The 144,179-nt window shown below is 37.8% G+C and overlaps 4 protein-coding genes across 5 annotated transcripts in view; 3 read left to right on the top strand and 1 right to left on the bottom strand.

The window, feature by feature from the left end:
• LOC139724640 (breast carcinoma-amplified sequence 4-like) overlaps positions 1-16,891 on the bottom strand; it is a gene marked incomplete at its 3' end in the record, with an annotated part of 20,961 nt that extends 4,070 nt beyond the window's left edge. Inside the window, exons 1-2 of the mRNA XM_071635773.1 lie at positions 16,763-16,891; positions 15,337-15,408 (exon numbers count right to left, since the gene is read on the bottom strand). Of these exons, the coding sequence (XP_071491874.1) occupies positions 15,337-15,408; positions 16,763-16,870 (180 nt within the window). The remainder of the gene's footprint in view (positions 1-15,336; positions 15,409-16,762) is intronic.
• A 10,901-nt stretch (positions 16,892-27,792) lies between these two features.
• Positions 27,793-31,152, top strand: LOC139724639 (uncharacterized). The gene is made up of 3 exons (XM_071635772.1): positions 27,793-28,054; positions 29,314-29,480; positions 30,221-31,152. Exons 1-3 carry the CDS (start codon positions 27,793-27,795, stop codon positions 30,335-30,337), a joined length of 546 nt encoding a protein of 181 aa, XP_071491873.1. The 3' UTR covers positions 30,338-31,152.
• An 8,636-nt stretch (positions 31,153-39,788) lies between these two features.
• Positions 39,789-91,017, top strand: LOC139724647 (sodium/potassium-transporting ATPase subunit beta-1-interacting protein 3-like). Of its 2 annotated transcripts, XM_071635776.1 has the most exons (7): positions 39,789-39,914; positions 51,757-51,894; positions 53,640-53,723; positions 75,736-75,933; positions 77,906-77,966; positions 84,453-84,546; positions 90,659-91,017. In XM_071635776.1, the coding sequence occupies exons 1-7, from the start codon at positions 39,861-39,863 to the stop codon at positions 90,675-90,677; spliced, it is 648 nt and encodes a 215-aa protein (XP_071491877.1). In that variant the 5' UTR covers positions 39,789-39,860; the 3' UTR covers positions 90,678-91,017. The 2 variants fall into 2 exon arrangements, with proteins under 2 accessions (XP_071491877.1, XP_071491878.1); XM_071635777.1 differs by lacking the exon at positions 84,453-84,546.
• Positions 91,018-108,750: 17,733 nt separating this feature from the next.
• On the top strand, positions 108,751-116,184 carry LOC139724632 (uncharacterized). Its single transcript, XM_071635765.1, has 7 exons — positions 108,751-108,971; positions 110,546-110,713; positions 111,302-111,590; positions 112,279-112,362; positions 112,905-113,012; positions 113,875-114,104; positions 115,353-116,184. The coding sequence occupies exons 1-7, from the start codon at positions 108,879-108,881 to the stop codon at positions 115,431-115,433; spliced, it is 1,053 nt and encodes a 350-aa protein (XP_071491866.1). The 5' UTR covers positions 108,751-108,878; the 3' UTR covers positions 115,434-116,184.
• The last annotated feature ends 27,995 nt before the right edge of the window (positions 116,185-144,179 follow it).

Raw genomic sequence — 144,179 nt, 5'->3', positions numbered from 1 at the left:
ATTATCAAAATGAAAATAAGATAGGGTGGAAAAGGACTAAGTAAGATACTACATTGTATATTGATATATTGTATTAAAGAGACAAATGGCTACATGCAGATAATTTTTTCCCTTTTGTACATTTTGCTGCTATAAGAGACTAATTACAGATGAAGTAATGAATTAGACTTGAAATAGTTCTGGATAAATGTCAATGAACATAGGGATTCAATGAATATAAGGATAAGCTATTTAAGAGTTACAAAACAGAGCAAAAACTTGTGAAGTACATGATTTAACCCGTTGAAGACACGTCCGAGTATAATCGGGCAGGTGTCTATGGGAAATGCGTGTTGTAGCAAAATCAGTCCGTCCTAAAAGAGTTAACAAATGACTGAACAGGCAGGATAATCTACTAGACTGAAATCAAAGAGCCGCAATCCAAATTGTGTTTTGAACTAATCTTGGGTTTTTTTCTAGGCCACATATATATTTTACATGTTAATAGACAGTTGATGGCATAAGTATGAAGTGTGTGTTTGGTGGCAGTGAGTAAGGCGCACCTGGTAAACTAGGGACGGCGAGCGACGCGGTGCGACGCTTCTGTAAATTTCTTTCAATTTCCGACGTCAAAGGACACCCAGCGACGGTTAGCGACGGCGTACAATCACTAGTTTAGACTGCGTGTCGGCGGGCGCCGCCGAGCGTCGCAAAGCGTCGGCTAACTCCCAAGTATACTTGTGAAAGACGAGCCCTCACAAATGGACCGTTGCATGTACGAAAAGGAGCTTACCTGGTGGCCGTCTCGCTGCGTCCGCGAAATAAGCTCCTTCCCTCTACCCTCCCGATGCGTCCCGATGCGTCTCGAGGCGTCCCTCGTTGAATGGCGACTATTGTTTCGTAATGAATAGAAAACTAAAGTGCTACTACTAGTGCTAAGCGGAGAAGCCATCGGCAATCCAGGATTTGGGGCCAAGCACTGTTTTGACATGAAAATTACACTTACTGATACATGTGCAAAATAATTAATGTATTTTAGGTTACAGAAATGAATTGTGACATGATTCAACTCCTCAGCAATGCAATTGCGAACCAAATTCGGCAATTAGTATTAAGGAGGAAATGCCATAAATATACTATTGCTTGATGCTTAAAAAATCGCGAGTTTACCGTTTAATTCGCGCTACTCGCTCGCTAATCATACGAATCCCCGATACGCGTGCGTGTACGTAGTCCAGCGTCCGAGTATACTTGGGCACACAATCTGCGCCCTGGGCTTGAGATGAAATTTTATGAAGCACAGCTGTGACTTGTTTTGAAAGCTAAAACATCAAATGCAAGTCCCCGCACCGTACGTAAATTTTCATTTAAACGCAAGGAAGTTCATTGCTAAAAGGAAGCGTGATTCCGTAGGCAAATATCGAACGCAACCTTCACTAATCAAATGGAATAGAAAGTGCTACATATTACTAGCAGATGAAGCGGAGAAGCCAGTGTTTGGGGCTACGCACTGTTTTGACCTGAAAATTACACTTACTGATTTTCTAGGTTACAGAAATGAATTCTAACATGATTCAGCTCCTCAGCAGTGCAGTTTCGAACCAAATTCGGCATTAAGTATGAAGGTAGAATTGCTGCCCGATGCTTACAAAAATCGCGAATTTACCGTTTCGCGCTACTCGTTCGCTACAACTCCCGATATCGTTCCGAAAATCCCCGATACGCATAAAGTATTACTGTATGTGTTACTAAGTATACTTATAGCGTGTGGTATAGTGCACATAATCTAAGCACTGAAGCTTGGGAAATTTCAGTAGTTGTGAGAGGTAAAGGCAAAGCATCAACACATGCAAGTTCCCGCCCAAGCAAGTTCATTGCTAAGCGGACGCTCGATTTCGTAGGGAAAATATCGAACGCAACCTTGACTAATCCAATGCCAATTCGCGTTTGTTTCTAATTCAACGCAAAGTTTCAGGCAAAACTGTATTACTTATTTGCAGTTGCAAGTCAAATCTCTCACAGGGCCAGCGAGCCCTGGTCCCAACAACTTTTGTTACTGTCATTTTAAGGCACGACGGACATCCACTCGTTGGTATTCCAGAATGCGTTCGGAATACACCTTGTACCTTTTATCTCAGTGGCATGCACTCGAGAATGCGCGCATTCTATACTCAGTACCCATTCCGGCCGTCGCCTGGGAATGCTCAGCTTACAACAGGGCCTAGAAATAAGCCGTGCATTCCGGAATGAAACTGAGAATGCATCAACAATGAGGGTGACTTTGTCTAATCTCTCTATTGTCTGATAAAACCTAACGGTAACACTACCAACAGGATTAATTTGCCAGGGTTCACAGCCTTTGTCTTCTAGAACGCATTCGATCAGCCCCACGCTTTCACCAATGAGGTGCATTAAGTATACGTACAGCCGCTAAGTACTAGCTCACCGTTTTGCTTCCTTCGCTAGCTCTCAACGATCGAACATGTGGCTGGATCTCTAGCTGGCCTGGTATCGCGAAGGTACCAAGGTAGTCTTTATACAGGCATGCTAGATTTCGAATTTTCTATCAAAGGACATTTAATTCAGTTTTCGCCTAGAAGGAATAAATCAATCCTTTTGCATGGCTACGTGAACATTTATGATACCAGGGAGGTGAGGTCTGTTCGCTATATGCTTTTTTTTAGGCGAAAAGAAAGACAAAACAGTATCATATGACGTTTACAGGAACTCAAAAGGGGCTTTTACTCAAGACTAGTGCTAGAGACATGTCCCTGGCTCACTCCCACTCCCAGGCCAGACTGTCTAATTGATATCTACACGTGGTTTACAACAAGGGTGGGGTGTGAAGGAATGCATACGCGCATTCCTTTGCTGGCAGGCAACACTAACTTATTGATTGATCCACTCTGCTTTCATGGAAATTTCCACAAGCTTGGCCTGGCTGGGGCATAGGTATCATTCCCATTTATTCTGCCAGCACATGTTCCTTTGTTTGTTTGTTTTAGTTTTAGTTTTGTTTTGTTTTTGTTTTTGTATTGTACCGAACTTCTTCTTTGTCGGGTGGGCTGGGGAGAGGAAAGATCAAAGTGAGCTGAGAGGGAATGAGACAGGGAGAGGGGAATCAAAAGGAGGAATCGTCTGCTGAGCATGTTGTCTCCTATACTTTTTTACAGTTCCATTATTATTGTCATCAAATGCCGATCATGTGAAATTAACCGGATTTGGATCAAACAGAATTGAACTGATATGAATAATAATATGAAAATCAGTGCTGTTGCTACAATACAAACGCATTCTACGTCACTACGAATGATTACAAGTTACTTATCTTATACTGCAGGACCTATAATGCATTACAAAGCGTTTTTAAAGTGACAGGGCTGTTATGAAATTACAGACCAGCGTGGCTAACGAGCTACCCTCACAACCATGAAGCAAACGGGCAAATTACAGATAGGAAAATTATTCGACATGTATTCTAGCATGTTCCGGAGCTGCATGTTATTGCTATTTACTTTCGAACGTAAAAGCAAACATGTGACATTTATTTTATCATCGTACGGAGTTGAATATTTTAATTTCCGAAAGTTAAAGGAAATATTCCACATTTATTTTAGCATCTTCCGGGGCCGAATGTTATTGCTATTTACTTTCGAACATAAAAGCAAACATCCGGCATTTATTTTACCATCGTCCGGAGTGGAATATCATTATTATTCATTTCCCAACGTCAAAGCAAACGTGCGATATTTATTTCAGCATCTTCCACAGCCGAATGATATCCTTATTCATTTCCCAACGCAAAATCAAATACTCGACATTAATTTTAGCACCGTACGGAGCTGAATCTTACCGTTATTCATTTCCAAAAGTATAAGAAAACATCCGACATTCATTTTAGTATCATACAAAGTCAAATATTACCGTTATTCATATCCCAAAATTAAAAACAAATATCCGACATCTATTTTAGCATCTTTCGGCGGTAAATGTTATTGCTACAGATTCGAACATAAAAGCAAACATCAGACATTTATTTCATCGTCGTACGGAGTTGAATTTTATTGTTATTCATTTCCGAACGTCAAAGGGATCATTCGACATTTATTTTAGCATCTTCCGGAGCTGACTGTTATTGCTATTTACTTTCGAACGTAAAAGCAAACATGCGACATTTATTTCAGCATCTACCAGAGCCGAATGTTATCTTTATTAATTTCCGAACGCAAAATCAGATATCTGACATAAATTTTAGCACCTTAGGAAGCTAAATCTTACTGTAGTCATTTCCAAAAGTATAAGCAAACACCCGATATTAATTTTAGTATCATAAAGTCGAATATTACCGTTATTCATTTCTCGAAAATAAAAACAAATATCCGACATTTATTTTAGCATCTTATGGAGTCGATTGTTAGCGCTGTTCATTTCCAAAAGTACACTGCAAAAAGTCCGGTGTTAAATAGTGAACACCGAGCTGGTGTTAAATTTTCGGTGCTCATTTATGGTGTTAAATTAACACCGGGTGTCATTTCCAAATTTTAAACTGTTTTTTGAAGAGTTTCTTAGTAACTGCACTTCTTGTTGATTTTTAATTAAAACAAGACGATCAAGAATTTTACATTAAAATACTAGATTTTTGAAAAAATGTGAAAATAAATTTACACCAAAGTAACACCAGCTGGTGTGGTCTCTTATTGAAGCTGGACGGGTGTTAAACCATTGATATTAACACCAACAAATATCAAATCAACACCATGTGGTGTCATTTTTGAATTAACACCAGTACAGTGTCAAAATAACATCAGGTACAGTGTCAAATTAACACCACGAAGTGTCAGGTGAATACTTTTCAACACCATCACAGTGCATTTTCAACACCTGTGGGTGTGGTCCTTTATTGAAGTTTGATCGGTGTTAGATTTAACACCCGTGGTGTTAAATCTAACACCGATGTTTTTACAGTGTATAAAGGCAAACATCCGACTTTTCTTGTTGGCCCGATCGGTCCACCAAAATCTTCATATATGAAATTTTGGTGCCCGACGTGCGTTTTTTGATGGCCCCGGGCCACCGCTAGTTTCGAGACCTGACGGTATACCTGGTAGGTACCTCCTAGCAACAGGGTTGGCGTCTCAATCTGGCAAGAAAAAATACGAATGTATATCGAACTGCGGTACGAAACGCAACTTTAGGCGACGAGTATTATATCGTAAAAAAAAACAAACTAACCAACATACCAGTACAGAAAATCGAACAAAAACAAAATCTCTGTGTTAGAAATCAGTTTCCAGACACACTTTTACTCATTTTTTTTTTTTTTCACACTGAAACACAACGTGTATAATATGGCGCGACTTTTCTTTCTCACAACGCAACAGGGCGGCGTGTGATGTTCTTTTGAAGGTCAAAGACAATATTATTATAGAGGTGCACGAGGCCGCTATCATTCTTCGTGAATGAATGGTTTCAGTAACGCGTCTGCATTCTCGGACGCATTCCGGACGCCTTGAATAGAGGATTTTATAATCCCCATTCTTAGTCCATGGGCCAGGCCAGATATTGGTACCATCTGAGGTGGCAAAACCTTTTTGGTGTCATTTTGTTTGTCGGGCATAGATATGCTTATCAAGCTATGATAGCATTTCCAAATGAGTAGCTTAGTCATAGTAAATGAATTTTTAACCAATTTGGTCTCGTATTTATATCCCTTTACTTCTGAATCGAAACTAACCGCCATACAAAGAAGAGCACTGTCTTCTGTATGTTCCATAGAGCTGTAAAATGCAGCTCTATGGTATGTTCACAGGTGTTCTGTTGTAAACGCGGTGCGCTTAGTCTTTATTCAAGGCAGCGAAGGGAATATCCAAAGGTTATGATGTCCACAGCGCTTAGTCTTTATTCTAGACGGTGAAGGGAATATCCAAAGCGTATGATACAGTGTATATCCTTTTATCTAAAAACAACAACAACAACAACAAAAGCAATTCCTAGTGAATTTTACCGTATTTTTCAATCATTTATCATTTTCCGGTGAAAACGCTACGGTGAAAACGCTGATACCACGCCAATGTCGCTTTATTTCCCTCCAACAATATAAGATAATGCAAAAACAATGTAACGGTACACTACGATACATTATAATGAATGATATTGTAAATGAACAGAGTGATTTTTGTTTAAAACTGATGTATTTGTTGATAGGATAGTATAAAAACAGTATGGATAATCCCTTTTATGAGGAACTTTAGATATGATAACGGTACATTGGTCTAGATAAAGAACTAAGCGCACCGCGTGACAGCTGTGGACATCATAACCCTCTGGATATTCCCTTCGCTGCCTTGAATAAAGACTAAGCGCACCGCGTTTACAACAGAACACCTGTGGACATACAGTAGCCAGTGCTCTTCTTTGTATAGCGGTTTAGTTTCGATTCAGAAGTGTAGGGATATAAATACGAGACCAAATTGGTTAAAAATTCATTTATTATGACTAAGCTACTCATTTGGAAATGCTATCATAGCTTGATAAGCATATCTATGCCCGACAAACAAACTGACACCAAAAAGGTTGTGCCACCTCAGATGGTACCAACAACCCATTTTTCGGGTCTTGGCCCATGGACTATCTCGGAATACGACGGAATGCCTCTATTCACAAGGCTGAGGGAAGTAACAATAGGGCATTCTCAGTGCAGGCAGAATGCGTGGACCGGGAATAAAGTAGAGAATGCCTGCATGCCGGACGCATTCTGGATGTCCGTCGCCACAGCATACAATTCATCACATTTTATTTTGCTTTCTGCTTGAATGTGCGTCATCATGCGTCCCGAGGAGTCCCTCTCTCAATGGCGACTGCTGTTTTTTAATGAATAGAAAGCGCTACACTGTACTGGCAAACAAAGAAGAGAAGATTAATCATTATCTTACAATGTCTTAATGAAGCGTAAAGTTACTCTAAACACTACGGATTTGGAAGTAAAACGTGATTCGTTTTCTTCTCTTAAAATGCGTTCTTTGAGACCTTCAGCAAATTGTGATAGTCCCTTACGTGCTACTAAGTAGGTTATAGCTCGTTATTCCGAAGGTTCGTTATTCCCGAATTTCATTTTCGGATTAACGAATCTCCGGAATAACGCCACGTTCGGATTAACGAACCTCTAGATATAGGGAATTTGCGTATTTCGGATCAACGAACCTTCGGAATAACGAACCTTCAGAATAGCGAACCTTCTGAATTTTGAATTGATTTGATTTGATTTATTTCATTCTCATTTTCATTTTTTTCTTTCATTCCACAAAACATAACACAAAGTAAATCTCAAATTCAATCATAAGCATAGTATACATTACAAAGTATAACAATCAATGGTAATCAACAAACTTGCAAAGATATGCACACATACTGGAATTACAAAGTTATGTTTGAAGGATTTAAAAAAAAATGAGAACTGAGGGGTCCACTAAAAAGCATTGCTTGTAGATTGTGGACCACTCTAAAATATCTTCAAAAATACTTATTATAATTACAAGTACATGTACATAATACAGAAAATAAGACAAAATGAAACAAAGAACAGAGGCACAACAACATGACATGACTAAACTGAGGGGGATACGATTGAAAGGAATACCCTTAGCAAAAAACACATTTAAGGGAAGAAGGGAAAGAAAGAGATAAAGAGAGTGCCTACACGCTGGACAGAGAAACGGAAAAGGGGATTGTGGAAGTATTTCGGACAGCTGGTGACTGCACGCAGCTGTGGAAAAGTTAAGGATATAAGGGGGGGGGGGGTCGACCGCATACAATCCGTTCGTGTTTTTCCCCTTATTTTTTTCGTTTGCTGGTAATGAACATTTAGTTTTAACTTAACGAAGGTGAGGTGTATGTATTTTTCCCATCATTCATGGGAAGAGAAGAAGAGTGAAAGAGGGAGAAATGAAATCAGACGGAGGACAAGTAGCTCAACAAGCTGTCTTTTACACCAGCATCAGTAATATCATTACCATCACTCAGATCATTTGGCCCTTTTCGTATCAAAATTAAGGAACACGACCACCATCATCACTCGAGATAACACCTAAGCAAACTAATCACAAAGTACCAACAACCTCTCAGACAACAACACAAACACTACAAAATATCACGCAGCACACCGAAGAGGCTGGGATCGAAGTTCCTTCGAAATATGCAGTACTACAGCAAATTGGAGAAATCGCCGTTACGAAAATGCATGTGCAGTAACCGAGGCGGGTGCTGTTCGTTATTCCGAAGGTTCGCTATTCCGAAGGTTCGTTATTCCGAAGGGTCGTTAATCAGACGCAAACACGCAAATTCCCTATACCTAGAGGTTCGTTAATCCGAAAATGAAAAAGGTTCGTTAATCCGAAAGTTTGTGGCGTTATTCCGAAGGTTCGTTACTCCGAAGATTGGTTAATCCGAATCTGAATTTCGGAACAATGAACCTTCGGAATAACGAATCTTAGGAATAAAGAGCCTTCGGAATAACGAACCTTCGGAATAACGAGCTGTAACCAGAGAGACACCTGAAAGAATTTTTACATACCGGTACTTCGAAACAAAGGGAACGAATAAAGTGACATTAAACGAAAGAAATCGTACCAAACGAGGTATGAGAGACAGCGGAAATAAAACAATAAGTAAAGGCCCTCGCCGAAGTTTGCAGCACCGAACACCACGCGAAAATTATACAAAGTCAACACGTGGCAACTCGCTATGACGAGATCTTGAGACAGACATATTTTGTTCTTTGTAATCTTTATCAGTACACAATAAACAATACAAAACAGAAAATGAATTCGTTGGACAGGAGAAATTAGTTTGTTATATCGGGTATTATTTTGTTACATCAGGATCTCCTATGCCTAATCGAGTTTCCACGTTACACTGGAAACAAAGTTCGAACGCTTTTTCACATGCACAAAATACATGCAAGAACAATTATCGCAGGAGCAAATGTGTCATCATCCAGTTCATTCCCAAAAATGATTTTTTTTTTTTCAGTCACAAAATTGTCCCGAAACGGGAGAGTGCCACAGAACTTCTTATAGAGTTCTGTGGAGAGTGCCCGTCACCTTCTTCTGAGGGAATTGCTAGTAAGCCTGACCAGACGCAGTGCAATTCTATGCAGCGACAAGGGCTGGGTAGTTAGTGAATGAGTTGCCTCCTAATCCGTCTTTTGTTCGCACGAGGCGTGGCGTGGACATTCTGTTTTGAAATCGGCAAGCCGTAATTGTCTCTGATCAAAGTTACTCTGTACAATGTACTTGAAAGTCTGTGGTGTAGGCGGTCACTGAGACACCTTCCTTGCAAGACACAGTACGATGCGTGAAAAAAAAAGACAGATTAGTGCTTGTTCATTAATTTTCTACGCCACCACGCCAATGTGCTGAATACGCATTGTATCACGTTATGTGCACCATCTTGTTGATGAACCCTATGAATTTGTTTATCAAATCGTTGCTGACCGTAAAAGAGAGGTGGAAATTATAAGTCACGAACTGCCAGCCGCATGACAGAAATGTACCAAGCAAGCAAACAAGCAAGCACCAGTGAATGCCGTTTACAAACGCAAAAACTTGAACTGTTAATAGCAAAATCGACTGAAATCGTGTTTAGACTAAGTAAGAAGCTATCGGGCCTACTCGTACATTAATATTGCAGAGATCAGTTACATGATTTCTAACAGAAAGAAAACTCGCCTTTTAAAATGCAAGGTAAAACTCGCTCCACATCACAATAGGGCAACGAGTAAGTTCAGATTGTCTTTATTCACTTACTGTTGTCATATCACTACCCTGATTCAATTTTGGCTAGTCCGCAAAAAATTGACTAAGCAAACATTACGACATACAATGTATTAGTATGCCTTAGTAATAGTATCGTCCAGCTTGTGTACCAGCAGCACGATTATAAAGATTCTCGAGTACTACGTATAAGGGCTTTTTACACTTGTGTTTCTTAACCCCGGACTTTCTCTGACCCAGGACTATCGTTAGTCCCGTACCAATTTTTTCAGCTTTTTACACTGGCCAATTAGTCCCGTACTATCTCTTGTCCGGGGCTAAGGAGAAAACTGACCTTTTTACACTCGTATTTCTTAGCCCCGGACTTTCCAAACCACATGAATATTCATTATTACGCTGTGTACTGTACACGTACACGCACGCACCGGCAGCACTTGATTGCCTCGTTTCTGATTGGTCAGTGAGGGTCGGACTTCGTCTCCGTCGCTTAGCCCAGGATTATTTTTTCGTTCTGTTTACACTCACTTGCTTGGCACCGCAATTGCGGTGCTAACCCCTGCTATTTTGCAGGGCCAGATAGTACCGTACTATCGGTGGGGCTAGCCCACTTTGGCAAAAACGAGTGTAAACAGAAAGTGGGCTAAGGATAGTCCCGTACCAACGGTGGGGCTAAGGCCCCCCCTTAGCCCCACCGATAGTCCGGGGCTAAGCAAAAATTTACAAGTGTAAAAAGCCCTATAATATACTGAGCTACTGTACGCGATGTACACTGTACGTGTTTGTTGATTTACAGATCAGCAGTTGCGATCTTAACAAATTTAATTTGTAGAGGGAGACAAAGTGAAGAAACTCGCATCTGAACCTTCACCCCTCTGAATAATATCTTTCTTTCAATGCAAAATGTTTTGGGTATATTCAGTTATTGTTTACTATAAAACATAGTCATGTGTTATTTACAGGCTTTTTCATGTTATTTATTGGATTCTATACATCTTAACTATTCCAGTTTCTTTCCCCCTGACTGATATCACAAAGTCTGCCATAACGATGTTCGCTAAACAGTTTACGTTCCATACGAAGAAATCATGTCTTTTAAACGAGGAAAAAACAAAAACAAAAACAAAACAAAAAACAAAAACGAACGAATGTTGATAGCCAAATAACTTCACAGTTCGTAGGTGAAGTTCCTTCAAAGTTTCCAAAGTAATACGTACTTTTGAGCGTGAAATTGTCAGGATTTTGCTGTCTAACCGGGTAGTGGCTGCATCACATACTCGTAGTGAATTTGTGTGGGCATACGAGGCCTTTCGTATGTGTGAGTAACCAATCCCTTCCTGTACAATTTGTAGTTCAGTAAAAATTTAGAATACTCAATTAAGTACACAATAATAAACTGTTCGATATTTCTACTAACGGTCAAAAGAAAGACTAATTAGAATCATGATCTTTGCGATGACAACTCATGAGCTAGTTCTTCGATCGATATTTCCAGGCTATTGACACGCGGTTTATTCCAGTGCGCGCATTCTTTCGTCTGGCACCTTGGGTCTGGCACCTGGTTTTGTGGAAATTTTCCACAAGGAGGGGAGAAGGGTGGGGTGTCAAGTTTCTCGTAAATGCCAGAGAGTGCCTACACAATCTCTTTGCTTCAGTTACTGTTGTGTTTTTCCCCTTTGCTGGTAATGAACTTCTAGATTTAACTTTACGAAGGTTGCGAGCACGTGGTTCTTTTTGTTGTGAGGTGTATGTATTTTTTTTTTTTTGCATCATTCATGGGCCGGAAGGGAAAGAAGTACTCTAGTATGTTCTGCAAGCTGTCTTTTACACTCGCATTAGTATAACTTATCATCACCATCACTCAGATCACTCACCCTTTTTCTATAAACATTCAGAAACATGACCCACATCATCATCAAAGATTATTCCTCCCGTCTATATTTCTTTTCTGAATTATCCCCCACTACTCGCTTTAATGATTAACAAAAATCGTAACTGTTCGTTACTTTGAAAGTTTGCAATTTCCGAAGTCTCGTTATTCGAAAAAAAAAATAAAAGCAACAACAAAACTGTGTTGCTGATTTGAAGATTCGTCAATTCAAAAACGAAGGAAGGTTTGGTTTTCTAAATGCTGTTAATCCGAAAACAAAACAAATTTTTGACCACATTATTCGTTTTCAGATTAACGAACCGTATTTCCCATTTTCAGATTAACGAACCTTCGGAATGTCACAAAATGTTCGGATTAACAAACCCTAGTACACTTTCAGATTACTATAGTAACAAACATTGAATTTGCGATTTTCGGATACGGAAGAACGAACCATCGGAATATAAGTACACCTAGTATCATCTCATATACCTGACTCTTTTCGGAATAATAACCACCACGCAAAGAAATTAACAATGTCAAACTGAGAAACTGATTTCTTGCCTCAAAATTTTCCCTGATGCCGTCTATATATTTCTTTTCTGAATTACCCTTCCCCCACCACTGCTCGACTGAAAAACAAACAACAAAACAAAACATAAAGTTACAGTTCGTTACTTAAAGTTCGTTATTCCGAAGGCTAAGATTCGGAGGAACGAACCAACGGAATAAGTACGTGACTCTTTCCAGAATACAAACATCACGCAAAAAAAAAATTAACGATATCAAACTGAGAATTTCACTTACTTGTATTCCTTGCCTCAAGATTTTCACTCCCTTCTATATTTATTTTCTGAATTACCCCCCCCCCCATCCCCTAATCGACTGAAAAAAAATAAAAAAATAAACGTAGTTACAGTCATTCCGAAGGCTCGTAAATTCCAAATTGACGAACAAGGGGGAAAAAAAGTTTCGTTCTTTGAAGAATCGTCGACTCGAAAACAAAACGGGGGTCGATATTAAATCGTTGTTAAACTCAAAAGATAAATGAGTAAATAAACAAATAGATAGATACATTTGTAGATAGATACATACATACATATATAATAAATAAATAAATAAATTTTCGTGCCGGATTAAGAGTGTTCAGACTAAGGCGCCTTCGGAATAATCCCACACACTAGTTACTTAAAAGTTGATGCCTATTTAGGTGGTCAAAACTTACGTTTGAAATGAGAAAGTGGGAGCATTTGCAGACATTTAAAACATCCGACATAACGTTTTAGCACAATAAAGAGCCGAAAGTTACCGTTATTCATTTCCGATTATAAGAGCAATCATGCAACATTTACTAGTATTTTAGCACCTTACGGAGCCGAATGTTACCGTTAATCATTTTCAAATGTAAAAGCAAACTACCGACATTCATTTTAGCATCTTAGGGAACTGAATGTTATCCTTATTCATTTCCGAACGTGAAAGCAAACATCCGCTATCTATTTTAGCATCTAACTGAGCCGATTGATACAGTTAATCATTTCCAAATGTAAAAGCAACAATCTCTTATTATTTTAGCATCGTACGGAGCAGAATATTACTGATATTCATTTCAAAATTTAAAAGCAAACATCCGACATTTATTTCATTATCATACGGAGCCGAATGTTATATGCTGCTGTCCACTTCCGAAAGTGAAATGAATCATCTGACAATATTATTTTAGCATCGTACGGAGCCGAAAAGTAGGGCCTACTGTTGTTCATTTTTAACGTCAAGGCAGATATCAGACATTTACTTTCCCATCAAACGCAGCTGAATGTTACTGTTATTCATTTCGAGATGTAAAAGCAAATATCCAACATTTATTTTAGCATCGTATGGAGCAGAATGTTACTTCTATTCACTTCCGAACGTAAAAGCAATTATCTGACATTTATTTCAGCATCTTCCGGAGCCGAATGTCATTGCTATTTACTTTCGAAAGTATAAGCAAACATCCGACATACATTTGATCATAGTACGGAATTGAATATTATTGTTATTCATTTCCGAACGTCAAAGGGATCATTCGACATTTATTTTAGCATCTTCCGGAGCTGAATGTTATTGATATTTGTTTTCGAACATTAAAGCAAACATCCGGCATTTATTTCACCATCACACGGCGTTGAATATTATTGGTATTCATTTCCAAACGTCAAAGGGATCACTCAACATTTACTTTAGCATCTTCCAGAGCTGAATGTTATCGCTAATTTACTTTCGAACGTTAAATTAAACATCCAGCATTTATAGCATCTTCCGGAGCTGAATGTTATTGCTATTTACTTTCAAACATAAAAGCAAACATCAGACAGTTATTTCATCATCGTATACGGAGTTGAATATAATTGTTGTTCATTTCCGAACGTCAAAGCAAACATCAAACATCAATTTTAATGAATCAATGTTACTGTTATTCATTTCGAAATTTAAAAAGCAGACATCCGACAATTATTTTAGCATCGTATGGAGCAGAATATTACTGCTATTCGCTTCCGAACGTACAAGCAATCATGTGATAGTTATTTTAGCATCTTCTGGAGCCAAATGTTGCTATTTACTTTCGAAAGTAAAAGCAAACATGCGGCGCTTATTTATTATCATCGTACGGAGTTGAATATTATTGTTAATCATTCCCGAAAGTCAAAGCAAACATTCGACATTTATTTCAGCATCTTCCGGAGCCAAATTTTATCCTTATGCATTTCCGATCGCAAAATCAAATATCTGACATCAATTTTAGCACCGTATGGAGCTGAATCTTACCGTTATTCATTTCCTAAAGTATAAACAAACATCCGACATTTATTTTAGTATCATACGAAATTACCATTATTCATTTCCAAAATTAAAATGAAACACCTGACATTAATTTCAGCATCTTGCGGAGCCGATTGTTGCCGCTGTTCATTTCCAAAAGTAAAGGCAAACATTCTGACTTTTTCCTACGGGAGAAATAGGACGACTTCGTAATACACTGTATTTAGTTCTTGAGTCACTTGACAGATAAAAAAAGATCTCACCTCATGCATGCAAAATTTTACATGTATGGAGCTGCCTAATTAAGGCATACATTCGCGTATGAGTGTAGACCTACATGTGTTTTCATAAACCCTCTTCGATCGCTACTTTCAAAGTGTTCCCCGTTCAGTGAGATCACACCCCATAATTACGTTTTCTTTTCAACATCTTATAGCCAAACGAAACGCAAATCAACTCATAACCAATGTTGAGACAAAGGAAAGCGTCGGAACACGTCGCTCATCGTCAGGCTATCACGAGCATCATTTGTAATCTGGAGAGGTGCGTCTGGACACGTCGCTCGCTATTCAATTTGAGCACTGGCTGTGACCATTCAGAAATCTCGCTACATCTCAAGCGCCATGTCCCGAAACGTCGGCACTATTAAAACGAACACTTGCGTGAGCGGAGGTCACGCAACATAGAAATAATCAACAGCTTTTTCCGAGGGTGTCGGCAAGTGTCAGCAAGCGTCGGCAAGCGTCGCGGTATCATCAAAATGATGGCGCGTACTGCTTTGACCGACGCTTAGCGACGGAGTAAAAACATACTGCGACGCACTTCATTGTTCTCGCAATATGTCCCCGTCGCTCAGTGTCGCTCTCCGTCGCTCGCAGTCCCTACTTTACCAGGTGCGCCTAAGCTTGCTATACTCACCATATCTACAACTGCCCGGAACTCCTCAAGTTTCGTCAGCATTTCCTCAATATCTTCTTCCAGACGTTTACTCTGTCCATCCACAAATGAGATACAGACAAATAAATTAGACAACTTTTCAACTTTTCTTATAGATTCAGCCATGTGGACAAAGAGAAGGATTAGAGAGATTTAAGATGATGAAATGCACAAAATCTAGACCAACAAAATCTACTTTCAACAAATGCTCAGACATTTGCATAAAGGCCTAATGGTAATGATCTTTGGAAAGGCACCTTTTGTCTTGCAGTCCCTGGTATTTTGGAGGGGACTTGTTCCTTAAACTACTGCTGTTGGTCCTGTCTGTACTGGTAACTTGTGGTGGTAGCTTGCTCATAAAACATTAAAATGTGGCCACATAAAATTCAGAGACTCCAACTCTCCCATTTTTGACGGTAGATCTCCCGCCGAAAGCCCATTTTTGCACAATCTCCCGTTCTCCCGTTTGAGATTTGATTTCTCCCGCCCTGGCTCTGTGTCTCCCGGTGGAAAGGATTTCTTACTCATTTCTATCGTATGTTGAAAAAATAAGCCTAAGATAGCACCAGAGAACATATAGAATCCTAGGAACTTCGCGCTTCGCACACATCAACTTGGAGTCTCCCGTTTGCTAGGGGTTTCGGGCGGGAGAATCTCCAGATCAGAAGGTGCTTGGGGTTGGAGTCTCTGAAAATTGTTCCAACCAAAGAATATCAGACTTCCGAGAAGGCAACTAACAGGGCAGAGCATTCAAACAAATGACTGAAATTAGAAGATTCAATCAGCCTATGTATCACATGAAGTTTGAAGGCGACCAGCTACCAGCGGGCAACTAATAATGGTGAAAGGGATTAATATCCCTACCTACACTCACAGTACACTTTGTTATGTGTACAACAGAGCATAAATACTGTCACTGTCTCACAATAGAATCACATGATCACGAGTCTCAATTTCTTTTTTTTTTTTTAATCATCATTCTCACACTCGTTGACTTTGTGGTATATTAGTTTCTACAGTACCGGGTAGGCTACTTCATAAAGAAATTTCTTGAAGAAGAATCCATTTCATGCAAGACAAAGCCTAAGGAAGCAATTTATGTTTGACTAAAAATCTAAAATCACCCGCAAAGAGAAGTTCGCACCCCATCCCCCCCCCCCCCACACACACACACACACACACACAGGACCCAGACAGGGTAGAGCTGGCCTGTCGCTGTACACAAGTGTCGCGACCATGCTGGCGCACGGGGACGCTACGGCGTCTGGTCGAGCTCGCAACGTAACGCAACGCCGCATCGCATTCGTCAGAACCACGCAGTCAGTCATCATAAAATGCAGTATATGGGACTGCATCAATATAGAGACGACCGTTGCAGCTTGACCTGGTTATATTCACTTATAATTACCTCTTTCTCTGGTTCAACTCGAAGATATGCTGCAAACGAAGATGCAGCTCGATCAACACATTCATCTGCAGACAACTGGTTGTCTGAAACTGTTGGATTTTCCGCCATTTCGACTGTAGTGTTTAATTGTGAATACGTGTAATAGTCTTCCCACCTCCCTATTTGTGCTTAGTTCTGTGTCTATCTAGTGCTACGTCAATGGTCAAGTGTTATACGTACGTGCGTTAACCAGCCTACGCACTTTGACCCCGCCCACCCTTGTTTCTCGCGTACAAAACACAAAAGTTGAGCGCAAAAGATCAGTTAGAAAGTAGGCCACATTTCTAGAGACGGTGAAGGGCTAGTGCCAATTTGAAGAATACACGTCATGCATAATATATATATGGGCAGAGCCTTGCTCGTGCAAGGGTAGAGTTTTCAGAGTTTCAAGTTTATTCATCTTTCTTCCGGCTGTGCAACATAGGTGTTACAAAATAATGTCCCACTTTTGATCCTAAATAATTCAAAACTATACATCAGAAAACACTGACATTGATATGAGCAATAGCTGAATAGTGTATACAATTTTGTTGGAGGAAATTTTAAAATGACAGCATAATTCAGTTTCATAAAATTAAACATTAATTTTTCAGTTAGATTTCAGATTTTGCTCTATTTTCAACCCTCTGTACAAAACTTTAACTTTGCACAAAAGGCAATTGGTGTATGGGAGTGTGTAGTTGACACCCAGACAATGGACCTGAATGCTCCATATTTTATTCATGAGCAATTCCACTATCACAGCTAGTCTTTAATCATTCTGAAATGTGGTGTATGCAAGCACATGGAAACATGTGCTTACTTTTTTAATGTGCTTGCATTTCACCCTTTGCTAGGAATTCAGACTATACAGTGCCCAGGGCAATCCATTATGAATAATCAATAAGCATTAATGTGCCTTGGAGCAGAGCTCTGAACAGGTGGTGTCCTGGTCCATTGTTCAGGGTCATTGTAAGTACACACTCACATACACATCATAAGTTCCTGTGTAAAGTTCAGGTTTTGTATACAGAGGGTTCAAATTTGACCAAACTCTGGAACCTGAATTTGAAATTGTTCATGGATTTCATGAAACCATGGTATAATGGTCACCTCCAACTAAATTGTTCACTAATTCAGCTATTACTCATTATATCGATGACAGTTTTATCTGATAGTTTTTGAGCTATAATAAAGGGACCGTATAACAGTACTGGTTGAGGTAGTGATTTATGTTTTTAACAGTCCTTGAAGTGAGATAATGAGAAACCTCTCATGAAATATGAAAGAGCATGTAATTCTAAGAAGGACTCAACGTTTACTTTATGAAAATTGGTTTTCAAATGGCTGAAATATCAAAAAAACTGATAATAATAAAACGGCAACAGGCCACGCCTTTTATCAGGATCGCTTTGTTTCACCTTGTTTTTGGATATCCGTCAGCCATTTCCAAACTGATTTTCATCAAATAAGCTTTTGATACCCCTTAGAATTGCATGCTCTTTGACATCTCATAGAGCGGTTTCTGAATAAAACGTCACCTCGACCAGAACTGTACACACCCTTTAAGCATCAAAAGTGGGAAATGTGTTTTTTTTTTTTTGTAACACCTATTTGCAGTTGATATGAGAAGAACAACAAGCATATAAACTTAACCCGTTCCATTCTGAAATCCCCATAGATTTGATACACAGGCCTATACAGTTCCCGTATAGGGAATGGGTTGAGCCAAATGCGCTGGTTAAGCAAGAAAACAAAAACAAGAAGAAGAAAAAGAGGAGGAGGAGGAAAGAAGAGGACAAGGAGACCCTAACTAGAAGAATCAAAGTTTGTATACACATAGAAGGGTCCTCATAATCACTACAAATAGTATTCAACTTCTGATTGAATTCCAAAACAAACTATAATTAGTATATTTATTAACTATAACAAGAGAGGGGGCATGGGTAGAAAAGAAAACAAAAACAATCACAAACATAACAAATATAAAAGAAAAGGAACAAAGCAATGCAATTCACAAATCAATAATGAGTGAAACAAATATGATAAGGCCTAAGTTAGCTTTGCGTGGAGACAAAGAAATATACAGTTCTTTTTGCAGAGATTATGCATTAATAAACACTAAACAATACCATTAGTGTGGCAACTAAAATTTAGACCGTATTATGTTTATGAGACGTCGGTTCACGCTCAAAGATGACAGAAATTAGCTAGAATTCCATAAACTGGGTTCAGTACAAACTTAAGCTTTGGAAGTTGACCTTGCATGAGATCCCGAAGTGGTATGAAATAGCTCGTGGCATGATTATGAATTCTGATTTTTTTTTTTTTTAAATACTGTAATTTGGCCAAAGCCATAGCCAGAATATTAATGAACAACTTGCATGCAGGAAATAGACATCTTCTAGTTCAACTAGATTTGCTATCTTTCTTAAGAAATAAAAAGGAGTGGGATGAGCACGAAAATTACACTTTTACCCATAAAGTAATGTAAACATATTATTCTTATAGCTCTTTTTTTGAACCACAATCAACTTGCCTACTTGCCTAATTGAGTTCACAGATTTGCCCCATGCGATGGAGACGTTGCAATAAGCATTGTGTATGTGTGTGTGTGTGTGTGTGTGTGTGCTTGTGTGTGTGTGATTCAAACCTACACGATGTCATGGTAAATGTATCGTGTCTTTGTTCCATTTTACATAATGCTGCATAGACAGATGTGTGTGTGTGTGTGTGTGTGTGTGTGTGTGTGTGTGTGTGTGTCGGATTCGGAGGTGTGAATTCCACAAAACTTTACTTTTCTAGCATAATGAACGAACACTTGATTAACCGCTTTCAGAAAACTGGGGGGGGGGGGGGGGGGGGGGACTATAGAAAAGCATTCTGAGAGCCCAGACCTTCGCCAAGCAGTTTACTTTCCACCGATGATCTTGCTCTTCCCAAAGAGATTTTTCTCCTCTCCACCACTGGGTATGGGGAAAAGTTCTTTGGGCTCTTCCATAGAGATCAGTGATTTCCCCACATGCTGTGATACTCTGTTGTAACGTGATACAATGTATATAGCGCCATGAGTATCTTTTTAGGTAGAATGAGCGCTTTATAAGGGTCTCTCTATTATTATTATTATTTATTATGCTGAAAAATCGCCCGATTTCCCAATATAGAAGCCTCTGTTACGTAAACCTTCAGCTGCGCGGCGTGCGCCTCGCCCTATATATAGCAGAAACTATAGTGCACGCACTAAACATTGTATTTAGACAGTAACTTCACAAAAAGGCCAAATACTTTCAAAATGGAAAAATTATTCAACACAACCAACTTCGGCACACTTTTAAATCTGGCTAAATATTGCAATATCATTATGTTTCGCTTTTAATCTTCTTTACTCATGTGATCAATCAAAATAGCTTGACTAATCATCAAGCAATTGTTGTTTTTTGTAGGCCTACTACTTTGTCGTGTATAATAAAATGTACAAAATTTACAATTATTGTTAATTTTCGTTTTCTGTTACTGCTGGTGCCTTGTAATACGCGTCACTGTTTTACTGTTAAAGTTCTCCTTCAGATGTACTATGCCAAATAATTTCACATTATTTCTTATCTAAGGCTATAAAAATTGATCTTTAATATACATTTTCTTTTTTTTTTTGCTGTGTAAATATGTGTTTTCATTTGTAATGATGTTTTATACTAAATATATTTCATCATACAGTGTAAATAAGTTTCATACTGGATTAAGTGTAGGCCTAAATATGTGTAAAAGTGTAAAAAAAAGTGTTGAAAAAATCTGCATCAAATTTGTGAATATGTTTCATGTTAATATGCTGAAATTGAGTTCTCCAATTAATGGGGTGACATGAGAGTAAATTACTGTCATTTCTGCACTTTAGTGCGCAAAAATGCGCAGCTGGAACTCCCAAGTCCATTGACCCTATATAACTGTCAAAATATCAAAAATTCTTCATAAATTCCCCCCAAAAAATTATCGGATCACTACCAAAATTTAATATTTGTTACTTGTGTCATTATTTCCAGTAATTCGTTTTCATCCAAATCCGTTAACTACTTTTTGAGTTGTTTTGCACACGGACAAACAAACAAACAAACAGACCAACAGTAACGAAAACATAACCTCCTCCCTTGATTGGCGGAGGTACATGTATTGCTACCCTTAGCATAGTTTATGGTTGGATTGTGATGCATTTTTGTGGTTCAATTCCCTTTATATTTCTTGTTGTCCATACATGACATCATAACGCCTATTAAAAGTCTCCTCATCCAGCGGTTCCAGCACCAAAGCTTTAAAAATACATTACTTTTGCATCGATTGTCTGATTTTCCTCAAACTTTCACTGAATTGTGTTACTAATGTTGCTGTTTTCACTCAATCCACATTTCTCTTTGGGTTTTGGATTTTTCAGGTCCTTTCAAATTGGCAACACTCCGCATTGAGAATTGATTGTACGTTACTAGTTTCACATTGATTTGAGCTAGACGCCCATCCCCTACCACCGTACAAAATACATCAGCACATCAGGGAAGTATATTTTTCGAGCACCGTTTCAAATGATCTGTGAATGGCAGGAGAGAGAGTGTGGACATTGATGCTGTTGGTAAGCTACTTCTACACAGTCATTACAACTAAATGCTGGTGGTCTTCTGAAAAAAAAAATGGGTAGGGAGTATGTTGCAACGCAACGTAAATTACACGTTACGTAGCGAAGCAGATTACTGTAGTCCCATAGGTATACCTTTGTGTTACAATTAACATATTTGTATAACAAGCAAAAAGTGAGTGTCGCGACAGAGCTGTGTACGTAGTCTTGTCAATAGCCATCTCTGTAAACTGAGATAACAAGTAAAGCCAGAAGTCATGACAGCATATGGATATGTAGTTATAGCTGGGAGGGTGGGAAATTTCCCTGCCCTGCCCTGGTTACTTTACTTTTTTTTTTATGGAAGTGTATACAACCACACGCGTGTGGACGTGTGTGTACATGTTGCACACACGGGGGGGCTTTATTGCGTAGCGGGGAACACAAAGGTTGTGTGGCCACACACAGCGTGTTCCCCGCCACGCAATGGAGCTTCTCCGTGTGTGTGGCATGTACACACGCGTCCACGAGTGTGGCTGTATCCCAGCGACTCTAGCCATGGCTACAGCCACACTCGTGTGGCTGGATGGTAAAGACACACGCGTGTGGTTGTATACACTGCCTTACTTTATAGTGAAGCCAAAGAATGATGGAATGAAGGAATGATCACCAAGGTGCTGCACGTCCTGTTCTGTGTTCACCATGATCACCATTCACTAACAAGAGTAGAATATCCCGTTTGCGGCAGTTTAAGCATTGTTAAGAGTTTTTCCAACTTGTAAACAAATCAGGCAAATTATTTTCAACCATTTCATATATCATAGACAAGATTATTCATTAACGCAATTGTTTTCATGAAAGAAATTTAAAGTTTACCATTGACCAACGCAGTTTTCATGATTTACCAGGGCAAAACCCGGCACAATTTTCGCCGATAAGGGCGATATGCGACGTAGTATTTCTGCTTGCGGCACGATGTACAATCCCTATGCAATACGCGCGTGCTCCGCGATCTTTAGCTGAACGCCTTCACATGTCTCGCGAACATTGCGTAAGCGCCAATTCCCATTGCGAAAGCACGTGAAAATAGCGTGCGCACATGCATTGGCCGCAAACAAGATCGCAATTCTGGCGGTGTTGTTGATGTCTTTCTCGTGTTTTTGTCATTTTTTTTCGATGGTAACAGCCACTTTCCGAAAAAAATGGCGGCCCACATCGGATCGCGAAAATTCTATTTTACGTGAGGATATGTTTTCAAAATCCATGAACATCGAGAAAACGACAAAAAATCCAGTTTCTTGGACCATTGTTTCTTAACTGTTATGTTAAGAAGTACCGAAAATTTCATTTTGGATGCGATATGTTGTCATTTAGGTGAGAAAATTTCACTTTCGTCAGAGATCGTGCCCATTTTATCGGTTGGTTTTCGTTGATTGCTAGTGTGTTAGTATATGTGTAGTGTCCATGTAACAGTGCAATGCTGTGTTTAGCTGTATATTACCGTGTATGTTGTACCTGCCGCGAACGGCTGCACGGCCGCTTACTGACGCAGTTACTCTACACGCAATTCGCGACAGCGGCTGCACGTCTACCCTCTTCATAGACGTTGTCATTTTCAGCGGTGGGTGTACGTTTCCTTCATGAATATCTTTCTTAATTGTAGAAAACTAAAATATAAGGAATCCCCATAGTCTATGATTATCATATGATATTCATTCAATAATTGGTATGCGATTTTTTTTTAAAATAAATTACATAAAAATCCCACCGAAATCCGTGATTAAAATCAGGTCTGTAAGCATCCGTATCGCTTCACTCCTTATCTTTTGCGTGTTATTTGAATGGCAATCACTCTCGTATACTACAACGTAGCGAGTCGGAAAAATTCATGACCTTGTCGGAGCGGAAGTGACCCATGCAAAGGTCAAATCATGAGAGCAGCATGTGCGAAATACATGTACATGTACGTAGCAGACGACAAGCTTTACGTAACACACAAAATGCTGGGGCGTACGTAAAATGCTACCACGGTACTTCCGGTTGAGCGTTCGTGGTGGTTCGTTGATTTTGTGAATCATCGCACAATCTACTCTGAAAAATTTGTAGGTATTATTGTGCGGGCCTATAATGTAATACCTAACAACTCACCGAATGGCGAACGGGACAACAGGGCTGAAGGCATCACCAGCAGGAATGGTAGACGACCGCATGACGGTAGTGTAGAAAGCACCAGGGCACCAGTAGAGGTGAACAGTGTCCTTGTAATGGGTATTGCACTTCCCGAACTAAAATGAAATAATATGGACTAACTCCAAATGCACTTAGGGTGTCCGAAGACGACAGTGTCCCATAGAAATATGTACAAAAGATCCAGCGACAGCGTGGAGTAGCCTCCGGGTGCCGCGGCTAGCACAAGCGAGGGTAGAGTCCACCGCTGGAGCCCTGGATAGAAGAACTGCGAGGTCCCTGATAGAGTCTGCACACCACCGGCAGCACGCTAGCAGGACCGATGCAGCGATGTAACGCGACGCGAATCGCGTTGAATGCAGCGATGTAGAAAATCCCCAGGTTGGAGTGTAGAGCCTGAAGAAAGGGCGCGTCGCGATACGAAAGGGAGGAAATATCGCGAGGTATTAAATCCGAGGAAGTGTAATATTCCGTATTGAGTATATAAATCCGTAAGAAGTGACAGTCCACGGCGCGAGGTATCGTCCGCGTGAAGAGACGTGGAAAGGAATGTAATGTACGGACGTGATATGCGGACGTGACTCCAACGATTAGAACGTGCTCTCAGGATGAAAGCTAATCGTGAAGTGAGGAAGCGTGAAAAATGAAACAGCGTGGTCGACGAAAGCTAATCGTGAAGTGAGGAAGCGTGAAAAATGAAACGGCGTGGTCAGAGAAAAGATGTCACGGACAGGAGCTTTGAGAGTGGTAATTGGCTGGTGAGACTGCACAGCTCGCCACTAATTGGTAGTTTGTTTCCCTGACAGCAAAACAAGAGGTGTGTTTATGGAAATCCGACTACTGTTGGAATGTGAAATACGCGTACCTCGGCACGATGACAAAGGCGAAGAATGTAGTGCGCACCTGTCGTGTGCCGGCGCACAAAGAAAGTTCGCGTGGATGTTGACTGAATGCTGGGTTGTCAGACAACATAATTGACAGCAGCCAGACAGTAAAAATACAGAGATATTGGAAACCGCTACAAATTCAACAATAAGGTCTGGATACCAACAAAACACCAAATTCAACTCAACCATCAGCAAAATACGATGTAGTTGAGGGGTAAAAATCATCTTATTGGTGAAATCAAACAAAATAAAATACATTTTTATGTGATTTTGCCGTCAAAAGCGATGGTCGTATACAACGTAAAACACTAATAGATGTCAGACTGCTGTGCTTCGCACAGCGGTCTGGTCAGGCTACATGATCAAATGACGTAAAGATGTATCACTCAATTCACTCCTGCTACCGTGCCAGCCCTTCCCTTCTGGCATTTCTACTGAATTATGTGTAGAATTTAGAGAAATCTAGTCTCAAAGATATCCTTCCTTTTGATTTTATAATTCAAATTAATCTTAAAATTTATGTTTTTGGAATAGTTTACCAAGAAACAATAGATGCTCCCAGTGTCTTCAGTTTTGAAGTTTGTTTGGATAAATTCTAGGACAATGAACCCATAAAATTCAAGTTTGACACCACTCCACCTGGTTATGACCCAGCTCATCTCAAGGACCAAACCTGGATCTGTGTATAGAGGCTCAGCCTGCATTCAGAATCTTCCATATAGGTATCCATAGGTGTATAGGTAGGAGAGAGTTCCACATCATGTATGTATCCCGATCCCGATCCCCCCCCCCCCCCCCCCCCCTCCACTTCCTGGGACTTCACGCTCTTGGCAGGGTCTGGTCCTAGCGAGGGTCCCGGGTTACCCTCTTCTCTAGCTAGGACACCGAGATCAATGTTACCTAAACCCTAACCTCATAGCCACCTAAATTTAGTTATATTACTAATACATTTATATCACTCTTTCTTCTTCTTTTTTTGCCTCAAGTTTAGTGGGGGTATATGAAATTTCTGTTTTTATCAAGAATGTGCCATGATATAACAGTGAGACATATTTTGTAGTTCCTTATTGAACTGGCCGGAAATTATGAGGCATCAAAGGAAACAAAACAGAAAATGGAAATTCCTATGTAAAACTTTGTAACACTAACAGAAATGTCAGAGAAAGTCAGTAGTGATGAAGAAAATAATTGGGAAATGGTAATGAGAAACAACAAGCAAAACTATGACAAAAAAAAATAGTACTTGAGGGGGATCACCAGAAGAACAGATTAGTTTCACAATTGACAGATGAATTAATCCATGAAATAATGGAGGAAAAACTTTGGAGAAGGAAGGAAAGCAGAAGATGGAGCTACAATGTAAATGTATGGAGATTACAAATGGGGGAATGGAAAATGAGAAAGGCAAAAGTTCTAGGATGATGAAATAATGATGGAGAGATAGAAAAATGAGATTATTATGATTTGTTTTGATATGTTTGTCTGGGGTTAGATTTGAACTTTATCTCTTTTTTTTGGGGGGGGGGGGAGCTGTGTACAAAAAAAAAGAAAAAAAGTGGTGCTGGACTTTGTAATTTAGATTGTGGAGATTTTCTTTTCATTCATTTCAGTCACTTCTCCCCCTGACAACTGTGTTAACGGAGCAATAATCTGTCTTGTTTTTCAATGTGCTAGAATCGGATCACTAGACGTGGGTGTGGAATCCACAGTCTATGCCCAAATGACTGCATGTAGTCAGTGCAACCTCTTGCAACTCCTATGGACCAAAGATGGATGTACCTTGCTTGCCAATGCGATCCAGTCGTCTTCTTCTACACTTTAATGCTTCATCTCTGCTGTGGAGGATGATGGGCCAACTTTACTTCGGTGAGATTTGCTCATTGGCATTCCGTAGGAACTCTGGTGTTCAGGAAATCAATGAAATAGAAGAACTTCTTTTTTTTTAGAGTGAATAAAGAAAAAGAGATCAACTACCCCATAGTTTGGGATTCATGCGATGGGAATTTTAAGGTATTTAAGCTATTATATTATAAAATACCAGTGACAAATTGTGTGCAGCTGTGTCACTGATCTTTATGTGAGTACACATAATTAGTGTGAAGAATCTCAACAGGAATGGATCATTACTATTGAGCGTATGCTTTGGTGCACATACATTAGCTGATGGGCAATTCTGCTCTATAGTAGGCCTGCACTACTTGTGGTTTTCAAATGTAAACCCCGTGAACAGCAAATGAAGATATCAATTCAATCAGGGTTCTTCTCTCAGGAGACCACACTATTCAGTCTTCAAGAAGAGTGGACAGACCTGATGAACAAAGTAACATCTTCAATATTGGAAGAGCAAATTTCTATGAATTGTCAGTCTGTAACCTCAGCTGTCACTGGCAATTCTCTTGTACTGCATTCTGATTGGTCTGCTGGGAACAGTAGTTCATTGCTCTAATATCAGGTAATAACCAGGTTTTATATTGATTATGTGAAATGATCACAGGATACAGTGCACTCCCATTGTAACGAACACGGAACGTAGATCAAGTTGTTGGTACAGCAAAATAAAAATTTTTGGCCACAACATCATCTGCTCAATGTGAATATATGTTCCGTTATAGCCAAATTTTGATATACAGTAACAAAAGAAAACCCATGGTCCCAAGTACTTTGTTTTAAGGGGAATTCAATGTATTGTGAGCCTTCATTTCAGAATTATAATAATACCTATACATGTATAAAGGACTTTAATCATAATTATTTCCAAATTCATAAAATTATGGCACAGAAGAAACATACTTTTCTGCCAAATCGCACTGTTTTTTGTGTTTTTGCTTCTTGCAGCTGTTGCCTTCATCATTCTCAGCAACTTTGCTTTCACTTACGCCGCCAATGAGACCTCTTGGATGATTTCAACAATGTTTGTTACCACAGAGAGCCCTTTTGCAGTCGTTTCAACTCCTGTTACTCTCTCAGCGTCACTGCCATTGTCATCATCACTGGCATCACAGTCATACATCGTGGCCTCTCCAACAGCTTCTACTGAAATGTCTTCTTTCCCTCTGAACAATTCCAGTCAACTCTTTCCGACAATGATGATGTCATCCACGCCTTCCATTCCACCAACACCCATTCCATCATCTTCATCTCCAGTTTCTATTAGGGCATCCTCAAACTTGGCTGCTTCACTTTCCAATGGGATAATGCCGTCATATGGTCACAACTCACAGACATTGCCGATGGCAATGCATTCTCTCAACTCATCATCACCTTTACCATCAGTACCATCAGTCAGATTATCATCGTCGTCATTACCAAATTCATCAGCAGTATTTTCATCATTGGAGATGATGCCATCCGGTATTTCCATGGCAACATTAGAGGGGACTTTGCTGGTCCCCGTTCAGTCTTCCATCTCGCCAATTTTTGCCACGTCGGCATCATCATCATCTGGTGCAACTCCTTCCCTTCAACCAACTCCCACTCTGACATCCCAGTCGCCAGTGGACGTGTCCACCGAACTGATCGTCACCACCGCTGGACCGCACCAACTCTCAATCCTGGAGTGGTTCGGCATTGCTGTCGGAGGGGCAGCTGTGCTGTTCATAATATGTGAGTACTTGAGATAAATTGATGTAGTTTCATACATTTGTCATTTTCCTGAATGGCGCCTTTGCTAGCATTCATGGCAGCAAATTTCTCCTGTTCAACCAAACACAACATAACTACCTAAAATACTGCAGTGTTTTTTCTGGATTGCTGCAGCTGAATTTTGTTATCATCGTTAGCATGATGACCTTTCCAGAATAAAAAATTCTCTTACCCTGGAATCAAGCAAACAGGCAGTGTAGTCAGTGGTTTTGAGCAGGTTGGATTGTTGTACATGTAATTCTGCTTACTTGGATATGAATATACTGCAACTATATAGGAAATACATAGCTAGATAGCAGCATGTTCAAACCAAGGCAGCTGATGTCACACTTGAGCAAGCAAGCATGAATATGCAACTACTGTAAAGTGACATATTTGAGCAGCAAGAAATTTTTGCGAATTGGAGCCAATCGCCTTTTTTTGTGGCATAAAAATTTCTTGACTTGCCTCTGACATTCAATGCATCACAGTGTAGACAAGAACTTTTGCATGCATTGTGATTTCAGTAATCTCGGCTCTTGCGAAATTTCTGAAATTAAAATGTACACAAACAGTCCTCGTTTTACAGTATACAACTTCAGAAGTTAAAGTTACTTTGATTACACATTGACCAGATGATTTCATTTTCTTCTAGCCCGAAATATCCATTACATTTGTTGCATTGTACTTTTTCTATACCGCTATCAATCTGATTAAGAGTTAGCACTCTACTTCATTTATCACTGTGCTTTATGTACCACACCTAAGTACAAAGGCTTGTGAACATAAGTGATTTCTTCTTGTAAACCCACAATGTATTGGAATACACTGCCAAACAAATTCTGTATATATCAACCTCCATATCTAGTTTCCAGAACAGCCTTGAAAGAAATCTTAATTTTGTTTTTTGTTTGTTTGTTTGTTCGTTTGTTTGTTTGTTTGTTTTTTGTGACGATTTTCACTACGTCAAAGGCAGTTATGCTCAGTTTTAATCAGAAATGCACTATAGAAATGACAGTGTCAATATCATTACTGTTGTTTTTTTTCCCCAAATTTATCTTAACCTGTTGAGGACGTGATGTTGTTGCAAAAACACGCATTTCCCATAGACGCCTGTCCGAGTATACTTGGGACTCGTCCTCAGCGGGTTAACAGAATGTAGCTTGGTTTTTCTTCAAAAAGGAATTACCAGAATGCCACCAATAAAAATCATTGTTTCTCCTTTCTCTTTCTCTGTCAAGTCTTGTTGTATCACTGTTACCAAGTGCGACAACAGAAGGTACGGCGGCAGAAAGAGATGAAAAAGGACATCCTCGACTTCACCCAGAGCAACAGCAAGGACCGCATCAGTTCCTGGAGAAACAGCCTGGCGCTGGACGCCATGGCAACCCACATCGAACTCCCACCGGTGAGTCTTCAGATTCTTTCACCCAAAGTCGAAACTGGAAGTGATAGATTCTATTCTCATTGCCTGTTTGACATGCGCCCAAGCTCCCATGATCTTTTGATGACTGTAACTTGCTAGACTTGCGACCTCAACATTTCAATTCGTTATCGTATTTCTGGTATGAATTATCATAATGCTACGAAATTGTTTTCAAGTTAATTCGGTCACACATTACACTTTACATTTTTGTCATTTCTTTGTAATACTGTACTGCCACAAAAATACTTGCAGATAGAAATTCACCAAGTTCATTGTTTCCTGACATGATCCCACTAGTTGTTAGATTTTCATATTTGAATTCACAGAAAAGTGATCATCTCTAGTCAAATCTGAAGCTTGATTATGGCAGTCGTAACAATTTTTGTTTGCTTCAATGTTTTTTTGTTGACATGAATTTAGACATCAATTGTAACATATAAAGCAGGACCTGGATATGAAAATATATCTATAATGTGAGGGGAATGTCTTTGCCTTGGAAGTGCATTTTAACACAAATTGTCTTCAGCAATTTCAATGATTTTCACATCGAAATTTGCTTCTTGGTGAATGAGTGAGAATAGGAATTTTCACACTCAAAAGTGTTGAACACCATCTCATCTGTGTCCCTTTGAGATTTAGATTCTTTTCCAAGACAGATTGTGGCTGTGAAACGGGGCTATAAACAAAACACCCATGATATATACGTCTTTGTTTCCTTACAGGAAAATGGACGGGACATGCAGGCATTTGACAATCAGGGCTTTGTGGACGTATTCCTTGGGGATGAGGAGCCGCGGGCAGCGAATAACAATGCCTTTATGCCGCAGACTAACCTCTGAGAAGAGGGCGCTCTTTGATCCGCCAAATTCTACTGCCACGAGTGTCTACAACGGAGTGAATGATTCGCCTTTCTCTTCGTTTTCTGTTAACCAGTTCCAAACGGGAACCTGGTGGCCTGTGTATCAAGTCTATGGGGATTTCAGAATTTAGTATGGGACGGGTCAATGCCCCTACTCCCAACATTTAGTTTTCATTTCGTTTCGTTTATTCATTCCAATCAAAGATCAGTGGTTACAAAAAACACAAACAAACATTGATCAAAATAAAATCAATGACATAATTCAAACGAACAAAATTAGAGTTTACATATTTGCCATCCATATCAAACAGTACATTTTCCTTTCCGTTTCCCCTCTTTCCCCTTTCATTCTGCATCTAGGCAATCAGATGGAGTTACCACATAGTGAGACAACCTGTTTTTACAACAATAGCGTATTTTCATTGATGGCAAGGGAGTAGATACTTTCAATAGTCTGAAGTTATCTGATAAACAAACCTCTCTTCAAAAGTGTCTTGAGATATTTTTTTTTTCTCTTTTGAGACAACACATAAATAAAAGCCTTCTCGCAATCCATTAATTCATCTTTTATAAACTTAATCCACTGGGTGTTGGTAAAATCATACATTTTCATTTCATCTCATATTATGCTGTATTGCGATTAAGTACCCCTAACATATATTCTATCCAAGAAAATTCACAATGCTATTAAACTGGTGATGGGTGTGGTCACTGTAGGATAAGATTGCAATTTATCATCCTATGTTATATTCCATTTCTTTTACTACATTTTCAATATCGGAAACAAAAAATCAAAACAATCATGGTACATTGACCCTGGGGTGACAAGACCTTGTACCTCAAAATCAGGAATTTTCAAGAGAGCAATTAAAAAAAAAAAAAAAATTAAATTTAATATTTTTTTTTTTCAAAATAACATCAATGTTGACATGAAATAGTGCAGAAACATTGTTTTGCTGACATTAAAAGTTGTTATGCTTTAAAGCTCCAAATCAGTATTTTTGATGCTCAAAATTAAGTTAACCTTTTTTGTTAATACTATTGGTATGCCATTTGAGATACGAGCTCATGTCATCCTGCGGACAGTATGTGTCTGTCTGCTCAACATATAAAAAAGGATTTAAGCCTCCATGTGAATGATTAAGCCTGAAATTAACACTGAGTAATGCTCATGTCACATGTGTCTGAATTTCTAGATGTATTCCTTGTTAAAGGAGATCAGATATGTGCTTAGCTGTAGTAATCATCAAGCACTTGTGTGTCATTGAGTGTATAAGTCAACATTTGATGTTGTTACAATGTTCTGAAGATGTACTGTGCTATGTGTTTGACTTACAAAGGAAAATTAGCCATGCATTTCATGTTTGTGGTTTAATGTCTATTTTATGCCCCAAGGTGAATGCTCTTTGTCAACTATTTGTCTGTTTGTTTTTTAATAATCATTCACATTTTGCAAGATGTAATATATATTGGTGTGTGTGTATGTGTCTATAAATATAATATATATATGGAATTATTAATATGCATATATGGTATGTCAGTAACGTCGAAATATGTCATTTTGTGATGTTCCGTATTTATTGCAATGACATCTCTAATGTGTGCTGCATCACGTGAAATATGTATTGAGAAAAAAGGAAGAAGAAGAAGAAGAAGGCAAATGAAATGAAAAAGAAACAAAAACAGCAGTTCCTGTGTGGAAGCAATGTGATTTGTGCATAATCTAAATTGTCTATAGTACTTACCACTTACCATCAATGGCATTCTGTAAAACCATGAATTTTTGCCTGCATTTTAATTTCACAAGTTTTGCGAGAGCCAAGATTCGTGAACTTAAAATGCACACAAACGTTCCTGTCTACACGGTATGTATTGAATGCCAGTATCAATTCACGCAAATTTCATGCCGGGGAAAAAAAAAGGATGTCGGCTCCAGGTCGCAAAAAATTTCATCCTGCGAATATTTCTTGCTTTACTGCAGTTCGTGGGTGACAGGTAGAAAGCAAAATGGTTCAAACTCAAGCTGCTGTAATTGAGGTGATGAATCACAAAATCAGGAATAAACACAATAGGTGACAATGCAGCATTGATTATGGGCAGTGCATACTGGACCCAAATTCAGAAATTGAGGCCACTGGTATCCCTTTATGTGCCCAGTGTTGACCCTTCCAGGTACCACCATCCCAAATTTTTCTGACGTTGTGGGTAACTTAATGCTGATTAGAGAGTTAAAATGATTGGTCAGATTCATAATATATGCAAATTTCATGCATGCCTCATCACATTGTCTTGACCTGCAGCAGCAAGAGGTTAGTTTGAGTGTTGTGCAATGCAGAAAAAGTTGGCAACAAACTCCAAGGACCAGTCCTGCCTGTTGAACTTGAAAACAACTTTATCTAAAAACTGAACAAAAAGAAGGTTATTTTCCAAGGCAACATACCTTTAATCATGTGATATGACTTCTTTGAAATAACTGTGTACTGCTATTATGCTGAATCGTTGACAATGCAAAATTATTTTTCAAACTCTTCTATTCAGAACCCCTCTAAACACACGTGCCTATTCTCCTGATGTACTTGCTTTGCCAACAGTAATGCATTCAATTTCTAATGGAATGAATTGAAGACATCTATCAGCATAGCTTGCGGCCACAACTACAAAAATACATCACGTTTCAGTTTGTCTTTAAATATTGCTTTTATTTACTCATTACAAATGTCTGTAATCAATCCAATGTGTCGAACACTATCCATAGACTTGTAATCTTATTCTCTTATTCTAAAGTGTACTTGATCAAATTCTATTTTGGGATTTTACATGGTTTAGATATCAATATTCTGATGACAAGGTGATAGCAGTTATGTGTTTTAATTTTTATTTGATTAGAACTTATATACAAATTACAGTAACTCTGAAATTCTCATAGCCTAAAAAAAAAAAAAAAAAACTTTTGTTTTCACACCCACTGTGGCTTCATACACAAAGTGCAAAATTTTTAACCAATTGACTGTAAATTTTTGAAATCATTTCATCTGGAATTATAATCAATGAATAAGGACCATTGCCGTAAAGATTGACCATGATGAAATCTTTGAAGCCTTCTACCACCCAAAGATTGATCATGGTTAGCATACCTGCCAACTAATATGATTTTATCAGATTCAGTAAGATTTTTTACATTAAAAATAGCAAAATAAGATTTTCTGTCAGAGAAATAAGATTTTTAGAAAAATATTTAGATATACCTTTCATGTGTATTTTCTGAAGATTTGACTGAAAGTAAGATTTTTAACTTCAGTTTGCATATAAAATAAGATTTTTGCAATCCACGAGTAAGATATTTCATCTTGAAATGTTGGCAGGTATGGGTTAGTAACTAAAGCTTGATAAAGCTGAATGAATAGACCTTTTACCTCCGCCAAAAAAAGAGAGTAAATGGTAAGACATGGCATATGTTCATAACAGTACACAGGGAACTGCCCCACTTGCCAAGGCAGGTGGGTTTCAAATAGGTTTACAGTATATCCAGATTAAAAGGCATTATGCAAGATACTTTCTGAATTGAATGTAAAGTATACAGTATTATATGTTTGAGAAGAACAAATAACTCAGTCATATGATGGCTTTTATGCATATTTGTATTCATTTTTTTTGTTCTTTTTTTGCTGACATACATGCACTATAATCAGTAGTGATAATTAAGCTGCTCTTGAGTATCAAATCAACAATCAGATATGACGATGTTGAGATCTTAGAATTGCATTACAGCTGCATTTTGCTCTGCTAATTGTCTTCATTTTTAAATTTGTATTCATAAAAAAAAACACAGTAGCCCATGGTATATGTGTAGAGCAAATAACTGTCCTGTAGTAGTGGTTCATTTCATGCTTTGCAGAAATGTCCATAATTATACTAAACCAACTCTGTGAAAAAGTCAGATATCTCGTTGTGTGTTGCAAATCTTAATTCCTATGTTTTATCTAAGAAAAAATCAAACAGCAGCTCAACTCTTAATTGTTATTTCTCCCATTATATTGAGCTATATGTCAAAATCCTTTTCCATTTGTGAGCAGAATTTGTTACCTTTTAAAGGGATAAAAGTACTTACGTAAGGCATTTACATCATCTGAAATAGGAATTCTGGTATGCAGTCGCATTATTTGTACAAGTTTGTTACTTAAATTGTATTATGCACAGTACTAACTCATGGAACTGTAGGACTATTTCATTGTCATAATGATTCCGTATTAAATTTTAATGAAATAAGATCAAAACAAACTAGATTTCATTCTGAGTGTTCTTTTGAGTTGTTCTTTATCATACTTTATGAGATTTGAACACATTTTTATTTGTTGTGTCATCAGATACACATTTTTCATCATTTATGATTTACATCGTACAATTGTTACTAGTAATTTGCTTTACTATGATCAGCCACCTTTTCCTCATACTGTACAGATGTTACTTTTACTACTTCTACTACTACTACTTTTAGTCTGCACTGCTGCTGGTGTTTAATATCATTGTTATTATCATTATTATTATTATCATTATTATTATCATCATCATTATTATTATCATTGTTATTATTATTATTATTGTTATTATTATTATTATTATTATTATTTCCTACTACATGTACTACTACTACTACTACTACTACTACTACTACTACTACTACTACTACTACTTTCACTACCACTTCTAATTTTACTACTGCTAGTACCACTGCTATAATTTTAATTTACTTCAACTCGTATCACTGTTGCTGCGCTGGTTCTACTTGTACAACCACTGCAATACCAATGTCATTACTCGTTATCATCATCCTTATTCATTTTTCACTTCACATACTCAGAAACACAGGCATTCTCAAACGGATATACACAGGTACATACACGGCCTGCTATGAAAGACTTGTCACAAGGGTAATTTGCCATGTCAGGAAGATGCATGCCAACATACACAGCCCAAATGATTTTAGTTTGGCCTTCATAGTCTGCATGTATTCCCTTGTGATTGCGAATGAATCCCTATTGCTTAACAATTTATTTTGAAGGGCAAATTGTTCTACACATATTATTCATATTCATAATCATTCATTTCTTGATTTACATCTGTGTATGTAATGTGCATTCATTCAGGCATTCAATATATAAGTGATAACATCTGAAGAGATTTATAACACACATAAAGGATAAAATCATGCAGCTGTCACCAGTTGTTTGCTTGTGTATGCTTACCAGTGCATTTCTCATTCATGGGGATATGGAATTATGTGTGTGTGTGTGTGTGTGTTTCTTAGAAACGTGTGAAGAAGTGCATTGTAGCATTTATGTATAGTCATAAAGATGGACAAATGAACATACAGTTAGATAGGCAGTTAGATATAAGATAGATGAATGGGTAGATGGATGGACAGATCTATAAGGAACAGATGGATGGAGATAGGAGAGATAGATTGATAGATGCATAATCCTAATGTAGGTAGATAGAAATATACATGGATAGACATATGGATAGAATAGTGATAGAACGAACAGATATATAGATTGATGTAATATGTATGATTTGACAGATAAATTGATACAATACAGGTAAGATATGGAATAATATATATATATATATATATATATATATATATATATATATATATATATATATATATATATATATTACATACACACACCACATACATAAAACACATGCATAGATAGGTAGGTAGATATGTAGACAGGCAGAAAGAGAAGACGGAGTTATCCATAAAGGAATATCGTCTTAATTCTAATGTTTGTATAGGTCTCTGATCTTGTCATTCTATGTATGATTCCTTTTTACTAAACATTTTTTGATTCATTCCGTATATCTCTGTACACATTATCTGTACACATTTTTCTCAATATTTCACACTTACAAATCCATTGACAATAAAAAAAACCACATTTCTGGCTTCTAAATCATTTTCAAAATATCTACAACAGTTTCTTCTCTTTCTTATTAAGTATAGAACAGCATAAGTTGTTAAAAAAAAACAGTTCTCAGAGATAAACGTTTATCAAAATTATAGGCACCTAGATAAAGGAGAGTTGGTAATGCAGAATGATATTTTTGCTGATGACATCATAGTGAGTTAAGGTAGCTGGTGTAAGTACATCAGAGATAGAGAGAGAGGGGTAGCGGAAGGGGCCGGCTGTTAGAATAGCCGAATGTAAAAATAATGCAAGCGAAAGATTTGAGAAAGAGAATTGGAAAAAAAAAGTAAGAGCAAATGATTCACATGATACAGCTCTGATTTACACATTTGAGCAAACTTCTGGACTGGATTGACTTTTGGTTATGACAAATGCGTTATCATCAAGTGGGATTTCATTTCATCTAATATTAAAGTAAACAAACAAAATACAGCCATCACTATGTTAACATTCAAAAATAGAACCTTCAGATTGCTCTGCAAGACGGTGGCATATCGATCATCAAAGGCACAAATGCACCTGTAGAATTCTTTTGTATATCAGTATGTAGTAAACTGACAAATGTTTGAACGATTACAGCCATCAGTTGGAACTACAACTCTTAAACCAGTTGAAGTTGGTAATAATATACGGCACTGATCTAACAGGGTAAAGGGCGCCAACTATTGTTCTATGAGATACTCGTCCTGCTTCGTTGTGCTGTTCGTGGTATACACAAATTGCAACTATAGCACACTCAATCTGCATGAAGTTGATATTCCGTCATTTGTTTTCACCTTCATTATTCTCCTTTTTTACTCTTTTGCTTGTTTATTTGTGTTTGTTGTTAAGGAGGAATGATTCGTCTGTTGTTGAGAAGACACGACTCCTCTTTTCGCTGTGACCGCTTCCTGCTGCGGTCGAGATCTGTAATAAAGTATAGTTTTATTTATAAATGCTTCATGCACGCATTAGGGTTATTATGCAAGATGATGACGGCAAAGTATGCCAACAAAGGGCTTGAATGTAAGGAAATTAAATGTAAAAACTGATATGTGCATTTCTATTTTCTAAATATTTGAGTTTTAATCATCTGGAAACAAAGAAAATAATCAAGAAATTATATGTCACAATTTTGATGGTAAATTTGCAAAAGTATTTCTTGTTATGTAACGAGTGCAGTACCATGGGAAAGATTATAATTCTAGTGTGACGATGACCTTACTCTAAAAAGAAATTTAAAATAGCATTTATCTGTTCTTCATTCAAGCTCTTCAAATAACTGTCTTCTACAATTATGATTAAAATTATCAGATAGGCTTATTTTCTTTATCATAGCGATACTATGACATCATTGCTACTGCCACAATTGCTCCCATGGACATCTACATGCTGAGACAAACATAAATGCCACCAACAAACACAAACCTAACTCTAATCCTAATCCTCACATTAAACTATAGCCTATAAACCCTATCTTCCGAACCCCCTAACCCAAGTCCTCAGTGAAAGTAAGACCAGAGCAATTGTCGCAGGAGCAAATGTTGTTTACGTCACCGTTTTCAGCAGTTATAATCTCAAATTATTGAGAATATTCATTGATTAGATTGATATAATTTATATTGTATATATATATATATATATATGAAGAGTTTATTCGCAAAAAAATCGATAAGTCCATTTTTGAAGATTTTGAAATACGGTCTCTGTCATAAAGTACAAAATAATACCTTTTAAATGATATATTGGTCACTACATAAAGGTACATTCTTGAAGTTATGGTCAAAAGAAGCAAAAATTTTCTTTTTATTCTCTTTATTTTTCTTGACCTTTTATCGCAAATATCTCCATTTGGCAAATATGGACTTTTAAATCGGTTTTTGCGAACAAACTCTTCATATATATACAGTAATATATATATATATGTGTGTGTGCGTGTGTGTGTGTGTGTATGTGTGTGTATGTGCCTGTGTGTCTATGTTTTTGCATTTAAACTCTCAGTTATATAATCATGAAAATTAATATTATCAGATAGGCCTACTAATAATCATGGCATATTGCCTAATGACATAGTAGGCCTGATGTTACTGCTACACTTTCAGAAGGTAACCAGTAATCTAATCAGAAAATAATGGGAACAGACGATTGCCAACGAACTTCATTTCAAATGTCGCTGATGTTGGAAGGGGGTTCCCCTCCAGATCTCTTGTCTTTCTGGATTTCGAATTATCACCTCGTTGTCATTTGGCGTAATACAGGACATTATATTGCATTGTCATGTATGGTTTTATAATAAATCATGAGTAGATCTTTCCATTTTCATTTGGCGAAGAATCGGTCTGAAAGGGAATTCACTCATTTAATGGAAATCACGGAGAAACGTGTAGTTCTGGAAGCAAAAATCACATTATCATAATTATTTAAAGTACCTGTGTCACAGTATCGCAGGTTCATTCATAAAGGGTCCGCTCAAAGGAGCCCGTACGATCTTTACTTTTTGTTTTTTTTTTCGCAGCAAGGCTGATGGCACGACCGGGCGTGCAAGGCAGTCCGTAGAAAACAAAATAGTGACGGCCCACATCCCCATTTAATTTGTGATAACGCCAAGACCCTATTTTCTCTTCTCTAAATCTCTCGATCCCCTCTTGGTTTCTTTCACCATAATTGTCATGGCAGTCGATCACTTCAGATGACACCGCTTTTCTTTTTTATCACTGGTGTATCATGGATGGACCCTATACTACAAAACTCGAAAGCCGATGACATCCATTCCAAGACGAGTTAGATGCTGTCGTAATATACCATAAGATTTACAAGAACATATGAAATTTATATCCCGAATAGGGCTGTAACCATTATTGTCTTGAAAACTTTCAAAATGCCTGGTATACAATGATTCGTATAGTTCAGACAACATACTTGTGCGCGCCATAAACTGCAGTTTACTAAGATAAACAGATGTATTATTGAATGACATTGTTTGTGTACACAAGGAGATATCAGCTGTTTTCGGACAAAGCACATTAATAAGGATATACTTCCGCGATGTTTGTATTCGCACATTTCAAAAAAAAAATAACTCTGATCGCCAGGGGATTAACTGAACTTGCAGACTTCCAATTCTTTGGTGTCACAAGGCAAAATATGTTGACTGAGATAAGAGCATCTCTGCTTTGAACTCCTGCGTTTCGCGAACTTTATGAAAACGCGGAAGTCATTATATCCCAATCAATTATCTTCTTCAGGGGTGATGCGGTCACATGTGGAAAAATGAAAATCCCTCTCGTAAACAATGCCATCGCTGGCGACTTCACGGTCTCTCGCTCGCTAGAAAGGCAACGCACGACACCGCACCGGGCACGTAGGGTGGGATACTGAACTTCGCCCGCCGGTTGCGTAGGCGTCGGTTCATTGTACATGCCGAAGTGCTTACGAATGAGGAGCTTTCTCTTTCGCCCTACCATCTGATTACTCAAAATGATTCCCTCTTGGTACGGATAAAAACCGGACTAATAATTTTCTGGGAGTGAAGCGAGGAGACCTACATTCAAAATGGGTTGCTGTACCAGGCAGTGTACGATGATAACGATATGTATTATACAGTTGGTAAGACCGTTTTCCTTATTTTGTAGTCGTAAATTTTACGGATGGTGTCAACTGAAGATAACGGCCCTCTTACCTTGCAGCATTCAGCCGATACTTGTGGTTGTCAAAGGTACCGGTAGATTTGCACCGCACTTCTGCGGTAGTCGTAACAAGTGCCGCTACCGCTAGTTCACCGGCAATCTTTTATATTTAGCTTTGCTGCCCATCACATAGACTAGATTCTAGATCATCATTTCATTGGCGTTGCTCAACATGAAGAGAATACGGCGTCTTTATTCATCTTTATCATGTTGATCATCATGATCAAACGGAACGTTGAGGAGTACCTTGAAGAAGAAGATCATGGTGGTATGGGGCCGGGGGCGCGATATGGGCATAGAAGGGATGAGATCTTATCGCTCTCTCTTCTCTGAGATCCTCTAGACTCTGGGTGGACAAGTGTACAATACAGTTATGATACTAATCATGCTAATTATAGCGAGATAAGTCGGTAGTTGAACATATGCATTGTACCGGTATTCAATTTACATGTACAGTTTATTACAGTGACAGTGATATGAATAGTTGATTGGTATTGAGTGACCAAGTGGTGACACTGCATCCATATTATTCATCCTCCCTGATGTTTAGTGACTCAGTCACTCTGTGTTATTCGAAGACCCAGCCCTGTCATCTATTATGTGCATTTCGGTAGGAGTACAAAGCTGTAGGAGTTCGGCTTGAACCATGAGATGCCTATCTTCAAGGGGGTGGGGGGAGGGGGGGGGCAGGCGGTTGGGGGGCAGCTCTAGCTGTCTGACATTCGCCACCATGACCAAACCTCACCCCAGAAATTGCCCCGTCATGTAACACACAGCACAGCCTAACTATACACAGCCCAGTCGCTGTACGTAGGTACGTCACGGTGCGAATACAGCCTACAGGTGTAAAGTGTTATCTACAATGTAGGTTTCATAATTGATCTGATGTATTGTTTGACAAAGCACTATGTGCAAATATGGCCTGATATTTTCATGTACAGTATAGTACTGAAGTATTCTGTTGGTGTTTTGTTTTCTATTCTATGTATTTCATAATCATACGACGCTGCATTTGTGTGTGTGTGTGTGTGTGCTTCAAATGTGAAACACTTTAGACCCTACATATTCTATATTGTAGATATCCCATTTTTATAGGCATACATCAGAAACCCTAAATCAAACACTCTTCCACTAAATGCCGCAGTTGATTTGTGTCTGCTAGCGGTTCATCCACTATTCAAGCTGTGATTTATCAGCTTGAACTAAAAGTGGAATTTGTGGTTTTGTGTAAACAATTAAACATACCCACCATAGACCAGACAAGTGGTTCAGGTACAAAGTACTCCCTATATTGTATGTAGATAGACCTTATCAGCTAGCCTGACCAGACACTGTGCTGCGCACAGGGTCTGACATGTGTTAGTGTTTCAACGTTGTAAACGACCGTCACTATTGACAGCAAAATCACATAAAATACCTTTTATTTTGTATGATTTTAAGAGTAATATAATTTGCAACACTTACCTACAGCGTATTTTCCTGATGGTTGAGTTGAATTCGGCGTTTTGTTGGTATCCAGACCTTATTGTTGAATTTTTCGGAGTAGATCGTGCGGTGGCATCTTTTCCTTCGAGAGCTTCACAAAAGCAACAAACTACCACGCATGCGCATTCAGAAGTGGTTGCTTTTTACGTACGCCCGTGCGCCCGTGCGTTTCATGTGTTACGTAAAGCTTGTAGTAGATCCGCGCGTGCTGCACCGGCAATGATTTGAACTTTTTTAGTCGGGGTCATCCGACTATCTCATCACTTCCGCCCCGACTACCTACGTTGTAGTATACGAGAGTGAATGCCATTCATATAACACGCAGATGAGGAGTGAAGCAGTAAGGACGTTTACAGACCTGATTTCAGCCATAGATTTCGGTAAGTTTTAGACGTAATTAAACAAAAAATCGCATACCGGTTATTGAATGATGGTCATAGATTACGATAATTCCTTATATTTTAGTTTTCCACGATTAATAAAGATATTCATGAAGGAAACAGTGAACGATAACAACGTCCGCGAAGGAATAGAGGTGCAGCGCTGTCGCCAGCGCTGCGTGTAGTTACTTATCAGCATAATTGTCTTATAAGATTTTATTTTTTTTTTCTTTAGTGTCTTCATCATAAGTTTGTTTCTCACCTACAATGTATATATGTGTAACTTCATGTGCCATTAACATGTGCATATTGTATGTTTTTACAAACATTTGCAATAAAGAAATACAGTGATGGAATGAAATATCCAGTAATAGTCCCATTTCTGTTCCCAAAAGTACATACAGTGTATTAAGTTTGTACAGCAATGTCCCATCACGGAAGTGATGGGATACAGGAGGCAATATTTTGCTGGATATTCGTGCAAATATCAATTGGTCAAAGACACACAGAATTTGCAAAAATTACTATGTGTGTGCAATAAATTTTTGTTTTTAATCTTTCATGGAGTCGTGATGTGTAATTTACGTGTAGTTCTGTGCTGCATACGATCTACATATAATTACCTCCGCCAAGGGAGGAGGTTATGTTTTCATTACCGTTGGTTTGTGTGTTCATTCGTTCGTTCGTTCGTTAGTTAGTTAGTTTGTCCGTGTGCAAAATAACTCAAAAAGTAGTGAATGGATTGGGATGAAACTTGCAGGAAAGGTTGAGAATGACACAAATACCAAACGATTAACTTATATTGGTACTGATCCGAGAATTTTTGGGGAATTTATGAAGGATTTGTGATATTTTGGTAGGTAGGGTCAATGAACTTGGGAGTTCAGGCTGCGCGTATTTTTTAGGTTTGCATGCGCGTGCTCTAGTTTCTGCTAGGGCAAGGCACGCCGTGCAGCTGAGGGTTTATGACGTAACAAAGGCTTCTATATTGGGAAATCGGGCGACTTTCAGCACACTAAACACTTTCAGCATGGTGCCTAAGTACGTATGGGTGGAATTCACTGATATACATGTATATATATCTATGGAAGAACAAGATCAGTGGTGGAAATGAGCTGCATGTTTGGCGGAGGTCTGCGCTCTCAGAGTGCTTCTCTAGTTTAATGTATGCAGCCCTTCCCAAGATACATTTGAATGATTGTAAAAATATGATGTACGCTTGTAGGACAAAAGTAAAACGTTTTGATTTTTAAGAGCATGTGACAGTATAACATACAATATAGTGTAAAACATGTAGGCCTACAAATTTTTGTACATACAAGTAGGCCTACAGTGTATGCATTGCATGCCATAGATTGAGACTGACCCTACAAATAATTCATATCGCATGTCACAAAAGATATGTTGTAAATCATCCTTGTTTATTTTGTAGCTTCCATTTAGACTCAAGCGCAGTTTATTCCCGCTGGTAATGGTGTCATTGGATGCCATCATAAAATATCAATTGATGATGTTCTGAGCAGTCAACTGAACTTTATTGTCTGAGGGATCTGTTTGTAAGGATAATGGCATAAACAGAGTAGATTATTAAAGGGATGGCATAGTATTGGTTCAGGTGAGGATTCAGCTTTTTAATTTTTGCGACATACATGTACTTACAAACCACTTTATGAAATGTTAAAGAGCGTACAATTCCAGGAGGAACTCAAAGTTTATTTGATGAAAATGGCTGTGACATATAAAAACAAAGTAAAACAAAGTGATCTTAATGAAAGGTGGGTCCATCTTTTATTAGGATTGCTTTGTTTTGGATATCATTCAAAACCAATTTTCATCAAATGAGCTTTGAATTCATATTTCATAAGAGGTTTCTAATTATCTCAAAAATATCATCATCAAAAAAATGTTGGAAACCTGAGGCCCCATCTCAACCAAAACTGTACCATCCCTTTAAAGTTACAGCAACATGCATGCCATCTTTCACCAGCTTGAAAACATCGATAAAAAACAAAACAAAATAACAATGAAACAGTCCTGATCATGTACATCTAGTTCTACATCTTGTAGGGCCCTACACAAATGTAAACAGTAGACTGATGGTAAACACAAAACAGTAGTCAGACTTTATTACAACGTATGTTTTCAAAACAAGTTTATGATTACAAATGATGAGGGTACTATACAATTTCAATATCTAGCAACTGCGAATACTATCCTATTACACAGTTTTTAAACATTTTATCATGTATACCTGTATATACATGTATGTGTGATAAAAAGCATGTGATACAATACTATGTAAGATTAATTCTTAAAATGCTCTTTTTGATGTTTACTCTGGCTGTCAAAACATAATCTACTACAACGGAAACATGCGCACATGTACACTGTGCACACAGGGTGTAGGGCTTAATATGTAGGCCTACAGAGTATGTTGTGTTCTAGCCCTTCCCCTCCCATTAAAACAGACCCCCCCCCCCAAAAAAAAAAAGAAGACTATAAAACAGGTAATGGTATGTGTATTTACAGTAGTTCGTAAAAATGCTGCGATATGCTGGCTGTATGGGCTGAGGTACAATATATTTTCACAATCTGGATCAATAGGTACAGTTTTGCAGTTTCCATAGAAAATAAATGAGCCTTTTTATTGCTCGTTGGGCTGTCATTCTGTATGCCCCATGAGAAACAAGATTAGGTGCAAAACAGCAACGTTGTTTTTCTCACCTCCATTTGACATTTTTCCCCCACTTCTAAAATCACTATACCCCACCCCCCTCTGGAGAAGGAGAGATGTGAGAAATATAGAAAAAAAAAAAGAGAGGTACAGTACGCCTCAGATTCTCTAGATTCTAAAGTTACAATTGTTGAAGCTCCTTGATTTGTTGTACAGTGTACAATGTACACTGGTGAATACCCTGCCTTTTCACAAATTGTGGACAAAGTAAGCACACGCAGTTCTCTTTTTTTTTTCTGGTTTTTTTTTTTTTTTGGGGGGGGGGTCCCTTTGTTGTGCTGGTTAAAGGGATGGTATAGTTTTGGTTGAGATGGGGCTGCAGTTTTCCAACTTTTTGAGATAATGAGAAACCTCCTTGATTACATCTATGAAAGAGCATACAATTCTAAGAGGAATTCAAAGTTTATTTTTTCAAGATGAAAATTAATTTTGAAATGCCTGAGATATCTGAAAACAAAGAGATCCCAATGAATGGTAGAACCCACCTATTAATTGGGACAGCTTAAAATGTTTTACTTTGTTTGGTTGTTGTTGTTTTTTTGTATCTCAGAAATTTCAATAGTGATTTTCATCGAATACACTTTAAATCCCTCTTAGAATTGTATTCTCTCTAATACAATGTATTTCATTAGTGATTTCTAATTATCCTGTAAAAAGTTAAAATCTGAATTCCCCATCTCAACCAAAACTATATGATCCCTTTAATGCAGACTGAAGAGAAAGTTGTGCAAGAAAAATTTAAAAAGAGACATTCTTTTGAGAATGATTCGTACCCCTTTCCAAACAACACCAGAGAGTGTAAAATTTCACTGGAGGTATCAGCTTTTGGTAACCCCTTTGTGGGGGGAAAATAACAAAAGGTCTCTTTTGCCACAGCATGTCCTGCCATGAAGGGGGATTATCTCATGGGATTATCTCTTGACAATGTAGTCCTGACAGATCAGGGAGTGCTAATCCCATCAGTTATCTTGTATTGGTAAAAATCATCCAAATAGCATGCACTTATACAGTTAGGAGCTAGAATCTACGCATTGTTCTTGTTAGAGTCTAGCACGAACCCATTTGCTACACCTTCCACACCATAACAATAATTCCTTGTTGTTCAGAGCTGCATGGGTCAGTTTTATTTCATGAATACATAAGTACAAGTGTACGGGCATGAGTCACTGTAATCTTCAGGGGTCGGCATTGATGAAATGCGGTTAGATTTAAAAGCCAATGGTCTGTGCTCTGTGTGATCAGGGAGGTTGAAAGGGATCTTTTCATCTCCCTTGTGTGATATTGTATCACCATTAGGCCACAGACTAAACACTCAGTAGAGTACCGTAGATCAACTTAAATTGTAAGCATGCAGTGTAAGGTGTACAATGTAGTACCAGGTATAAGTAGGTATGCACTGTACATTGTGTACAGCATGCAGTGTAACTTTTGACCCATCATTTGTACTAAAAAAAAAAAACCAGCCTGTGCAGAAAGTGATGTATACCGGGATATAATGTACACAATACAATGTAATTGAGTGGTACACTTGTAGGTGATGACTTGCTGTGTGTTTTTGCATTCTCTCTCTATTCTTGCCTACACTGCCATCATGTATAGAGTAGACAATGCAGAGAGATTCAGTTCCTTGCCTGGAGACTAAACCTGATGTGGATCAAACCTTTGGCTGCAATGCCACATTCGATAGCCATTCCTGTTCACTCCTGTTCAGTATACAAAATTGTGGGGTGCATTAAAATGTCAGCCCTCTTTTGGCAGAATCAGAGAGGTGGAAGAGTACAATGTATGTTCTCTTCCACCTCCCTGGGCAGAATTGAGGTTGCCAAACAAATTTAACTATTAAAGGGAGATTTGGACAGATGATGAATGCAAAGCTGTTCTGATTATTGGGTTTAAAAGAAAAGCCTTTCTGAAACGCTGTTTAAGTGCGATCACAAGCGTATTGAAGCCAGAGATGCATTTGAGAGAATAAATGCAAAGTTGTTTTGAGATGCATAAAATAGATCAGACCTGCCCACGCCTCTCGCTGCCAACTACCTCACAAAGGCCGTGTTTATGCTTCCCCTTTTCGGGCCAGAATCAGCGTTTTGATATGCGTTTAGTTCAAAACACGGTTGCATCCTTGTTCATTTTATAAACGCCGATTCAAAATGTCGTTTCAAAACGCACAAAAAAAGTGTGTTTACGATTGACAGCGTTTCTGACTGATCACGTTTGACGGGGAAGCATAAACACAACTCACATCATATATATGCGTTTAAATGATGTCATCTCCATCGCCTTTCCGGTTGACTTGCAATTCGCGCGCCAGGCCAGCTGACCTTTTGATTACTGTGCTGTGAAAACGAAACACAATTTGCAGGTGCTGATCCCTCGAGCTCCCTGTTGGTACATGGTGACAGTATACAAATGACGCACAGGTCTGAGTGCGTCAGTCGGAATTGTGTGCATAAGGTAACTATGGAATGCTTAACCCACGAGGCGAAGCCGAGTGGGTTTAGGCTAAATTCCATAGTTACCGCATGCACACTATATTCCGACTGACGCACGAAAAGACATGTGCGTCATTTGATTTATAGAATGGGTAATTTTCTTGTCAAAAACCCAGTTTTCTATCGTGTTACCCGATGACAAAATTACTGGATGCATTTCCTTTTGGCTTTCCGTAAAGGGCATGCATACCCGTACTTACCGTTTTTACTGGATGCATGGCCAGCCATGCATAAGTTTTTACTGGATGCATGGCCAAGCTGAGTGCGCGAACCTTTGTTACAAGTACGAGTACTCTTGCTAAGTGCGCGATAACATGTTTACCACTGTGACTCAGCATGTGGCCAGTAAAAATGAACACATAGCTCTCGACCAATCAGATCGCAGGATTCTCGCTACCCATTCTATAACATATTATAATGCATAAAAGAGCTCACAGCATATCATACATTCCAATTTTGTCAACAATTTGTTGATGAAATAGATACTTTTTTCTTTTATTGTCAGCAGTTCATGTACGTGTATTAAAATAGTAGAGCAATTGAAATTATATTAGACATGCCACGGAACATACACTGTGTACGAACAATACATGTACACACACTTGGGCCAGATCTTCCAAAAAAGCGCGCGCCCCAATTTTACCTGCCTCTGCTGAGGTCAGTGAAGTTATCGCAAACACTCTTTCCAAGGTCGGAGAAAGCAAGCATTTATAAACAGTGCTCCCGTGAACGGCGTTTTGAATCAGCGTTTTGAATCAGCGTTTCAAAACGCTGATTCTGCCTTCGCAAATTTAGCATAAACACACCCAAATTGTACACATCTGGGGTCAAATCTGGGCAGTGGAGCTACACAGTGTCAAAGCCTCCCTCTAGATCTCATCTCACGACGACGTACATTGTATGCAACAACTCAGGAAACACAATCTGAAAGATCTTTTCAATATGCATTTTGATTTTTAATAGTGCAATTGTAAGTGTTGAAATGTGTTTCAAACACAACAAAGATGATGAATGCAGCCATAGACACCCAATATAAATTCTCACTATTGCCAGAAAAAAAGAAGAAGTACAATGTACATGTAGGCCCTGATGACTGATAGTATAATTGTACATGTATACCAGTACAAAGATACATTATATTTTGCTTTTTAAAACTGTATTTTAGGTGACTCTAAAATGCATGCACTCTGGACCAGCTCTTGAGTTTTGACAATATACTGTGTACATGTAGGCCTATACACTTGTACATGTCTTGCTCATGGGTCAGAACAACAGTGTACTCTACAATACGCATTTCAAGTCTAAGTTGTCTTTGAGACAAGGGCCCGAATTCACGAAAGTGGTACAATTGGTACAAATCAGTTAATGAACTGAAAATTTTGTCGACGAAATGACTGATTTCGTAATAAAATAGGCCATGCGACACTTGGCACTCCATACAAATTGTCCATGGTTTAAACCATGGTTTCAATTGTACCACCTTCGTGAATTCTGGCCAAAGAGTTGATACCAGTACTTGAAGTGATAGACTTCCATGAAAGATAAACCCACTCAGATCGATCAAAAGTGCCCACAATATCTATTTGATTTTCAGTGAAACATTACATTTTGAAAATAACTCATGCACTTGCTACAAGATGAACTTCAATTTTGGAGAGCTGCTGTGGGTTTAGATGATTTGTGCAGATTATGATGGAATTGTTTAATGGAAGTGAAGGGCATTTCCTTGTGAAGCGAGGAATCATAATTCTCCTGTCAAACAAACAGCTCTCTTGACAGCAGTACTGGATGCACTGTATGTCTGTGTGTGTGTGTGTGTGTTTATGTGTGTTGTATGCAATGTGAATGTGTGTTTGTAATAGAAATACTGTACAATGTACATTGTAGGGTTACCGGTGGTATTTTTCAGGGGGCAATACAGTTGAGTTGTATTGATATTAATAGCCCGTGTCATGGCTAAACCACTTTCCAATAGTACCCCCTGGTACTTCACACATCAGCATCACCTTTGTTGAGGATTGTACAGCAAATTGTAATTAATTTGCCAGATATTGTAGATTGTGTTTCAAATTCAATAAAAGCCAGTTTGTGCTGAACAGAGAGCCAACCAGTTTTCCCCTAGCGTGCTCTCATTTAGGAGCTGACTGTGTACCAGGGTAATCAAATTAATGATAATAGCTACACCGTGTAACATACATGTATAGTGCATTTCAGACTTTTTAACAATTTCAATGTTCTTTACAGACTACTACAATGTATTATTACCCAGATCCACACTAGCTTTTCAAAGCATCTAACCAATACACTGTACACATACAGTGTACATACATTTGTACATATTATTACGATCTCCTTAAATGATGAATTTCCCTTTACTTACTAGTAAGCAAATGAGACTTGGGTACAGTAAACCATACTGCTCACCAATTCAGTTTTCAAAGGGAAGCACAGATCATCATTTTCTGACAGGCATGGCAGCTTTCACATACAGCCAAGAAATTCTTTTATCCATAGGGCTTGAAATACATAAAAATGAAGACATCTGCAGTTACAACTGTAAAGGCTTTATTGGTTGACATTAATGGTGTTCATGTGTAAAGTTGATGAAAAGTGTTCATAACTCTTTAGTATTCTGACTACATGTATGTTCGCATACAATCTGTATGTACACCGTCAACTTGTGTATTTTTTAAAGTGTAGTTCTGGTACTCCTGTATTTTTCCTGTAGAGATGGACCCGGTTGCAATTTGCAGTCTTGTTTTCGATCTACTTGTAAATATAGGCCTACACTGTGCAGTTGTTGCCTTTGGTGGTAGTAGTTCAACATTCAGTATTGACTTGCTTTTATAGAGTGATGTACAGGGTGTACTTCTCAACCTGTTCAGTCTGCAAGCATCTATCGTTTGTCATCACATACAATATGTTTGAAATGTAATCAGCAAACACACAGAGGACCATAAAAAGACTCGAATATATATTTACACATTTTCAGGGAATAGATCAATAGAACTGTTATTTGTTTAATAGATAACCAAATGAAAGGAGAAAACAGGCTCTACTACAAGTTGGCATCACTGCATTGAATTTCTTTTCCGAACTGCATTTTACTACACTTATATTCTTTTTCAGTTCAGGCTGTAAGGTGGTGAAATAATTTGAATTCAGTGTCTCTTGTGACTTTTTCACACTTTTCGCACAGTTTGACACTTTGTTGACTTAGTTGGTTTATAGAGCTGCCACCATTCCAAAGTCCTGTCTAGCCATTCACTGCTCTGTAAACAGCATCCATCCATGGGTAGGCCTATTCCATACAAAGAGAAGTGACCTGGAAGAATGGTTGCCAATGGTTACAGGGAGTGTGGAAATGATATGTAGTGTCCCCTAAGGATTTCATTGAGCTTCTGGTAGGCAAAAAAAAAAGAGAGAACAAAATGCAAAAAACAAAACAAAGCGAAAAACTGTCTGCTGCTTTAACTTTTATTCATCTGTTTGTTAGACAGAAATCAACTTCCTTTTCATAAGAGTTTGCAAAAGTTATATTAGGGGCATTTATTGCGTATATTGCACAAAAGAAATGCAATGAAAAAAACAGTTTTTCAATGGTTGGCAGAAAAAAGAGAAACTTTAGCCCTTTTTACACTTGTGTTTCTTAACCCCATACTTTCTCTGACCCAGGACTATCGTTAGTCCTGTACCAATTTTTTCAGCTTTTTACACTCGCCCATAAATCCCGTACTGAGCTCATGTCCTGGGCTAAGGAGAAAACTGACCTTTTTACACTCATATTTCTTAGCCCAATACTTTCCAAACCACATGAATATTCATGATTACGCTGTGCACTGTACAAGTACACGCACGCACCGGCAGCACTTGATCACCTCGTTTCTGATTGGTCAGTGGGGGTCGGACTTCGTCTCCGTCGCTTAGCCCCAGATTATTTTTTCGTTCTGTTTACACTCACTTGCTTGGCACCGCAATTGCAGGGTTAGCACCGCAATTGCGGTGCTACCCCTGCTATTTTGCAGGGCCAGATAGTACGGGATTATCGGTGGGGCTAGCCCACTTTCGCAAAAACAAGTGTAAACAGAAAGTGGGCTAAGGGAAAGTCCGGTACCAACGGTGGGGCTAAGGCCCCCCCCCCCCCCCCCCCCTTAGCCCCACTGTTGGTACTGGATTAAGCAAAAATTTGCAAGTGTAAAAAGCCCTTTTATGTTCTTTTGGCAGGAAATGCACATGCGGAAGAAAAACTGGAATATTCAGGGTTTTTTTTTTGTTTCGCGTTAATAGTGTGCATGCACAAAATCAAATACTGCTGTATGTGAGTGGAGGCCTCTGATCTGTGTGATTCTTAATGATTATTGTAGAGATCAGCAGTGTAAAGGCAGGCAGACAGCATTCACATTGGCAAAAAAAATAAATAAATAAAAATGTGCATAAAACTGCCAAGTTAAAAACAAAAACAAAAACACCTCATTTCTGAGAAGGGTTTTTCAGTTCCACTTTTTGGCTTGCATACCGGTAGTTGCCTAGCAACTTCCGTCGAGTGTACACAAATCTATGGTGTATTAATGGCAGCGTAATCACCCCCATTACAGTGTAGGAATGGTTTGTATTCTGTGATAAGATTTAATTTCTTAACATCTCTCTATCATTTTCTTCTCTTCACTACAGATTGCCACAACTGAGAGGTTAGTCTTTGACTTCCTGGGCTACATGTATGTTCCTATGCTTGGCGGATTCCTCGACATTATTCTCATCCTATTTGGACTATTTGGCACATACCAATACAGACCAAAATTTGTAATTTTGGTAAGTTCTCTTTTAATAATATACTGTAAAAGCTGTAATTTTCACGTACAGATATTTTTCCGGATGAGGCAGTCACAGGCATTTTCACGAGATAGTTTTTTTTTTTTTTCGCAATTTGACACCGAGGCTATCATAGTTAAGTGTACTAAAATGCCTGTTCATTTGCGATATTTTTGTGTGCTGTTGAATTTGCAGCCAAATAGTGACCTGTGAAATTTGCAAAAATTTGCTTTGTCAGAAGTGGGGAAATGCCCAAGACAATTTGTATGCGTGGTTTTTGTATATTTATGTCTAAATTTTGTTTTATGGAGGGAGAGATGGTGGGAGGGGGTTGGGACTGCTGGTTGTCAAGGACAAAAACTTCTGGAATATCAACTGATCAGGTAATTTGAGTTTTATAGTGAATAGGGATGTGACTTTTGGTATAATAAATGATGAATATTATCAGGCAGTCTTTAAATTTAATGGTGAAATTGTGAAGTTAAAAATTTGAAGAAAAATTAACAGATTTTATGCCACATGTTATCTAGTTTTATATATAAGAATAATGGTTATGGACTTTAATTCACTTGTAACCATTCTATTAGTGAAACAGATTACATCATTCAAAAAATCAATTTAAAAAAAAATAAACGACTATTGTAATAAACAATTTTGCTATTGAAAGAATTGTGTTGTGTGACATACATCCTGAACACACTATCAACAAGTTGATACTCAAGTGAGGTCTCAAGATAGCAATATGAAAGTTTATGCTACAAATTTACTTGGTCCTTTAAACTTTAATAGAAAAACCCAAACATCAAGCAAGAAGTGCAGATATTTAAAGGTAATGACAGAAGAGTACAATAGTTTGATGGGATGGGGCCAGCAGGGAGGGCTGTAGGACAGATGATTCCACGCAATTGATGCCGATTATTCCTGAGTGTGTTCTCTTTGCAATGAGAGAGGATCCACCTCCACTAATTAACCAGACAGCTGTAGGGGTGATTCATCAGAAGTCGTCAATTTGCAATGCTGAGAGGGAGAGAGATAGAGAGAAAACAGGTTGAACAGATCAGTATTTCCTTGGTTTCCTGGTATCGTAACCACCAGCATGTCTTTTTGTATACATGTACAAGGCAAGAGGCACACAGCTTTATGATTGAAGAAAATTGCAATCTTGTGGTTTTGTTTTTACAATACTGGATACCACCAGCATGTCTTTTTGTATACAAGGAAAGAGGCACACAGCTTTATGATTTAAAGAAAATAGCAATCTTGTGGTGTTATTTCACAATACTGGATACTACTACATTGTAAATCAAAATTGCTATGTATTAATAGCTTTCATAGTTCAAGTAAATACAAGGAAGGAAATTAACTTCACAAACTCAGTCCTTGAAACTTTTTTTTTAATATACTTTAAAACAAGAAACATCCGTGGCATCAAACTTTCGTGAATTGGAGCCAACAGACTTTTTCACAGTATGAAAATTTTGGGACTCACCTCTGGCTGTCGATGCATTGTGTAGACAAACACTTTTGCATTAATTTTTTAGCATTGATGAATCGCTGCTCCTCACAAAATTTGTGAAAGTTTCATGCACACAAATAAGTTTAGTTGCACAGTCCTGTAGGGTACAACATCTACAATTGTATGAACACTGCAATATGCCTCAGTGTGGTGTGTGTTTGCCTGAGCTGTTTTGTCTTCCAATGTCATCTCACATTAACATTTTTGCTGTTGTGATATTTTTTGACAGTATTCAATATGGAAGATTCTCTGGCTGGGTTGGAATATTTTCATCATCTGTCTGTACCTCAATGTGGGAATCTTATCAATAGAGGTAAGTTTGTGAAGAGTTGACATTGAAAACAATAATGCACCTGTGAAGTTGATTGAAAATCTGTCCTTTTTAGACTATTCATTTCAGAGATTTTTTTTTTTCAAGCATGATGAATGCAGCTTTGCACTGAGAACATACAGTGCGTATACATCAAAAAAGGCTACAAACCGTGTATGAATAAATAAGATATCATTGGAAAGAGGAGATATGTGGTTTTAAGATGTTGCTACTCACTTTGGTGTAAAGTTAACACAATCTTCACAAATTTAAAATCAAATCTTGTTGTGTTTTTTTGATACACACTGTATATGGTCAGTTTTACAGTAAAGGGTGTAACTTTGATGTGGCAAGGGTCAAAAATTAATGTTGTGTTTCCATTTTTATCTTTGCCTTTATTTTATATAGGAATGTCTATATTTTCAATATTTTGTCATTCCAGAGCTTAATTCTTAGGGTAAATATGAAAAATGAAGTGACTATTATGGAATTTTAGATAAATTTAGGTAAAAACAACAAGAATGTTTTGGTCACCCACAGCAACCAAATGAAGATAAATGGTGGAGGTAATGCAACTTTTCATTTGCTGTGAACATATATTTGAAATATCAAAACACTTTTCCCCCAACAGATATTCGCTCTTGCAATTATTTGGATGTGAACTTCAAATTCCAATGTAAAAATGGTACCTGACAAACTATTTTTAAGTTAAAAGAATGTTCTAGAAGCAAGAGCCACTCTAAACATAGCCCTAAATTATCTCTTGGTAACAAACATTTATCAACCCAAATCCCAAAGAAATTTGATTATTTTTGACAAAGTTGAAATTTTCAGACTTGTGAGTTTCGGAGGCTTCAGTTAACAAACTAGTGTGTTTCGGAGGCTTCAAAACTGGTAACACAAAGTTCTAGTCCTGTATTCACTTAAAATAATAAAACTACAGTAAGCAACTATCACTACATGCTAGAATAAGAACAAGGCATCAATAAAATGTGAATAACAGTATACAGATGTACATTTTATGGCAGTGCATAATGTTTACCCTTCATACAAATTGTACTCATTATTATATGGAAATTGGCTCCACAAAAGTGAATAACAAACTGTGTACACTTTGAGCAATGCTCAGTTCGAATTTATGACATTACATGAGGCAATATGATTATAAAGGAAACTGCAACAGTAGCAATAAAAGTACACTGATTAGGAACATCTTTTTTTTTTTTTGGCGGCTTAAAGTTAGCAGCAACGCATGTTTTGGAGGCTTCATCATGACTGTTAACATGCAAAAATGGTCCATTTTAAGGTGATATGAAGTACTTTAATGCAGCTGATTGTTTCCAAATAACTAACAATGTTGTAACATGTAAAATAGTATTTATTTGTATGCAGAAAAAAGACTTTCCAACATATATGTTAAGAGACAAAGAAAAATATTTTAAATCTTTATGCTCAGTTGTATACATACACTGTATTTGCATATCCATGACTTTGGCAATGCAGAACATGATTAGGCTACACACATGTACAGCTGTATGCATTTGTCAAACTTTTCATCATAATGCAGTAAGAATTACTTTCAATGAGTTAGAACTGTAGCTATAGACTTAATGCAAAGATTATGTTTGCTTGCTTTATAAGTGCAGTTTGTGGGATGTATATTGACATAAACCATCCATCATAATTGTTTTATATACATGTGAAATCAATTTCAACTGTTGATGAGAAAGGGATAGAAAATAGACTATGTGATGGCATGACGGTTAGATTACAGCATAGCATTGTAAAATATAGAAAGGGGAAAAAGGCTTCTAACATTCTTTTGCATATGACCATGCCTGATACCCCCTACTATAGCTATCAAATGCAGTGATCATGGTCATAGAACAGCAATCTTAAACACCGATCAGCCATTCCATGTAAGGGTCATCATCAAACTGTCATCATCAAAATGGAGTTGGAATAATCAATATATTGGTGATATTATCATGGAGCTCTATAGAAATTGAAATGGTCAAGATCCCATTCATCTTTTTGAATCGCCTGTTGAAAAGATAAATGTACATACCCTACCCATGACTGTGTACGAATTTGAATTAAAAAAAAAAAAAATGTTGACCAAATGTATAGTTCCCTATAATATATGATAGTTAGAACTTTACTTTCTTTTTCTGTGGTATACAAGTCACCCCTGTTTCATATCATTTTATTTATTTATTTTTTTTAATTCTTCAAAGGCTTCTTTTTTTATAGTTATTTTATAAAATTCCAGTTAGTGTGACTCCTGTGACAGCTAGGAGGCCTGTTTTTGAAGGTACGCATTGAGAAATTGCTAACAGAACTTTTACTGTTTCTAAAAATGACAACCTTTTTAGCAAAAAATTAAAAAGCAGCAAATGTGTTTAAAAATATCTAGAAACCCACAAGTTTGTTTTAAATAGTATATAAACCCACAGACTACAGTTTTAACCCTTTGAATTTCAAAATAGTTAGGGGCTTGTAACTTTTTCCAGAAAAGCCAGGACTAAACAGATTATAAAGATTTCAATCATGTCAATATTGTTCTTCATGAACATAACTTCTCCAGTCACCCACCCATGTAAACTACATGTATCCCATGGCAACAGGCTATTTATAAGTAGAGGTCTATATATGTCATTTATAAACAATCCTCTCCCAACCATTACTGTCCATTTACTGCACTGAGAACTACATCCGCAAACATGTCATAGAGTCTCACACATGTATGCGAAGAGATGTTTCGTAACACAAGTTACATTTTGTTTAATCAAAAATAATCAAGTGGTCACTGCTAGCATGATAAAGTATGGAAAATCAATCAGGGTATAGTATCAAGATTGTGTTGCACCTTACATGCATCAGATCTGACATACAGATTGATATGAAAACCTGTCTGAATGAAGTAATCAAATGTCAAAATTCCAAAACAGTACCCTGTGATCCAAGTCACACCACAGAAATGATAATCTGCAAGATGTTAGCTATTTTCAAATCCAATCACAAATTTATTGATTAATTATTTTCCTCCAAATAAGTATTGGAAATGAAAGCCAAAGAACTTGTTAAGAAATGGAAAGCTGAAAAAGTCAAGATTTTAGTATGGCAAGAACAAATGCCATGTGAGTAACAATGGAATGGATTTGTCAATGGGTTATAAATGGCCATGTAAAAGATTGTGTTTCGAAACTATTACACTCAGATGATAGTGAGTCGAAAGTGTAAAAATCCAAAAAGCATTTTCCACCATTTGCTCTGGATCATGAATAAAAGATACAACCTTAAATTCAAAAGTAATATATTTCTTAGTTAAGTGTATGCTTCCCTCTTGAATAACCATCTATTAAAGTCCTTGAATCTTCAGGAATAGTGTTCAGTTCTTTAAAAAAAATAAGTGTATTTAACACTAAATAATCAAGTAATTGTTTGGTCTTCATTATCAAAGTCTAACCAGTCAAAAGAGTGATACAAATATGGTCACAACACTTCAACTTCTCTCAAGAGTAAAAATGAGTTATCCAACTTAAGAACATTGATGTATCCACAACTACTTGCTTTGTTGCACTACTGTTGCATGATGTGGGCATGCACGCAAGCTGGAAGTCACTTTCATTACTCACAATATCTAGCCTGTTTCATTGTTTCAAAAGGAAACCTACAAAATAAATGCTTTTCATACATTTAAACAACTATCTACACCTTGCTTGAGGAATCATTAAGTCTCATTCAGTCCAAACAGTTATTTGATAGACTTAGAATTACAAAATTGTAATCAGAACATTCCATTTACATGCTGTTAACATAAAATGAAGCCTCCGAAACATCTGGAAAATTAATTTGGTATGCCTTATGTTTTTATGAAAATCATGTATGTTATGTAGAAAGTGATGGGTAAATTGTGTCTTTTTTGGTTGATATACACTGTTTAAACATATTTGTGGGGCAACATCCTCATCTGCTAATATTTTATTGCTGAATGAAAAGGTGAGTTATGTGGGACACGTCTGCACTGTTTAAGAAAAATAGGTAAATCATATAGTAAATCTATATTGGTGAGTAAACAAAGCAGCCAGAAAACTGAATGTGATTAAATATCTTTAGATATGTCATAAGCGATCATTGGGTGGGTGAACAATAAATCTAATTTGATTTTGTCCAGAGAAAATCACAAAAATGCAGTGTTAACATCCTTTTGAAGCCTCCGAAACCACTTTTTCTCTATGAAGTGTATTACCTCAAAAAATTATTGCAGTATCATAATGTTTTTATTATTTTTGTTGTCTGTCTATGTCTGTTGATGATTTCATGGCATAATTTGGGGCAGACACTCAAAGAATTTATCAGAAATGTCAAATTAGATGTTTTTGCTGTTTCGGAGGCTTCAATGCGTCTCGGAGGCTTCACGTGTTAACGGAAAATTTGTATTGTCTCCTATTTTCAGAGAGTTTGGCGGATCTTAACTATTTTTGGTCTATTAGGTTAGGGCCCCATATCCTACATTTTGACATATAGATTAGGTCGCTTCTCTTATCTATATTCATATTATTTGACTAAACACTTTGTTTCGGAGGCTTCAAAACTGCTAACGGAAATTTCACTTGATGGAATAAAATCATCACAAAATTTCAAATAGACCTAGAATCAAGTAAACTTTGATGTAAGTCGAAAGTTTAGCTGTACCTTATTATTTTCAGCATAAAAGAAAGTAACCAAAACACATCCACTGATCATTACTGTCCATCAAAGTTTGTAAACAATTGTTAACGGAAAATGAAGCCTCCGAAACCTCAAATTTGAAGTCATAGTATTCTAAAATAAAGGGCCAGATACAAACCAAACTAATTTGGTCATTTCAATTGACCATACAACCATGCTTTTAACATAAAAAATTAGATCTCTGCAGTTGCTGTAGAAAATTATTAACATTTCAAAAATGTTATATGAATTTCAATGCAACAAAATAGTCATTTTTAGGGTACATATGTGACTGTCAAAACAAAACGCATCAATACCTGGACCTGATTATGCTACCCAAGGTGGCTACTCATAAGGTGACTCACATGGGAAAAAATCTTTGAGATCTGTAAATCTATGTGTTCAGGGTGGGCCAAAAGGCTAAAAATTGAAAGTTACACCCTTTACCGTAAAACTGACCATATTCTAAACCTTCTTGGTATGCGTGCCAGTGGCAACCAAAAGTGCTGGCAGTTTGTCATCCTAGCTTGTTCCTCCAAACAATAACACTGTTAAAACAAACAAACAAAATGACTGTTATAGAAGAGTAAAATGGCCATGAAGAGAGATTTCATGTATTATCTCTCATAGGGGATCTACAATGTAACACTCTCTCTAACGATTTGTGTGTTTAGGCATATCAAGACTAATATCATGCAACAGTAAAGACTACTATCAGTATATAACTTATCCCCTTTCAAAAGAGTAAAAATACTCTGTCCCTCGGAAAGGACATTAGATGGAGGTCCTATGAGTGAGTTATACTCACAAATCAGGCACATAGCCTACACTGTACTTCATTCCTTCATTGCAAAGAGCAGAAGGTTACGAAAGTGATCCACTTCCAATTTATCAATACATTGTACACAAGAAAAATGGGTGAATAATGCAAATCCCTGGTGTTTCACCCAAGGTGACTAGATTTAGCCACGCAATCAATGTCAAACAGGCACATTATGCTAAAGAAGAAGGACAAGAACTGTCACTGAAATCTGGTTTTCAGGAAAACTTGGTTTTGTCTTCATACAGTATATTCTTGGACTCTGTTGGGTTTTGAAAGTGTATGGCATATTAAGTCCCCCCCCCCCCCCCCCAGGTCCTTCTCTTCTTTGTGTTTCAGTTGTTTTTACCTTTCTCTACATATTTTGCTTTAAACTGTCTCACATGGTGTTCATCTTTTGTACAGTCTCTTTCAAGTAGATTTCATTCAAGGGCTTTAAGCTGTTCAATATTCTTGTAGCTTTTTAGTAGTCTTTAGGCAAAAATTTATGCCTGTACATTTTATTTCGGAAGTCTCAAGAGAGACTACGACGCATAAATGAGTAATAATAGTACAGCCCACACACGTGATCCAGCAATACGTTCGCGTTTTGTTCCAGCTGACAGGAGGAACCCCTGCAAGCTATGCGGTTTTCCTTTTCTTTTCCTTTCATTGATGGATTTTTGAGCCATACTAAAATCATAATTGTTTCATTAAATATTGTAATTTCCTTGATAACTTCTTTTTCTGTGACTGCTCCATACCTACTGATTTTCCATTTGAAGCTGTTGGGTGTAGCCTGTTTTGCTTCAGGTGGATGGATTTAATGTTGAGAAAGATTGTTGAAACTACATACTGCTGTGGACGTGCAAATATCTTGTACATGCATTACACCGATACTCAAATTATGCATGGAACTCTACACGGCCAAGAACTGAAAGGGTAATGAAATCCCTCTGCTCCCTTGCTAGGAATCCCCAAGGATCGTCAAAGGGTCATCAGAAAATAGAGCAAGGTCATTAACGGGACACTATTGATTACATCTTAATGTACAGACATACAGTAGCATTCTTCCAGTTGGAAGGGGAGATGACATCGTTGGGAAATGAGGATAGATGATGAGCGAGAAGAGAAGGAGGTAGAAATTAAAGGAAGCAGAGGAGAAGAAAATGTTTCAGAAGGGGAAGAAGGACTCAGAAAAAGAAGAAGAAAGAAAAGAAGAGAAACTAAGAAGAAGAAGAAGAAGAAGAAGAAAGAGAAGAAGAAAGAGAAGAAGAAGAACTAAGAAGAAGGAGGGAGGAGAAGGAGAAGAAGAAGAAGAAGAAGAAAGAGAAGAAGAAGAAGAAGAAGAAAGAGAAGAAGAAGAAGAAGAAGAACTAAGAAGAAGAAGAAAGAGAAGAAGAAGAACTAAGAAGAAGGAGGAGGAGGAGGAGAAGGAGAAGAAGAACAAGCATAAGAAAAAGACAAAAGAAGAGGAAAGAGGGGAACTGGAAGAAGATGAAAAACAAAGAAGGAAAAAGTAATGGATATTATTTAAAAATAGAAAAGATGAGGGTGGGAGAAAAGATGAGGGTGGGGAGAAAAAAAGAAGGAAGAGAAAAATGAGGTAATAAAGAACGTAAAATAGAGGAGACATGGACCTGAATGGAAGAGGCTCTGTAAATGTTTTCAGCCAGAAACCAAACAGAATAAAGTTATCTCATTTGGAAATCTGTTTGAATTCAAATGTCCCCACTCCCCAAAAATTAGAATTATGATACAAGGATATGTAACAATTAGTGTCAAAATCCGTGATATTAACTGAGATAATTTGCTTTTGACTAGCATTTTTTACACAGTTAAATACCAAAGCTTGATTATACTGCCTCTAGAGAGTCGCAGCTGTTGTATATTATGTGCATTATGAGAATCTTCTTTTAAACTCATTCAAGTGTCCACTTCAGGAAAACTTGGGGGATTTTTGACAAGCATACACCTAGATCTTTTAAACTAGAAAACAGGTAGACAGAAATTAGGTGTACAGTGTGCCAGGTACATGTAGCTGATCAATATCAAATATTTGTACTGATATAGTTTTATGGTCGTAAATATGTGTTTGCCCCTGTACTGTTGATGTTTATAGAAATACTATCCAGTCGTTTGCTTCTCTTTCAAGAGCCACCCCCCCCCCCCCATTTTTTGTTTGTCGTTTTGAAAAGGAGTGATTATGTTTCACCTTCAAGGAGAACCAGGGGGTAACATTACCTGAACAACAATCCAAGTGGATTCAATGTTTTGGCAGACCTTTTTGTCTCCTATGGCATCATGCAGTGTCACATACACATTACTAGTATATACAGTATGCAGTACCTCACCTATACTGTTTTTTTCCCCACCCTGGGAGATTCTTTGTCTCATATGAAGGTGTATGACAAAGCAGCAGCCATACAGTGTACACACAAGGGGTGTACTCCTACCTATTGTACATCCCAATGATAAGAAGCTACAACAATGTCCTGAGGGTGTTACAATCGAGAAGCCGATATAGGGTAAAGAGGAACTGCCTCCTCATAAAAAATGATTGTAATGTGGCATGGCAACTCAAACAAGATCTTCATTGTGAAAGATGAATGTTCTGCAATACTGCAGTGTTTCATCATGGAACATACATGTACAATGTATGTGTGTCAACTTCCTCCTTTCAACTCAGAATTTTAAAGCAGTTTTTGTCTATGGAAAGAATTTGTGCCTGAATTATGATAATAATAATAATATACACGCTGTAGATGTCGCCTAACAAAGCTTGGCTAAATGTTACATATAGAAAACACTCCAGGTTGGTTTAAACTGTACATGCATTGTACTTTTGTAGACCCTAATACAGTACTTTGTACATCCAACATCAGCTTTATAAATATTAAAACTCAGGTGTGAACAAACAATGCATGCAAAGCTTGTGTACCTTCTGCAAATATACCTACTCTATGCATACATATATCATGCATACATGTCAAAGTTTATCGCGCAGAACCCTGACGTTTGCACATTACAATTCAAGTACGTGAGTTTATTTGCCCATTGACATCTATGGCTACACATAGGCCTACAGGAATATGTGATTTTTCACTGAGTGATTACGAGGCAAAGTCCAGCTCTGGAATAGGAGTTGAAGAAGCAGACAAAATGAAAACTTTTCATTTTTAAGTGCAGTTTACAAACTATCTACATATGTAAATCAAATTTTTACTATTTTTCAGCAGTCTTGTATACACTTTTAAGCTGAACTGTCTTACTTTTTTTTTGCAATTTTCCACAGAGGGCTGAATCTATACATTTAAGATGCATGTGGCTCATGCATTGTACACCCCATTTGGATGCCTTAGCATGCATACAATACTGTCTGAGGTTCATGGGTATGCACTGGTTTAAGTGCAAAAGAAGAAAAAAAAGGTTGTTATTTTTTTCTTGGAGCCTTGTATTCATCCATTCCAACCCGGAGGACCCAGAGGACAGAATATTCCATCCATTTGTCAAATTATTCCCCTTGATTGTGCAGATCTATGCACTTTCCTTCCTACCAGGTACTTTTTATGAGGACTGCAAATGAAAACCCATTTTTTTTTTTTTTTTTAAGTTAGATGGAGTAAGACAGTGTGATTTCACAAGAAGTACAATGTACGTATTGATCAACATACAGCTGTGTGCTACTTGCTCGTGGATGTCTAGGATGAAATAAACTTGAAGATCCTTTTTTTTTTTTAAGGGAAAGTAGACATTATACCGAAGTCAGCCTAACTGCATCTTAAAGGCATAATTTACCTTTTGCAGATAAAACAAAAACCTGTCATTATTGCTTCAAAATAGATCTAAAATGTGAGTTAGGAATAGAAACAACCAATGTAAAAATTTGAGCCAGTATAATCGATGTCAAGTCATTGTTAAATATGTACTAAACAAAATGTGAACAATAGTTATAATAAAAATGTTTCCAGACTAAACTATCTACAGTTATGGTTTAATGAGAAAAATAGTGATATCTCCTTATGTTTTAGGCTTTATTGCAAAAATTTTGTATGGCAGGATGTTTTGTGATACAACTGACCTACACATTTGGATCAAAAGTGATATCTTGAACTTTTTTTAAATCACTGCTCCCAAAGGTAAACAGGACCGGACCTTTAATGATAGTCAATATCAAATTCATTCATGCACTATGTAGATACACATTACACAGGGATACTGGCATTAAAAGCTATTGAAATAGAAAGAAAACCAAACCAAACCAAACCAATTCACCTCTATGAAGATATTATCGTCAAATAATCATATCATAATACAAAGGAATACAAAGGAAGAGTGTCTCGTGGTTTGAAATAAAAACATCCTACAGCCTTGGGAGCAGACTACCATAAATATGATATAATATTACATGCATAAAATATGCAATGAGTCAAATGATCCAGGCTGTCAAGCATGCGCCATGCACTTCTCCAGACATTGTTTCAACAAACACGGCTGTCAGAATGTCAGGATGAAGACTTCGCACCGGAGACTCGATCGCTAACCAGGAATCGTTGGTGGCTTTGTCACACATGATGATACGTTGACACCTTTTCTGGAGAGTATAGTGGATGACTGAGTTGGCAGAGTGATGACGATGCGAAAAGAGAGCGGCTCCGCAGTGTGTTGTGAAATAGCGATGAATTGTACATTTTTACACCGCAGACAACGTTCCAGATGGGGACGCCATCTGCTGTCTGCTGAAGTGACGAAGCTATGGTATGAGGGGAAAAAAAGGAGAAAACAATTGGAACAAAATCCTCAGCTAAACCACTCACTGTACTTTTTGTTTAATGTAACAATAATATACATTTCTTTTTTTCCAAATTAAATCTAAGGCATACAACTGTGTTCTGACTCATTCTGTCGCGTGTGTGCTTTGGAAGTATTCTCCTTTTTGTCTCCTTAAATTGTGGCACAAGTTTTGACAGACTCAGGCAGACGATAGATTCTCATTAAACATTAAAATCACAGAAATGCTCTGTCTGTTAATCTCTCAGAGCACTAACGAAAAACATTAAAAATCTGTAGTTTGCACTGTAGCTGTACATTGTACACACTGCCATCAGAACATTTTATCTTCATTGTTATCATTGTTTAAACATACTATGCACAATGTACTAATACACCCTGTACATTTTTTTTTTTTCAGCAGTCCCAAAGGTTATCATCTGATAGCATCGACAATCTGACATTTATTAGGTGATACGCTATCAGCGTATCACCTATTGTGATTGTCAAAATTTCTCTTTTTTTTTATTCTTCTTTCTTTCTGCCACATTTTGTGTCGTCAATATCTCAACAATGACATTACGGAATAACATGACATTTTCAGTCAACATGTCTCATAACAATATCTAGCCACAATAAGGTTTTCATGACAGTAACATATCTATAACGTCATCTAGGCGCCATTTTGTGATTTTCGGACCATGTTACATGATCGATCATAACTTCATAACTAGATATCATTTCTGTATCATTTTCGGTGGACATAAAGTTCAGGTCACGCTCTATCTTACATTTTGACGCCAGTTACCCAGGTCATCATTACGCGCGCGTAAGCGCGCGTCAAAATTTTAAAAGGCTCAAAACGACTTCCCAATGGGAAATCTCGAAGTTTCAGACAATTTTAAGCGTTTCAAACATTTTTTCGCGTGCGCGTCCGTCCGCGCAATTTCGCGCGCAGAGGGCGTAACTAACATGAAAATGCAATTTTTTTGACTGATTTGGATTTCTGATACTTTGAGTAACAATATTCATTGTTTCCCGATCGATTTTGACCTATAACAAAGGAATGCATTGGCGTCAAAGTTGAAATTCCGCGCGCGCGTCTTTCTGCAAATATAGTGAAAAAACATGTTTTTGTTTATGTCGCCATAGCTCTTTAAATCGTCCATTGACCCTATATTTCTATTGCATATTACAAAAGCATATGAATTGGAAATAACGTTTCAAGTACCAATATTGCCAGGAAAACTCATGACGTCATCATATCATCATCTGAAATCAAAAAAGTGGAATTAATTTTTTTGAGGTACTCTTTCTGACATTCATTTACTCGTATCTCTATTGTTTAAGCTTAATATCACCCCAAATTCAGATATGTTTTACTTTGAACATTTGCCTTTCAAGTCCATGTCATGGTTTTGAAATTTGATGACGTCATCATACTTTAAATTGTGATTAAAGGTAAAGACGCAAAATCGGACAAGTTTACGTGTTATGTCTATGGGAGGTGATTTTTTTAAAAACCATACATTGACTTGACAACGTTTAAGCACCTTTATCTCAGATGATTTTGCTTCATTTCCTCTGAAAATTAAGTATGTTGTAGCTGTGACAATAAGCTGCAGTAATCATGCATTTTATTCTTTGAAATCTCCTCATCAGGTTGACAATTTTGCAATTTAAAGCTGAAAATGAGAATGGAATGCGGACGAAACGATTCCTGATTCATCTTTCACGTACATAAGTTTACGTTCCTCTAATTTTCTCGTCGAGACGTATGGCCGAGTGGTTAGAGGTGTCGTCACAGAAACGTGAGGTTGCACACGTACGGGTTCGAACCTCACAAGAGCACGAAAGACAATAATAATTTTTTGTTTTACTTTTTTTCTTCAATGGAGTACTACACCTTCGTCCATGTAGAAGTCACGTTCGCATGTAAACACACCTATACGAACACACTCACACAGTATCCCTTTGTTTATCATTGGAGACTGCATTGCTTCGACTGCTGCAAAATATTGCAGGCTGGGCTTCTCAAGCTGATCATGGTATATTGTAACAAAATGAAATTTGTTCATATCAATTCAGTAACACAATGTAGTCGTGGTTACTTTGTGCTGATTTTATACATGTAAGAAGCTATACATTGTAAAAAAAGGTATTTGAATTGTTCCTTTAAGTCAGTCTTCTGTATTGATGATTATTTGTCAATTAGTGGTTTTTGTGGAGTTTCAGATAATGATAAAAAGTATGTATGATAAGTGCAGCGATACTTTCTACAGTTAGTTCAAAGTTGTGTTACAGAGGTTTGATACATAAATTTAGCATTGTGTTTGTGTGTCCACGTGTGTATACAGGTTGGCCATATGGCACATTCTAGACAATAAATCTTCATTAATTAGCAAACGCTATCAGCTATGGAACTGAATATGGTACTAATGTATGATGTTCATGATTCTCATTAAACTGTGACGAGTTTAAAGAGATAGCTTAACTGTGTGTAAAAATAAAGCAATAATAAGGAAATTTTAAGGGAATTTGATAACCATGCCTATAATAATTTCATACAGGTACTAATAGCTGCCTCATATTCATGTGATTGATCGTCATGTCAATAGCAAACTGACAACGTACGATTAATATATTATACATTAAACAACTGTCTTTCAAATCCATATCGATGTTTTCTAGTTTGATGACGTCATCATACTTTAAATTGTGATAAAAGTAGAGACACAAAATCGGACAAGTTTACGTGTTATGTCTATGGGAGGTGATTTTTTTTAAAACCATGCATTGACTTGACAACGTTTAAGCACCTCTATCTCAGCTGATTTTGCTTTATTTCCTCTGAAACTTTAGTATGTTGTAGCTGAGACAATAAGCTGCAGTAATCATGCATTTTATTCTTTGAAATCTCCTCATCAGATTGACAATTTTGCAGTTTAAAACTGAAAATGAAAATGGAATGTGGACAAAACGATTCCTCATGTATCTTTCACATACATAAGTTTACGTTCCCCATATTTTCTCGTCGAGACGTATGGCCGAGTGGCTAAAGGCGACGTCTCAGAGACGTAAGGTTGCGGGTTGGAACCCCACAAGATCACGAAACAAAATACTTAGCTATTTTACTTTTTTTTCTTCAATTTTGTATTACATATTCGTCCATGTAGAAATCACGTACGAATATAAACGCACCTATACACACACACAGACACACACACACACGCCATATCCCTCTTTTTTGTGTGTTGGAGACCACATTGCTTCGACTGCAGCACAATTTTGCAGGTTGACTTTGTCAAACCGATCATAGTATGTAATGACGACGACTGAGGTGTTGTACTTTGTACATTGTACTTTTTTTTGTCTTACCATTTCCGTGGATGACCCGTGGCCGAGTGGTTACAGAAACGGTTTCGCATGTACGCTCAATATAACTTCAAGGTGCCTATATCACATTCTTTTCTTTGTCGATCACAGATGACTGTCATCTGATGACCACAAGCGTATCACCTAACTCGTCCTCAATGTGACGAGTTTTCATGTCTCGTTTCATGTTTATATTACGTCAAGGGTGTGGGGGAAGTATATCTGTTATGTCTGTCAGTCCAACTACAATTGTAGATTTGCAATTTAAAAAAACAAAAAAACAAAACAAAACATGCTCATAAAAAGAGATAATCATGTTTTTGGAAGATTTGATAAAGGGATAAAGTATGATTGGACAAATGAATGGTAAGATCTCTCTTCCTTTTTTTTTTTTTTTATTGCTGTGGGCCTTTTTTATGTGACAGAGTCAACGGGTTAGAAGGAAAAAAAAAACAACATGTACAGTGTAGGTCTATATTGGAATCATCTAGGGTTATACTCATGAAATACATTGTCATCTACTGTACATAGACCTCTAATCATTTCATCAAATTTTGTATACAATCAGTCAAAAGTTGCGGAATATGATAATTGCGATATATCTTTAGACTGAAAATAGTAAAAGCCACATGGGCATACAACTAACATTAAAGGATGTGTACAGTTCTGGTCGAGGTGAGGATTTAGCTTTTGACGTTTTGCGAGATATTCAGAAACCACTCTATGAGATGTCAAAGAGCATGCAATTCTAAGGAGTATCAAAAGTTTACATTGTATTTGATGAAAATCGGTTTTGAAATGGCTGAGATATCCCAAAACAAGGTGAAACAAAGAGATCCTAATAAAAGGCATGGCTTGTAGTCTTTAAATATTATCACTTTTTTTGGATATCTCAGCCATTTGAAAACCAATTTTCATCAAATAAACATTGAATCTTTCTTAAAATAACATGCTCTTTCATATTTCATAGAGGTTTCTCAATATCTCACTTACAAATGTAAAAAACATGAATCCCCACCTCAGGCCTCAACCAGTACTGTACAGCCCCTTTAAAATTAAACATAATTGGCAGAAACATTAATTTCAGTTGAGATGATATAGGCCTACTACTAGAACAATGTCAATTCTAAAATGTTACAAAGTTCTGTATGATCTTTGATATGTTGAAGACCTGACTTGAGCTCTCTAGTCTTATAAAATAGACTGATTAAATGTAAATGTATTCAGATTTTATGCTTGCTTTGTTCCTAAACAACCACAAAGATTGCCGGAGGCTTGCCCTGTCTAGCAAAAACTACTCTGCTGATGAAACTTTAATGGAGGGAGTAGGTGAATGAAATGCTTCATTGCCAGGCTGTAGGAAGAGAAACAATGTATCCATAAATTCTAATGCATAGTACAGAAATGGTCTATAAGTATTACAAACATCTCCCATGGGATTATTAAGAAACTCCAAAAAAGACAGAAAATATATAAACCGAGATTATATGTCTGCACTGCAGCATATCCTGCAGTGTTCTAGCTATTTTTTTATTTTTTTATTTTTTTATTTATTTTTTTATTTATTTATTTTTTTTTTTGGGGGGGGGTCTCCATGTGTGTGTGTGTGTGTGTGTGTGTGTGTGTGTGCTGATAAGAGTATGGACAATGAATGTATAATATTAGAAACTTCCTGGCATAAATTCTACCCCATCCTGTACAGTACAAACATGAATGTGTAATGTACATCTGAAGAACCAGCAGCTGCTTTCTCGGCTGCCTGGAATTCCTGGGATGAAATGTGACTCTCCGACTCGATGAAAGCCGAGAAGCGGGGACTTGTAGTTTTGTCTGGGATTTGCCTGGGATGGAGCCAAAACCTTCCAAACATTTCAAATATGCCGGGAATGTGGGATTTGCATGTGATATTACCTCCATGATTTGCTGGTTTACATTATTGTTGCTGGCAGTGTTAGTGCACGTACACTGTATGACTGTATCAATACTTGAAACATGGGCCAAATGTAACACTACAATATATTTGCAGAAGTGTGTTTCCATTTATCAGTTTGTATCTTTCTTTTTTTTCTGAGATGTATGGATAATAAACTAGAAAAGCAAACTAACGTCTTGTGGAGAGTGCAGACCTCTCTCTGTCAAGCAGCTCATTTCCACTAGATACGAATGTAGGCCTACACATTTGTGCTGAAAATTGCTTTTATTTCCCAATGATTGTTCCTTTCCAGTCTCTCTACCTCATCCAGCTTCTTGCTGTACCTTGAGCATATGCACACCTCAAATACATGCATGTGCAGCTGCTCGACCATCAGATGGTAAAATGGTCTAACTCGAAAATTTGACTTTTTGAGGTAAATTCACTTTCCGGGACATGTGAGGGTGCTCTTTCTAATGGTGCTATCGAGAAAATCCCATCATGTATCATTTTAGAGATAATTTCCGCTATCTTGGTACTTTTTTCTATTTTTCCTTTCCTTGAGTTTAATAGCCCATTGTCGGTAATATCGTTTAGAGGTAAAACAAGCTATCTTTTACGTAAACCATATAACCTTCTTAACTGAGATTTTTTAAATTATCGCTGTCAGATGGTAAAATGGTCTATCTTCGAGTTAGACCAGTTTACATAGTGTTTGTGGTCTATCTAGAAGATAGACCATTTTACCATCTCATGATGTGTAGCGGGAGTGTATACATGTGCTGTGGTTAAACAGTTTATCTGCACAAAAATCTCATTTTACTTAATTAAAACCCCAAATAAGCACAAAATTCTTCAGTTATCAGTGTTTAATATGCTTCTTCTTGTCCCATTGCTAAAAATGCATTACACTGTATACCCATCTCCTAAAAAAGCTCAAACCTCTAAACTCTAAAGTCATTTTTCTCAGAACAGCAATTTTCGAGATAGACCGTTTTACCATCTGACGGCCGAGCTTGACTTCCCTCTTTTCTTGGCCCTATTTGCCAATTCTAAAGATTCCTCAAAAAAGAAGAAAAAAAGACAAATCTTGGGTCCAGATAGTGATGCAGATCACTACCCGATGTTAATCATCTGTTCCTTGTGTCATTATCAACTTTACGCATAATATCCATTTCGTTCAAATTCATGCACAGCTTTTTACTCTATATGAGCTATTTTGCAAACAGACCAACAAACCAACAGTACGTGACAAAAACATGTCCTCCTTGGTAGAGGTAATTTATGTTTATAAGACCACGATCAATCCACACAACAATTAATCTCAGCTTTTCACTTTCAAGATTACAGATGGGCAGCAAATTGGGGAAAAGTCCTTACCCCATCGCATGTCATTTGCAAGTTTTGGAAGTTGTAGTAGTCACTGGTGCTGTATAGGATATTAAACTGTACTTTTATACGTGTACATGTAGTTTGCGACTGAAAACATCAAGTTTAATACTGTACCTAAATCTTTGTACATAATATACAACATTGTATGCTAAACATTGTACTGTATCTCTCAGATTCATTTCCTTCGAAGGAAAGGAATGGATGCTGTGTTGGACAGTTTGAAAAAATAGTCCAGCTTCTTTAATAATTGTCGTTTAAAGGAAACAACAGCAGTGGTATAAGTGTGTAGCATCCCTCTTTAAAGGCATACTTCAAATCAATGTTCAATATTTCTCACAGGGGAAGTGGTACACACCCTCCTGCTCCTTGCCGCAATGCAGTGTATGGATTATTAATATGCACTTGGGTCCTCCACTCCTACCCAAGTTAACCCCCCCCCCCCAAAAAAAAGCAACAAAATATAAAAAAGCATTTAACCATGTATTCCTCGATGAGTCACATAGCTTCATAATGACAGTTTCATAAAGCTGCCTTTATGTATTATCATCATTGCATAGTGTACTACATTGTAGACCCTATGAGCCACAGCCTTGTCAATATTGGCAGACACTATAACCGGATGAATTGCTTCATTATCGACACCCTGTATAAACCAGGGTCATAACGTATGATACAGTACCAGTGGTGTACAGTGTGCGTCATTGGCATAAAGGAACACTGTCCCCATATTTTCAAGTTGAAAAGAGTATAACATACATAGTTGGAGAGAGCTGTATGACTATTTCATGAAACTCAGACTGGTTTGAAACAAGTTCAAAAAGTGAGAAAATTATGAAATGTAGAATATTAGTAATAGCTTCATGAAAAGTGAAGAAAAAAAATCCTCATCAAGCAGACATATAGTCAAAACTAATAAGAGCTATGCTATTGGTTGATATATTGAATTGAAATGAAATTGTTATGATTCTTTTTTTTAATTATACAGCCATGCCCCTTTAAAAGTCATTGGTAGCTGACATTTGTAACTACATTTTGTACATGATAAGCAAGGCTTTGGTGTTTTCACAATAAAGTCAAATTCAGTGAAGGTTTGTGTGTAGGTTTGTGGAAGGCATTTGTGAGGTAATGGCAAAATCACCTTGCATCTTAGACTGTGTTTAATATTAAAAGCATTACATATTAATGTAGTACAGCTGTATACTGGCAAGTACAATACATGCAAATGATTCACTCATTTGAATATTTATAAGGACTGGCCAGGAAATACACATTTGTGATATTTTTCAAAATGTCATTATCTTCCTTTACTTCTTATCCGGCTTTCGTAGTTTTTCCAACGTTCTGTAGGGAATTTTCTTCTCTCTTTAATTTCAAAGTATATGTACTTTTTTTTTCTTTTTTTCTTTTTTTTGGGGGGGGGGGGCAGATTTCCCCTTTAAGAGCCTGTTCAAATAATATAAAGGAGAGGAGTTTTCCCTGAAGACATGGGTCCCTTTTAAAATAAGACATGGGTCTTCATTGGCATCATACTGTAGGATGAGTGCCAGGCACACACACACACACACACACTGTTTTATGGTAGATGATTGATTCAAATGTCATTGACGACCCTTTACAGTAGGTGTACAGTGAGTGCATTGTACATTTTGTCTCCTCTTATTACAGTCATTTGATGGTTCCATCAAAGATTCATGCATTTGAGTGACAGTGCATGAAAGATGTAAACAGTATAGCAGGTCTGGTGATCATGCATCTGGCATACAATAGCTGGAATGCAATTTACTTTGTATGCTTTTCCTACACGTTCAGTTGTACAAGTTGTAGGCGCTAGAGCTGTAAGTTATACATTTTGACAAGTCCAAACGTTTGACACACTTCATACAGCTGTATGAATGAAGCATGAGAATGAATAATTTGTATAATTGCACTTTGTCAATGTGCAGAAGAGTCCAGTCGATTTTGTTTGAACTCTGCTGTACATGATTGTCTCACAGCATTTGATGTTGCTTTGATATGAATTTGTATCCAACACAAATTACATACTACAGCTTTTAGCGTGTATTGTTTAAAACAACAACAACAACAAAAACAACTGTGTTTGTATTTCATACAAACCACAGTTAACTTGGAGACAGCAATTCAATCTGTAGTAGGCCAAATATCTTCTGAAACAAAAGGGAAAGGAAATTTAAAGTTTGCTTTTAAATAGCACATTTTATCAACATTGTGCTTTGGCTTTCAGCACTAGTGTACAAAATCATTACTCTGTTGAGCCATTCATCACAGCACTGGCTGAATCAATAAATATTATTAGGTAGTTTTGAGAATGATTAGGTTTTATAGTGGAAGAGTAGTCATAAAAGTGGAAGTCTATATTTACTGCTATTCAGTTGATGTCTGTAAAGGTGCATGAACTCTGTGTGAGTTTTTAAAAATATATTGAAGGGTTAGAATTAGGCCTACCAACTCTAGGCTACACATTGTACTTTAGCATTAAATCAATATTTCAACAGATCATTGGCAGGAGATTTGTTGAAGTAAGATTTCAAGAAATTTACTCTAAAGGCAGCTAGGAGTGGGTGCTCAGTTACCAGTCTCATCGTAGTGGTATGTTAATAAAAGTTTTATCATGGATATCTTATGACACTTGTACATTTGTACCTGAGGATTTTCTTTCCCGGCGAGTCACTGTGCTTTCTCATTTCAAAGTGAGAAATTGTACAAGTGTGTGAATGAATTCTTCACTTGTGTCTTTTTATCCACTCTACCCCTCTTTTATTCTTTTTTTTTCTCTCCTTTTCACATGTTCTGTTTTGTTGCAAACCAAGCTTTTATTGTGTCAATTTTAGATGAATGGGAGCTAGAGGTACAAATGTTTATGGGAATTTTCAGTATCTATACATGTACGATGTATATTCTGATATAGTGTATAGTGTTTGTCATATTTTCCCAAAGACTTTATTTCATCCTATAACTATAAGGGAGCAAAATTGCATGAAGGTACATGTATGAAGTCATGAATGCAGTTTTCCCTTCATTTCATTAAGGTCTTTCCACCTCTGTATTTCAATGGTAAGCATTAAGACTTGAGAACTTTTGACATCAAATCCAAAGCATCCCCCAGAAAAAAAAAGGAAAGAAAAGAAAAGCATTCTATACCCAAGGTACCCTTTAACCTACTGTAATATAATTATCCTTCATATCAATCTTTATCTTATCTTGTCTATTTGAAGGGATGGTATTGTTTTGGTTTAGATGGATTGAGTACTACATCCAAAAAACAAAGAGGTCCAACATGTAAATAAGCGCGTATCGTCAACATGTAAATAAGCGCGTATCGTCTTTGAACAGCTTCCTGCAGCGCGCTGCAGCTTCCCGACTGAAATAATTTTGGCCGCGTCCCTTACAACATGTATTAGGACCACTTTAATTTTACTTTTTTTTAATATCTCAGTCATTTCAAAATAAATTTTCATCAAATAAATGTGAATTCCTCTTTACAATATAATTGTATGCTTTTTGATATTTCATATGTGTGGATTCTAATTATCTAACAAAATTTAAAACCTGAACCCCATTTCAACCAAAACTACATCGTACAAGTATGTATACCATCCCTGTATTAAAGGACAAAATGCATGGTTAGGGGCCCAAGAAGTTTCCATCCCACTTCTCCCCGATTCCTGCCCTCCGTTCTCCTGCATCTTCCCTGGTGATGGAAGACATTGGAAATTCCCTCCTGCTGTAAATTGTCCAATGTTCCATGCATCACCCTCCCTGGTACCTCTTTATGATGAGGAAACCATGCCCGCATCCATAAATAAATCTCCGGTCCTTCCATCAGCCATCCCGGGTGTGTGAGTTCAGCGGCCAACGTCCAATTTGTTTTCTTCGGGGCTTCTTTTTCTGTAGAGTTCTCTCTTTTATGCCTCTTGTTAAATTTGCATGTAATTAAAGTCTGTGAGTATAATATGCATGAGGGTGTATAATGTCTTTTAATAGCAAAGCGAGGGTGTATAATGTCTTTAGCAAAGCAAGGGGTGCTTGGTTGATCATGTATACCTTTAGTACTGGAGAGATCTTGTTTTGCATTGTGCCTTTGAAAGTGATTACTCTACAGTACATGTGATGTGAGCTGGCTATAGATAGCTCTGATGTTATTGATGGTGCACTGTTTACTTGTGACTGTCCTTCAGTGTGTACATCAGCACCATAGCATGTATTAAGGAAAATGCATGAGGTGTTGTAAGCATCAGCCCCCTTTTTTTTTTCACTTCAGTCCGGGCTTTTTCTACAAATTTCTAATGCCTGCAAAGGCTTCTGGTAAAGAATCAAAGTCTTTCCCAACTTGTCCTGTTTTGAATGCTACAGGCATCTTCTTATTTTTCCCAGAAATGATTATTTTTTTGGGATCAATTCTTACAGTATTCTGCTTTGTGTCAATTTACCAACTGTTTGTGAATTATGAAAATACAGTGTATAACATACACTTTTTGATTCTTTGCATTCAATGCCATTTTCATGCATTCAAGCTTCTTGGGTAATGGGCTGTTCATGTACAAGTGAGCAACACAAATGATGTAACCAAAGCTTGCTGTCATTTACAGAGTGTTAGCGGATGCAAGTTGGAAACAGATTTTAAAACAAAATGCTGACATTATTTAGGGGTGAAACTTGCATAATGCTGACATCAACGTGGAAATGCACTTTACACAGTACTGTATGCTGTACATACAATGTACCTGTCTGTCACATGTTGCAATAGGTTACAGTAAAGCATGCTTTCCATTACAAAAATGTATATTATTAATAATACATTGTGCTCTTGCCACTAGTGAGCATATGGTTAAGGTTGTATTATTGAAGAATTCCCTGAATTTCCAAAGTTCTTCAGAAGTCATCTTGAGGTGAAATCATTCAGGGCAATTCATCCAGACATTTCCATTCTCCCTTCTCGTTAGAGCATCTTTTGCATTCCGAACTCCGCGGAGGTGTCATCAGCAATGCGCGAAATCATTTTCATACCGTACGTATTTTATGACTTTGTCCCGCAGGAGCATCTGTACATACTCAACTTCAATACCGGTAAGGAGAGCTGGTGGCGAGAGCACGGCTTCAACTGCTCCATCACGTACAATATCACCACGGTGCCTTCGTCGGGCAGCCACACCCAACGACTGGAGGTGGAAGGATGCGTGCTGGACTACCAGTACGTGGAGGTCTTGCATGCAGCGGTCCAGTGCGTTCTCTGTGTAAGTTGTTATCTCTCTCTCTTGGATCTTGGATGAATAGACCACCCGAACATCTCCTGTGGAGTTTTAACTGGAGGTCGCGTAGAGGGTGGACTTTCAGAAAAGGGATGAGAAGTGAAGGGTTCTCAAGAATAGCATGCTTAAACTTTTTGAACTCTCTCTCTCTCTCTCTCTCTCTCTCTTTTATCTTTCCCTTTTTTCTCCCAAAATATCAACAACAACAAAAGTTTCCCAAAGCCGCCATCTTGATGGGAGTGCTGCTTTTATACAAGTTGCAGTTGATATGGCTCTGCTATAGTACAACTGTACTTGTGATCTTACATCCTTCTTGTACAGCTGTAGTTGGGTTCACACAAGGCTTTTTATCTTAACGATTCACTCGTAGTCTTAAATTATTTAAATGATTAGCTTTTACCTGTAGTTTTAGACTATGATTTGCATCCGCACGACACCAAATCTGTAAGTTTAAAATTTCCAGGGAGAGTCCCACTCGATGATTAAACCACAGAACCGGAAGAAATCATACATGTACACGCAGCGCGAACGATAAAGTACCTGATAATGTGCGACAATACAGTAGTGTACAACATGCACTGAAGGTTGAACCGGAAGCTACAATGTACATGTATGTTGATTGGCATGTCCACACAATGCCAGACTGCTAGTGGGAGCCTCCCTGCTCATGGACAGAGTATAAATCCCAAGATGTTCTTGTGGTTCTAATCATTGACTAATCTTTAAGAAATTGCTAACTTTCAAGTACCTTGTACATCCACATTCTACCATCTACTGCAAAAGTTAGTCATCGAGATCTATGCAAAATTTAGAGTTAATCTTTAAGATTGGGAACACTGTGTGAACCTAACTTTTGACATCATTTTACATCCTTTGACAAGATGATTTTAATACCAACTGTGTCACTCATGACTTTGGGGTAAAAGATGGGTAATGGCAGGGTCCGCTTTGACAGCAAGCCAAAATTGGGTGAATTCAACAATGCTTACAGACCTGTGGAATCATGAGAAGTGCTGTACTGTAGTCATTTTCCAGAGCGGAAGCTCAGGGTACATTAATTTTGATGATGTTTTATAACCTCAGTGTAATGTTGTTACCGTAGCAACCTCATCCGGCCACACATGGTTTCCATGAAGCGTGGGGAAAATTAGTGAGGTGAAATAATGGCCCTGCCTGTATTTAACTCTAATTAGTGCGGGTCTCAATTTCACCCCGCTGTAATAATGGGCTGGTGTTGTTATGGATGGCCTTGGCATTCTGCTCACATTAATGGGGAAATTGCAGTTTGGAAGCTTGAGAGGGATTTTATTACGGTTACATTTGTCACAGTCCGTGTCATCACGAGGTAAAAAATATTGAGATGCCATTAGTAAAGCAAACAAGATGAGTGAGGGCTGCATTCTACGTAATTCATTGAATTAAGAGGGAAATTCAAATATGAATTCTGTTCGTGTAGAATAAATCAGTGATGTGTGAGAAGCTTGGAGAAGCCATTCAGAAGGAAAAGATTTTGTTGTTGTTGAAGTTCTCGGTAGCCATTCAGAAGTTTTGGTAAAATGCATGATGTGCTATTATGGCTAAATGGAAGACTTAAACAGTATACAATGTATGCATGGCGTCGTAACTCACAATGAGCACAACAATATGAACAAAAGATACATGTATTACAGATGTAGGCATGTGTATATTGTAAGTAGCATATCTACAGTCACTTCTGAGTTGTTCAATTTTAATATTAAACTTAATGAAATGCATTTTCTCTTTTTTTGTGTTTATGTTTCCTATTTTAAAATTTCCATCCTCACAAATATTTTTTTTTTCAATCTCTTTCAATTTGATATTTGCCTAATCCCTTTCATCAGATGTCAGAGAATGCACTTCAAATGATATCTTTGTCTTTTTTGTTTCCTTACTTTTTTTTTTATTTGGTCTCGTATTGGTTTATCTCCCTCTCCAGGTTCTAGGTCTAATCTGGGCAATAATTATTTTACGGAAATTCAATGAAGAAGAAGATAGCTGTAAGTATCGGCACTCTTCCTCTTGCGGAGACATGGCCATTGCATGACTCTGAATCGTGATGATGCAACAATGCACTTTTGATTTTTTTTTTCCTTCTCTGTTTTATTTATTTGGTTTGCTGTCTATCTTGTTTTGATGCATTATTAGTGATCCATAAAGGAGGGAGGAAGTCTTTGTTTAGTTTTTATCTTGTTTTCATATTTTGTTGAATACACACTGTAAACACTGCAACTTTCTTTCACTTATCACTTGTGCATCTGCCCCCCCCCAAAAAAAAAACAACAAACAAACAAACAAACAAACAAATGTGTTAAACAGGAGGGGTATTGTGTTCATCTTTGTAACACTGTGTGTACGTATATGTACTGCACCTAGCTGCCTTTACTAGAAAACTTTTTTTGGTGGGTTTTTTTTTTCATTCTCAGAAGTTAGATTTCGAGTAGGATTAACCTATTTTGGTATAGTGTCATTAATAGCCACAGGATGAAAGCTTAAATGATATTATGCAGAGAATAGTAATCAGCTACTGATCAGCTACAAGTACAAGTAAGTTGGCAATCATGGGTGTGTTTGATAGAATTAAGCCAACAAACAAAACAAAAGTAATGAGGAATTTTGCCTGCAAAAATTGTGAGGAAAAATTATCAATTGATGAGAAATGTTATCACCATAATGTATGTATAACATCTATGTTTTGCATACTTTACTATACTTCAGATATATACTGCTGTATGCATATGATATGAAAATGATTTCTTGCTAATAATAGGCTACAAAGAATGAGTGATGGGGAGGAAAGATATGTTTTGCTTTTTGAAATTGTTTGACCTTACTCGCTATGCTGCAGTCTTGCTTGTTGTTGCCATGCTGTGCTGATCAACACTTGTACAGTCTTTTACAGTTATTAGATTTTTAACTACACCATATGTGGGATGTGATCATTATTGTAGCTTGTCTTTCATATCCTGTCTAATGAGAAGCACATTTCTCTTATCAATGTACAATAATATACTGAATGAGCTTTTAATAGTTTGAGCAGTACTTATGATGTAGATATCAATATCTGAGCTGAGTTGAAGTTTTCGTGTGCAGTGGAAATATGATTGGTTGTGCTTTGCATATAATTGCTTTTATCTTGCCATCTTTCTAAGTGACATTTATTGTAAATATATATTCATATATTCTACTCAAATTATGTTCATTCATTTGATATTTTCAGTGGTTTGTACTAATTTGCGGTTGCACAAACTTTTCAATAATTTATTAAAGAAAGTTGTGTTTTGTACATTTTATGTATCTTTATGAGTGTGATCAGACAAACTTCCATTGCATAGGAGTTTGACTGTATACATGTACAGTGTATACAACGATTAAAGAGTGTTAGTTGCTTGAAAAATGCTTGTAAACATACAATGGACATAATTCCCTTTTAATAGATATTTATGTTCTGGTATTGCACAAAATTTGAAGCCATTTAGATTTTGAATGTGAGAAAACTAGGGCACCAAGGAGAAAAACAGACAAACACACACACACACACACACAAACATGAAGTCAAAATAATACCGAATGAAAGTACAGTCAAACCTGTCTATAATGGCCACCCAAGGGGATGAAAAAAGTTCCCATTGTAGACAGGTGGCCACTAAAGACAAAGTCGTTTTACATGGCTTTTTTTTTTTCTCTGAGAGGGGGATTGTGTTTTTATAATAGCCTTATATGGCAGATGGCCACTAAAGACAGGTAGTCGCTATGACAGGTTTGACTGTAGTTTGTACAGTGACATAACACTCTGTTCTGGCTCATCAGTGTCCAGACTCAGTTGGGGCATTGAATTCATTTCCATGGTGATGCAAAATTCGTGACCATTTTTCCCATTTTTTAAACTCATTTGGTTCTGTGGGATTTATTTGCTGCAGAAATTAATTTAGCACCTCTGAATTTCACTTCATACAGTTTCTGTTGGAAGAAAATCAGACAGACTTAACTGTTTGAAAATGTTACCAAGTTAGAAAAATGATATACACAAAATTGCAAATTACAAAGTGACAAACAGAAACTTTAAAGGACAAGTTCACCTTCATAAACATAACGATTGAGAGAATGCAACAATATTAGTAGAACACATCAGTGAAAGTTTGAGGAAAATTGGACAATCGATGCAAAAGTTATGAATTTTTAAAATTTTTGTTTTGGAACCGCTGGATGAGGAGACTACTACAGCTTGTGAGTCGTATGCGTACAATAGTATAAAGAAAATATAAAGAAAATTCAACATATTTTCACTTTTTTCACATAATAAAAGAGCACTTGACTTGCCTCTTTCTAAAGGCAGGGGGAATAATATTACCCATAACATTTGTCGGTAACGAGTCGGGGGAATGTGTACTTTTTTCATAAGATGAAATTTTGTGAAATTCTCTTTATATTTTCCTTATATTGTTGTACGCATGTGACATCTAAGTTTTTCACACACTGCAGTAGTCTTCTCATCCAGCGGTTACTGCACAAAAACTTCAAAAATTCATAACTTTTGAACGGATTGTCCGATTTTCCTCAAACTTTCAATGATGTGTTCTACTAATATTGCTACATTCTCTCAATCCTTATGTTTATGAAGGTGAACTTGTCCTTTAATCTTCTATTAAAAATGTATCATGAATGTAGGAATGGGTTTAGGCTGTTGAAAATTCTAGGAATTCATGAAACAAGTATTATGATTATACAATGTATAATCAACAAAGGGCTGTTATGAAGTACTTTATTTTTCAACTCTTCGTGCAGAAACACAATCCATGAATCATAAGAACTGTAATGATAAAATGATACTGCACCTAACCACAGGAGTACATTTGCTGCTTTTTTTTCTTTGTTTGTTTATTTTTAATGGTTCAGATAGATTGATACTCAAACTACACTGTAACAGTGCAGTGTCAGTGTAGAGAAGGGGACAATAAATGAATCAAATGAAATCAGTGAAGACATTTGACCAATGTCAGTTCATCTTGTTATAAGTTTAAAATGCTAAGCTACATGGACGTGGTGAGATGAAGGTTCATGTGCTACTGTACATCTTAAGGCACCATATTTTTGAAGAGCTGTTGGTTTGTTGAGAAATGCTGGCAGCTGGCAGAAGTGTCCATTTCCAGTTGATGCTGCCTATTCCATTAAAATTTTGTTATCATTTATACATTGAACGTTTTTCAAAACAAACCCTAGCTGACTTCTGTGAAATTTGTATTCAATTTGGGCACAGTGTTCTGTGTATTATTCATTATTTGCATATACAGTCAACCTCGCGTAAGTCGACATAATTGGGACTGAGCAAAACACGTCGACTTACGCGAATGTCGACTTACGCGTAAGTCGACATTTTGTCGACTTATAAATGAAAATTAATTTCCCCTGTACAGAGTAAGATTTGGATCACGATGCGGATCGCTACCCATATCTTACTCCTTTTGCCGCCAAAACATGCCTACTGACATGAGCAACAATAATGTTTTAGTTCATGCATAAATCTTGCGCGGGTTAGTAACGACAACGCACAATTCCCAAATTTCTAGAGAGATTTTGAGAGAGCGGGATCGGAAACCTAGGCCCGTTTCTAGACACTTAACGTTTTAAACTTGATTTGAAATATCAAAGGCAAATTCCCCAAGATTGCATTAAACTTTGCAATTTAAATTCAAGTGCGTTGCTAGGAAGATATGCGTGTGATTTCGCATGATTCTGTCGAGATTATTTTTCAGTGCCGACTGAATTGAAATATGTGTGATTTCCTTCCCTAAGTCGCCATATTTGTTCTGCTTAAATTTGTATTGCCATACTCTGAAAATATTGTTCTCGCGCTCCGATTCGCAACATTACCGCTCTGTACGGCGCGGGCCTGTCTGAAATAAAAAGAAGAAAAAAGTTTGTTCATCCGAAAACGACATCTTTCAGACTACTATAACCTTCGTAAAAACAAACCTCTACCATTGTCGGACTAATTTAACTTTGGACCGAGATTTAAAAGTTCGGCACAGCGAACTTTAACAATAATTCGTTATCATCTTTTTTTTTTCATTGACATTTTGTGAAGCAGCATGCGTTTCGGTAGTTTGAAACGTGTAAATGTTGCGATGTCTTTCCCCTGCAAGTGCAGACCAAGTTCGGTCACGGCGAAAGTTCCGTTACGAAATAAAAACTAATGCGAGCCTTTTCAACAATAACGCACTTCCGTACATTTTTATGCGTTTAAACGCAGTTTCTAGTTTCGGACAAGAATCGCAAGTTTTTTCTGCAACGCTCTTGCGTTTTAAAAAGAGCGTTGCTTGTGATTTGACGGACTTGCATTATTTTGATTTTTAGAGTTGCGTTTAAACGCAATTGAGTTTAAAATTCATACAATTTTCTAGTTTTGTGTTATTATCAAACGCAAGTCTTTTCAGCGTTCCGTGTGATTTGATGGACTTGTATTTGATTTTCAGAATTGCGTTTAATTTTTAATTTTGTTTACGATAAGTCTTTTAAACAATAACACACTTCCGTAGATGTTTAGAGATGTGTTTAAACGCAATTTCTAATAGTTTCGTACAAAAACCGCGTCTTCTCTGCAACGCTCTTATACGTTTGAATACAGCGTTACGTGATTTTGATGGACTTGCATTTGATTTTTAGAGTTGCGTTTAAACGCAATTGAGTTAAAAAAAAGTTCCCTACAATTTTTTAGTATCGTGTGATTATCAAACACAAGTCTTTCAGCGTTCCGTGTGATTTGATGGATTTCCATTTGATTTTTAGAGTTGCATTTAATTTGTAATTTTGTTTACGAAATAAAAAATGATGCAAGTCTTTTAAACAATAACACACTTCCGTAGATGTTTAGAGATGCGTTTAAACACAGTTTCTTATAGTTTCGTACAAAAACCGCAAGTCTTCTCTGCAACGCACTTGCGTTTAAATACAGCGTTACGTGTGATATGATGGACTTGCATTTGATTTTTAGAGTTGCGTTTAAACGCAATTGAGTTAAAAAAAGTTCCCTACAATGTCCTAGTTTCGTATGATTATCAATTGCAAGTCTTTCAGCGTTCCGTGCGATTTGATGGACTTGCATTTGATTTTTAGTGTTGCGTTTAAACGCAATTGAGTTTAAGTTTCCTACAATTTTCTAGTTTCGTGTGATTATCAAACGCAAGTCTTTTCAGCGTGCCATGTGATTTGATGGACTTGCGTTTGATTTTCAGAGTTGCATTTAATTTCTAATTTTGCTTACGAAATGAAAAAAGTAATGCAAGTCTTTTCAACAATAACGCACTTCCGTAGATGTTTAGAGATTTATTTAAACGCAGTTTCTAGTTTCGTACAAAAACCGCAAGTCTTCTGTGCAACGCTCTTGCGTTTAAATACATCGTTGCGTGTGATTTGATGGACTTGCATTTGATTTTTAGAGTTGCGTTTAAACGCAATTGAGTTTCAGGTTCGTAACAATTATTTTCTAGTTTCATATGGTTATCAAACACAAGTCTTTTCAGCAACGCACTTGCGTTTAAATGCAAAAGTTGCGTGTGATTTGATACACCTGCATTTGATTTTTTGAGTTGCATTATTAGTTGCATTGTAATAAATCTTTTTAGAAAGGGCCCTGGTTTTAATACCGCTTCGGAATAATCAACGTTAGAATATTCGGATTTACAAAAACACCTATTTCATGTTCGGATAATGAATACCTAATGGGACATACAATAAGTGTACAAAATTTGTGCGTTTTGAGAAAAACGAGAGGGAGAAAAGGGTAAAGAACCGTCTTGGGTACATGCTCCATGTGTAAATGAGTGCATGTCCTTTGAATGGACGCATGGCGCGAACGCTACCGCGCCGTACACTAGCGAATTACCGAGTAGAAACGCAGCGAATCGGAGCGGGAAAACAATTCTTTTTCAGAGAATGGCGATAAGATTTTGAGCGAAAAATTATGTCGACTTAGACGAGGGAATTTACACGTATTTCAGCTCAGTTGGCACTGAAAAATCAGGTCGACTTAAGCGAGTTGTCGACTTATAAATGTCGACTAAGACGAGGACATTTTCAAGGAATAACAAAGGCAAAAATCGGGACTTTTTTATTGTGTCGACTTAAGCGAGTTGTCGACTTATGCGATGTCGACTTAGGCGAGGTCTACTGTACAATGTATGTCAGTCAAGTTGTTTCGTTTTGTGTATATATTATACCTATAAAAAGTTAAGCCTACTATCGTACATTTTCATAGATTTGAGTGGAGTGTATGGTAGAAAGATACAACTGTATATTATGTCTTTTTGTCTGATAGAACATAGAAATCCATATACTCAACTTACATTCTTTTTCTTCTTCCTCCCCCTTTGTGAACACTGCATTTGTGATGTCTTTTCTCTATATTGATATGATTTTGGTTTATTTTGCACATTCTTCCCATTATTTTTTTGGACAATTTTGTTTCTTCTTCTCATTCCGTTCTATAGTTGATTTTATCGGTGGCTTTGATTCATCATATACTGCCTACAACTCACACGCACAAAAGCCTCCGACCACAATGCAATTGGAACCGATTTATGTGTAAGTAGAGCGATAGACCAGTAGCGGTATGTCGTGAAGATAAAAAGTCGTCACTTGTGGTCAGAACTCGTCACTGTAGAATTTACTATTATAGTCACTGTGTACGTGGAAGTCGGTGGAGTCGTACATGTAGTTTAGCGACTCGAACAATTCCTTGTTTTACTGTTGCACGAGTGAGTGTGCATGCTCTTCATCGGTGGACAGTGGGAACTTGTGGCATTTCTGAATTTAGACAGTTACGCCGTAGTTCAGCCGTGCCGATATGGTATTCCTTATCTCTCATATGACCATGCATGGGGAAAAATATGAGTGTATAACTTCACATCAACAGCAAATTGTGTGGTCTATCAGAGCATGGAGACATCAGCTGACAGAATTTACACAAACACCCACATACATGTACACACCATGTTTCCCATTTACATTGTGCATTATATCCTGTGAAAACATGTCATTATATATACTACGTCTATTTCTACACACTGTAGGACTCCAACACCCCCCCCCCCCCTGTTTTCTCCAAGCTGTATTCATCGCGCTACGCACACTCCCCATCTCCCATTTCTAATGATAAAGAATCTCTGATATCAGATGTACAAGTACCCCTTCCACCACTTCATTCCCCCCCCCCCCTTTCCACCAATCCATTCTCATTATTCTTGCATGTTGTCAGCTTTGTCAATCTCCATTTTTAGATAATCATCTACCGTGCACAGTGCCCCTGGAAAATATTCTTCATTCTTTGGCAGGTCCACTTTTCCAAGCCATGCATCAATGTCACTATACTGAAGCTACATTCCAGATACCTTGTAGATCACATGCATGCACTGCACATTAACATAATGCCGACCATGGTGTGTTTTTTTTTTTTTTTTTTTACGTAATTAATCAGCCCTAATGCTTTCAGCCTTACAGCACATTGCCATGTGAGAATTATCAAATGGTGTTTGGAGTAATTCTGTAAAGCCTTACTTCAAAGATTTGTGCTGCTATTCTGTCCCATAATAGAATTGTCAATTTCGTCAGAGTTGGAAAAACAACAAAATATGCTAGACGTTGACAAGCTACACAGGCAAGAAATCTTGATGTAAGACAGAGAGGTAGTAATTGAGATGGTTGAAAAATAAACAAGTGTGGAAAATAGTTGAACCCCTCCCCCCCCCAAAAAAAAAAAAATAAAAAATAAAAATAAAAAATTGATATATATATATATATATATATATATATATATATATATACGCACTAGAAAATCCCTAACTCTAAAGATCTTCCCCATTGAAGTGAAGGGGGAGAGGGAAGAAGGATTACCCCTTGACCCAATAATGAACACTGCTCCTGACACCCCTCAGCCAAAGCACCCCCCCCCCCACCCACCCACCCACCCAATATATACACACACGTATACTATAAATACACATACATTTACACAAAATATTAAAGTTATATTCTGCAGCCCCTGGAATGCTTCAAACATGAATGGGATTAGTGTTGGATCATTGCTTATAAGAGGAGACCTAAAAGACATATACACAATGTTTCTGTTTGCATCAGTATTTAAGATCAAGAATAGTTTATATTTCATTACTTCCTGGTGAAAATCACTAGATGTTGATTCTTAACCCTAACTAGGCCGGGCTATTTAGGTAGATCATAGAGCGGGGGGGCCTCCCAGGCCCCCCCTCCAGATCTCGGTCGTTGCCCGTGCGATCGCAACGAAAATTGGCACACACATTGCCTATGATGTAATCTAAAGTACCATGAAGTTAAATTGTAAAAAAAATTATCATTCATGCTAAATTATGCTAATTTATGCGTGATAATGCATGAAATCAGACAATTTGGTATAAATCACTAAATAAAGCTCAAAATGGGCACATTTTTCGTGTAAATATTCTCTTTAGTGTCCTGAGTAAATATAAGAGAAAAAAATTGTGTCATCAGAAAAAATTTCTTAAGTATTTTATTGTTTTTTGAATTTCTTATGTATTTCGTTGTTTTTTGACTTTATGTTTTTCATTGTTTTTTCGATGAAACTTGTCCGCGACATTGTTCCAAACAAGAAAATATGTTATTAATTGATTTTAAGCGATAAAACCTCAAAATAATCATGCTTTTATGAAATTTGCTTGTAAGCACTGTTTGCATTGAAATTGTACACGAATTCACGTTTTTGAGCAATTTTTGGTCTGACATGCACGTACATATTTATGCGCAACTTCAGAACCGCGCGCCCGGGCGTTGCAAATTTGGTGTCAAAAGATGCGGGAGACTCAAAAGAAAAAAGTCATGAAATGTCGCGGTGACAGCTTTTCGCATTAGCGATACCCCCCCCCCCCCCCTAATTTGTATACTTATTTTTTTGCTGTATTCTTCTATGATTCTAGTTATGTTTGGTTTGCCTTCTCTCTTTCTTCAGTATCATTTCTGAATTTTGGAATTTTTCACTTTTGTGCAATTGTGACTATTACATATCACAAATTTCCTGTTTGAAAAGCTTTACTGCACTAAGCATCTTGATCATGCATGATTGTGAGATATGTTGAAAAGCTGTCACAGTGCTAGTTTTGATGCATGCAAACTCCTATGATGCAAAAGCAGATTGTCATTGTTTGCATACATACATGCATGCTATATGCTATTTGGACAGGGTTTTTTTTCCCCCTAAGTTGATACTGCCTTTTATACTTTATAATTTGATGTGCTGTTTTATGCCCAATGTAGTATATATTATTTTTGCATGGCTTAATGTTATTTTTCTCTCGTTTCTTTGTCCAACTTTACTCTTGCCCTATTCTGTCTCTCTCTCTTTCTCTCTGTTTCTTTCTCTATCTTTCTCTCCCTATCTCTCTGTCCCTTTGTTTACTTTGTCTGTTATTTTCTATTTGTTGTTTTTTAATCTCTATGTACCTGTTTGTCTGTCTGTGTTTCTGTATCTCCATCTTTCTCATTCCTCCTGCCTACCTACCTGTTGGTGTATCTTTAATGCATGCACCACACCCACCTGACATCTTACCTTTCACTGGGCTTTGCTGTGCCGCTTCCCGCGTGTGATGTGAATGCATGTGAATGCGTTGCCATGGCGATATTCCTGCATCAATCATATTATACCAACCGCCAGCGATGCGAGGTGAGATGAAGCGATTAGTATACCGCAGGCATCATGCTAATGCAGGACAGTTTGTAAAATGGATTTGTTTCGTACGCAGGGATGGCATTTTGCCGTGCTCCATAGAAACAAGCTAATATGATTTGACTTTATGTTTGTCATTTCAGTTTGATGTGGAGATGGCGAACTATATATATCAATATATCCTGTTAGCTAATTGAAAAGCAAATTATTATTGGTTGGCACATTGTTTTTGTTATAGTTGCCTGCCTTTTCTTAGCTGTGATGGATGTTTGTTGAGAGAAAAATTCCTGCGATAGCAGTCTATTGAATGGTAGGATGATTATAAAGCAATTTATCATCGGCTGGTACAGCATCGCTCCTGTACGTGGCTGTAATGAATTATGGATTATGGATAATTGGTCGCAAGTATTCTGCCAATGGACTTGTGGTAGATTGCAAATTAATCTTTTAATAGTTCAGTCATTTCACTGTTCTCTGTATGCCATTAGATCAGCATGTTACGTTTTTAACCTGTTGAAGGCGGGCTGATTTTGCTACAACACGCATTTCCCATTGACGCTTTCCCGAGTATACTCGGGGCTTGTCCTCGATGGTTAACCAGCAATTTGTCAATTAAAGAAATTGAAATCAAATTATTATTATTATTATTATTTATTCGGCATTTGCAAAACAATACAAGTGATAACAGAGAAACAGAATAAACAAACAAAACACAAGAAAACAAAGTGTCAGGCTTTCCCTGTTGAGCTTCCCGAAGGAGCCGGGTTGGAAAAAAGCAATCAAAATCACTATGACCCTTGGGCCTCTCCAACCAACTTAAGGAAGCACATCAGGGAGTGGTTGAACATAAAAGAAAAGAAATAATACAATTTTGAATTAAGCGTGTACACCAAGGGATTTTTTCTTCATACAAGCAAAAAATATCATTGTGGCAAATGGGTATTCCTTCCACCCCCCCCCCCCCCCCCCCGTAAAAAGAAAAGAAAAAAAAATCCAGTATACAAAAAAAATGTTATCAGAGTACATCTCAACAACAAATATCCCCTCTAACTGCACTGCAGTGTATGAAGCCAGCAAGTATCATCAACATCCCCAAACCATCTTCAATACACTGTAAATATAACAATAATTTCAAAACTTTAACTTCATCATTACCCTGAGACTACATAACCCAGCACTTTCTTTAAAATTCCCTTGTGTGGTATTACATACACCACTGTGCAATATACATTATATATCACACGCCAAAAGTCATAAATACAGTAATATCAAATAATGCAAGGCATGATTTAAGGCATAAACATCCCCCCAGAAAAAAAAAAACTATAAAATTACTAATCAGTTCATGTTATATATGTCTTACACAAAAAATCTGAAACCCACAGACAAAGATATAACTGGGTTGCAAACAAAACTGAATATCAATCAATATTCTGTGTTTTATGGCAACCAAGAGCAATCATGATAAGAAAAACAGCAAAAAAAAAATCACAATTATCAGGTAAAATCAATCATAATCTTCCTTTAGACATGTCCTGCATCTTCCAGGGATTGAAATTAGCTGATTTACAATATACTGATGACACAGAAACCTGAAAAAAGTCGGTAAAATCCTCTCCAAATGAGAGCAGAAATCAGGGCACCAGGGCACCCGACCTGAGATAACACACTCATACAGTTTAACTTAACAAATTTGTGTATTTCAAACAAAGTCAAAGTACAGAGACTCTCATACACATGTACATTGTATGTTTATCATGCCTGTGGTTATCAATACACTACATTAAAATGAACCATTAAAATGAACCTTTAATACACTACATTAAAATGAACCTTTCAGTTGTTGTGTGCAATCAAATCAAATCAAATCAAATCAAATCAAATGAGATGATATGATTGGATTACTCCAGGGCTGGTCAGACCATCACTGTGTACAGGATATTGACATGTTTCATCCTTCATCACAAAGCCCATAAAAATAAGAAAAGGAATAATAATGACAGATAAATAAAATGCGTGGGATTGCTACTTCCATCCTTTGTTTTACATAATATATGACAATTTGTTTTAAAAAGTAAACAGTAGAATGTTACCAGATTAGATTTCTTTTTTTTTTTGTTAAGGCAAACTTTGTGAATTCATTTTTTTTTTAAGTGGTGGAAATTAAATGAATTCAATTATCATGAGTTAGTGTTAGTCATGGTATGAATGAAGAGAGTCATTCACAGGAATATTAGAAATGATGGAAAACTCACCAAAATCACTAAAAAACAAAGACAAAAAGAGAAAAGTCCTCAAAGTTTTAAAGAGATAACTCAAAGCCCACAGAATCCCTCTTTTCTCCCATGTGGAACAAAACAGGGACATTAAATGCCAAAGTGAATGCCATGGTGTTATAATAAAACTGACTCTAAACCTGGCAGATTGATTACTAGTATTAAATCATTGAAGAGTAGTCCCAAGTATCGTATTGAAAGTGTGTGTTTCACTTTTAGGCAATTTTGTAGGAATATGACCTGTGCACCCTCACAATGCATTTTGTAATTTATGGTCACATACATGTCCAATGTATAATGCAGTTTGAATACTATTTTGTTATATTTGGAGACAAATCTGTTGATAATTAAAAGGGATTTTGCGCAATAGGTGATACCTTTAATTTAGAAGTTAACCCGTTGAGGACGAGTCCCGAGTATACTCGGGCAGGGGTCTATGGGAAATGTGTGTTGTAGCAGAATCAGTCTGTCCTCAATGGGTTAACAGTGTCAGGTACAAAATGATAGGGTTACATTAAACCCAAATAGAAGCTTTACAGTTTACATGGCAGCGGCCTCAGCTGAAGTAAACAGAAATTCATCTCCTTTGTGCAAGTTTACCAGTATGTGTCTACATGTGCAATGTGATCAGAACTGAATTATCATTACTGCTTGTGTCTGTCTAACCCTTGACCTCTGATGAATCTTTAACCTTTGACCCCTATAGGCACAGGGGGATCCGCTGACAAGCTCCGCCTGCGATGAGGCTTCCTATTGGTCAGGTGGGGTCTGCCGGGACGTGGTTGACAGCCATTTTGAATCCCATCAAAGCTTCTTTGCTATTACCAACAAAGACTCATGAGACCCTTGCCATCTGGAATATGAGAATAGAGGGCGCTCTTCACGTCTGCAGAAAATGAAATGAAATCATGTGAACCTATTCTTGAACTTACAAGGTCAACCATGCATCAAGATTATTTTTGCCAACTGCAGTAAGAGACAGTTTGATGTATGTTCACATTCTCTCTGAATGTGTGTATGTATTATATTAATCTGTATGGAAAGTTATATGAGGAAGGAGGAAAGACAGATGACAAGCAGTCATGCATGAATTCTCGCTGTCGCCAATGACGTAAAAAGTACCCGGATGTTGATTTAAGCGTCATTTACGGTGCATTATGGGATAGTCCGGTAGCAAAGTCACTTCCGTTCGTACGCGCGTGATACGTGACTAATGCGATTTACACACACAACCGACTGCATTCTACGTGTACTTCCGGTTTTCTCGACTTGAATTACAGCTTTAATATGATTTGAAATTTCTCCATTCTTAAGAAATTGCTGTTACTACAACTATTGGTTGTTGCTGCGAAGCTGCCATGTGTTGTTCGCACGACAATAAATGAAAAAAATCTGCAGAAATAGGACCCTTACTGGCATGCGAGACGTGACGTGGCAGCGTGGGTGAAGTTTGCGGGTGACTCCACAGCGCAGTACGTGCACGCGCGACTTACTAGTAGTGGTAGTAGCATTAGGTAGTAGGCCTAGCACAGTGCCTACGTACATTGTACGTACTTACTTGGAAGAAATTGCTTTGGAGACAGGATAAGTTCGAGATCACTGTTCGTTCCCGATTGTGTTCGCGACATTTCGACAGAGAACAAATAAAGAAAAAAGATGGGCATTCCATGACGATATACTGTATATCCAGGTGGGTGAATATTTTCCAGCATATTTTCAGCGTATGCAGAGATGACTGATCTGTGATGTACGCCGTACCGGTATGTGTTAGCTTATGCGCTGCGTGCTTAGTGGTGCATGCATGCTAGCTAGCTAGAGCAAGAAAGGCCGGCCGCCGGCGGCGGGGACTACAGTGTACGAGTATGACAGGCCTGGCCACTCGCTGGCTCGGGCAGTACAGCGGCCTACTGTACTAGTACATGTACTAGTATCCGTGGTCGGCGCTGCGCTATAGGTAAGGTACACGTACGCGCACGCTAGCGTTGTGCAAATTATGCCCCGCGCCGGAAGTGCCCTTGCTACCAAGTGAACTAAATCTTGACGAGAAAGCCACATCCGGGTACTTTTTACGTCATTGGCGATAGCGAGAATTGATAACCAGGGACCATTTTTTGGTTGCCATGGAGACCAGTGACCTGATCGATGGAGATGGGAGTTGATCGCATCACGTCAGGAGAGGGGGACCAAAAGAGGACATGGAGCGAGAAACTACAACAAAGATGGAAGACCAAAATAAAAGAAATTTCATGCGCAGTGTACCAAGCAACAGAGTAAAACTACAAATTATGGTATCATTTTTGATTTCATACTGAATATGGCTAGAATTTTGATGAAATCTGTAAGCTGTGTTTCCATGTTCAAATGTCATTCTGACACTACCCAAAACCTATGTGCCTAATGATGATCTCTCAGCATAGTATGTTCATTAATTTCCATAATTCCTGACAGGAAAGCATTTATGTGTGAAGAAAATCTACCCAGATTCCACCATGCAACATACAATTTGTAGCTGTTCTGGAAAAGTGCATATTGTAGCCTGCCCTCTATTGATGAATATCAGACAGTGTGATTTCTGACAATAATGAGTGCTGTAAAACCAGAAACACATTTTATGGCATGAAACTTTTGCGAATTGGAGGCGACGGCCTTTTTTATGGCACAAAACTAATGCAAATTGCCACTGCATGGAATTCAATGCATTGTGTAGAAGAAAAAAAAATTGTGTGCACATGGCTTTTGCAAATATTGGCTCCTTGTGAAATTCGCGAAAGTTGCATGCTCATGAAAATATCTGGTTTTACAATATGTTCGTGCATGTACAAGTGAATTGGTGCCTACACTACACAAAAAGGAGCCTTTTTTGGGTCAGAACATGTGCCAATCACAATCGATGGACATTTTTGTAAAGTTTGCCGTCTGTCACAATTAAGTACATCCTTTTCTCACTGTTTTCTCTGGTTTTTATTATTAAGTGTATCAATATGACATGCATTTACATTGTATGTGTGTACAAATGTGTATTCTAAAGTGTATTTATGCAAGAATGAAGAGGAAGGCTGAGATCCACAGATCTTCAAATAGGAAAGATATTAAAGAATGTCGGCTCTCAATGGTGCCCCATAAGAATACAGTACATCTCTTCATGCACTGAGCACATGTAGTCTGCCAATAGTTAGTCTTTGTCACAGGCTCTCACACCATTTTGCTATTGAAGCAAGCCAAACATTGTTTGAAAGGCCAAGTGCATTGATGCTAAGGCCTCGTGAGTTCTGGAAATGTGATTATCATTCCTAAAACCGGCAGAAAGCTTTCCAAGGTGCACCTCTCGTACTAGATAATCCAACATATGTAAGTCACATTAATCTATGAAATTGCTGGATACACCCATCGGTCATCAGTGATAATGCATTATACTCATGAGCTTCCTTGAATAGAGCTCTGCTGAGCAGTCACAATTATCACTACTGGATGCTGGTAGCAAAATTCAGTGATTCAAGGGCGTAAATTCAAAAAGTTGGAATGTATATGTCTGCCTGTCACTGCTGGCTTGACTCTGGGCCATGTGATAATCCTCTTTGTGCTTCTAGGGAACCGAAACCTTCATGTGAAGTTATTCTTCTTTAAGTGCTTGATATGTTCAAATTTATCACTGCAAGTTTGAGCCAAATTGGGCGAGGAATATTTGAAAGAAATCACAGCTTTGCAAAGTTCAACAGTCAATAGAGGGCAGCAGACAGCTTGCGACATAATTGTGGACATGTCCCCAAAGGTTCAATTCATAAAATTTCACATTTTTCAACTTTTCTCAACAGTGAGCGTAACTCCTTGTGTGTAAGTCCAAATATGGGACAAAGAAATGCATTTTGCAAGTGCATATTTTGAAGTTGAACTGTGTTTTTATGTGAACCAAGTGAAATTTTGTGAAGTCACAAGAAAATGAATGGAGAGTTGTCCACAACTTCCACCGTGAGTTAATTTGTCACCATCTACAGTTCATTTATTAACAGCTGTTACTAGCTTCCTTATCCAATTTAGCTCAAATTTGCAATGAATAAATGAAATATGTCAAGCATTTGAATTAAGGAAACTTCATCTGAAAGTATTGGTTCCCTGTATCTGTAGTAAGAGTGCCTTGAACAAAGGCTAGCCTTTCTCAGATGTGCAAAGCAAAACTGGTGAATACCTATAGGATGTCCCTTCAGTGGTGCATTAGTGATGCAGTGTGAAGCCCAATGTAGGGATTAATTATCAGATTTTGAGAATGAAAACATTATTTCTGTGCCGCCAGATTAAGTCACAAAATTGCCATTTCTGTTTGTGAGAGAGTACTGTGGTGTTTTTTGTTTTTCTTATTACTTTTATTGAGATAAGATCGTCTCACATCAGTGTTTTTACAAAATCTTGATCAGATTTGTTCAGCTCCCCATCTTGGCATGCAATGATGGCTCAGTGATTCAGTGTAGTGCGCCCTCTACAGTTTATTCCTTTCTATGGTGAGAACCAAGTATTCAAACAGCTATATGCATGGCATGTTGATTCCTTATTGCCAAAATAATTTTAAAGAATGATCATTAATTATGATAGCAAATATGAAAGCTAATTTTTAACTCAGCTCGTGGTCAGTAAGTATCCATGAGAATTATATTTAAAATTTTAGTGCCATTTCAATTGTTACTTTTGATGCAAATCAGGATATTTTTTTTTTTAATGTAACTTTGAGCTTAGACTGTGATGAGACAACAGCATTACATAAACTTCTCACATGGTCTTTAATTCTCTTGTGTGTTATGACCCAAACTTTCTTGAAGATATAGATGTGCATGTCTTTTGCATGGAAATACATGTCTGCTTTCTCTTTCTGACACATTTGCCCTAAAGGTGGTGATTTTGTTACTCAATTCATGCATTACTGTATTTTTCCAATTATACATTTTTACATTCATCTATAATCAAAGACATACAGTGAATTTGTTTACACACAAGTTTGTTGGCTTTTTTTTAAAGAAAAAAAAAGTGTGTAAGGTGAAATGAATTTCACATGATTCTATTGGAAATGAATGTTTCAAATTTTGAATTTCCAGTCCCTGTTTGGATTCCTTTGATTAAAGTCATGTAATGACAATTTTGAAACTTTAAATCATCAGAGACAATGAATTCAGGATCATTATCATTTAATTTACACTACAGAGAATTATAAAATATACAAGTTATGTGCGCTTACTTTTTTTTAAAGTTTGCGTACATGTTGATGAGAGTTTTATGGATTGCTTTTTGAGTGGTAACCTCTCAACAAACAGTACCAGCCAAAAGTTACTATCGAAATGCCAAAATGCTAAGCTTGCTAAGTCTTTAATATGCCAATAGAACACTGATACATACATGTAGTTTGAATTTAAGAGGAAATAAAATCACTTGTTCCCTCTCCAAACACAGCACTATGCATGATGCACCAACACCATAATTTCCATGCTTGGTGTTTTTCCTTTGCTCTTGACTATAATGTTTGTGTTGTCTATATCTGTTAATCAAAGTAAAAGATGCGTTTTATTTTGTATGACGGCAAGCATCCCCCCATGTGTACAAAAGTATTCAGGAAACTATTTTTGTAAAACTCACCAAGCTAATTTTAGAAGCGTTGTACACATGTATTTATACTTGAGTGCAGCAAATGCATGTGTCAGGATTGCACGAGCAAATTATTTCAATTGACAGTGTACTTGGATAATTTTATGAGCCACATCAAGAGGTGTGTCCGTACTCTTGAGTTTTACCATTTTGTTGTCTTTAAACTTGAATTGCAGCAAATAAAGTGGTGCTTTTTTATAGTTTATACAAACATTTTTTTCTCTATCTCACCACACCATTTGAAAAGACAATGGCATTAAGGACTGAATTTTGCTATATGATAACTTTTACTATGTAAACTATGAATGTGATGTATTTTGATGTAATATGTATTCAGATGTCTAATCTGTCACATTGCGCTCGCATTGCCAACTAACATGTATTCTTAGATCACGAGTGTTATTATCTGTAAATATTTAGGTATTTATATAGTATTATTTATTACTTTTTATGTGAAGAAGAGTTAAAGACCGTGCATGGGGACTCATCATATGGGAATGATGGCCTGGTTCGGATTTAATATCATTCAAGAACCCCTGTAAATGAATTGTGTACAAGTGTATCACTGATCTCGCATTATAGTACACAAGTCATACATCCCAAGAATCTTGACTTGAGTCGACAGTTACCAATGAGCGTACGCTTTGCTACACAAAAATGCACTGACCGGTGCTATTTGCGGTTTTCGTATGTTCCATGAATCCCCACATTACCAGGTCTGTAAAGCAAACCATGTGAAATAAATCAATGTCCTTCTCCGCATAGAAAAAAAGATGAAACTGACTGGTATGCTTTTTGTGTGAGTGACACTAACAAGAAGAAATTGTTTAATAGCCACCAAAAAATTGTGGGATACCTGCAAAGACAGGAAATATTCCTTATGGCATAGAGAAGATTTTAATGCTTGAAACTGCCATTTTCTATTCTCTTTCAATTCAAAGAAACATCATCTCAAAAATTCAAGCACTAGGAATGGTCTTAGTGCAACATTCTATAACAGACAATCCTACAACTGATGAGCTTGGTCTTGGATCATTTGATTTGGTTTTACTACAATTTGTGTAGCACAAACTGTGGACGATGTGCCGTCTAATGCAGAAAATAAAATGGAAATTGAAAGGTCTTTCAGCAGAAAGCTACTACAATCATGTAACCATCAAAATGCAAGTGGCTACTCAGGTCTATCAGGATAATCACATTTGAAATGTCATTATCATTTAACTCCTTGTTAAAACTTGTGTTTGGTCATGATTCATAGGTCTGGCAGGCTGTAAATGAAAGATTATAATCAATGAATTTTGGACATACGTCCATGGCTGTTACCCTAAAGACATATTATGTCCAAATGAGAAAGAGTTTTGTGAGTGGTTCCCCAACGGAATTTCAAAATATCAAGAGAGCATGTCCAATTGGGATTTCACTTCCATTTTATTTGTACACACTGAATGCCTGAATGCAGAAGAAGTAAACAAAATACACCGTCAGGTGCATTTGTTTTGTGATCCATCTTGAGTCCAGCTACAATAATGTACAATTGGTGGCTAGCTATTTTTGGTATTAAATTCCCCTTTAACAGATGCTGGACTGTGGTACATCTATAGGAATGCTGTTTGTCTGTGCTTCCGTATGTCCATTTTATATGTCACCGATGCTGATGCTAGATTTTGTACCACCGCTTTTTTTTTCTTCCTCTTCTTCTTCTTCTTCTTGTTTGAAGTGTGTCACGTCTGTTTGACAAGCTGCATTACATTTTGTTACAATGCTGCATGAAGAAATTAGAATTGATGGCAAAGTTAAGGCAAAGTGGTAGTCTAATGTCACTACCGGTATATGCCAGGCACCTCTGCTGAGAAGAAGGCCTCTGTGCACACTTATTGTAAGATTTTATAGCGGTGGTGAGAAGCAATGCTTTTAATGCATCAGGACAAAGTTTGGGTAGACGTATCAAAACTAAATTTGCATCCATTATTTGTTGCTGTGTCGGGCAAGTGCAGGCAAGCAGCCCTGATGTTGTGGAAAGAATTTGTGTAGATGGTATTCACTAAGATTTTAATATGCAGTCATATTTCACAGGAAATGTGTTTATTCCTGTAAATTAAGTCTTTTGGCATAATTATAGGAAGATGACATCCGTGGAAACTTAACCGATTCTGACACATTTCAACAGGTAGATCAGATTGGCTGATGTGTTCAAATTTAGGAAAATTTTTCCCACTGAGGACCTTACAAAGTGTAAAATGAGCTACTCAAATTATGTTTTTCTGTTGAATATATTGTTAAATATATTTAGAGTCCAGATCGATGGGACTATAATTGTGACCGTGCACCTCAAAATGAACATAAAGTCGCACACACTGATTCTGCGTGAGGAGTGGAAATAAGTGAAATGGGTCAACCTAGCCGAACATGACTTTTTCATATTTTCTGAAAGAGCGGGTCTTCTTTTACATTATGCTAAAATTTGGTATCATAAAACGGGCAGGAAAGTGTGTTTTTTAGCAGTTTATCTCGAACATTTTTGGTAGAATAGTGTGATTAGCTGTGTCTGTAAAATCCCTTTTTCATTTCTGAAAAACCTTGTCCACACTCTTCACTTTCAACTCTAATAACTTTTGAAAAGATAGTGCTACTGCTTTGAAAGTTGGCATTGATTATGGACAGAATGAATTAATGAGGCATGCTTAATTTCAGTTTAATTTGATAATCCCTTCATTGTTGTTACTCTGGTGGTTTACTTCCTGTTTTTTGTCCCATTCATCGCACAGCCAGCACGGTTTGGTAAAGATTAAAGGGAACGCAAACCCAAAGAGCAATGTGGATTGACTAAAAGCATTAACATTAGTAGAACACATCAGTGAAAGTTTGAGAAAAATCGGACAATCGATGCGAAAGTTATGAATTTTTAAAGTTTTGGTGTTGGAACCGCTGGATGAGGAGACTACTAGAGGTTATGGCGTATGAGTGGACAACAATATAAAGAAAATATAAAAGGAATTCCACAAAAATTCACTTTTCCAGCAAAATGAAAGAGTACTTGACTAACCGCTTTCAGAAAGCAGGGGGAATAAGTGCTACCCCTAACATGTGTCAGAATCAAGTTAATGGAATGTGTCATTTTCATGAAAAATGAATTTTTATTGAATTCCCTTTATGTTTTCTTTATATTGTAGTCCACTCATACGTCATAACCTCCAGTAGTCTCCTTACCCAGCAGTTCCAACACCAAAACTTTAAAAATTCATAACTTTTGCATCGACTGCCCGATTTTCCTCAAACTTTCACTGATGTGTTCTACTAATGTTACTGCTTTCACTAAATTCACATTGCTCTTTGGGTTTGCGTTCCCTTACAAGTAAGTGCTTGAATAGACATTGTACTTCAGAGATTCTTTTCTCAGTACACACTTTTCCTGAGTCTGTGCTTTCTTTCCAATATTTAGATAGGTTTGGAGAGTCCATTTGACTTGAGTTATACATCATTTTAAAGCTTAAAGTCTGCTCTTTCAGAATATGGTCTTAACTAAAAATTCATGTCTGGCAACTTTTTGTTTGTTTTGAGGTGCAAGGTCACAATTTCTTCTTTGTTGGTCAAGCATCTAGCGAGTTTTTTGATACCTTAGGAGCAAAACTGTATTGTCATAAGATTGTTGCAAGGTTGTCACAAGGTAAGCATGCAGGCTGTGTGAATGTGTCAGTATATTTGTTATATTGCCAATTGGGAATTCTGCAAAGAAGGTGTACACAATCAGAATAATGCATGATTTGTTTTGTTTTTTTTTTTGGTTTTTTTTTGGCTTTTCATCAGTGCATTTTAAATTTGTGACAAAAGGAAAAGGGTAATTATGCAATTGTGAAGTAAATGTCTGTATATGCAAGGATGGAAAAGAAAGAGGTGGATTGTGGGATAATAATGATGGTGACTCCAGTGGTGAGTTTTCGTGGATTTGACTGATTGTGATTTTGAGACAAATTATTTCAAAAAAACAAAAGAAATATGTTCATGTGCTGATGGAACTGTTTGCTGCAGTTTGACATATAAAGTGCCCAATCTGATGAGGCATAAACGAAATGAGTCACTTTGATAACTATTTATTGTGATTTCATTTTCTGCCTGTTCTCATTTCAGACTGTTCTATGTTCAAATTTTACACTAACTAAAAGAAGAAATCCTTTAGCACCTCACTGTTCTGTCCTTGTAAGTAAAATGAATATGTCATATGCCTACTGGCAAATGTGTATCAAAAATGTTATGCTCGCCATTGACAAAATCACTCTTATACACATCGTATCAGGAAACAATGGTTTGCACCTGAAAATTGAATAGAACAATTTGAATTGAATAGGACGTATGGCAGTGTCCAGTTGTTTCTATTTTGCATTGGGCACTTAACCAGTCATGCAGATTGGTCAGTTGCTATTACCCACTTTATAGCCTGAGAAAAGAAAAAGCTGTGGATACAAATTTCCATAATGCATTGTTTGTGCATATCTCTCTCCCTCTCTCCTTTTCTCTCAATCTCTTTCTTTCTTTCCCAAGTTTAGATATCAAGTTACAGCTTGATTTTGTAGTAAATTTTTGGTTAAAACATTTCATGACAATGTGATGAAGAGAAGAATATTGTCACCCCTAGTCAACTTTCGACATTCTTCCAGATAAACTGTCAAATTTGAAAGCAGTGCAAAATGTGATTGTGTTCATGCATGCACACAAATTACATGAATCTTTCTCAGGAGTATGTAGACAAAAATTAATCTTCTTTAAAAGGAACCAGTCGTATCGTTTCAGTGATAGAAGATTCTTTCTTATATTCTGTCATTATGTTTTCAATTCTTTTACATTATATGAAAATGAGAGAATTATTGCATTCTGGGTATCATTGTTATTGTTGCATCATGATGGTAATTTTGTGGTCTCATTTTCAAGCTTTTTCGTTCAATAATCCTTTAACCCCTGAAGGAGTAGTCAAGATGAAACATGTGCATCTTAAAAGTAACATTTTTGCTGTTTTAGCAATAGTGTATCAATGATGACTTGTAGGAAAGATCTGTTATCAACCAAAAGCACAGCTTTTATTTGACTGATTATCAAAAAATTAAAGAAAAAGTGGAGAGTTGCAAATTGATGATATCATCAACTCCTCTAATTTGAATTTGTGGGCATGGCAATTTATAAGGATGAAAGCATGTGAAACTTGATAATTCTATATTTCAGTTTATGCCTGATATTTCACAAATGCCATACCACTATTCATCTGATGGTACTGTCTTCATTAAATTCATATGGAAATGATATGTACCCGGACCATCAGTTTTCATCTTTAGATGTTGTCTACATTTCATGAAAGGAAGAAATGAAGATAGGGCCTATTTGTACCTCCACTTTGCGAGGCTATACAGAAATGAGTCTGTTCTATGATTATTGCACTATTTAAAAACGAGACATTTAGCTCCGTACGGCATCAGAAATTTCACTTTCATCAAATTATGGTACTTGCTTCATTTGCCCTTCTCTATCCATTTGGTATTGTCTATCAATGTTTATGTAATATATTCAGTTTGTTTCTTTTCGTGCGGGATTTTGATTTAATTTAATGATGTTTACTTCAGTTGTATACACTTGTACAGAAATATGTAAATGTGCAATGCAAACAAAATGTATATATTGTTATACTGTACCAATTTGAATGTAAGTAAAATAATTCTTACCAAGATATATGTACCTCTCATTTTCATGTGTTTGTTTGGTTCTTTTTGTATGCATGCCTGTTTCTTGTGACTAAGTTGTGCAAGTGTTCTACAAAGTGCGTTGCTTTATCTTCTTCAAAGAGAAATGAAGAGAGAGAGAGAGAGAGAGAGAGAGATGGAGGTAGGTAGAGAGGGAGAGAGAGAAAGTATAAAAAAATGAACTATGTACCTTGTGTTATTGTTTGAACCATAATCATAGGCGTACCCAGGATTTTTTAGAGGGGGGTGTTCAGTGGCGTACCGTGGGTCAAGACATTGGGGGGGGGGGGAAGCGCACCTCATGGAAGCAACATCAGAATTGCATAACTGTACAATTAAATGCGAGCGAGCGGAGCGAGCGAGCTTGAAAATGTTGACATTTTAAGTCCCAAAACTGCCGTTTGAAGCTATATATAATAATATATGTATATATATATATATATATATATATATATACATATATTTCCTTTGCAAATTAAGGGGATTGCACCGGGTGCTACTGCTGGCAGTAGCTGGCAGTAACATCAGGAGAATGGCATAACGATTAAATGCAAGCGAGCGAAGCGAGCGAGCTTGAAAATTTTGACATTTTACAGTCCCAAAACTGCCGTTTGCAGCTATATTTTTTCTCTTTAGAAATTAAGGGGAGGGGGGGCACCGGGCGCAACTGCTGGTAATTACTGACAGCAACATCAGGATAATTGCATAACGATTAAATGCAAGCGAGCGAAGAGAGCGAGCTTGAAAATTTTGACATTTTACAGTCCCAAAACTACCGTTTGTAGCTATATTTTTTCGCTTTAGAAATTAAGGGGAGGGGGCGCACCGGGCGCAACTGCTGGTAATTACTGACAGCAACATCAGGAGAATTGCATAACGTTTAAATGCGAGCGAGCGAAGCGAGCGAGCTTGAAAATTTTGACATTTTGCAATCCCCAAACTGCCGTTTGTAGCTATATTTTTTCGCTTTAGAAATTAAGGGGAGGGGGCGCACCGGGCGCAACTGCTGGCAATGACTGACAGCAACATCAGGAGAATTGCATAACGATTAAATGCGAGCGAGCGAGCTTGAAAATTGTGACATTTTACAGTCCCAAAACTGCCGTTTATAGCTATATTTTTTCGCTTTGGAAATTCGGGGGGGGGGGGGCGCACCGGGCGCAACTGCTGGCAATTACTGGCAGTAACATCAGGAGAATGGCATAAACGGTTAAATGCGAGCGAGCGAAGCGAGCGAGCTTGAAAATTTTGACATTTTACAGTCCCAAAACTGCCGTTTGTAGCTATATTTTTTCGCTTTAGAAATTAAGGGGAGGGGGGCGCACCGGGCGCAACTGCTGGTAATTACTGACAGCAACATCAGGATAATTGCATAACGATTAAATGCAAGCGAGCGAAGAGAGCGAGCTTGAAAATTTTGACATTTTACAGTCCCAAAACTACCGTTTGTAGCTTTATTTTTTCGCTTTAGAAATTAAGGGGAGGGGGCGCACCGGGCGCAACTGCTGGTAATTACTGACAGCAACATCTGGGGGGCGTTTCATCAACGAGTTCGTCGGAGTTTTCACCGACGAATTTGCTATCAGCCAATCAGACGCAAGGATTTACACTGACAACTGTTAAAAGCTAATGAAATTCTTGGTCTGATTGGCTGATAGCAAATTCGTCGGTGAAAACCTCCGACGAACTCGTTGATGAAACGCCCCCCAGGAGAATTGCATAACGATTAAATGCGAGCGAGCGAAGCGAGCGAGCTTGAAAATTTTGACATTTTGCAGTCCCCAAACTGCCGTTTGTAGCTATATTTTTTCGCTTTAGAAATTAAGGGGAGGGGGCGCACCGGGCGCAACTGCTGGCAATTACTGACAGCAACATCAGGAGAATTGCATAACGATTAAATGCGAGCTTGAAAATTGTGACATTTTACAGTCCCAAAACTGCCGTTTATATTTTTTCGCTTTGGAAATTCGGGGGGGGGGGCGCACCGGGCGCAACTGCTGGCAATTACTGGCAGTAACATCAGGAGAATGGCATAAACGGTTAAATGCGAGCGAGCGAAGCGAGCGAGCTTGAAAATTTTGACATTTTACAGTCCCAAAACTGCCGTTTGTAGCTATATTTTTTTCGCTTTAAAAATTAAGGGGAGGGGGCGCACCGGGCGCAACTGCTGGCAATTACTGACAGCAACATCAGGAGAATTGCATAACGATTAAATGCGAGCGAGCGAAACGAGCGAGCTTGAAAATTGTGACATTTTACAGTCCCAAAACTGCCGTTTATAGCTATATTTTTTCGCTTTGGAAATTCGGGGGGGGGGGCGCACCGGGCGCAACTGCTGGCAATTACTGGCAGTAACATCAGGAGAATGGCATAAACGGTTAAATGCGAGCGAGCGAAGCGAGCGAGCTTGAAAATTTTGACATTTTACAGTCCCAAAACTGCCGTTTGTAGCTATATTTTTTCGCTTTGGAAATTCGGGGGGGGGGGGGGGGCGCACCGGGCGCAACTGCTGACAATTTTGACATTTTACCGTCCAAAAACTGTCGTTTGTAGCTACATATATATATTTTTTTCGCATTGGAAGGAGGGGGCACCCGGTGCGCCCCCTGGATCCGCCACTGGTAGTCAAGGGTGTCGGTTTATGTTCATGATTGGGGGAGGTATGACCAGCGAGGGGGCGTCGAAGTGACCAAGCGGGAGAAGGATGTCCAAAATCTGCACTTTATATAGAGCATCCCCTAATTTGTTTGTGTTTGTGTGTGTGTGTGTTTCATATAGATGGAAAAGTTAGGAAATAGCCAAGGTCAAGTCTTATATTGGCAATGCAAGGCATTTTAATATAGACTAGTATGTAAAGCAACACTGCAAAATCAATGATCAAGCTTTGATAGCAAATGTGTACAACCTATCAAACATTGCGCAACATTGCAGCGACTCTTTTTGCCATTCCGATATTCTGAGTACACTGCGCACATCCTGCTTGTATTCAAAATGCCAACCAGGAATCACGCTGAATCAGAATCTTTTGTCGTCTCCGGGCTTTTTGAACAATGTTATACCTCTTTAATTATTATGGTTAAAAGAAATCTTAGAAAAATATCTTTTTTTTCTTGATCATCCTTTCATGTCGATTTCAAAAGCAGTTTACTAACCCTTGAATTTCCATTTTCGTAGGTTTTTTTTCTTTTGTTTTTTTTACCAGCGGATTGGGGGGTGGGGCACGTGCCCCCCCCCCCCCCCCATGCCCCCGTAGTTACGCCACTGTTCCTAGACCTAGATATCTAGTGAATTTTAGGCGCAATAAAGTCATCCAACCACAATTTGTAGACTCACACTCACACAGTTTTAACTTTCAGTCATTGAAAAAATGCATATCTACTATTACTAAAGATTACCAAGTCCATGTCCTATTACTAATTACATTGAGTAGCAAGTAACTTGCTACTCCCAGAGCTTCCAGAGCTTGCTGCTTCCAGTAGGCTACTATACTGACTGTACTTGGTAGTCAGTGGCGTATCTAGGGAAAACGGCGCCCGTGGCAAGCGCGAAAATTGCGCCCCTAATTTCTGAAAAAGTGTTCAACCCCAACCCCATCCCGGTAGGGACTTTAAAAAAGTCCTCATGATATGCTTTTTGAAGCACTTAAGAGGAGTCTTTTGAGGGTGATTTAAATGTAATAGGCAACCCTAAATGTTGATATATTTTGGCGAGCGAGCGCAGCAAGCGAGCCGAAAATGTTTATATTTCAGCTTTATACATAATATGGAATTTTTGTCATTTTTGGTTATTAAATCTTCGAATTACAATTCTAATCATAGTGACGGCCTTATAGATAACGATTTATACCAACAGTGTCCAACCCCATCCCGGTAGGGACTTTAAAAAAGTCCACATGATATGCTTTTTCAAGCACTTAGAAGGGGTCTTTTGAGGGTGATTTAAATGTAATAGATATTGAAGAATTTTGGCGAGCGAGTGCAGCGAGCGAGCCGAAAAGTTTTGTATTTCAGCTTACAAAACATGGAATTCTTGTCATTTTTGGTTATTAAATCTTCGAATGACAATTCTAATCAAAAATAGTGACGGTCTTATAGATAACGATTATACCAACAGTGTTCAACCCCAATCCCATCCCGGTAGGGACTTTAAAAAAGTCCACTTGATATGCTTTTTCGAGCACTTAAAAGGGTTTTTTGAGGGTGATATAAAATCTGATAAATTTTGATAAATTTTGGCGAGCGAGCGCAGCGAGCGAGCCGACAATTTTTGTATTTCACCTTACAAAACATGGAATTCTTGTCATTTTTTGGTTATTAAATCTTACAATTCTAATCAAGATATGGTGACGGCTTCATAGATAACGATTAATGCCAACAAACTAAGGACTTGGAAAAATACTCTAAATTACTACGAGTGAGTGAGGCGAAATTTTTATATTTCCACGTCATCATTACGTTTTGTTCTTCTTATCTTTTTTTTTTTTTTGGATAAATTTTGGCGAGCGGGCGCAGCGAGCGAGCCGAAAATTTTTATATTTCAGCGTTACAAAACATGGAATTCATGTTTTGTTTTTATATTGTTTGATTTGGTTTTCTGCCCCCCCCCCTCCCCCATTCTCCTTCCCCCCGTCCGGGCGAGGTTTTTTTCTTTTTTTTTCTTCTTCTTCTTTTTTTTTTCTCGCTTTTTTTTTTATCACGAGCCCCCTTGCCCCCCCCCCCCCGATACGCCACTGTTGGTAGTTGATACTGCTAACTTAGCATGCAATGTGCCAATAATAGGCTGCAGCGCAGCATGCATTGTACACACATATTATGCATCATACACAATTTACGGTACCGCGTACGGTATAATACCGGTAAACGGTGAACATTATGTGCAATGTATCTTCGCGATTCGGTCAGAAAGCAAAGCAGGGATCGGGAATGTCTACTGTTTGCGCGTCAGCTTCGCGCGCGGTGCAGTAACGTAGTATTAACACGTACTGTACACGAGTTCTTTAGTGCGTATGATATGTAACTCCATAATGTATCATCATCCACACAAACATTAAAACAAGGAAGAGAGAGAGAGAAAAAAAATGAACGAAAGAAAGGAAAGGCGGAATTCAAAACGGAAATAAAAGCGGTAAAGACAGTTTTTGTTTCATTTGTCAACATCTAAACATTGCTGAAGAGGGGTGTTGAATAGCTCAAACACCTCCCTTTTGCCCAAGGGAGGTGTTTGAACACCTTAAACACCCCCCTTTTGGCAAAGGGGGGTGTTTGAACACCCAAAACACCCCCCCTCGGTACGCCCTTGACCATAATTATCACATCCATTGGTATTTAAAAAAAATATTTAAAATGGAGTTCGTGATGTAAGATTTTGCAGAATATTTTTGTATGTAACCTATGGGAGTCCAATGCAAATGCGACTTTCGGCTGTTTTCCATGAGGGATACTTGCTTTGTCACGCAGGTGAAGATTTGGCAACAGTTGCTTGGGGGAACCATTAGTTATTTCAAAAAAAAAAAATATCAAGAATTTGCCCCCCCCCCCCCAAAAAAAAAAAAAAAAAATGCACAGCACTTGTGCTGATAACCTCCTTTATGTCAAGTTCAGTGGATACCACATGACTGTTCTGTCTAGCAGTCATATAGTGGACAAAATTGTGAACCATAAGTTCTTAGGGAGTGGGACAGAAAAGTGAAACGTGTTTTTAATAGTGACTGCATCTCAATTCAATTCAGTTCAATTCACATATAACGCAAACCCCGTGGGGACATTTAGGGCCTTAATTGTTTTGCATATTGTATAATTACACAATGAAGTAGGTTAACTGTGCTATGCATTGAATGTTGTGTGGGATCTTAAAAAAGCTGAGCTTGTTAAAGAAGGACCAAAAATTTCAGAATACTCTCAGAGACTCCAACTCTCCCGCTTTCGAAGGGAGATCTCCCGTCGAAAGCCCATTTTTGCAAAATCTCCCGTTCTCATGCTTGAGATATAATTTCTCCCGCCTGAAATGATTTCTTACTTATTGTCATTGTATGTTGAAAAAACAAGCCTTAGATAGCACGAGATAACATCTAGAACCCTAAAGCTGGACCCCAGCCACAAGGAACTTCGCGCACATCAAGTTGGAGTCTCCCGTTGAGGGGTTTCAGGCGGGATAATCTCCAGATCAGAAGGTGCTTGGAGTTGGAGTGTCTGTACTCTATGCAAATGAGTGAAAATGATATACATGTTGCAGAATGAAGGGCCGAAATGAGAAACCAAAACAAATGAGGATGAGGTACAGAAGTTGTGACATAGGATGGGATACATGTATTAAGAGCTAGCTAGGACCGGGCATGTTTGGCATTATTGAGATGCTACACATTTGACTACAGCAGTAATTTCAGCATTTGTGGGTAGGCCTGCAAAAAATACTCATGATATTGATCATTAATTGAAGGTCACATTATGTAAATCATCATTAATCAACACAAGATGCAAGGAGGTGTTTTTTAAAAGTCTCTGCTTCAATACAGATAAACTAAAATCAGATGTTCAAGCATAATTTAAAATGACTGTAACTTGAGACCAATTATAATTCATTGCATATAATTCTCTTCGGGATAAATCCATAGTGCTCATGTGCGGCATGATTCAACAGTAATCTTTGGGAATATATCTATTCTCAACAGATAAGACCTGTGATTAATAATTACCAGCCCAGCGGTCCAAACATGGCACTTGTGGTTTGTAAGCGTCTGTATTATTTTGTAAACAACGATCAATCCAGGGTCCAAAGACAGTTCTAAAGATTTTGTATTAGGGAGCGTACACGGGAGCCCGCGAGATTCGTGAAAGCGTGAAGGTTTACCAGTCTGGTTGCGATTTCCCGCGAAAACATGATCAGCTGATATCGATCGCGTGCATACTAAATGTCCATTTAACAATCGTGTGGTTCACATCACACGTGTACCGTGTGCTATCGGGTGTCAGATCGAGTACTGCACCACCTGCTCTGCTCTGCCTTTACTAGTTACAGCAAAGTAGTAAACTGTTTAAATCTAGGCCTATATGATTTACAGTCGAATGCAATATTTGGGTTTGACATCTTGAAACTTGTCTCGTTTCTTTATCTGTCTGATTTCGCGGAGAATCAGGATCAGGGATCTGTGACAACAAGGACCAAGGCAAGCAAGGTAGATTTCTACATCACGCTGTAACTTTGTAAGCAACATCGAGCCCGATCAGTTGACAACATTGAATCTCTTCTAACGTTACAGTGTTGTATTTCAACCTGCCTGACCAGAGATTGTGTTACAACCAAGCCACAGTATACACTCACTCATCTGCAGCAAACCAGAACATTCATTTCTCATTCTAGCGGTAGAGAAGGAGTCCTGTTAATGGTTCCAAAAAAAAATTGCATTCTACATTGTAACGCTAGATTCTCTACCAATAACGACTAACGTTAGAGCCAGACGCCAAGGTGACCTCGAAGAAGAGCAGGACTCAGGAGGGGTTTCACTCAACGGAGACAACTTCAAACCATCTAAAGTTTTAAGTTTTAGGGTTCTACCACAGTATTCAATCTTGAATTTGCAACATGCCTGGTGAACTTTCTGCGTACGAGAAACGTCGATTGCAGAACATTGAAGAAAACAAGAAAGTGCTAGCATCTCTCGGCATCTTGAAACCGGTAAACACCTGCATGGTTAATCCTGCACAATTACATGTGTACTCTGTCTATCTTCATGTTTTTGTTCAGCTGTTCAGTTAATATCATAGACTACATTCCTGAAGTAATTTTCACGAGAAGGGGAAATAGTATATTATAACACGTTAACAGATCTTAGAACTTGCGAGTCGTAAGGTCCAAAATTTGTTTTGATTTGTTTTTGTAATTGCATTGTTTTGAGTTGTTTTGTTTGTTTGTTGTTGTTTTTTTGTGTGTGTGTCCACACCACAGCTAGATTCAAATTATCACCGACTTAGAGAATTAGCCCATAGGCCCTTCTGGACAGTAACATAAATTGTAACCCGCTAAGTTAGAATGTGTACAATTCACCAGCAAGTAATTTCTATGATATGTTGAAGATTCCTTGCCGAACAATAGGGATTTTTTGATATCACCTCCTGGGCATGGACGTCGAGGTAATGACGTCATTTTAAAATTAAAGGCACTGCGCATGCTCCAGGTTCTCCAGCACATCCAATGCCAGAATCATGCGCACGTCGCGTTTTCCAAGGATGTCGCGTCTTTTACTACTAGCCACTTAGATTCAGGATGTGAGTGATGTCATTGCTTACCGCACCAATTGCCAGCCCACGGAAGGGAACGGGGCCATGTATGACATGATTATGGTTCTAATACGTCGTGAACAGCGTGCACTGAAAATAGAAAAGGGTGATTAAACATTGCGGACGTTATGAGTGGACTGCAGCAATTTGGAACCGCTCTTGTATGAGAAAGGCATCCATGGATCCACACAATCGAACAGTCCCCAATGTGTAATGTAGATCTAGACACGTAGCAGACAGTATACTATCCAAAGTGGATATTTTCATGCGACTAATTTTTCGCGCTTGGCTGGGTAAGATAGAAGAGTTTCGCGTGTTGTTAATTCCACGGAATCAAGACATCACGCATGAGAACATATGGCAAGCAAAAATATTTGCCTGCTTTTATTTTCATGCTAGTTTCTGGTTACGCGAAATGCGCGAAAATTTTAACACCGCAAAAATTTCCACTTTTACAATAGACTAGATGAGTTCTATTGTTTTGACCGGAGATTCGCCAAAGATGGAAGGTCCAGGTGCATATTGACCCTACGGCACCATTGAGGACAATGCTTGTTTGGGGGGGGGGGGGGGGCATGGAATGTTTGCAGTTGGAGGAGGGTTAGGGGACCTCTTGTCTTTAGGAGCAATTGTGAGGGTCAATATTGTCCCTCCACACTACTCCATCCCCGCTTCCATCCATGGGAAACTCTCTAGGTGGGAGACTGGGGGGAGTCATGGCTATCTGTATGGGTTGTCCTTTTTAATTTTATGCTCCAATCTCTTCAATTCTTTTGTTTTGTTTTGTTAAGCTCTGGCTAGCCTCTAGCCAAGGAGTGTGTGTGTGTGGGGGGGGGGGGGAGGGGCTGTTCAGATTCATCGCACATAGACAATATAGACCTAGGCCCCTGGAATCTATATTCATTTAAACTAAATTTGCTTAATTTATGCTTGATTTGATCTTTCTTTCTTTGTCATATCATCAAACAAAAGTTCATCCAGCCAAAGAAGAAGACCAGTGTACAAGGACTGAAGAGGAAGCGAGCTCCCTCCTCAACTCCGCAAACACCGAAGACACCAAGATCAGCTGATGCGGGACCGGATGGAGGCAGCGCATACTCTGATTATGGGCGCAGACAGTCTCGTCGCCTGCAAGGAAGGGTACGAATCCATTGATGGCAATATTAGTGATGATGGCATTGTTTGATTTTTTTCACATATGGTGAAGATGGTAGGCCTACTGTATCTTGCTGTCAATGTACATGTAGCTCTTTATATACTGTAAGTCTTGAGATTCTGAAAGGCAAAGCATAGTAAACATTCTTTATAATACCGGTACTAGTTGAGTAAGTTTCCTCATCCTGTGCCTTTAGAATATCGTTTGACAATGACAAGGCCTTGTTAAGAGAGAAAAAGAAAAAAATCTGAGTTTGCAAGTCTCCTTTTGCAGTAGAGAAGTTTCAGGGAAGTGCATGTATTCTTGCACAATCTCATCACACAATTTACTTGTAGGTTAAGATCGAAAAATAACTGAAAAAAAAATTCTGTATGAATTTGTATTTATTTTAAAAGTAGTAAGAACCATATCCTGGAACCAGCCATTTTGGGAATAAGTTCCATCAAATGAGTACTTTCAAGTTGCGTTGTAGTGAAAAAAAAAAAAAGATCTATAAACATACAAATATCATGATTTGTAAAAGTTGCTGTCTTGAAGATTTACAAGAATGCAATATTTGCTTATCTCCATAGCAACCTCCAGAGGCCGGTGAGCTAGACTTTGATGCCTTGGACAATGTGGACCAGGACGCAGACTACAAGCCTGTGAAGAGGGTCCCCAGAGAGAACGTCTTTGGAGCAATTCCAGGCGTTGAGATTGGCACCACGTGGGAGATGAGAATAGACTGCTCCAAGGACGGCATCCATCGCCCAACCGTCTCCGGTATCCATGGCAACGATGAAGGCTGCTACTCTGTTGCACTCTCTGGTGGATATGAAGATGATCTGGACATGGGTGAATGTTTCACTTTTACAGGACAAGGTGAGTTTTTAAATCTTTTTTAATCCACAGATTTTGCTGATATTAGAATTCATTGGGTTTTGTATTTAACTCTTCATTAAAATGTGTACATATATTGTATATGAACCCAAATGAAAATTATCACAGAATCACAGAGAATACGCATCAATTTATGATGTACAGTAAGAATGGTTAATGCTAAGAGCGATTCATTGGTTTCTATATTTTCTACTCATAATACATACTATATTTGTGAATGAAGAAAAAAGTTATCCCTGTGCTTGTAGGGAATACAAAGCAATATTCGGTGTGCAGTAGTTCTGGGGAAAAAAAAAGCAAAGCAATACACCAAGCTCACAGAAGGGCTGCATCCAGCTACAGTATAGGTTTTGATTTTCTTGCAGCTGTTTTGATAGATGAGGTAAAGAGTAAACATGTTCAAGGTGACATAGTTGTTGAGAAATAGAAGAAGAAAAAAAAAACATAGGAAAGAGGGCGTGCCACCGGGACTGGGGTACATTAATAAACCTGCATGAGCTGCTAAATTTATGACTAGTTCAAGTTTGGAGGGACTACTGAATGCTGATTAAAAGAACAAAATACAAAAATACAAAAAAAAATATGGCTAGTTTCAGCTATTTATTAAAGTGCTAGGGCACATAAAGAAAGTGTAGGTGTTAATGCTCTGCGCTTCTTTATACCTGAACAGGTGGGCGAGACCTGAGAGGTACCAAGAACAACCCAAAGAACCTGAGGACAGCACCCCAGTCCAAAGACCAAACACTGGAAAGAGGTATGTTTTATACTTATAATAATCCATAATGGATGGTAGAAACCGGCACAATGTGTACAATTTGCAAAGCTTGGTTCCGTCAAAGAAAGATTGCATGTATATTACACTCAATGTTGATAGCTAATTGCTACAGTGTACATGTGCCTGTGATCATAATCTGGCTATTGAGTTGAAAGGAACTTGATACTTTATTACGTCTTATGAATTGTTTTACGTAACTGAGGAAGGAGCAGTGAATGCTTGTTACCTTTTTAAACCAGTGGACTGATGGCTTTAATTGAGACTTGGAAACAAATTCTTTTCTTACTTTTCAGATGTTGACATTTTCTCCCATTTCCCTGCGGTATTTATGAATTGGCATTTCACAGCAGAACTGGGTTGCCTGCCTCAATATGCATTTTCACTCCTTCCAACACTGCACTGTTGATGTTGAGATTTCTCATGTACCGGTAGTGTAGTTAAAGAAGCTTGAATTCTGAAGATGTTTTGAATGCACTTGAGTCACCCATTTCTTCCCCCCCCCCCCCCCCTCCAAACTAAAGGAAACCTGGCTCTGAGCAAGAACGTGGAGACACGCAATCCTGTGCGAGTGATTCGTGGCTACAAGTCGGACAGCCCATATGCGCCGGAGTATGGCTACCGATACGATGGTAAAGCAATCACAAAGACTGCTACCATGACTTTTTCTTGTATTCTTACTGTGTGTTTGTTTTTTTTCAAAAAAAAAGAAAAAAAAGAAATAGGCCTGATTTTCCCCAAATTGTATAACTACACATGTCTATTGCTGGACTGCTTTTCCATCAAGATAGGTCTTTTTCAGCCCTCATAGTACTGCAATGCTCTTTACAAGGTTGACATCCCTGCAACCAGTTGTTGATAAGGTTGAACACACCAGTTATGCCTTGTGCAAATTCTCCTTAAAAGCACTCAATCCTTAGTGATTACTCAAGGAATGAATGAAAACTATGTTTATTTTAGTCACTAAAATAGTGTTCAAATACTTTTTCACGATCACCTGAATTAGAAGTTAAACCTATCAGGATGGAATGAAAAGTTTGTGCTTGTATGAATCTGTCACATTATATGCATGAGTACATGTAGATGCTGATGAAAACTACTGTTGCTGGGATTAAAGTAGGGGAGGGGTAGGGGCATTGAGTGTATTTTAGCTATTTTGTTTCAAAATGAGAGACAGTGTATAAGCCCACTATAATGCCACAATGAAAACAGAAATCATTTTTATGTAATAGTAGTCTTCTCCGAGGAGAATAAGGGCAGGATTCTGTTGTGATTTGTGCTGTCTGCACATTAACTTCATCAGACACATGTACTTTCATCATGAGTTTAGTCTTATGTAAAAATGCTACATCTCAATCAAGAAAAAAAAAAATCTCTAAGGACAATGTCGTGAAAACATTTATTATGTCAATGAGCAGAAATGTAGAAATTCCAAGTGATGTCTTGACTGAGCATGACTCTGTGATTAAATTTCATTCGTCTCATTCTGCCCAGGTCTGTACACAGTTGAAAAGTTCTGGTTCACGACGGGCCTTTCCGGCTACGGCGTCTACAAGTTTGCCTTCAAGCGCTGCCCTGATCAGGGCACCCCACCCTGGGAGATGGATGAGGGAGTGGAGGGCAAGGGAGAAGAGGAGGAGGCTGCAGAGGGGAGCGAGAGGGGGGCGGAGGAGTGCTCCTCTGACAGTGGATTCACGGAGCATTCAGAGAGGGACCAGGAGAAGGTAGGAAAGAGGAACCCTTTTTCTTCCTTTTCATAACCTCTTCGTACAAGATTTTCTAAAATTAAAAAAGAAAATCCCTTCATGTGCTACATACTGTGTTTAATATCATTTCATGGTTACATACATGCTGATCCAGTGAGTTGTAGTCCACCCACATAATTATACAGGTACATGTTTGTGCCTACACCAGAATATGGGTGAATAATGGTACCCCTTGTGGTTTGCCCCAGGTGACTAGCAGTATTCAGCAGATGATATCAACCAGGTACAATGTACATTGTGACAAAGAAAGAAGATCACTGTACTTGGCAGTTATTGATAGGTGCAATTGCTTTCACACAAAAGGTGTCTATTAGGCATGAATTGTGAAGAATAATTGTTAAGTTATGTGAACCTACATTCAGATGATAAGTCGATGTCAGTTAATGAGAAGTTCGTGTAACATTGGTTGTCTTCTCTTTATATATCTTGGTATAAATCCACCAGAAAAATTGTATTCATGCGAGGCATAAATGTGACTGTGCACCACAAAACGAACAAAAAGTGGCGCGCAGTGACTTTGTGTGAGGACTGAAAAAAGGTGAAATGGGTCAACCTATTAAACCAATCTTAAGTTTTTCATATTTTCTGAAAGAGCAAGTCTTTTCTATATTATATTAAAGTTTGGGATCATAAAACAAACAGGAACTTAGGTTTTCAGCAGTTTTTCTCGAATACTTTTTGGTGGAATAGTGTGATTAGCTGTTTCTCATGGAACCCTCTTCCCATTTTTCAAAAACCCTGTCCATACACTTCACTTTCAACTCCAATAACTTTAGAGAGAATAATGCTACTGCATTGAAAGTTAGTATTAATCATGTACAGAATGGGCTAATGAAGCATGCTCAATTTCAACTTAATCTTAATAATCCCTTCATTGTTGCTGCTCCAGTGGTCAACATCCTGTTTTTTGTTCAATTCATCACACAGCTAGCATATCTTGGTAAAAATAAGCGCTTGAATACACCCTGTACTTCAGAGCCTGTTTTCTCAGTTCACACTTTCCAGAGTGTGTCCTTTCTTTCCAATATGTAGTTTAGGTTAAGAGGGTCCATTTGAATTGAGTTATACATCATTTTAAAGCTTAGAGTCTGCTCTTTCAGAATCTACTCTTAACTAAAAATCCATATTTGGCGACTTTTTGTTTGTTTTGTGATGCAGGGTCACAAATTTATGTGTTTCTCTCTTTCTATTCCTGTGTGTTGCCAGGCTGAAGAGGACAAGAGTAGCGATACAGCAGAGGAGACCAGTGAGCTGTCTCCAGCCAGCAGTCCCAGTGGTGCCCTCTGATTGGTTGATTGCTTGTGATGTCACACCTGAACCACTATTTGAATGCCACATTTGGAAAGTGGAGTGTCTGCATTCTTGTACAGGACAGTGCAGGTGATGGGCAGAATTTATGTGGAAATTTGTGATGAACTAAGCAAACATGTGGTGCTGCATTTCTTTATTTTTTCCGTTTTTTTTGTCCTGAGGTTATCAGTAATGTGTATCTTATGTGTTTAATGATGTACATGTACATTGTTATGCGGTCACTCATCATGGGTCCATCTTATCACTGCTAAGCACAAAGACTTACCAGAGCCGCATACTAAATATACCTTGTCCAAAGTCTTGTGAAATATAGATGGAAAAATCTGTTCTTTCAGAGGAGATTTATAATTTTTTTTTTTACTTTGACAGTTCTCTGACGAAACAGACAGAAGTCTCTCATAGGCATCGCTGTTGGTGGATACTTAACCACTGTCCCTAAGGACGTAAAGATTTTGTTTATGATATCTAATTCACAGCTCGATTGGCAAATGTGAACTTGAATAGTGAAATTATCATCTGATAAATGGGTAGAGTGCACTCACCAGCTGTTTGAAATAAAAAAAATTTGGGTGGAATATTCAAGGAAAGAGAAACAGCTAGCTACCTGCTGATCTGCACACTAATAATGCGCTATTACCACGCTGATAACTGATCATCCTCGAATGCATCCGTTGAGCCAATCTCATTGGTTTCTGTGGGTAGAGCATCCCCCGTACAGTATTGGGTATGAGAGCCTTCAGTCTGTTTAGGAATGGGATTCCGTGCAGCGACGTGTCTCTGCGGAACACATCCCCGACAATGAAATACAGATTGACTTTTCAGGCTATGTGAAATACTGCTGATCAGCACATTGTCACTGAATTGTATCTGGGCAATTACCGCCCCCACCCCCACCACCCCCCCCCCCCCCCCCCCCCCCCCCAGGTAATTGCCCACCAGGAAATTGCCTTAGACCCTGTGCGCAGTAGTCCTGGAGTGAACTGGCTCCCTTCCCCCACAGCCAAGGGTCCTAGAGGTCATTGACCTTGACTCCATTCCTCCTCTTCACTATGGATATCCCAGTCTCCTCCTAGACTGCACTCCCAGCCTTCTCTTCTACACCATTCCTTAATCCAACTTTATCTCTGGTAAACCTGTTGCTCTGTTAACACCCATTACTGTATATATGCCACATGTTCAGCGAGTCCTAATTTTTTGCAAATTGTGACTTCCCGACAATTTTGCAAGTGGTTAAAGGGTGTGTACAGTTCTGGTCGAGGTGAAGATTTAGCTTTTAACGTTTTATGAGATATTCAGAAACCACTCTATGAGAAGTCAAAGAGCATGCAGTTCTAAGGGGTATCAAAAGTTTATTCGATGAAAATCGGTTTTGAAATGGCTAAGATATCCAAAAACAAGGTGAAACAAAGAGATACTAATAAAGTTGGGGCATGTCGCCTTTTATTATTAGCACTTTTTTGGATATCTCAGCCATTTGAAAACCAATTTTCATCGAATAAACATTGAATCCTTCTTAAAATTACATGCTCTTTCATATTTCATTAGATGCTTTTCATTATCTCACTTAGGAATGTTCAAAACATGAATCCCTACCTCAACCAGTACTGTACAATCCCTTTAAATTAGTGATTGTGGAGTATAGCACTGGACCAGAGTCAATATTTTCACATGTTGTTCAGTTCACATATAGCACCTGACTCGCAAAATTTGTGAAAAATAAAGATCCTGCAAAATATTTGCCAATCAATACAGTACCCTATTGGGTTTGAATGACTCATTCTAAGCATCCTGAAGACTTCAAACACAAGTCTCAAAGACTGTCATGGATGGCAGGCACAACATATTTGAAGTTTACAGTGCTATCGATGGCAGTGCATGGTAGTCTATTGTACTTGTCAGTGATTATTTGGACCACTCAGATCAGTGCTGGCTGATTTTTGATTGTTTCTTTACCTTGTACACTCTTGTATTCTTCGCTGTTTGCTATCAATGCTTTACTGTCACTCTTGAATATGCAAAACATAGTGTATGTAGTCATTGTACCCTGTGAGAAATTGATTACATCCAAATGATGAAGAGTGAGATGATTTAGTTTCATTTTATTAAGGTATACTCTTCGATGAAAATATTAAGTGAAATCTTGGTTTTGACAGCTATCATCAAGACGACAATAAAAAGGTGGGGGTATTTTCAAAACAACACCAGTGCTTTCTTCTATAATAATATTGCATGCTGTATTTTGTTTTAAGGAGCATTCTGACAGACCTCCCAACACTCTGAATTTGGAGGAAAGAATCTGAATCTCGACCATTTGCAGCTCTGGTTTCAATGGGACTTTCTCATTTTTCCAAATAATCTTACTCCAGACGCCTATGGGAACTGTTTTTTCTTTCCTACTTTTGAGCCAAATTATCTCTGTTTTTCCGTTAGAAAGGGTGGGAGGTCTGATTTCTTGTGAATACCATTATTCATTGTCAGAGAAGTATGTTTTTTTCAAGTTTGCCAAATTTGATGTCTACACGTAGTTAATGGAACACCATGTGTATAAAGCAAGGAACACCATGTGTATAAAGCAAGGTAAGTCATTTGCAAATAAATTTCTATTTGATTTTAGTGTCTGACGTGAGGATGAATTTTAGCCACTGCAACTTTTACAACTGTTCCAAAGTGCTTTCTTGTTGATGTAACTACAGTTCATCATGACTTCAATTATTATGTGCAGGGTAATGATTCCGGTGCCTTCTCAATAGATGTTGATTTACAGTCAAAATGAAAATCTTGAAATAAAGAATCTTTCAAATGATCGACTGTATCGAATTAAAATTGAGTGGATGGTAAGCTCCGTAAGGCAATTTTCAGCTGAGTAAAACTTTCAAGCTGCTTTGGACCAGTCATGGTCATTCTTGTAAATAGTTCCAAGTCTTCCAACTTTGTACAGTGTCAAGATTGTAGGACAACCAGCTAGAAATATCACTGCCAGTGAGATCTCTTAGTGTTTTGTATAATACTGAGTAACTTTGAATTTAGAAGAGGTGGTATCATTTGTTCTGTTTTTTTCTCTAGCCCTCATAGAATCTTATTGAATTTTTTCCTGTCTGTGCATGTTTGAAATAGATACATTCACTATTCATGAGTAGCTTAGGTGTATACAATAGCTAGTTTGTAGTGAGCATAAACAGTTGAAACTCTTTTGCCTGTGAAGTACAGTTTAGCAGTGGACTTGCTTATGTCCGACTACTTTCTGTGAATTGAACATGTTACATCCTTGTCAGGATTTTTACCTTGTGTATATATTTACCTGGTAACGTTTTTTATTCAGTCTGTAAAGACCAGGTGTTTATTCAGTCATTGAAGAGATTGTACATTGTTGTTTCATATGAAAATGTGCCAAATGTTTTCCACAATTGTTAATTTGTGTAATTTGGTGTATTCTGGTTATACTCAAAATGATCAAGTCTGTCATTGAAACAGTCTGAAAAAGAAATTAATGTATACTTAGAGCATGTGGCAGGTGAAATGAACTCTGCTTTTACATTAGCCTCCCAAAGACAGAATATGTTTACCTGGTAAACAAGAATTCATGTCTAGGGGTTTTCATTTGTCATTTTGAAGCTGTTACTGTATGTTGTATAACCATGAACCACTGCACCATATTTTGAGGGGGTTTGTTTTAGAGTGGTACTTCTGTTTCACATGGGAAGCCTGAATGGCAGGAGATTTAGCATACGCTCCAGATTCTTCCATTTCCCAAAATGTAAGCTTGGATTGAAGTGTACTGTAAGCTTGTAACTTCTCAAAGTCACCCAGCTGTGACTCTGATTAAGTAATTGTTTGTCATATAGAATTAATTTACTTTTGCCAAATCCAGTTGCAATAGAAGATGGTGTAGCTTCGAGGATATACTTTTTATGGCAGTCAAACTTCCATGTCCATTTCTTTGAGACAGATGTATAGCTGCTTATGTGATTCACTACATGTACATATTTGTTAACAAGACCATACTTTTTTTTTCTTTTTTTCAACAAAAATTTGTGACACTCGATAGGTGCTTTGTGGATGACTCGCAATTGCTTTGATGTTATTATTAAGACTCCGGACAGGCATGACACACAGCTTTGTGCAGCTGAGAGACATTAAAGGTCCAGTTTACCTTTGGGAGCGGTGGTTTAAAAAATGTTCAAGATATCACATTTGATGCATATGAGTAGATCTGTTGTACCACAAAATATCTTACCATATAAAATTTTAACAATAAAGCCTAAAATATAAAGGAGATATAAGAATTTTTCTCAATTAACCATGATATTGGTAGACAGTTTAGTCTGGAAACTTTTTTATTGTAGCTAATTGTTCATAGTTTGTATATTACAATACTTAACATCAATTTAACTGATTCAAATTTTGACAGTGGTTATTTCTATCCCTAACTCACATTTTAGAACCTTTTTTAATGCACTGATGCTGGGTTTTTGTTTCATCTGCAAATGGTAAATTATGCCTTTAAGAAAAGACAATACACCTTGTACAGTATGTGTCCAGTTGGAGGGCACTGATGCTCAACCGGTAATCTGCAAATTTAGCGTAATATGTCTACACTACTCTTTCTTTTCTGTTTTTCCCAGTACTAAAGTCATTCAGTGATGCCAAATGTTCTCATGAACAAACTGTGCCAATGATTTATCAACTTCTGTGACATCATTATTTTCACCGTTACATCATCACATCATTCTCTCTTTTATTTTTCTCATGCTTTTTTTTTTTTTTTGTGGGATTCACTTACATGTGATGTCATGTTGTGTTTCGTCTTCTTATATACAGTGTACCCAAATTCCAACTTTTGTAGCACATCTTATACAAAGATCTGCATTGTTGTGTGTGTCTTTGTGTGTATGCGGTGGTAATGAATCAGTAAGCTGCCTTGCAAGTGACAAAAGGAAGCATGAAGCAAATTTGCCAAATCATGAGATATTGTTCAGTGCAGATAAGACTTTGTGTGCCGTACTTGCTCAGAGAGATATCAACATCAAGACCGCAGAACATTTCATTCATTTCAGTGTTCGGAACCGATAGATTTTGCTCATTTTTGAGAGATCTTTACCACTTTATCCTTTTATCAAAAAGTAGGAAAAACATAATGTATTTTTACAATGTTCACTATCTACAAAATTGTATCTGGAGCCAGGTTAACTGAACTTGAGCTCCAGTCACTTTGTTGTTGTTGTTGTACAATTTGAAAGACAGTCCATGCCTTCTTTTGTAATATTATTTTTTAGTGCTATGATTAAATGACATTTCTTTCTTCTTCTTTTTTTTGCATGTGTAGTTATATACCTTCCAATCTCCTGTGCACAATGGTTAGAATAGATTGTTGTCACTCTCACTATGTGAGTGACCTCTCACCAGCTATTGATATTTTAAGCTATAACTTTGGATTAATGCGCTGTCGGAAATTCCAGCTCAAAATGGTAAAAATGAAAGTCTCACAATTTTTTCATTCAGTAAGAATGTTTGTAAGAAATTGCTGAATCATTATTGTACAAAGTTTTGTGCCAGATTTTGTATTGTATTGGAATTTGGTGGCTGCCTTGTTCCTCAATAATTGTGTTCGTGAGATGTGACTTTGCCAAACTAATGTGACATTTTGAACTCATAAATTTTGATTCGTTTTCCTTTTTACATTAATGATTTGCTTGTCCGTGAGTGTTTTTATTTAGTGTAAGCATAGAAAGAGTAACAGAGGTCTATATGTCAAGACTTTTTATGCAACATACAGAATAATAGTAATGCTTTGAAGATATCAGTGGATAGAAATATATTCCCTTCATACAAAAACAAGCTCATACACTTTTACGTACACACACCATTAATACCTGTATGCTGTGTGTCATATTCATTCCTACAGATCCTTGATATTGAATGTCGGTGGCGGATATGATCCAGGGGGAAGTGCACTGGGCGCCCCCCCCCCCCCCCCCCTTTTAGCTTTTGTTCAAACAAAAGAAAGAAAAAGCAAAAAATGGGGGGTCGTGCGTGTGTCCCCCCCCCCCCCCTTGAATTTGTAAAGGCTCCCCCTCTTTACGGAATTCCTGGATCCGCCCCTGAATGTTAATGAATGATGGTAAGTACTGCAGTGTATATCATGCCATTTCTCGATTTAACCTCACACACCACTAAACACACACTCAGAGAGAGATAAGAAAACACTTAATTGAGTACCCGATATTTGTTATATTCTTTAAAAAAAATGATGGTGCATGGATTACAAAAAAAAAAAAAAAATCTTACAAAACCTTTTTTTTTCAGAATGACTCTTTACACACACAACAAAATTCATGTTGGTGAAATAGTTATATTATTCTCGTTGCTACCCTCCCTTCAAAATCGCCAGTGGATATTCCGATTAAGTTACAGTTGAAAAAGTCATAGTTCACTGACCTTTCACCTTTTACCTTTAGGGATCAATTTACCAAAGAATCTATAATCAACTCATTTTCACCACAAGGTGCATAAATGTTCACCTTGGCCAGGTATACCAATAAGAGAGCCGATTTCTGTAAATGATAGCGAGATGTAAGAGGATGAAGGAACGAGGATGAAGTGAGAGGATGAAAGGACGAGATGATGAATAAAGTGATGGACCATCTCAAAACATACATTGTAGGTCAACATGAGGGCGCTGTAGCATAGTAGATAAGACACCCGACTTCCAATCGGAGGACCCGAGTTCAATTCCCATCCAAGAAGTGATTACGTCCTTGGACAAGATATTTTTACCCACCATGTCCCTCTTGACCCAGCTGTATGAATAGGTAAGTACCTGGCAACGCTAGGGTAATAATAATGGCAGGTCCCTCTGGTAGAGCAAAGGCGACACTGAAAAGGCTACCCTGGATGAAGAAAACCTTATAAGTTTTTATTATGCCGCAGAACCGAACGGGATGGAAGCACAAAAAATTATATGTATAAAATTCACCCTTTCTGCGCCAACGAGTAAAATATGCACAAATTAACGCATTTTATAAACCTACAGTGGCGGATCTACGGGGGGGGGGGGGGGGGTTTAGGGGGTTTAAACCCCCCCCCCCCCCCCCCCCCCCCCCCCTTGGGCTGCCAAGTAAAAAATATAATGTGCATAGGAAAACGCCACCATAATGTCCAGACGCATACAATATGTTCCTGTAGCACTCTGTCTCAGGCTCAGCCTCGGGCAATAGGTTTTAAACCCCCCCCCCCCAACTACCAAGTGAACATGTGTTAATTTTTCTATGCACATCACTGTGATGCGCACAGAAAAACGCCATCACGTATCTAGACCCATTTATGATGCAGTGCATGTAGCACTAATATGTGACGGTGCGCGGTATTGCATCGGATGCATGCAGTGCGCGCGCGTATTGTATTGATGCAGTGTACGTATTGCACATTACATACACGCCGGCCTAGCGCTATCGCCTATCGACAAGCGTATGTTCCCGGGACCCTTGCTCATCAACCGGCTCATCAACTTTGTGATTAATCATGGAAATTCACGTCCCCAAAAAACTATCAAATAACATTGTGTCCAAATATCATCTTTAATGCTCTGAAAGTATTCAAATTACAATGATTTAAGTGGAAGGATTGAAACTAACAAAAATATTCCACCTTTATGACCAACAGTGTACCAACAACATTGAGTAAGTGTCATTCAATGACACAAAGAGATCCCATAAAAACGTACACAACTGTCGCAAGTATACTGATGATAATTCTTACCTAATGAGTTCACATCTGACCACAATTTTTTCACAGTAGAATCCTTGCATATAGTTTACTTGATTTTATGTGAAGATCGAAGATCGAAATAAATTGTATGATCGTAGCATAACAAGTGGCACCTGTGAAAAGTTTGTTTATTTGAGTCTCAAATTTTATGCACAACCTTCAATTGGCTGAATAAGCAACATTTAGTTCTACTTAATTTTCATTTCTACTTCATTGGCCTGAACTCCAGTATAATCAACATCGCAGGGTTTACTTTAATTTAAGAGTTGTGGTACTATACAATTCAACATTATGTTACACTGTCTTAAATCTACCTTTTTATCACGTATCTTTCCCAGTTACTTTTCATTTGTATCTCATGTTGTTAGAGTTAGACCAAAAAGAAAGAACGCACACTAGAGAGAAAACAATTCAAGTGCAAATACTGTGTGAAGATATAATAATATTCAACTCATCTGGTAATTGATAACCAAACACATGATAACTCTGGATATAACAGTGTTTTAAACCATAGGCGCCGGAAGTGGGGGGGGGGGGGGGGGGGGGGGCAGGGGGGCGGCCGGCCCGCCCCCCCCCCCCCCCCCCCCCCAATCCAAAAAGTGGGGGGCAAAAAAAAAAAAAAGCCCCCCCCCAAAAAATAATAATAATAATAAAAATAAATGAATAAACAAAGAAAATAAAATAAATATGTATATATATGAATAAAAGGGAAAAAATATGGCTACAAACGGCAGCTTTTGGACTGTAAAATGTCAAAATTTTCAAGCTCGCTCGCTTCGCTCGCTCGCATTGAATCGTTATGCCACTCTCCTAACGTTGCTGCCAGTAATTGCCAGCAGTTGCGCCCGATGCCCCCCCCCCCTTAATTTCCAAAGCGAAAGATATAGCTACAAACGGGAGTTTTTGGACTGTAACATGTCAAAATTTTCAAGCTCGCTCGCTTCGCTCGCTCGCATTGAATCGTTATGCCACTCTCCTAACGTTACTGCCAGTAATTGCCAGCAGTTGCGCCCGATGCGCCGCCCCATTAATTTCCAAATACTGTAGCTACAAACCCCTTTTTGGGACTGTAGAATGTCAAAATTTTCAAGCTTGCTCGCTTCGCTCGCTCGCATTGAATCGTTATGCCATTCTCCTAATGTTGCTGCCAATAATTGCCAGCAGTTGCGCCCGATGCGCTCCCATTTATTTCCAAAACGAAATATATAGCTACAAAACTCCAGTTTTGGAACTGCAGAATATCAAAATTTTCAAGCTCGCTCGCTTCGCTCGCTCGCATTTTATTGTTATGCCATTCACCTTATGTTGCTGACAGTATATAATTTGTCGATCGTTTCACACCGTCATTCCATAATCCATGTAAGGAAAACTTACAATGTTCCTCAATGACTGCGTTGTTGAATGTATCACATTCCGTAATGTATTGCAGTCCCATTATTGCTCACGCACACACGCACAAGCATACAGACCGTCAAAATTACTTTATGGTTCCCCCCATGTTTCGACCCACCGTACGCCACTTTACATATATATATATATATATATATATATATATATAAGATGTGTGTGCGTGTGCGTGTGTGTGTGTGTATGTGTATATTGTGTAACAATCGCATATGCATGGTCTAATCTTGAGCCCCCTCCAATGTTTGCCCCCCCCCCCCAATCCAAAACTGCTTCCGGCGCGCCTGTTTTAAACTGTTATTTGATCTTATTCTAATAAGACGTAATATCATGGACTGCTTTTTATGTTCTCCATTACGTTAGTAGATGCCAGGAAAACATCACTTACGGGGTTCAAATAGCTAAAAAAAAAAAAAAAAAAAAAAAAAAAAAATCGGCGCGACGCCACGCGGCTCCACGCGGCTCACAGACATCGCCTTGTGGACGATGCTCTGCATCGCCATTGGGACATCACAAACCCAGGGACCGCGGAGCCAGGGTCGGCAAAAAAGATAAAAAATAGAGCATGTAAGTATGCTTAAAATCGCAAGCTGGCAACCCTAAAAATGAAAAATCTCCCTACTGTCGGAGGGGGGATACCCCCCTCCAACACCCTCCCCCCCCCCCCCCCTCGCTCGCTTCGCTCGCTCGGGCTTGGTCGCTACGCTCCCTCGCAATACCCAGCTCAGCCCCTCAAACCCCCACCTTGGAAAAAAGCTAGATCCGCCCCTGACCTATAGGCAGGTAATATGATATGGCACACAGCGTGTTAAGAAAGAGAGATGACAATGACGTGAGATGTTCATATAAAAACACTTGTTCAAATTCATATAACTTGGTATCCGAACCATTATTATAACAACATTGTTTGAATGTTTGTTGCGTTGAAAATCAGGGGCCGTATTCTGAGAGCTAATTAAGTGTCTAATTAGCACTTAATTACCGAATTGGTATTCTGAGAGCATGATTAAGTAGGGGGTATATTAACTACCATAGCAACAAGCGTTTTGGCGGGAAGGACCTACGCGTTTGCGCGTATCAATGCGCGTGCACCTCTGAGAGGACTTAATCACAGAGTTAATTACGAATCGGTATTCTGAGGGTGTAATTAAGTATGAAAGTTAATGGAAAACTTAATGATACCAAAGAATGTCATTAACTACTCCGATATCACGCATTACATCGTGTTTTCTCTGCCACAACGATGCTTACCGTCTTCGGTAACCGAGGAGCGGTTGAATATTGTTATCATGGTATCCGTAGAATTCAGTGAAAAAAAGAAATATAGCCGATCTTCGAGGAATTTTGTCATTTTATGTGAGCAAAGAGGTTGAGATCTTCGCGTGCGTAGGTGAGGGGTTGTAATCAAATACCGGAGTGTGCGCACGGAGCTCTTGGGTTGTAATTACAGGGGACGTGCAGGAGCGCGCATTGAGGGCATTTTGCGCGTGTAATCATCATTTTGGTTTCTAACAACGCGTCTGATTGGATGGAATAACAATTAGATGGGAGGGACCTAAGATAATTACAGGGGACTTAATCATACCTTAATTACGTCCTCAGAATACCGATTTTGCCCATGATTAAGGGCCTATTAACTTCACGACTTAATCACGAAGTTAATTACAGACTTAATTACGACCTCAGAATACCACCCCTGCTTTAAAATCAAAACATCACAAAGCAAGGTCACTACAATTCGATCTAGCCGCTGTCTATGAATGAGGTTTGGATTAGGGAATTCAAAAAAAAAAAAAAGAAAAAGAACAAACAGCTTGATCGTGTGTAAATGGAATTTAATTGACCCCCCCCCCCCCAAAAAAAAAAAAAAAAAATCCAACTACATCAATAGCCGGGTTCACACGTACACCAATTAGCGGGATACAAATCTCGAGATTTGCATCGCGATCGTCATCCCGAGTTTTTTGCACGTGTGGACAGAAAAAACCCGAAAATTAGCGGGATAAGCATCGCGATGCTAATCCCAAGAAATCTTGCGCTGGTTCGTCAATTAGCGGGATAATTGGCCGCGCGCTGGTACGTGTGAACGGTCGGGATTAGAATCTCGAGTTTTTATATCCCATCATGCTATGCGCACATCACAACAGCGAGGCCTCTGCGAAGAGGTCCTTCACCTCTGTGGAGCACAGCAACAACAGCGCGCGAACCACACCACTGACGCGTAAAAGACAATGGACAAAGGTAAGTGCGCGCAGGCAGTGATAGAGAAGGGCGCTGTGTGACCCAGTTTGCAGGCTTTGCTGTTATCTCTATCGGCAATTAGCGGGATAATTTGGTACGTGTGGACGCTCGCCAAATTAGCGGGATACCGATCGCGATCGCTATCCCGCTAATTTGGTACGTGTGGACGCTCGCAAAAAAACTCGGGATGAGCATCGCGATCGTCATCCCGCTAATTTGTACGTGTGAACCCGGCTTATAACACACACACACACGCGCGCGCGCGCGCGCGCGCACAAAGACACTACCAGTAATTCTTCTCCAGTAGCCGAAGAAAGCAGAGCCTTCTGTAATAGAATGCTCTGGAAGAAAGTGTCAGAGCGGGTTGATAGATAGAGTTGCGACACTTGGGTACAAAGGTCATGTCAAATAGTTCCCCCTGGTCGTCGACGTCGACGAATTATTTCTACAGGGTTTTCACATAGGCGCGCAGTACCCGGACCCAGCGGCAGTGTGAGATACTATTGTTGCTTGCGACGGGAGTGTGACTTGTTGAGAAAAAATGTCCTGTTTTTACGGCAATCATATAAACTTAATGAAGTAGAGAATGGAGTACTTACTGTTGAAGTCAAGGAAACGGATGGAAACAACCGGAAAGGATGAAATATTTTCAGAGTTGTTTTAACGCTCCTGGATGATGTTGATGGGCGAACGTCAAAATGTAAGGACGGAAATATCATGTAGTCCCATATTGTTGTAATTCAAAATCCCGGGTTGTGGGTCTTTATTGTTGTTATGACGACGAGGGGAAGCTATTTTGCACTCTCGCGCAAAACCCATGCGCGGAGCGCGTAACTCTACTATGCGCGAACCACGGAGCAAAATAACAATGAATGCATTGTTTGCGTCATAATAGGGTACGCGGTTTTCCAAGGTCTTATCGACATCATACGACCAGGGGGAACTATTTTGAGGGACCGACCAATCAGCGCGAACTTCCGGTGTCGCAACTCTATCTATCAACTCGCTCTGGAAAGTGTTAGAAAGAGCCCTCTACGTCAGAAAAAGAGCGACAGTGGGCCCAATCCTGTTGGCTCGATGCAGCTCTTGACTGAAATAAATTGTTGCTCAACGAACAACCAAACATTTGTATTCTGCAACTATAGAAGTGAGGTCAACCTTTCGACGTGGTCAAGAGCGAGAGATATGCGCTACCAACGCGGCTGGGGCCCAAAGATATTTTGGTGGGGCCACTCGGCAACGCGTTGGCCCCGCTAGCTATATCATGTATATCAGTTTGCGTTTGATCAATACCAAAAGGTATTGGTCAAATCGTACATCAAGTTAGAATGGTCTCGAAAAAAACTAGTCGGTGATCAGTTGTATAATGCAATCGAGTGACTAATGCAGCGAGTATCGGAATCGTTTCATTGCAACCAGAAATGAAAGAATAAATTGTGGCTTACTAATAATCTGCGGTGTCATGTGTATCGTTGTAATATTATTATCTCTCCAGTCTTTTTGGAGTAAAATATAAATGAAACTCCAGCGGGGATGTCCAGTTTTATATTTCTCCTCTATAAACACAATTTCACTCTACATAACAATCTCTCTCTCTCTCTCTCTCTCTCTCTCTATCAAAATAAATAATATTTACAATATAGTGAAAACTTTGCGCAAACAAAATGGGTTTCCATCGATCTCCATTTTCTTTGCGCAAAGTTCTCACTCAATCATTCGTTTCTGTCAATTTTCCCTTTGTTTGTTTTCATTAAATACAATGTGTATGTATATAATTATATATGTGTGTATACTTTAGTATATTGTTTTACACAATTTGAAATAAATCTATCATCAGACACTGACAGCAAAATAAAACCAGTGATAATACTCACTTGTTACCTTACAGTGATCTATTTATTGTTAATAGTAACTCATCTTACAAATAAAATACATGTAGACGTAGGCCTATGTAAAATGATTGATCATCGAAGATCTTACATCACTTAATTTGTCGATAGCAGCTCGTGGCATTAATTAAAAAAAAACACACGAGGAAATTACTTTCAAGTAAGTTTGTCGTACTTTTGTCGTTCACACTTTACCTCGTACGGTTTTATCATTTCTTTGAAGAAGAAAGAAAAGAAAAACACACATCACGACAACCTATTTCGGACTTTGACAAAACAACCAGTCCAGCGCATGGTCATAATATTACTGAAGAAAATTAAAGAGTTTGTTTGCAAAAACCGATAAGTCCATATCTGCGAAATGGAGATATTTGCGATTAAAGGTCAAGAAAAATAAAGAGAATAACAAGAAAAATTTTGCTTCTTTTGAACATAACTTCAAAAATGTACCTTTATTATGTAGTGACCAATATATCATTTAAAAGGTATTATTTTGTACTTTATGACAGAGACCGTAACTCAAAATCTTGTAAAATGGACTTATCGGTTTTTGCAAACAAACTCTTCATATTGCATGATTTATATACTTGTATATATATATATATATATATATATATGATTATATATAATATATATATATATATATATATGTGTGTGTGTGTGTGTGTGTGTGTGTGTGTTAATAATTCTTTTACTTGTCAAAGCTGTTATTTTCGCGAACTGACACGACGCTATCGTAAATCCGCTATTAACATACAGCATTGTGACATTTTCCATGTTGTTAAATTCGCGATCCACCTGAGATTCGCGAAATTCGCGATAAGCCTAAACCCTCGCGAAAATAGCAGCTCATACAGCTGGTAGACCTATAGGAATTAGAAATAACGATCTTTTGTAGTTATTTAATTGTTGTGTTCGGTTGTTTTTTTTTTTTCAAGTCAAAGATGTATCGCTTCGGATCATACATCTCATGAATGTTAGAGCTAAACCATGTGTGCCTTGAATGATATTGACACAGTCAACCTTACATGCCCTCGTATAAAGAGATGTCTTTTAAGCCTAAGCTCAGTGCACGCACTTTGAATTCATATCTGACGACCAATTTAGTAGTATCGGAGAAATGCATACAAAAACATGTTCTATATTTAAAATATGAAACTGTAATAATGGAATAAGTTATACACACAAATGATAGTAAGAGAACGAATTATGCCTTGAAATACACGATATGAATGATATTCACAGCATACGGCAATATACATGCATACATATCATATACATGTGTTTATAACTCGGTGTATGTTTAGGCCTATTTTGCAACTGTTTATCGTAAAACCTCTGCCGTTCAAATTCAGTGATGATTTTTTATAAAGGCTAAACTTGTGCCTATTCCGTGAAATTTCGAATTTCGTTTTATCTCCAATTGAATGATGCGCTCTTGAGGTTAGTTCTTTGATTAACTGTGCATATACTAGCTATTACTGTTCTTATAATCGTAGTTTCTTAAATTGTGATAATATCGGAAGCTGAATACAAGTGAGTTGTTTTTGATTATTCGTGGAAATGAAGCCACAATAGATCTTACAAAAGACGAAGTACTTTGCATGCGTTTTATATAATGAATAAGTTTCCCCGGCCACCTTCGTGAAATAGTCATTCAATTTCATTTTATGCGCATTCAAATTGTATCTTTGAAGCGGTGAAGTGATTTTGATCAAACGATTTCATGCCTATTGCTTTCAAATTCGTTTTCAGGAACCCAAATCAGTGGTCACAGGTTCATTAATTCGGATGTAAATTCACACATATAAAACATGTTTAAATTGCAGGCCAGCATTTTTAGTCCTGGCTCATCCAAGGAAAAAGCTCCACAGTCACCCGTGTCTGTCCAGCTGTTGGGTTCGTTCGGACACCACATGTTCCGTGTTGATTTCTCCAGTGTCCCATTGAATCCCGTCCACTCGTAAACGTCCTCTACCCCAAGGTCATTCAATCCCGTCCATACTTCAAAGCTAACAGGCAGTCCATATGTATGGACGATGACGTCTCGCACGCCTCTTAGCTCCGCCTCCGTCTCAAGGGCTAGGAGAGCCCCCGCCCATCGTGGTGCATCTTTTTCGAGCCCCCTCCCAATCATATATGACTCCATTTAACACTAACAGGTAGCAGCTTTCCAAACCTGGAGGGCGAGGCGGCCAGTTGCGAGGACAATCATCTGGGTGATAAAGACCCCACAGACAATGAAAATGACAAGTGTGCAATGTAATCTTACACAATCGTGTGTTTGTGTACATGCTAGTATGTGTGCATGTGCACAGTCTAATCATGTATGTAAACACACTCAAAAAGAGCGAAAAACGTGAAGTTGCAATGTATGAGCAATTATGTTATCATATATTGTGTTCGGTAATGACTTGTAAGTTGCGTTTTCTTTTCTTTTTATAAGCAATTTGTGTGTGATATTGTTTATGTTAACTTGTATTACTGTGTACACTACCTCAATTCGGTATGTTTTGGTGCCATGGAAGTGGTCTTTTAAACAATTAATGAATAAATAATAGATAAATAAATGAATGAATAAATAAACAAATAAATAAATAGATATATATATATAAATAAATAAATAAATAAACAAACAAACAAATAAATAAATATATAAATGAATGAATAAATAAATAAATCATTTGAAAAGTTGAGGGTGATGATAGTAATCAGTTGCCATACACGGACATTTGAAATTTTAGTGTATTAATGTGTTTATCTCATTTGTACTTTTTAATTCAGTTCAATTCAATTCAATTCAATTCAACTCAATTCAATTCATTTATCTAATTCTCATTTTTCTTCCAACAAAGCATAACACCAAATAAATCAGGAATTCTGTCATAAGCAAAAAATTACAAAGAAAAAAAACATAAAGACATTACTCATTACATCATAAGAATACATTGTATTGTATATACATTACTTATTTCCTGTATTTCATTGTCTGTTCTGTTTGTTTACTTTTCGTTTTTCTTATAGAGAAATGAAACAAAGAAGCCTTCATATTTTAGTCACATGATTTTTAGCAGTGAACCATTTTAAAGGACACAATATTTATTTCTTTGTCAGGGTGAGACAGATACGTAGGTATGGATAGATAGTTATAGATAGATATGAAATAAATAGATAAATATATATAGATAGATGGATAGATGGATAGATGGATAAATAGATACATCGATCGACAGACAGACAAAGATAGGTAGGTAGATAGATATAGATAGATAGATAGATAGATAGATAGATAGATAGATAGATGTTCAGTTTTGTAAAACTGCTTTCCAAAGGCGCTAATTAGTAATAGTATGCACTTAGTAACAAATATCATTCGTATACATGAAAGTGTACACGCCATCGGTATGTAACATTGTATACTACAAACATCGAGAGTGGATTAATGACAAACAAGATATGTGTGATATAGTTATGGATATATATGTATATAGCACTGTTTCAAATCAATTGAATCGCTATACATAGCTTCGCATCATTTTTTTTTTATCCTAACAGGGATATACATGTTTGTTTGAACGCTATAATTTATGTTACAGGGGGCAAAACAAACTGACTCCGACATGGGCCTAGAGCAGATCGCAATTATCCCCTGGGCAAGTACCCCTGACCCTTCCCCTGACCCTTACACCCTAATCTTAATCCTGAACCTTGTATAATCCTAACCCTAATTTTTACTCTAACCCTATCACTAGCAGTATTCAGCCGGGGGGGGGGGGGGGGTGGGGCGGTAATAATTATTGTCCTCGGGGGGATAGTTGCCCTGATGCGTTCAACATAATTTGCAGAAGAATCTCTTTTATATTCTGCCCTTTGGAGGTTAAGTTGAAGGGGGCATTTCAGAGAATAACGTGTCCTATGCTACCTCTTGTGTTTTCCTTGCACCAACAAATCAACTCTGAAATAGTTAGAGATAAATATTCGCATGCAATTCTTGTGATTTAGAAGGCAAGAAGTCGCAGAAACGTCTGTAAGGACAAACGAGTCACTACCGCTACCTGTAACCAATCACGTCCCGGGAACCACTTTTCTGTTGTTCAGGATATTACTTTCCGATGAAGATGATTATAATTGACCATATAGTGGTGAGAGGTATAACAACAAGATACAAATTTTATTGTGGCTTCTTCTCATTACTGGTCTCGCCCAGTACTAATCATTGCCACTATTAACTCATCAGGTGAAATAAATGCTCTTCTCTTCTCAGAATCCAATTTCTGTCATTATCCATTCTTCTCTTCAGTTCTAGAATCATCGGAAGTATTCAAAATGATTTTTTTGGTTTTTTTTTTTTTTGAACGATTAAAGTTAACATTTCTGTCACGAATCTATATTTTGTATTGTTCTGTTGTTGATAGTTTTTTTTGTCCATGCTGATTCAATATAAAATTCAGCCTGTTATATTTCATGTTTCTCCTGTATGTTATACACAGTGACATTCAGAGTTGCCAATTTATGTAAAGGAGGACAATAATTGTCATGCAAGCTGCGAATATTCTAGCAAATTGTTTAAAGAATGGGTAAATGTCTTTTTCACAAGTAAGCGGGGGTACACTTACAATCTGAACATATCTTCCCGTAGAAGGATCCCGCACATGTGCAGTAAAAACCCTCCAGACTCTCAACACAGGTCCCACCGTTGAGACATGGATTTGATAAGCATGGATTTGATAAGCATGGATTTGATGAGACATGGATTGATAAGCATGGATTTGATAAGACATGGATTTGATAAGCACACTGTTAGAGAACAATAAGAGAAAAGAAAATCAACAACAACAACAACTAGAAATATCACTTAAGGTGATTAATACCCCCGCCCCGTGACGACAGTCTTACCCAAGGAATGATCTTTCCTTGATCTTCTGCCATTTATATGCAATTACCATGGCAACGCAGCTTCCGACACGTCCGAAAAATATGTCTTCCACATCTTCCCACCAAGACTATTGTGTGTGCCACATTTCATAAGCTTTTGTCAAAAACTGAGGAAGTAGTTCAATCCACAAGATCTTTCCTTGATCTTCCACCATTAATATGCCGTTACCATGGCAACGCAGCTTCCGACACGTCCAAAAAATATGTCTTGCACATCTTCCCACCAAGACCAATGTGTGTGCCACATTTCATGAGCTTCAGTCGAATACAGAGGAAGTAGTTCAATCCGCAAGATCTTTCCTTGATCTTCTGCCATTTAATATGCCGTTACCATGGCAACGTACTTTCGGGTACTGTCAAAAAATGCGTCTTGCACATCTACAACCAAAGGCACACATCTGTACCAAGTTTCATGGAAATTGGGCAAAAACTGAGAAAGTAGTTTGCAACACAAAATTTTCCATCATTTTGGCTCATAATATGTGAGCTGTTACCATGGCAACATACTTTTTGTCACTGTCAAGAAATGTGTCATGCTGACCTATATCCTAAGACAAACATTCAATATGAATTCCATGAGAATTGGAAGAACACTGATGAAGCAGTTTTGCCATGAAGCATTTTGCCCTATATTTTACCAATAACATGCCGTTACCATGGCAACGCACTTTTTGCCACTGCGGAAATATGTGTCTTGCACATTAACATATTCAGACGAACATCTGTACCTAATTTCATAAAAATTGATCAAAAACTGTGGGAGGAGTTCGCGACGCAAGATTTGTACCCATTTTTGCCCATAATATGCCGTTACCATGGCAACGTACTTTTGGGTACTGTCAAAAAATACGTCTTGCACATCTACAACCCAAGGCACACATCTGTGCCAAGTTTTATGGGAATCGGTTGAAAACTGAGGAAGTAGTTCGCGACGCAAGACTTGCAACGGACCGACCGCCCGACCGCCCGACCGACCGCCCGACCGCCCGACCGCCCGACCGCCCGACCGCCCGACCGCCCGACCGTCCGCTGATTCCTATATACCCCCTTCAAACTTCGTTTGGCGGGGGTATAACAACAAAATTAGGTGTCAGTCAGACGATTTCTTACATAGAAATTTATAAGCCAGTTCGTAATTAGCTCATGTACACATTGGTACAAATGACCTTTCTTTTTTCTCAGTTGGTTAGGCACTTCACTCGTTTTCAAAGCGACATAAAGCATAAGTTTGCCCGACGTAACAATAATTACGGAATTCATATTCAAACAAAGAATGAACTTGCGTTTAGACCAGGTGACCCGAATGGCCAATTGACACTTTTATATCAGCAGTCATCCATTTCATTGTTTTGTATTGAATGCATGAACAACATTTTCTTTTGATATTGCCAAATACCACGCAGGCTTGCTGTCAGGTGGATGTGCTGGCAAGCACCATCTAGTCTATATCGATATAAGGATATATGAATAATCATCACATCACTGATGCATATCTCAATGAATTAAGAAACCAAAATACCTGTTGTCACAAATGACCTTTTTCTGCTCATGCGCAAAGTGGAACTACGAACTGGTCTATACCATCGTGCCTTTTTAGTAAATAATTATAGTGAACATGTATTGTATATGAATTTTGAAGTACAAACTCGAAGCCTGTGTTATAGCACACACGCACAGACGTCATACTGTGTACACACACACACACACACACACACACACACACACGCACACACATACACACACACAAACAAACAAACAACAACAACAACAACAACAACGAAAGCCTCCGGGCATGACGTGTGACGGCTACGAAAAAAAAAGAAACCTCAATGTTCTTTAATTGTTATTGTTTTATCAGGCAAATAAGACTTAGTGCTGCATCTCCATTTAAAGGCACTGTTTACCAATTGGGAGCAGTGACTTAAAAAATGTTAGAGATATCACATTTGAAGCATATGTGTAGGTTAGTAGTATCACAAAACATCCTACCATATGAAAAATTCGTAATAAAGCCTAAAATATAAGGAGATGTCACTGTTTTCCACTCTAAACCATAACTGTAGACGGTTTAGTCTAGAAACATTTCATATATTTTACAATACTAAACATTGATTATACTGATTCAATTTTTTACATTGATTTTTTTTTCTTTCTATGCCTACCTCACATTTTAGAACTATTATGAAGCACTAAAGCTGGATTTGTATTTCATCTGCTAATGGCAAATAATGCTTCCAATTTAGAGGAGAACCCGACCGATTGTTTCGTTATAAAGCTTCCCCCGAGGTCACTAACCTGGGTAAGTGCAGAACAGTTGGACGGTCACGTCTACTCCATCTTGACTGGCTGTGAGAAGACCACGAGGGCCACCAGCGACGTACTTTGGCGTCAACTGGACTCCTCCCCCGGCTTGCTCGGCGGGGATGAAGAAAGCACAAGGGTTCAAACGCTGAGACTGCTTGCGCGGTAATAAATTTCCTTTCAAAGAAAATGGATGTGAGCAATAGCAAAAATAATGATAAGAACAACAACAACAACAACAACAACAACAACAACAACAAAAATGTTAACAGAAATGACTTCGACAACAATTTCATTCTAATCCATCTTCTTTAAGTAATAATCATACTGCTTCTACTGCAACCGTTGACTTTTTAAAAGAATATAATACAAAGAAAACTAGACATAGGGCCTAGTAATAATCATTGTAAATGCAAGAGAATAAGTAGAGGGGTGAAGGTTCAGGTCTGAATTTTGTTCAATTTGTCTCCCTCATAATCAACAAATGAAATATGTAAGATCGCTACTGCTGATCTGTAATTTAACAAACATGTAAGAAAAAGGAACCAGTGGGACTCGAACCTGTCATCTACTGCTTGAGTCGGGCAGCGACACCACCACCAGGCTATCCCTGGTTGCCGGCAGTGACACGATGAACTTGAAACAAATACCCAATCTCCGAAATTCCGACATTGTTATGTACCAATGCTGTTGGTACCTTTTATTTAGCATTAACAGTAATTGTAATGATGTTAGCTAATAGTAAAGTTTCTATAGATGTTTCCCAAGCATAATATAGGCTTTGAACTATACTCTATAACAGTTACTATGTACTCCATGTACGCTGACAGATGTGAACAGAGCTACTGTTTACCATTGGGAGCAGCGATTTAAAAAAGTTTAAGATATCACATTTGGTGCATATGTGTAGGTCACTTGTGTCACAAAACACGTTACCATGTAATATCGCAATAAAGCCTCAACTGTCAGGAGATAACACTATTTTTCTCAATAAACCGTAACTGTAGACGGTTATCAGTCTAGAAATTTTGTTTTTATTATAACTCTTGTTCACATTTTGTATATTTAACCATGGACCCTAAGGTCTATGAGTTAACCATACTTAACATTAATTACACTTATTCAAAGTTTTACATTGGTTGTTTCTATCCCCAAAATCACACTTTAGAACTATTTTGAAGCACTGAAGCTTGGTTTTTGTTTTATCTGCAAATGGTAAATAATGTCTTAAGTGACACGTATTATCTGACGAGAAGGGGAAATTTATGATTGCTTTATGCTCCACGTGCTCTTTGAATGGTTCCCTGAATGCTCACTTTTTTTTTCTTACCTGCTGTGATAGCCAGCGAGGTGAACGCGATGTACCCCAGTAAAAACATCTGAAAATGATTCAGAAATTGAAAGTTGAGTGTTTATTTGCCGGTGTATTTTCTTTGTTCTGGTATTGATTATTTCTTTAAAAAAAAAAAACACTTCCAATGGGTGTTAGAAAAGATGATGTGATGGTCATTATGTGGTCTGTTAACGTGTTTTTAGATCAATGTATTGATGCATCATATGACAAGTATAATTATGACGTATATCATACCATAATGTGTTGTTACCATGACAGCTTTGTTCCTTGATAATCACGATAATAATATTTGTTCTCCTGGATGAAGATTCATTCCCTACAGCCTTAAAATTTACACTATGGCAACAGTTATAGGCTGAGAAATATATTGCAAGAAATCCCTTCTCCTTATGGAAATTGACTGTAGCACAGTTGTTTGTGAGTGCATTTTTTTCTTGTTTTTTTAGAGTGATGATGAACACAAGGTTTTATTCAACTGACGAACATGATATTCAGCCGAATACGTATTGAAAAGTTTGGAAATTACTCCAGATGACTCAAAAACATTATAGTGACCACGTTGATAAGAGAGCTGTGATTTCATAAAACGAGAACACGTGACTATATATTATCTGTTTTACAAACCTTTCCCTGTCTCCACCGAAAGAGGCAAAACCATATTTTTGATTGTCACAAACATGACCACCTATGTAATAAAAAGAGTGTTAACAAAAAGCAGAAGTTGATATCAGAAACCAGTGACCTTACAGCCCAGAATCCACAGAAAAGTAGGCCTGAATGAATTTCCGCTTGTGTACATAATTTAAAAGAGTAAGCAGTAATATTTAAAATGAGATACAACTTGCAAAAATTGGACCATCATAACACTTTAAAAACGTGATTGAAATATATACAAGAGTTGGGGAATGTAGGTTCATTGAAAGGGAAAAATAGATGAATTGAAAAATTAGGGTCATTAAGCCATGCTGTGAAGAAGCATTAATTACACATTAGATGCAGCAACTGTCAAAAAAAAAATCGCCTAGAAAAATTGCTAACGTCTCTATTTTAATTTTGTTTTAAGCCGCCAAAGTTTGAAAGTAGATATAGAAAAAAGAAACACTTTCAAACAACATGGTAATGAAAACAAATGGTGGAATAGAGTGGGGGGTTTTCATGTTTTCTGAAAAGGCAATTGTTCTTCTACATTATTATAAAGTTCAGGATAAAAAAAGAAACAGGAAGAGTGTTTTAGCAGTTTTTCTACAACACCTTTTTTTTGTAGAATATACTGCAATTAGTTGTGTTTTAGAGTCCCCATTTCATTTCCTAATAACCCTTTACACACTTTTCACTTTCAACTCTAATAACTTCTGAAAGGATGATGCCACTGCTTTGAAAGTATAGTCAGGAAAAGAAAAATGTGTTACTAGAACATGATCAATCTAGTAATCCTTTCATTGATGTTGCTATGAAATCTTGCATTCTGCTTTTTTGTGTCCTATTCATTGCACAGGACACAGCTCGGTATAAATTCACCCCATTATAGCCTACTTGAGAGCCCCTTTTCTCTGTAGGGCCTACACACTTTTCAAAAGTGCGTGTGCTTCCTTTCCAACATTTAGATAAGTTGAGATAAATTGAGTTATTACATAGAAAAATTGGGTTATACATCATTTTAAGGCTTAAAATCTCCTCTTTCAGAATCTGCTCTTAAGTAGAAATCCATGTCTGGCATTTTTTTTCCGTGATGCAGTATTACTACTGACATTATTGTATTTTAGTTCATTACAGAAAATTCTACTAAATCTGGGACTTATTATTGTGGATTTTGAGCTCGGTGTTCACAAATGGTGTTGGACACTGTTAGATGAAAGCCGAAGCGTTGTTTAGTGTGCTGCCATGGTCAGGTTGTCATTTTTGATCCGTCGAAAAACAGTTTAAAATGCTGTCGCTGACCCAGCAGTGTCACTCAACAACGAATTTCTGAAAGAGTTATAACACCCTACTTTGAACCATATCGGGTGTCGCGCAGGTATGTACACGCACTTTATTTGAAAAGAGCATGTTTTTTGTTCCACCTCAGTTCAACAAACAATAACTGTGTCTAAACTGCTCCATTTGAGATTATTGGATGCATATAATTTATACAGTATAAAGTAGGAATATCTTTGCATCTGGTAAATTTTTTCCAACATAATTTGTGGAATTTTTGGTTTAAATATAGTGATAAAAATTGAGATTTCAATTGAGACTTATAAAACTCTCGAAAATGAATTTCCCTGACTGGGCTCCCCAGGGACGACAGGAGACCGTTTGTGATGTGATTGACGTACTGCTGATTACCCTTGTTCGGTTAATTGAACTTCCGCTCTACTGTTCTCTCTCAATATTCTGTAAACTGTTGTTTACCATACCTTCTGTTTCGCTTTTTTTTTTGTTACGTATATCTTATGATAATACTATACTGTTGCCATGCCATCATAAAGTAGATCCAAAGGGTAAAAGACATCTGAAGGCTATGTAGCACTGGAGCGTGAAACTGCAACCACCCGTTCATGCGTAGGGGACGGCCTTTTCGCGACGAAAATCATTGCTATAGACAGCGTTCATTCCTATGCGTTGATGTAAAAGTTGACACCATGTGATTACCTAAAAGGACTATACTTACTTACTTTAATAAAGTGATAATTATAGATCCTAATCTCAAAGAAAAAAAATGCGAGAAATCGTGTAACCCGTCACTCATTTTGCCTATAGCATGCCCAGTCGGCCAAATCACTATAATGACCGCGTACTTATAACCGGTTTCGATACTAACAACCAGCAGTCAGCTTACCGTATCACGCTCACTGACGTCATAATCGCATATTTGAGCAGTGCGCACGAAATCAGTAATAGGAGCGATTATAATCACTCTTTTATCTACTATAAACAATCTCAAAGTCCGTGTTCAGTGTTTTAAAACATTCTTCGGACATTTTTGCTTTTGAACAAGTAATGCATGTAGCTGACCGTCAAGGTAAATGAAATAAAGTTCATAGAACCTTTTTATAAAAACGAATGATGCACAGGTATACGTTCGTGAGGTTAGTGGAGATACAGCTCACTTTAGGGTATTCACAATCTTGTGCATGTTTCACTACATTGGAAAATACCTTCGACTGCACTACCTCATCACAAAGCAATCTAACCTAAGCGTCCACTTCCATTGAATGAGAGTCTCTGCTATGTATTTCCTCGTCATAATAATATAGTCCAGTCAAAATATGAAATGACCCCCAACTAATTGCAACAGAAACGATTCTACTTGCATTTGACCTGGAAGAGCTACTAAAATAACATATTAAAAGTTCCCTAAAATTCGAATGGTGGATCAGTTGTATAAATTCAAAATGGCCGCCATACAATCTATTTATGCCTACATATCTGGACATAAAACCCTCAGAAAATAGATTCTGGTGTCTAAACCTAAGTTTTGTAGGTCAAGGAATACAATTATGATGTCAGCAGTAACTTTCAGGCTTCCCTTTATACATTTTCTGCATATATTTGCATATAAGTTAATACAAAATGGCCGCCATATTTCCTACGCAGGCTTATTTCTCCATATATCAAATCTGTAATGGTACCCAGTGATGGTGTCTGCGGTCGTAATGTTACTGCTGAGAATCACTGATGAAAAATATGTTCCACTCAGAAATAATTACCTATAAGTCACTAAAATTTTGCATATACTTATACATAAATCTATTCAAATTTACTACTATGAATATACTTTCAGATTATATACGAATACACGCTGCAGAACGTTATTTGTACTGTAATGTCTACATCCAAGATTTTAAGGACAAAATTTTAATATTACCATTCACATTCAGAGGGGTGCATAGTGCCCTCACGTATAAAAATATATATGCAATATTTTAAAAAGGAGATGAAAATGCGTAGCAAACTTAAAACTATACACGGTCTCCATGATATTTAACTTTTACACATGGTTCTACAGATTTTTATTTATTTATTTTTTTTTTTTGGTGAGTTTTTTTTTAATGATAGATTCTTTAGTTTCGGGGTTCCGTGACCTTTTCGACATGGTGCCTATTAAAAAAAAAAAAAAAAAAACGTGATAGTCTGTCATCCTTGGGATGCTGCTAGCCTAGTTCGTTGAAAATTTGTCATTACATTGGGTTTTTAAAGAGAATCTGAAAATGATTTTTGCATGACTGACGACGGACGCCAGACGATAAATGATGGCTATTTGCAATATTAGCTCGCTGTCTTGAACCTTTGGCTATTAAAGATGACTTTAAAATATAATGATTCAAAGTTACTTGATTCCAAGAAAACTTTCCTCCATTTCCAGTACATCATTTTCATTTTCTGGCTTGCATTAATACAGATGCTTAAGGCATGCAATGTGATCTCTGAACATATAGATCAATGGTTAAAGTGTAAAACAGGTAAACTCGCTTACACACAAAGTATTCCATGCTTTTACCATAAATTCTGGACTAGGGTAATGTGATATTTCGGTTGATTGATTAAAAGCAAACACGATCTCGGCTTGATTTCATACAGACGTAAAGAAGCGTGGTAATAATAAGTCTCACGTTTGTTGTAAACTGTGTCGATGTCTTTCAAGAAATGCTCCTTATTCCCAGTCACCAATTAGAGCAGCATCATCTGACTCCTCACATATTTCAGACATATAAGATTACAAGCGCCTGATCTATAATAGCTCACTTCTGCCACTGGAATGTGTGCAGTCAAGTCTGTTTGCCCTGCAATTACACTGCCATAATGTTGCTAACAGCTTGTCTTGCAGTTGCATCGGACTTCCTTCAGGAGTTCCTTAATAGCCGCAGCTTTGTCTGTAGTAATCAAAACATATAGTTTTAATCAAACATCCTCCTCAAATCGTCCCAATTCCAATGATTGTATGTCATTTCCCTTCCACTATTCAACTTGAAGAAAAGCTGCTGCTGAAGTGGAGGGAAGGGACCTTTTGGAAGCGTTGGGGACGGAGAATGATGTTACGTATTTTGTTTCTTATCTGGCTTCATACTGCTTTTTCGCCAGCAAAATTGAATCCAGCCTTCATGTTGCTCGCATTTCCGAAAAAAAAAAATGTGTGTTGCTGTAAGTTTTTAACAGTGCGAAGCCTCAAGGCAAAAGGAAACATTTCTTTTAATAAAGATGCAGATACATTAACATGAAAAAATGGTAAGAGTAAGACTTATCAGAAGTTATGTATACGTGTCGTATGAGCTTCAAGCCGACGAGAAGGATGTTGTTTGTATTGATCGACTGATGAATCCAGTGTTAATAGAAATGTTATATAAGGCATTTTTTTTTTTTTTGGTATCTGGCTATGAATCACAATGTTTTACATTTTTCAGAAAGTCACTGGGTGAAACCGTGCAAAAAATATTGCAAAATCCACTTCTATACAAAATTATCACGGGCATTGATATGATTTACGTTCCTTCGCTCATTGATAAACATTTAACAAACACATAATGTTTAAGAAAAGTTTTTGCAACAAAAGACACAAGTACCGACTAATCATGGAGGCAAATCATCACAGGTAAGAAAAAGATGTTTGAAAGAAAATCTGCTGAATAATTTAAGAACAATTTTGTGTACCGTATAAGCACACTTTGGAAGTTATAAGGGATTTCAGATAAAGGAAAATAAATGATAGATGAAAAGATTATTGCAATATAGACACTGGTCATAAGTATTTAACATGAAGGAAAATTATTAGATTATAATTATGCAGTTAAGAGATATTTTAAACAATTCCTGCCCAATGAACATATTCAGAGGCTTAATCTGAAGAAAATATAATGTAAGTAGTACAGCACTTTTAATCAATGCAGATTTATGCAACTGTTGTAGGTGAAAGGATAATCATTAAGGTTGTGAATGGTATTATGCCAACATTTTTTTTTCCTTGAACTCATGGTTGCAGGCATGACATGTAACGTTCTGCAGATTGTATACGTGTATATCTGAAAGTATAAATTTCAGTGTACACGGTAGTAAATTGAATAGATTTATAAAATGTAAATTTATGCAGATCTTCAGCGACTTATTCCTGAGTATACGACATTAACGATTCTTAGAAGTAGAATTAAGACCACAGACAACAAGGGGCCATTTACAGATGAAATGTACGGAGATTACACAGGCAATATGACGGCCATTTTACATGTAATTTTATGAAAATATATGCAAAAACTATATCTAGGGATGCGTGAAGGTTAAAACAGATATCATAATTGTATTCCTTGACCTTAAAAAACAGACAAATATAGGTTTAGATACCGGAATTTATTTTCTGCGGGTTATATGTCCTGAGATATAGGCATAAATAGGTTGTATGGCGGCCATTTTGAATTTATGCAAATTAGACACTGATCAACCACTCGAATTTTAGGAAACTTTTAATATGTTATCTTAATGGCTCTTCCGGGTCAAATGCAAGTGGAATCGTTTCTGTTGCAATTAGTTAGGGGCTAACCCACTTTTTGTCATATTTTGACTGGACTGATAGGTTCAGAGAGTCTTGGCCTTGCACTGACTATGCCCTTACGTATTATTCGCCCTGAAACCATCTTCTCCAGTATACCTTGTCATTTTCCTTCTCTAAGATTCTTCGCGTTATGCGGCAACGTGCAAGCAGCTTTTATATCCTGCCCTTTATGCTGTTGTAAGGAATTGCTATCGTAGCATTTCATTGAGCGAAATTATACTATGGCTACTAGAAGAAGGTAAAAGTCTCACGGCACTTAGTGACATATCACGCTAAAAAGACAACAAGACGGCTTGCAAAAAGTAAGAAAACCA

The sequence above is a fragment of the Diadema antillarum genome, unplaced genomic scaffold (assembly GCF_040938485.1).
Source record: "Diadema antillarum isolate AM-2024a unplaced genomic scaffold, OU_Dant_1.0 scf00000225, whole genome shotgun sequence".
NCBI classification, from domain to species: domain Eukaryota; kingdom Metazoa; phylum Echinodermata; class Echinoidea; order Diadematoida; family Diadematidae; genus Diadema; species Diadema antillarum.
The sequence above is the reverse complement of the archived record's forward strand: the minus strand, read 5'-3'. Positions and strand labels throughout refer to the sequence as shown.

Bases quoted from the DNA above. Each gene is read 5' to 3' on its own strand.
- LOC139724639 (XM_071635772.1), top strand. From the start codon at position 27,793: ATGCCATCCGGTATTTCCATGGCAACATTAGAGGGGACTTTGCTGGTC. The intron at 28,055-29,313 runs GTGAGTACTTGA...TTCTCTGTCAAG, and splicing joins AGCTGTGCTGTTCATAATAT to TCTTGTTGTATCACTGTTAC. The intron at 29,481-30,220 runs GTGAGTCTTCAG...GTTTCCTTACAG, and splicing joins CCCACATCGAACTCCCACCG to GAAAATGGACGGGACATGCA.
- LOC139724647 (XM_071635776.1), top strand. From the start codon at position 39,861: ATGGGTTGCTGTACCAGGCAGTGTACGATGATAACGATATGTATTATA. The intron at 39,915-51,756 runs GTAAGACCGTTT...TCTTCACTACAG, and splicing joins CGATATGTATTATACAGTTG to ATTGCCACAACTGAGAGGTT. The intron at 77,967-84,452 runs GTAAGTATCGGC...TCCGTTCTATAG, and splicing joins CAATGAAGAAGAAGATAGCT to TTGATTTTATCGGTGGCTTT.
- LOC139724632 (XM_071635765.1), top strand. From the start codon at position 108,879: ATGCCTGGTGAACTTTCTGCGTACGAGAAACGTCGATTGCAGAACATT. The intron at 110,714-111,301 runs GTACGAATCCAT...TTATCTCCATAG, and splicing joins CTCGTCGCCTGCAAGGAAGG to CAACCTCCAGAGGCCGGTGA. The intron at 111,591-112,278 runs GTGAGTTTTTAA...ATACCTGAACAG, and splicing joins TTTCACTTTTACAGGACAAG to GTGGGCGAGACCTGAGAGGT.